Raw genomic sequence first — 143283 nt, 5'->3', positions numbered from 1 at the left:
TGGGTTTTAACAAGATCACTGTGGCTGCTAGTTAAGACTAAAATGAAGCAAGGTAGGGAGATCAGTTAGAAGACTCATGCAAGAATTTAGGAAAGAGATGATGGGTGGTGTGAACAAGGGCGGTAGTGGTGGGTCTGGGGAGAAGGGATCAGATTACAGATCTGCTTTGAAGACAGAACCGATAGGATTTACCTAGAGATTGTGCATAGATTGTTAGATGAAAAAGAGCCAAAATGCCTCCAAAGATTTTAGCCTAATAAACTGGAAAGAGAGACTGCCTTCAAGTGAGATGGAGAAGATTGAAAATAAGACGTTCTTTTTTCCTGCTGTAGAGTCGGAGGCCAGGATTTGGTCTGGTGAATGTGAAGTCCGAGATACCAATTAGACATACGTACACAGACATAGGAGTCGAGGGTGTCAGAAGAAGAGGACTGTACTAGAAATTTAAAGTTGGACATTACCAGAGTAGAGATTGTATTTAAATCCTAGAAACCGGATGAGATTACCAAGGAAGTGACCATTGAGATGTCCAAGATCTGAATCCAAAGGCACCCCAAAATTTAGAAGCCACAGAGATGAGGAGGAACCAATAAAAGAGACTGAGAAAGGGAGGCCAGTAAGAGAAAAAAATGTAAAAGTGAGCTATTTTGGAACCAAGTGAAGACAGTTTAAATAAGAAGCCATCAACTGTGTCAAATATTTTAGGTCAACTAACACAAGGAGTGAGAAATGAAAAATCAGTTTAGTAATATGGAGGTCGTGGGGGGTTTACAAAACCATTCACCACGGAAAGGTAAGGGTAAAAGCGTGTTTGAAATAGGTCTGAAAGAGTTTAGGAGAACAGGAATTGGAGACAGAAGTTTAGACAATTCTTTTAAGGAGTTTTGCCATAAGTGAGCCAATAAATGGGGATGAGGGGGTGAAGAGAAATTTTGTTAAAATTTAACAATGTTAAATTTTAAACAATGTTAACATACCTACTGTTAAAGGTATGAGAATTATAGGTCATTTATAAACTGATGGGAAGTTTTTCAACAGTGAAGGCAAACCAAGGATGTGGGAGAGAGCGGGTAGAACTGCTGAGGGGATGTCCTTGAGTAAATGAGAGAGGATAGGATCTACTTCACAAGCGTAGGGCTGGTCCTGTATGGGAATCCAGACAGAAGATCTGTAGTAACAGGAGGAAAGACAGAATATGTGGGCACCAATGCAGGTAAGCAGGCGGATGTTTTCATGAGCCTGCAGTTTCTAATTCCATCTACTAAAGGCCCTTTTAAGGAATATTAGAACACTTTTCTATTACATACACAAATCGCTTTAGTTACATAACTAAACATTTTTTAAAAAGCCTAGTATACATGACACTGTTGATGTAAATATGGCAGGGGTCTTTTCTTGCAAGGAATAGTATTGTGGGTGAAACAGGTAAATAATGGTGGTGTGGTAAGTGTTATCAAAAAAGGCATATGAAGATGCTGCAGGAACGAATACTGAGAAAAACAGTAAACAGAATTTTCAGAGTATATAAGCATGCAGCCAGGACTGATTTCCTATGGTTTCATATTCTGGGTCAGCAAGCTTTTTAAATTCTATGATATAACATTGTAAGAACGTGAAAATTCTTATTTCCTACACAGACAAATAAGTAAGTGCTGTGTCTTTTGGTCATTTTTAAGTTGATATAGGGAACTGGCCTGAAGGTGATAATACTTTAGATTTCTAGCCTGCACACTTCTGGCATCTAGATACCAAACTTGCTTCCATCTCAGAAAGTACTTGGCCCCTGAATCAACCTTCCTTCCTCCCTCTCTCTCCCTCCTTCCCTCCTTCCCTCCCTTCCTTCCTTCCTTCCTTCCTTCCTTCCTTCCTTCCTTCCTTCCTTCTTCCTTCCTTCCTTCCTCTCTCTCTCTCCCCCCACTTCTCTCTCTCTGGGCTTTTGCTATTTTTTTTATGGCAAATATCCCACCTCCGTCATCCTCTCCAGTCAGAAGTTCTTTGAAATGATGCCGTTGGCCTTGGCCAGTCGGAGGATGGAGTCATCTGACTCACCCATCCTGCAAATGGCCCCACAGATAGCACAGGTTTTAAACTGGCCGTTGAACCTGCCTGTTACCTTCTCGAAGTCCGCCATGTTCGTCTGGATGGATGCGTGGTCCTCGGCGCCCATGATCCTATTGCTGAGGGAGCATTTCCATGGCATGTACAGGTCCACCAACTGGTCGGCCTCATTCTGCATGTCCAGGGCGCGTCTGCTGCTGCTGCGACCAGCACGAGCACAGAAACCCTTGAATCAGTTTTAAAAACATTTTTTTCCATATGACACTTTTTCTTAAGAGGAACTCATGAATGATTACATATTTACAGTTGGCTTAAATTTTAAACATTCGGTGGGAGTTTTAAAAGAGATACATTATTTTAAACTTGCAGAGAACAAAACTTTAAGACCCTAGGAGTCATTATAAAGGGAATTGTTCTCTTTGTTTATCCAATCTCACAAAAACAAACAAACAAAAAACTTTCAAAACTGAGAGTGGCATGTAGGACCCAGCTGCAAAAATTCAAAATCAGCTACATGCAGCTGCATTCTGGTTCCCCTCATTTGTCTAACAGCTTTTAGTGGGTTCTGTAAGTGACGTTAGAAAAGGCACAGCAGATGTGTAAGATGGCTCCTGCCATCTAAAGCGGGGGGGGGGGGGGGGGGGGGGGGGCAGATGGTTCTCTGATTGATTGACAGCCTGAGGAGCCACGACAGCAAGGGTCATCTCTTGTGGAGGGTTTCCCCCTCCTCCTTCCTGCTTCTGCCTACAAATGAAACTTTCATACAAGAAAGAAAAGCAGGGGATGGCTAGGAAGAAAGTCTTTCTCTTCAAATATACATTGTAGTGAAAAGATTCTCAGCAACAGAGTTACTTAGATGTGGAAAAAATTCTCCTTCTCTAACTTTTGACAAAGAGTCGACTCTTGGCATGGTTATAAGAAAGTAGACAAATTCAGGTTTGAACGCAGAACTCAGGATACTGGAGATAGAGCTGAGATTAATGAAAGAACAAAGAAATGGTATAATTGGGATTTTATCAGCCCCAAAACAGCATTGATGAGAACTGGAGTATTTCATCCCTGGAAGCCCTATAGTGCCCTTAAAAATAAAGTGCTTGTTTTAAATTTTAATTAGAGAGCTGGACAAAGTGTTTGAGGCTGTTAACCAGGAATTAATGGTCTAGGCCACATCATCTGTATGCTTACTCCTCTCTCTTTTTTTCAAATTCCTTTCTAGTACCTCAAATCCTTAAAAAAGTAAAAATCAACTCACACTGATTGCATGTAAACTAAATGCTGGACCCTGTGCTAGGTGCTTCTTATAACTTTGTATGACTTAGGAGCTCAGAGATACTGTCTTTTCTTACATTCATGTAAGTATAGAAACATAAACCCCTAATTATTGATGTTTCTCTTCATCTCTTCTGCTAAAAGGGAAACCAAGTACAAAATGTGCGCCAGGAAAATATGTCCAAGCATAATTTCAGATGCATGCTAGAATCCCAAGTTTCCTGAAGTTCCTTCAGACCAGCACTAGAAGAAATTCGCATGGTCACAGATACAAGATTTCTCTGCAGAAGAGACTCAGGAGTGGTAATGTGTTTGCAAGGAAGAGCTGGGGGGTAAATTGTCTCGAAACTTCTGCCAAAAACTATGCTTATTTGGGGTCACCTGCCAAATCTGCCCGTGAATTCACATCGGCTGGGAAGCCTGCCTTTTAGAGGGCCTTCAAGAAGTGCCTTATTGTGATAAAAATCTGAAAACTATAGTGGACTTTATATGCGAGTAAATCTAGACTTTACTCCTGAGGCTTGTGAACTAAACTGGGTTCTGACAATGTAAGGAACAATCTGGTTACCTCCTTTCACTCTTACATGTTGTTTCTTCTGCTCTTTGTAAATCCCTTAGATTCCTACTCCAATGGCTAGGAGGAATCAAACTGTGGAACTAGCCTGTAGCTCCGAACCCGAAGCAACCCCAAACTCTGTCATCTTTCCTTTCATTTCCCATAACCTCCATTTTCATGACGACAAAGTCTTTGGTGGTGGTGATGTAAAGCCACCAAGTATGAAATATTTACACTGCACTGTCTGGTCAATGTTATATTCTTCCTGCTCTCCCACATAGATAACTTTATGTACAACTGTGCTTTCACAACGTGGCAACTGCCAGGGTTCTTTGAGAACCCTAACTTTATGCCTACTGCCCGTCTTCACTCTTTTCCTACTACAATTCCGTTGCCTATCATTTCAGACATTCTCTTGCCAATATCCCCAACTTCCTTGTCTTCCCGTCACAAATATATAAACAGGTATTTTGTACCTTTTATTACTTTCTTCCTCCTTGTTTCAAAGGATGGGTCACTCCTCCCGTTTATACTTATCCATCAACCTATTCACTATCCCCTTTCTCCTCAGAAATTCTATACATGTCCCAACTTTTTTTACATCATGGAAAACATAGAAAAATGACAATATTTGTGCTATTCACTAGAATAAACTGGAGGGGATTGAGGCATCTATACAGGAGATATATATGTATATATGGTAAATATATACACACACATCTATTTATGTGTTTGGGTGTATATTTATTATGGTATAATTACGATAAAATACAAAATACAAGGGGAGAGAACAAAACAAAATATTGACTCTATTTGAATAAATATTAAATTGTATAAAATCCCCATATAATATCTTTTAAACTTGAACTTGCTTCTCTAAATGTAAATTTTATTTTTTATTTTTTTAACTTCATTTATTTTGAGAGAGACAGCACAAGTGGGAGATGGGAAGAGAAAGGTGAAGAGAGAGAATCCCAAGCAGGCCCTGTGCTGGCAGCACAGAGCCCGACACAGGGCTCAAACCCACGAACCGTGAGATTATGACCTGAGCCACAACCAAGAGTCAGAAGGGGCGCCTGGGTGGCTCAGTCGGTAAGCGTCCGACTTCAGCTCAGGTCATGATCTCACGGCTGGTGAGTTTGAGCCCCACATCGGGCTCTGTGCTGACAGCTCGGAGCCTGGAGCCTGCTTCGGATTCTGTGTCTCTCTCTCTGCTCCTCTCCCACTCACACTCTGTCTTTCAAAAATAAACAAACATTGGGGCCCCTGGGTGGCCTAGTCAGTTGGGCAGCCGACTTCGGCTCAGGTCATGATCTCGCGGTCTGTGAGTTTGAGCCCCGCATCAGGCTCTGTGCTGACAGCTCAGAGCCTGGAGCCTGTTTCAGATTCTGTGTCTCCCCTCTCTGACCCTCCCCCGTTCATGTTCTGTCTCTCTCTGTCTCAAAAATAAATAAACATTAAAAAAAATTTAAGAAAAAAAAATAAACATTAAAAAAATTTTTAAAAAAGTCAGATGCTTAACTGACTGAGCCACCCAGACAGCTCTAAATGTAAATATTAGGTTTAAATTTGAAATGGCCATACAAATTTCCTGACTTTTTAGCGATTATTTCTTTGAATTTTTTTTTTTTTGGAGTTTGTTTATTTATTCATTTTTAAGTACTCTCTACACCCAACATGGGGCTCAAACTCATGGCCCCAAGATCAAGGGTTGCATGCTCTTTCACCTGAGCCAGCCAGATACCCCCTTTTTTGGTAAAGGTTATTGGTAAGTAATGAATTCTTAGTAGCTCTCATTAATGAGAAATTTAGAAGGTAATAACCTTTCAGTGTTTACTGAAATTTTATCTAATGACTCTTTAACCGTTTTCTTATCTTTCATTAACAAACATAGCATGGAAGTGTCCTGTCATAATCCCAGTGAACTTTGAGTCCAAATGAACTTTGAGACGTTAAGTATACCAAAATATCGATGAGTTCTAATTTGCATGATTTGAGCAGTCCACCTGCAGCCCACCTGGACGTCAAGAACTCACCAGACATGTGGAATTAATTTGAAGACTGAGATTTGGGGCTGCTGTCTGGGGCTATTCCTTGGAGCTACACCCACCAGGAGCCCCTGTCCTATCTCCTTGGGTCTCTCCTCTGCTAGTTGCGCCTTAGGATGCCTGCCATGCTCCCTGGGCATCGAAAGAACATAAATATCTCCGGCAGCATCTAGGGCCCCTGCCCACAGTGTGCAGCAATGTGCCCTTTGACTAAATTTTCTGCCATTTAGGGTGAAGAAGAGCTGAAAGATGCCCACCACGCTCATCATCTGTGCATCCCATTAGACTTTAGTCCGTACCAGTTACCCTCAGAGGACCTCAAAGAAGGTTGCTCGGCTACAGGCAACTGGCCTGTGGGCTCTGCCCATAGCTCATCCTGAAGGCTCAATGGATCATAGCTGTAGGCATACCTATAGCATATTCACAGAACCCAGTTGGGAAATCTGCCTTAGGCTATGAATTACCCCTTTTCACTCCCATATTTTCTTTCAACTCTTCTTTATTGGCTCTTCCCCTTTAACAATTATAGTTAAGTCTCTATGGAATTCAAAGAAAAAACATAAACTAACCTTCATCCACTCTATATTTTCCCTTTAGCTACCACTCTAGGACTTCTTTCACTCAACAACTAAGGTTTGGGAAAGCAGAGTCACACTTTTTTCCATATTATTCCCACTCTTTTCTAAACCCACTGCTATCTAGGTATGACACTGCTTTTTGCAAAAGTTATAAATAACCTTGTTGCTGCACTTAATGGATAGTTCTCAGTCTTTATCAGCATTTGACATGAGTGACTATTCCTTCCTTCTTGGAACATTCTCTTCCTTTGGCTTCTATTACATTGCATTTTGAGCAATAAATAGGTGTTGAACGCTGGAGAGTCTATGGTGAACAAATAAGACACGATCTCTACCCTCATGGAGCAAAAATGGATATATGCTCAACAATAATTGTGATTATGGAATTTCAAGAGTTCATCTGAGAAGACAAACTTTTTCTTGACACTGAAATTAAGGAGGAATTTATTACATGGGTTTCATGTATTTTTTCATTTTTATTTTATTTTATTTTATTTTTTTTAGTTTTTTTAACGTTTATTTATTTTTGGGACAGAGAGAGACAGAGCATGAACGGGGGAGGGGCAGAGAGAGAGGGAGACACAGAATCGGAAACAGGCTCCAGGCTCTGAGCCATCAGCCCAGAGCCTGATGCAGGGCTCGAACTCACGGACCGTGAGATCGTGACCTGGCTGAAGTCGGACGCTTAACCGACTACGCCACCCAGGCGCCCCATTTTTATTTTATTTTAATTATTTTTTTTAATGTTTATTCATTTTTGAGAGACAGAGCATGAGCGGGGAAGGGGCAGAGAGAGAGGGCGACACAGAATCTGAAGCAGGCTCCAGGCTCTGAACTCTCAGCACAGAGCCCAACGCGGGGCTCGAACTCACAGACTGTGAGATCATGACCTGAGCTGAAGTCAGACGCTCAACCGACTGAGCCACCCAGGCGCCCCTTTTCATTTTTATTTTAGAGACAGAGAGAGCACACATACAAGTGGGGGGGGAGGGGCAGAGGGGAGAGGGAGAGAGAGAGAGAGAGAGAGAGAGAGAGAGAGAGAGAGAGATTGGGAATAAGCATTTCCATGCTGAGTGCAGAGCCTCATGTGGGGCTTGATCCCATGACACTGGGATCATAACTTGAGCCAAAATCAAGAGTTGGATGCTTAACTGACTGAGCCACCAGGGGCCCCCGTGGATTTCATTTTTATGAACTAATGACCACCCTCAACAATTCTTTTATAATTAATTATTTTTTTATTTTTTTAATGTCTATTTATTTTTGAGAGAGAGAGACAGAGGGTGAGTGGGGCAGGGGCAGAGAGAGAGGGAGACACAGAATCTGAAGCAGGCTCCAGGCTCTGAGCTGTCAGCACAGAACCAGACACAGGGCTCAAACTCACAAACTGCGAGATCATGACCTAAGCCAAAGTTGGACGCTTAACCGACTGAGCCACCCAGGCGCCCCTTAATTTTTTTAAGTTATGTCTAACAAGCAAACATTCTTATGGTGACATTTCATTAGACCTTAGTGCAGGTATTTTGAAGTGACTTGACTTAATTTAATCCAAACAAACTTATTTCTGGTGATCTCACAGTTCAAAATTAAAGCACCAAAGTTCTGAATTTGCTAATAAATCCTGTAGCCTCTATCAATTGTGAGTCAACTTCTAGTATGACTTTGGATTTTACCCAATTTATGCTTGAATTCTTTGGTTGTTGCATCACCCGTTACAAATAGACCTAATAACTTCTAAATGCCAGCATAGAAAATGACAGTTTAGCTTGAATACTTAAAATCTTAATTTGCTACCACAGAAAGAGCACCATACCTTTCATCAGCAGAAATCCAATTTATCAGTTGATTTGATTGCTGAGAAATATGTGGGCAATAGGACATATACTTACCAAAATACCATGTGCCATGTGTTAGGCTTGCCTCAGTAAATACAAAGAAAATGATGTAACTGGATTCTGGGATCTTACAATCTAGTCAGAAAGCAAAGATCAGATTTTGCTTTAGCATAAAGCTCATTCAGTATGTCTTCTAATTTGTTTCTTTTCTTATAAAAATGTACTCAACAGGGGCGCCTGGGTGGCTCAGTCGGTTGAGCGTCCGACTTCAGCTCAGGTCATGATCTCACATGATTTGTGGGTTCAAGCCCCACATTGGGCTCTGTGCTGACAGCTCAGAGCCTGGAGCCTGTTTCAGATTCTGTGTCTCCCTCTCTCTCTGTCCCTCCTCTGCCCACACCCTGTCTCTCTCTCTGTCTCTCAAAAATAAATAAACATTAAAAAAATTTTTTTAAATGTACTCAACAAATTCATTAAAGAAATATTTATTGATTTCATACTATGTGCCAATCATTTTGGTGTCCGTCAGGATCCTACTCTCATAGATCTGTTATTTTAGTAAGTGGAGAGAGAAAAGCAAGAAAAAAACAAATAATTATTTTAGATCATAAGTGCTATGAAAATAAATATGGTAGCAGGGAGTGACTGGGGTTCTATTTTAATAACCAAAGAAAGCGTCTTTGATGTGGTGACATCAGCTTCGATCTAAGAAGCCATGTGAACACCTGAAGAACAGTGTTCTAGAAGAGAGAACAGCAAGTACAAACCCCCTGGGCCTACTCTCCGCTTAGCATTGTCCCAGAAACAAAATGAGTATTAATTGTTAATATTGAATATCTTAGGAATATACTTGGAAGTGTATAGATTCATCAGTAAAGGTCTCTGTCCCAAAAGAGTTCCATTAACAGAGACAGACAAGCAAAAAATCACAATACAAAGCAGATCTACGTTGGAATGATGGAAGTATGTACAAAGAAAAGAGGTGCTAAGGAGGAGGAGTGATTAATTCTCTGTGGTGTGCTTCAGGGAAGGCTTTATAAAGGAAGTAATGTAAAAGCAGGATTTTGAAATACAACAGGGTGGACCAGGCAGGGGAGAGGGTTAAGTTAGGGGGAACAGCATACAGGGACTGTGAGTGCAAAAGGCCACAGGCTTGCTTTTCTTCTTTCTTTCTTTCTTTCTTTCTTTCTTTCTTTTTATGTGTATTTATTTATTTGAGAAAGAGGGAGACAGAGCATGAGTGGGAGAAGGGCAGAGAGAGAGGAGGGCACAGAATCCAAAGCAGGCTCCTGGCTCTGAACTGGAAGCACAGAGCCCCACGCGGGGCTGGAACCGTTAGATCATGACCTGAGCCAAAGTCGGGCTTAATGGACTGAGCCAACCAGGCGCCCCAGGCTGTTTCTTATTGAACACTGCAACAGAAGAAAGTGAGGCTCAAGAGGACAGAGGCCCAGTCATGACGGGCCTTATACTCCGTGCATGACGGGAGCCATCAAAAGGTTCTAAAGAAGGAACCACAGGTTTGTGTTTTAGATGGATCACAGTAGGCTGTCTCTCTTAAATATTCCTGTGGGAGAATAAATATAGGGCAGCTCTACAGGCAGTGGAAAGGGTGAAATGAGGACAGTGGCAGAGGGTTTCAGAAAGAGGTAAGAAACCAGAGGTTGTTCGGAGTTGATGAAACAAGAACAGGTAGAGTTAACTGTTCTCTGTCGAGTCACCGGGAACTTTCAGCATCTGGCTCACAGTAGCACCCAGTAAATATTTGTTAAAATGAATACATGAATGAATGTCGCCTGTCCGATGAACAGAAGTCACGAGCCCCCCAGAGACTCTTCCATTAATAGAGAACCGTTGGGTGCTTGTCTGCTTTCAGACGTGTTGCTTTAATCCTAACAACCCTATGAGATGGGTGTAATTTCCACTTTTCAGATGAGAAAAATCTGAGGCTCAAAGAGGTACTGTACCACGCCCCAGGTTCTAGAACTAGTCGGCAGCTGAGCTCAAAACACCAAGACACATAGCCAAGTACGCATGCTTAATAATTACTTTCCACCACTTTCAAAGAATGAAATAAATTGTGTAAAACCCCAAACCAGAGAAATCCAAGAAAAATCGGTTATCTCAACTAGGGGATAAGAAGGTGTTCCTGAACTTTCCCGTCAGCCGGTCACCGGAAGATGACAGGTGCGTCACAGGAGCCTGAGGCCCAACGTCCCGCGGCAGTCAGGAAGGGGGCGGGGCGGGACTCCTGACCCGCAGTGGTGGCGCGCGCAGCCGCACTGTAGCTCGCGAGCGCCGCGGCCTGGGGGTGAAGGGAGGAGGGACTAGCAGAGGGGCCGGTACCGACAGGCGCCCGCACCGGCGTCTACTCCGAGGCAGCTAGCATTTGGATGCCGCGGGGGGGGGGGGGGGGGTGTCTTGACGTCATTTCCTTCCGCAGGTCGCCAGTGCTTCCGGGTCGCGGTCATTTTGATCCCGTATTTGGGTGACTTCTTGGAGGCCAAGTTGCTGTCTGCTCCCCACCCCCCTACTCTGCTGCGGTGCAGCCCCGCGCGCCTTCCCCTCTCTTGGCCTTTCCAGGCCTTCTGCCCCCGATCGCCCGGACTCGCCGCGCCGTCGCTCGCCGCTGTCGTCAGGAGGTGGGTGAGGTGACGCAAAGAGCCCCCATGCCGCCCCAACCTACCCACTCACCACCTCCGCGCGGCCAGCCGCTATCCTGCACCTTCCGCCATTTTCCCGCCTGCGAGGGTTGGCGGATCGCGCGTTGGCTCTCGGGCTTCGGAGTGCGGGTGCCCCGGGGAGGCGAGGGAGTGATTCGTGGTGACGAACGTGTGTACTAGGGTGTTGGCAGGTGCCAGACGTCGATATGGTGGTGGGGGATGGAGTGCGGGAACCGACGTTAGGCCGACGAGGGTTCAGTTCAGGGGTCTTAGGGGGATTAACAGGTAAAAATTGTGTTGTCAGCGTGTCCTACCTAGGGTTTCTAGGTGGTATGCAGTTAGAGGAAATCAGGTTTCACTTTTAACTTAATTTTTGTTGCAGGATGGAAGTAGTCTGTTTAGCAGACTTCATGTATCCTTTTTTTCTTAGCCAAGGGATTGACATGTAGGTTTACCGAGTGAGTGAAATATGCAAGGGCCTCAGTTGCTATCCTAATCGTAATGCCATTTCCCATTTTTATGTAAATGGTTTTTAAGATGGAATAATCATCCTGTGTGAGCACTTTATCAAATACGCAGTTATCGAATCTGTTTGTCTTTTAAGTCTTGAGGAATGGGTTAAAAAAAAAACCAGTAAATAAAAATATATATGTTCTTGAAATGTTTGCCCAGGGAGCGAGAAAAGTTTGGAGAATACAGAATTTTCTGTTAGCTTTTAACCCTACGGAGAAGGGTGTGACGTCTTTTGTTATTCAGCTTTTGTGGAGTAGTGCCTTGTGGGAGAGGTTGTATCTTCCCCGATGATTATTTCATTTTTTAAAAATGGAATCCCAGAAATGACTTCTGAGATTTTTTCCTCTTCTATGTCTGGAAGGTTTAAAACATAGGATAATGTGAAATAACCAGATTCAGGAGGGAAAATGTGTCTTTTATCGATATCCTTTTATATCTTAATTTGAGGTAATCTGTTGATAAATATTTATAAAGGCCCTATTGTTCTTTTTTCAATTAAGGGACCTAAGATGAATAATCAGTTCCAAATTAGTTAATAGGTCTGTGACTTTTTTATTTAGGTGACTATTTTTATTACATCAAGTACTTCAGATGTAGTAGTGTTTAGTAAATATTTGTTTCTTGATTGCCATGTAGGCTAGTGATTTTACTATCTTAATTTATTTTGGTATATCTCATCATTTCTAATACTTAACTGTTTTTGATGCAGGAAAGATGAATGGGAGGGCTGATTTTCGAGAGCCGAATGCAGAAGTTCCAAGACCAATTCCCCGTAATTATCAATATTAAATGTTTGTATTTAGAAGCACTTTCCATGTAGAAAAGTTCCCTGCCTTGAATAATAGCAACTGGACTGGCTGCTTGAGTATGTGACCAGTGCAGTCACACACACTTGGTTGAATGATGTGTTGCCATTTGAAGTTCTTAATAATTTGAACAGTGGTTCCATATTTTCATTTTGCACTGGACCACCACATTATGTAGCTAGTCCTGATGAGTAAATAATAGCACTAACTCCTGTTTGAAGACAAAGTTTGTTAAAAGTTTACAAGCCAGTTGTTTCATTACTTCGTTTAAAAAAAAGAGTGTTTTGTTAATGTCCAGACTAAATTAAATTTTTAGGCTTAGCTTTTCCATGAGCACTTTAACGTTTGCCAATTTTTCTTGGTACAAAGACATAGGGGCTGATTACATTCCAACCGAGGAAGAAAGAAGAGTCTTCGCAGAGTGCAATGATGAAAGCTTCTGGTTCAGATGTAAGTTAAATTTTCTAATCAATAAAATGTGACCTTTTTAAAAAAAAACACCTTTTTTGTAATCTTTATTTGTTTTTGAGAGAGAGAGAGAGAGAGAGAGAGCGCGCGCGCACACGATCAAGTGGGGGAAGAACAGAGAGAGAGGGAGACACAGAATCCAAAGCAGGCTCCAGGCTCCAAGAGGTCAGCACAGAGCCCGACATGGGGCTCAAGCTTACAAACCGTCAGATCATGACCTGAGCTGAAGTTGGATGCTTAACTGACTGAGCCACCCAGGCGCCCCATGACCTTTTTTTTAATGTTTATTTATTTTGAGAGAGAATGCGTGTGCACACACGAGTGTAGGGCGCAGAGAGAGAGAGAATTCCAAGCCCTTCTGTGCTGCCAGTGTAGAGCCAGGCGCCGGGCTCAATCTCATGAACCTGGAACCGAAATCAAAAGTTGGACACTTAACCAACTGAGCCACCTGGGCGACCCCAAAATTTGACTTTTAGTACCTGAAATTATTTTGACTTCATATGGAAAAAATTGGCATGCTTTTGGTATGGTATGATTATTGCTAAAAGAGGTTGATCAAAGAAAATGAATTGTGTATGTTTAAAGTAATGTTTAGAAAGTTTATTCAAAACTATGAGTTAATTCTGTTGGTGACAATAATAGCTAGCATTTACTGAGTGTACATGGATTATATAAAAACAACCCAGTAAGATTGATAACTATTACCCTCACCTTACAGATGAAGAAATTAAGATTGAGAGATGTTAAATGAATTACCCAGTGTTACACAGCTGATCAGTTGTTATGTCTGGACTTGAAGCCAGGTCTGTCTGAGACAGAAGCTTGGGATTTTAACTCTTAAGATTCCTAACTTACATGATAAAACCTAGTCAGTTTCCACTTTATCATTCTGAAATGTCACACTACTAGCGGATTTTTGACTAGAGACCTTATATGTGAGGATTTTGTTTTTTAAATACAGGGATTATACGGGGCGCCTGGGTGGCTCAGTCCGTTGGGTGGCGACTTTGGCTCAGGTCATGATGTCATGGTTTGTGGGTTTGAGCCCCGTGTCCGGCTCTGTGCTGACAGCTCAGAGCCTGGAGCCTGCTTCCGGTTCTGTCTCCCTCCCTCTCTGCCCTTCCCCTACTTCAGTACTCTCTCTCTCTGTCTCTTTCTCTTTCTCAAATACCAACATTTAAAAAAATAATAAATAAGTAAATAAATACAGGGATTATGTTGAAAGCGACAAAACAGAATCTTACTTTGGAACAGAATCCTAGAGTTGCTTCATCTGGTCACTGAAGTCCTTTCAGATAAAGTAATTCTACCAAAAAAGTAGAAGGGAATTTTAGAAAGGGAGGTAACTTAAATAATTAAAGAAGATGTATATTTTCACCAGTTGGCCTGGCATTTAAATTTTATGAGACCTAGTCTTTGTCCTAAAGTAGTTTTTTTTTGTTGTAATTGAGACAATGATAGCACATGAAACACTTAGGGAAAGATTAAGTACATGATGACTGTAGGAATTTTAAAAAATGACTGTAGGAATTTTAAAAAGGGATGAATTGGGGGCGCCTGGGTGGCGCAGTCGGTTAAGCGTCCGACTTCAGCCAGGTCATGATCTCGCGGTCCGTGAGTTCGAGCCCCGCGTCGGGCTCTGGGCTGATGGCTCAGAGCCTGGAGCCTGTTTCCGATTCTGTGTCTCCCTCTCTCTCTGCCCCTCACCCGTTCATGCTCTGTCTCTCTCTGTCCGAAAAATAAATAAACGTTGAAAAAAAAAAAGTTTAAAAAAAATAAATAAATAAAAAGGGATGAATTAATTGGAGTTGATTTAACTAAAAAAGGCCTTAGTAAACAAATGAGTGTTAACAACTAGTAAGACTTGAGGTAAATGAAGAAGAATGTTGGAGGAACATTTAGATGAAAGGAATAGTGAACAAAGGCAGAGTCTACAATAACTTGATCTCTATTGGAGACTTGAGGTTGAACTGATTGGAATAGAGATCTTTTGCTGGGGATAGAAAATGAACATAATACCAAGAAGTTAAAGATTTGGTTCATTATATTCTTTCGGTTTTAGGGCCAAGGGGTTGGTTTGTAAGTTTTTTTAAATTATTTTTTAATTTAATTTATGTTTTTAGTTTATATCCAAGTTAGTTAGCATATAGTGCAACAATGATTTCAGGAGCAGGTTCCTTAATGCCCCTTACCCATTTAGCCCATCCCCCTCCCACAACCCCTCCAGTAACCCTCTGTTTGTTCTCCATATTTAAGAGTCATCTTATGTTTTGTTCCCCTCCCTGTTTTTATATTATTTTTGCTTCTCTTCCCTTATGTTCATCTGGTTTGTAAATTTTTAAAAGGAAGATTAGGTACCAGGGTTGCAGGACAGGTTAGAAGGATAAGTTGTACTTTGTGAAATCTGTTACGAGCTTTTGAAATTGTATCAGACGTACAGTCAGTGAGGAGATGTCATTGATTGTGGTGTCATTTGGACTAGGGCAGGTGGGATGGCATTGGAAGATTTTTTAAGTTTATTTATTTATTTTGAGAGAGAGAGAGGGGGAGAATCCCAAGCAGTCTGCACTGTCAGCTTAGAGCCTGATGTGGGGCTTGAACTCCCAAACTGTGAGATCATGACAAGTCGAAATCAGTAGTTGATGACCAAGCCACCCAGGTGCCCCCTGGAAGATTTTTTTTTAAAGGATACATAACATAGTTTTTAAACAAACTGACAATAGGGTGTATTAACTTCAGATGTCCAAATTAGGAGACCAACTAATGATGGCATTACTGATTAAAAAGTACTTTGAGAGAGTTCCTGTTGGAAGGAGGAAACAAATTTAGTTGCACTTTGATTTCCTGCTGTAACATTTGATTGTGGAAGATCTGTAAGCAACTAGAGAGAAGCAAAGGAGTATGTGAGAAATTAGGGTTTGAGGTGTGTTATATTAGTGAATTCAAGGAATTAAGTATAGAAATAAAAGAGTAAAACTGATAATAGTACCTGTCATGTAGTTAATATGTAGGAATGGTAGAATACATGATCAATTTGGGTAGTACCCATGGGTAAGGGAACAAGTGGTGGTAAAAGAATTAACAAAGACCAAGAAGATAATAGGAGCTCTCATAATCTTATGCCTTTTGTCTTCAGTCTAATATTCAGAGACTTACAGAGCTTTCAAGCTAGAAAGAACCTGAGTAAGAATTAGATGATGATGCATCTGCAGATGAGAAGAATTGTTTTAGATTCATTGTCATCATGGATCAAAGACCTGTAAAAGGTTTTCACGGCTCATAGTTTGGGAATAATTTCTCTGGGAACATAATTGTACTCTGGCAACATATATTTTATCTTTGTAGATTGCATACAGTAGATAAAGTGATCTGTTTTCAAGTCTGTTGTTGACACAGAATTAAGGAAAAGACCAGTCTGGTACATGGGGGTTTGAGATCATTGTAATGTTAGGCTCATGGCCACATGGCTACTACGGTGTCTAGATAGATTTCTGGATGATAAATTCATGTTCCTGTACAAGTTTAACATTCTAAATAGCTCTAACAGCATTATGCTGAAAGTATTGAAGAACAGTGATCAATAGGCAGAGTACTCATATATGCCTGGCTGTTAAAAGTAGGGCATGTAGTGTATGAATAATAGAAGCCTCAGTAATTCTGTGTATTAAAACAGATTAATCACAGGGTGCCTGGCCAGCTCTGTTGGTAGATAGAACATGTGACTCTTGATCTCAGGGTTTTGAGTTTGAGCCCCACGTTGGGTGTAGAGACTACTTAAAGTCTTAAAAAAAAAAACCCAGTAATCACAAGTTAGAAAGCATGTAATAAGGAGAGGCTAAAACCCAGGTCGTTAGTTATATACCATATATGAGTTACTGGGAAATTACTGAATAATTTATATTAGTACATTAATAATGATTATTTTTTTTTTTATTATTATTTTTTTTTAACGTTTATTTATTTTTGAGACAGAGAGAGACAGAGCATGAGGAGGGGCAGAGAGAGAGGGAGACACAGAATCTGAAACAGGCTCCAGGCTCTGAGCTGTCAGCACAGAGCCCGACGCGGGGCTCGAACTCACGGACCGTGAGATCATGACCTGAGCCGAAGTCGGATGCTTAACCGACCGAGCGACCCAGGCGCCCCTGTGATGATTATTTTTAAAACAGAGATAGGCTAGGTGTTGCATATTGTAATAACATCAAATATAGAAAACAGAACCTTGGCTGTAGCCACAGATGATAGGCAATTCAGTGTACAATTACCAGGAGAACTAACAGTCATGCATCAGGGAGTTTTGTACATTAACATTTGTATCTTATAAGGACGTGTGTGTTTAACATATGTTAAATATGCAATATGTGATGTTGTTAACGTATAAATGAATTCATGGAATCCATGTTACTTTGGGGAGTATCATCTTATGTCCAGTGATTTTAAAAAAAAGGTGTGATGAAAATAGGAATGGGTAGAAAAAGTACTTACTAAGGTAATTTTTACATAATTTTTAGATCAATTAAATATATTCATCTTGGTTTAAAATTAGATTTGGTCTAGGGGTCATTTTAAAGTGTAGCTATGAAGGGATCTTACTTCTAGTTGCTTGACATTGTGGCCCTATGCACTAACAAAAAAATGGCTATACCCCTGCCCAAACATACAGGTAATGGAAGAATATACATAAGAGGTCAGTTTAGTGTGTATTACATGTTACAGTAGTTCTAAGTCTCTGGTATTATTGAAAAGATGTATGAATTCATACTGGTTTTATGTATCATTTATGGATTTTGTGGATCATATACATGTGTTCTACTGGTTTTCAAATGAAACAGTATAGTGAATGATGAGTATAGACTTTGGTCCCTTGTCTGGATCCAAATCCCAGCCCCATCACTTATTTATTAGCTATGAGATTTTGGGCAAGTACCTGATGCCTGTATGCCTCAGTTTCCTTATCTGTGAAATGGGGATAACAACTCATTTCATGGGATTATGGGGATTAATTCAATTTATTTTGTAGGTGTTTTCTTTATTAAATGGTTAATGCTACTGTGATTAATGAAATAAAAGGTTCAGTTGGGTACTATTATGAATTTAATGTGGCATTTTGCTATTGTAAGAGGAGAATAGTTTAAGGAATTTTAGGAGTCCTTGTATTGGATATGGTTGGGACTGTGGTCATAATGCAAAATAGCTTTCAGTCAGCAGTATTATTCATTTGCCAAAAGAAACAGATTATTATTATTTTTTAATGTTTAATTTTGAGAGAGAAAGCGTGTGTACAAGGGAGGGTCAGAGAGAAAGGGGGACAGAGGATCCGAAGCTGGCTCTGTGCTGACGGCAGCTGATAGCAGTAAGCCTGATGTGAGGCTCCAGCTCACAAACCTTGTGAGTTCATGACCTGAGCCAGTCAAGACTTTGAACTGACTGAGCCACCCAGCTGCCACTTGACACAATAGAGCAAATAGAGCAAATAGAGTTGCGGGAGTTGAGGGAACCATAGCCTGAGGGCCAGATCTTGAAATAGGAGTCATGCACCGCAGTGGAATAAGGCCATGGACCAGGGAGCCAAGAGACTTGGGTTTTAGTTTCAGCTCTACCACAGACTACCTATCTGTGTTGCTTTGGGCACATGACTTACTCTTCTGAGTATCCCTTTACTCCAGTTAAAGACTAGAAATCTCTGAAGTCTGTTTCAGTTTACCGTTCCCTTTTACTGTGACAGAATACGTGAATTAGACCTTAATTCTTTTTTTTTTTTAATTTTTTGAATTATTTTTGAGAGAGAGAGAGAGAGACACTGAGCGTGAGTGGGGGAGGGGCAGAGAGCATGAGACATAGAGTCCAAAGCAGGCTCCAGGCTCCGAGCTGTCAGCACAGAGCCCAATGTGGGGCTCAGATTTGTGAACCACAAGATCATGACCTGGGCCAAAGTCGGACGCTCAGCCAACTGAGCCCCCTAGGTGCCCCTCTTTTTTTTTTTTTTTTTTTTTTTAAGTTTATTTATTTTGAGAGAGGGAGAGTGTGAGTTTGCACTAGCAGGGGAGGGACAGAGAGAGAGGGAGAGAGAATCCCAAGCAGCTTCCAAGCTGCCAGTGCAGAGCCCAACATGGGGCTTGATCTCACCAATGATGTGAAATCGAGTCAGACTCTTAACCCACTGAGCCACACAGGCGCTCCAGAGAGACCTTAGTTCTAAACCGTTATCCTTTATAACATTAAAAGAAGTTAAGAGATTTATGCAAAGACATAGTGGTGAATGGCAAAACTAGTACTAGAATCTTTTGTTTTTGTTTTTTTTAACGTTTATTTAGTTTTGAGAGAGACAGAGCACAAGACGGGGAGGGGCAGAGAGAGAATGAGACACAGAATCCTAAGCAGGCTCCAGGCTCTGAGCTGTCAGCACAGAGTCCATCGTGGGGCTTGAACTCACAAAGTGTGGGATCATGACCTGAACCGAAGTTGGACGCTTAGCCAACTAAGCCACCCAGGCGCCCCAGTACTAGAATCTTCTTAACCAAACTTACTCTTGGCATTATACCATGTTGGCCTAAGGACAGTGAAATGGGGATAGCATTGTCCTTTGTAGAGACGGCCAACTGACTCAACACTTTTTATTCTTGTATGATTCTTGAATCCTTCATGTTGCAATTCTTGAATCAAGCTGAAGGAAAAGAATGATTACAAATTGTACTGATGCAATAATTAAAACGGACTTATCTTTCAAAAAACTTTAAATGAAAATACCTGAAGGTATTTTAATGAATCTTAAAGCATTTTTCTAGCAAAGGTGAAATCCATTTGTAAGTAGTAGACTAGGGATTCAAACCTTAGGGTTCCTGCAGATTGTTTCTGATGGCAAAGCTAATGCCCTCTTCTAACTTTATGGATTTTAATCATGCAATCTCTAATAATTTGAACATCTTAATTACCTTAGTTCTTAAATTGTTCATGTATTCTAGATCAGAGTTGAACAAACCATAGCCTAAAAGGGCCAAATCTGTTTTTGTATGGCTCTGGGCTGAGAATAGTTTTTATGTGTTTAGTTTTAAATAGTTGAAAAAAAAGAAAAGAATATTTTGTTACATGTGAAAATTACATGAAATTTATGTTTGCATCCATAAATAATGTTTTAGTGGACTACATCTGTGTTCATTTGTTTACTATTGTCTTGGTGCTTTTGCTTTAAAAGTTGAGTAGATGGGACAGAGAGACCTGGGGCCCACAAAACCTAAAATATTTACCTCTAGTTTTTTACAGAATGTTTCCCAGCCCCTGGTCTGGAACTGTGCTGTTCAAGGTAGCAGCCACATGTAGCTATTTAAATTTAAAATAACAGAAAGGATACAAGGCAAAATCAACAAAAGGAAAGGAATATGGGGTGAACTCCAGAGGAGACCAGGGGTACCAGGCCAAGGCTTCCAAGGCTCCTCTGGTAGTGGAGTCACACACTAAAGGGCATGTAAGTTTCTCCAGCTAGGGGTTGGGATAACACGAATTACCTGTCGAGGAATCTCAATAGACTCAGTGCCTGGGGTTTTTACTGGGGGCTGGTCACAAACACACACCCTCAGTCTAGAAGGTACCAAAATTCCAGAGTCTCATAAGGAAAGCAAGTGTATTTGCATTAGCAGTTTAGGTGCAGTGAGCCACTTACCATTCAGGTAAAGTTTTAGATCACTCACAGGGAACTGTTTACCAGTTAGATTCCCACGTATCAGCCAAAGACCTTATAAGGAGGTCTTCTTAAGAGTCAGTCTCAGGGCGCCTGGGTGGCTCCCGTTGGTTAAGTGTCTGACTGCTCACGTCATGATCTCAAGGTTCATGAGTTCCAGCCCCACATGTGGCTCTGTGCTGACCACTTGGAGCCTGGAGCCTGCTTCAGTTTCTATGTCTCCCTTTCTTTCTGCCCCTCCCCAGCTCACACTGTCTGTCACTCTCCCAAAAATCAATAAAACGTAAAAAACACTTTTTTAATAAATACATAAATGAAAAAGGATAGTCTCAGGGTTCCTATTTTAAACCTTTTCCGCACACTAACTGGAAAACATGGATACAGGCTATTCCCATCATCACAGAAAATTCTGTTGGATAGTGCTGGTGTTGAAAACAGTGATTTTTATTATTTTTTTTTAAATTTTTTTTTTCAACGTTTTTTATTTATTTTTGGGACAGAGAGAGACAGAGCATGAACGGGGGAGGGTCAGAGAGAGAGGGAGACACAGAATCCGAAACAGGCTCCAGGCTCTGAGCCATCAGCCCAGAGCCCGACGTGGGGCTCGAACTCACAGACCGCGAGATCGTGACCTGGCTGAAGTCGGACGCTTAACCGACTGCGCCACCCAGGCGCCCCGAAAACAGTGATTTTTAAATTATGAGCTCCTTTGAGATTCTAATGGAGAGCTTTGGATTTTTCAGCCTGGATTCATACGCGTATATATACATATATAGATACTTTTTCTTTAATGTAGTTGACACTAATATTTTGTAATATATAATATTTCATGTAGTTTTAAGGAATTCACTGGTTTAGAAGAAAAATCTATGCTTGTTCTTGCCCCAGCCACAGTATAATTGTAGACAAATAACATTTTGTGTTTTGGTTCATGCAGCGTACTTTAGAACTTGAAAGATTGAGGTCTGGTATGAGAGACAGACTATTAGAATCTGGAACCTGCCATTGAAGTAGCTGTATGGCCTTGAGCAAATTACTTAACATCTCTAAGCTTCAGTTTCCATATCTTTAAAAGGTGGTAATAAAAAGTACTGTATGTTACAGAGATAGTGAAAAGTAAGTGAGAAAATGTACGTAAGGCGCTTAGCACGGTCCATGGAGTTGAGTAATTATTCAGTAGTGGCTCTTATTTGTAATAATACTTCTTGCCTCTTGTTAATGTATTCCTTCTTACCGAATGCAGAGTTTTTAGTCACTATTTACTGTGTTGTCTTAATTGATACTAATGAATGGTTCTTTTAAAGCCGGATCTAGATGGTTCTTGATTTAGGTTCTTTTAAAGTCAAATGTAGATGGTTCTTGAATTATATTGTTTAATGTTTTGTAATATTTTCTTAAACTTAAAATGTTTCTTTTATGTTTTTATTGACTATGTATAATACAACTTTTAAAAATGGAAAAATCTTTTTTTAAAGATCTTAATTGTGCAACATACTTCCTAGATGGTTTTACTGATACACATTTTTCCTAATGAACTTGGACAAAATCTGTTTTGTTGATGTTGACAAATTCTTTTTTCTCTTCTAGCTGTGCCTTTGGCTGCAACAAGTATGTTGATCACTCAAGGATTAATTAGTAAAGGTAAATATTTAAACTTCAAATTTACTTAGCATGTTATTTTCCTCATTTTTAGATAAAGTGTAATGTATTAAACATGATCACTGATACACTTCTCAGGAGAGTTATGTGTCTGTGGACCCACAGACTCAGATGTCTTGATTTGAAAATTTGATGTTTTCCTTTGCTGTAGCAACATTAACAATCTACAAGAGCGAAGTAACTAAAAACCTGAAGAAGGTTTGCAAACAGCTAGAGAGACAAACCTGGTCTGGGAAAGGCCATCGACATCACTGTCACCTAGGATCTTGTTAGAAATGCAAATTCAGGGGCTCCTGGGTGGCTCAGTCGGTTGAGTGTCCAACTTTAGCTCAGGTCATGATCTTGCAGTCTGTGAGTTTGAGCCCTGCATCGGGCTGTGTGCTGACAGCTCAGAGCCTGGAACCTGCTTCGGATTCTCTGTCTCCCTCTGCCTCTACCCCTGCCCTGCTTGTGCTCTGTCTCTCTCTCTCAAAAAATAAGCAAACATAAAAAAAATTTTTTTTTAAAGAAATGCAAGTTCATGGGCCCTATCCCAGACCTCCTTAATCAGAATCTCAAGGTAGGGCCCAGGTATCTGTGTTTTAACAAACTTCAGGTGATTCTTCTACACTGTCTTAAAGATCAGTGGCTCCCTAGCTCCTTGAACCAGAGCTTTGTCTTATAGTATGGAGAGGTGGGGGGACACTTTTTGTCCCAGATTCTCTTGGCGTGAATATTATGGTGCATTCATGTGTGGATATTGAGTGTAATTTTTAAGTCTTTTCAGTATCCACATGTTAAAATTAAATGGTTATTACATTTATTTTGTGAACTATATATCCCTGGAATGAGGTGTCCCAGAACAGGGTAGAAACTCTTGGAGCTTTTGAGCCTCGGTAGAGTAGGAGACTGGAGAGCTTGAAGGTTAAGGCAGAAGTGGTAGTGGTTAGGAGAATCAGATTGTACCTCCTCATTTAGATAGACCTTCTAGCTTTAACAATAAAATCTCACCCCTGCTGTTTTGTTTTTGTTTGCACCTGCTTGGCTTGGTATATGTGCTGCTGAAGCCAGCACCCTGCTTGACTTAGAAATGCCTTGCTCCTCGGGGCGCCTGGGTGGCGCAGTCGGTTAAGCGTCCGACTTCAGCCAGGTCACGATCTCGCGGTCCGTGAGTTCGAGCCCCGCGTCGGGCTCTGGGCTGATGGCTCAGAGCCTGGAGCCTGTTTCCGATTCTGTGTCTCCCTCTCTCTCTGCCCCTCCCCCGTTCATGCTCTGTCTCTCTCTGTCCCAAAAATAAATAAACGTTGAAAAAAAAAAAAATTTTTTTAAAAAGAAATGCCTTGCTCCTACACATAACTAATGATACAGCTAACTGAAGCAGAAATTCCCTTGTTTTAGTTGCAGATATTTCATGATAGAACTGCTTCTGGATGAAGTGAATCCCACTGAAACTGTTAGAACCTGTAACTTAGGAGACACATTTTTCTTACAGCTAAAATCTTCCTGGATTCTTAGTCACCATTTGGTGATTCATTATTTGACTTGTCATCAGTGGCAGTTTGTGCCTCTGTGGTTTCATTTGCAAAAGTCATACCATAATCAAGAGTATTGTTCCAGAATCTGCCTCTGTAATTGTCCTTAATGTCTGAGCCTGGAGCCTTACAGTAGAATTCCATTATCCATTTTTTAGAAAGATTGAATTGCTGAAAATGATTTAACTTAGTTTATGGAATCATGTTTATTATATAATATGTGTAATAACTGTCAGTTTGTTGTTACTCTTAGGGTTTTGATAATTTGGAATAAAAAATATAAAAAACAACATTGAATGATATATTACTCAGGTAACTTTCCCAGGATTAAGACGTTTTATTATTGTTGTATTAAAGATTTGTTTTGGGTGCAGTATTCTAATAAAAAAGTCAGTCTCAAAGAAAGAGATTGGAGGGTGCCCGGGTGGCTCAGTCGATTGAGTGCCCAACTTCCACTCCATTCATGATCTCACAGTTCATGAGTTCGAGCCCCATGTTGGGCTCTCTGCTGTCAGCACAGAGTTTGCCTCAGATCCTCATCTCCCCGTCTCTCTGCACCTCCCCTGCTTGCGCTCGCTCTCTCTCAAAAATAAATAAGCATTAATAAATAAATTATTTAAAAGAAAAGAAAGAAATTGGAAAAGACTTTAGGAAGAGAATCCAAAATCCATCAAGACATTTTGCATTTAATCAAAATACCTAACGTTTTGTATATGCTTTCATCCACAGTGTCATACTCCACGTAGTCTTAGCTGCTCCATCACTACTCAATCTCTTTCTATGAAAACATTTAAACATGTCCGGGTCTGTTTTAACGTGAGAACATGAAAAAGAAAAACCTTTCCTCCTGTCCCTTTCCAACTCTTCCCAGCTGTCTCGCATTTGAAGCCAGACTTCATGAATGAGCACTTCACTTTTAACTTCTTTTAACCCATTGCAAAACCCATGTGTCAAAAAATTCTGCATATGTTCCAACATTTACCAAAACTTTTAAGTTTGTTTATTTTGGAAGAGAGAGAGAATCCCAAGCAGCCTCCATGCTGTCAGCACAGAGCCCAGCGTGGGGCCCAGTCCAAGAGCCGAGAGATCATGACCTGAGCCAGAATCAAGAGTTGGACACTTAACCGACCGAGCCACCCAGGTGCCCCTGACATTTACCAAAACTTTGAACCGTTACCAATACAACCTCCTTGTTACTTAAATTCCATGGGCAGTTTCTGTTCTTGTTGGTTATAGGACTTTAACCAGTCTTTGAAACATTCTCTCCCCTAGGCTTCTATGACAGCATATTCTGATTTTTCTCCTGCCTGTGGCACCTCCTCCATTTTTTCATGGTTTTTGGGTGCCTGATCTATACTATACACTGTTTTTAGTAGCTAGCACTAAAAGACCAAAATCTATGATCTGTTGGTACTTAATAGTGTGGGTTTTCATCCTCCACCTGTGTTCTTCAGAATTCTGCTTTGACTTTCAGTCTTCAGTCCGTATATACACTGTTAACCCGGTAATAACTGGGCTTCAGAGACCATGTATTGCTCTAAATCCCCATGATTATCCCTAGCCTAGACACCTGCTCCAGAACCATATTCTGCATATCTTTACATGGATGGACCTCCTCACAGGTTCCTCACACTGACATATTGCATCCCAAACTGAGTTCATTTCCGCGCCCCCCCCCCCCCCCCCCCCGAAAACCAGTTTCTCTATTTTCTCCATGTCTGAATGGTATCACTCTTCAGGACACTGAGACATTATCCTTAACTTCTACCTCTTACTTGCCTTGTGGAATAAATGTCCATTCTAGTCCAGCTCTTAAATATCTCTGTGAACTGTTCACCTCCATCTGCACAGCCGCTATAATTAATGCCACCATCTGTTGTCAAGAGTGTTGAATTAACCTTCGACAAGTCTATTTGCCTCTATTCCTGCTACTTCCCTTTAGGAAACAGACTGTCTCTGGCATTGACCACTGGGCACAGTGCATGTAGTAGATACTCAGATATTTGAGTGGATAAATAAGACCACGCTGTATTGCCTTCATTCTCTCTCTAGACTGTAAAAACTCTGTGAGGTGGTAAAGAGAGCATCTTGTTCCTTGTTCTGTTCTACTTCCTAGTACATAGTGTCTGTTGTAAGCGGTATGTAACTATTTGGTGACAGAATGAAGGAACAACTCTTGTATGAAAGTGGGTATTGTTACCATCTTCCTTTTCCTCCTTATCTCACTTGTGTAACTGAGGCTGATAGCATAATTTAGTTCTGTTTTTATACTTTGTATATGTGAAATTATACAAGTAAGTACTCTTTTGTACACTTTTTTTCAGTGTTATAAGATTTGTTCAGTGGTATATCGGAACTGGCTTATACCACCTCCAGAGAGCTGGTTGTTAAATTTTTAAGAACTTGGCAAGCCAATTTTTAAACTATTGATAGCTGACATCGGTCATGGTGCAAGCATTTATTCCACGGCAGCTGATCATTACAAATCAGGACTGGTTATTTGGAGAGCTGGTTTTCCAGCACATCGCTAGATTCACCCACATTGTTGCATGTAATTGTAGATTATATATTCTTGTTGCCATGTAGTTTTCTGCTGTGTAAATACACCACAGCAGCTTATCCATCTTGTACAGTGGCAGTTGGGTAGTTCACAGTTTTGACTATTACAAATAGTTCTCTTATGAATACAGACAGCATCTTTTGGTAGACATTTTGCTGGGTCGTAGATTATGTATATATTTAGCTTTGGTAGATAACTGCCAAACTTTCTAGATTGTTTAGACCTATTTACACTCTCACGCCAATTTATTAGTAGAGTTTTATTTGTGTCACATTACCACCAACACTTCCTATTTCCAGAATTCTGGCCATTGTGTTGAGTGAATAGTGATACTGATTGCATTGTGGTTTTAATTTGCATCTCTGATGACAAATGAAGTTGAGGACCTTTTCTTTTGTTTATAGCTCACTTGAATATATTCTTTTTTTGTGAAGTGTCTGTTCAAGTCTGTTGTCTATTTTTCCATTGCATTTTCTTTTTCTGTTGGTTTTGTGAGAGTTTTCTGTATGTTCTGAAAGTGAGTCTTTTGTCAGATACATGTATTGTGATATTATTTTTTTCCCACTGATTAACTAGTTCTCAATATGATCAAGTCTAATTTATCATATTTTTTTATGATGAGGGTTTTTTGTGCTCTGAGATCTTTGGCTATTAAAAGGACATGAAGAGGGCCGCCTGGGTGGCTTGGTCGGTTAAGTGTCTGACTTCAGCTCAGGTCATGATCTCACGGTCCATGAGTTCGAGCCCCGCGTCAGGCTCTGTGCTGACAGCTCAGAGCCTGGAGCCTGTTTCAGATTCTGTGTCTCCTCCTCTCTCTCCTCCTCCCCTTGTTCATGCTCTGTCTCTCTCTGTCTCAAAAATAAATAAACGTTAAAATAAATAAATAAATAAATAAATAAATAAATAAATAAATGGACATGAAGAATCTCTTATGCTTTTTTTCTATAAGTTTTATTTTTTTCCCACTTAAATTTTCAAGTATCTGGAATTGTTTTTGAATACAGGCATATCTTGTTTTGTTGTGCTTTGCTTTATGGCACTTCACAGATTTTACACTCTTTACAAATCTCTAAGGTTTGTGGCAACCCTGCTCTGAACAAGTCTTAGCACCATTTTTTCAATAGCATTTGCTCACTTTGTGTCTCTGACATTTTGGCAGTTCTCACAATATTTCAGATGTTCTCCTTATTGTATTTGTTGTAGTGATCTGTGATCAGTGATTACAACTCTAAAAGCTCAGACGATGGTTAGCATTTCTTAGCAATAAAGTATTTTATTTTTTAGACATAATGCTGTTGTACACTTAAGATTACAGGGGCGCCTGGGTGTCTCGGTTGAGTGTTTGACTTCAGGTCAGGTCATGATCTCTCAGTTTTTGAGTTTGAGCTCCGCGTTGGGCTCTGTGCTGACAGCTGAGAGCCTAGAGCCTGTTTCAGAGTCTGTGTCTCCCCCTCTTTCTGCCCCTCCCCCATTCATGCTGTCTCTCTCAAAAATAAATAAAACATTAAAAAAAAGATTACAGTATAGCATAAATATTTTTATATGCACTGGGAAACAAAAAAAAATCATTTGACTTGCTTTTTTGCTTTTCTCGCTTTATCATGGTGCTCTTGAACTGAACCTTCAGTATTTCTGAGGTATGCCTATGTTGTATGAGGTGGGATCAAGGTACATTTTACCCCCTTATGTTTATGAAGGTGACTCGGCACCATATTTTGAAAGAACTGTCTTTCTCACTGCGTGCAGTGTTGCCTTTTTCATAAGTGACTATGTGTGGACCTGTTTCTGGACTCTCTTCTGGTTTTGGTCGGTTTATCTGTTCTTGCGCTTAGGACAGTCTTAATTACTCTAGCTTTATCATAGATCTCGATATTTGTTGGTAGTCCGTTTTCCATTTTTTTGTTGTTTTTCAATATTGCCTTGTTGTATTTCCACATGATTTTTAGAATAAGTTTTTCAACTTCTAGGAACACTGTCTTTGATTTTTAATCGGGATTGCATTGAATTTATGGAGAATTGCCATATTTACAATATTTAGTCTTTCATTTCATGGACATGGTATGTTCCTCCCTGTAGCTTTCATTTCTGTCCGTAAGTTTTGTAGTTTGCAGGGTACAAATCTTTGAAATTTTCATTAGATTACTCCTGGATCTTTGATTGTTTTGTATCTTTCAAAAAGTGTGGTTCGTTTGTTTGTCTTTAGTATATAGAAATGATACATATTTTTTTTGTGTATTGACTTTGTTTCCAGTGATCTTGCTAATAAATTCACCTGTGCTAATAGATTATAGAGTCATTTGGATTTCATTTTTCTCTTAATGTTGGATTTACTTGGTTTTCTCTCTCTTTTAAAAAAAGGTTTATTTAATTTTGAGAGCGAGAACTAGTGGGGGAGAGGCAGAGTAGGAGACAGAATCCCAGGCAGGCTCTGTCTGCACTGTCAATGCAGAGCCAGATGCAGGGCTTGAACTCAAAAACTGAGATCCTGATCTGGGCTGAATGAGTCCAGCGCTTAACCGACTGAGCACCGAGGCGCTTTGGTTTTCTGTTTTAAGTAGTTATATCTTTTTTTTTTTTTAAACGTTTATTTATTTTTGAGACAGAGAGAGAGACAGAGCATGAAAGGGGGAGGGTCAGAGAGAGGGAGACACAGAATCTGAAACAGGCTCCAGGCTCTGTGCTGTCAACACAGAGCCCGACGCGGGGCTCGAACTCACGGACCGCGAGATCATGACCTGAGCCGAAGTTGGCCACTTAACCAACTGAGCCACCCAGGCGCCCGGTAGTTCTAGTCTTAGACCTCTCTGGGGTTATGGAGAGAGCTAATGTTGTCAGGTAGTATTTAAAGGTAGTCCATACTGATCTTTCCTTTTATCTTTGTGGGTTGCCCAAAGCTGCTGAGAAATAGATCTGTCTTTATACTGCAATTCCAAGTTTATTATTTTGTCTCACATTAGAAGAGATGAAGATTATGATTCACAGAAATAGTTTGCTTATTTGTGTCATTTTCTTACATTTAGCATAAACATTGGCATAAACCTTTTTATTTTAATAGAAAATGAAATATTCTAATTATGTAAATGTGTCTATCTCCAATAGTGTTACTCAGGAATATCTACCCTTTTATCTTCAGGAATCCTTTCAAGTCACCCCAGATATGGGTCCATCCCTAAACTTCTATGTAAGTATGAACAACCCTAGTTTTCCTTTCTAAGTAAAATAAGTAGTTTTTACCAAATGTTTTGTCTCATCTAACTCCTAGCCATTATTTGGTGTATTTGTTTTGACTAGTTTGTTTAAGCTTTTCATTAAACAGACTGACTACCTGGGCATTAAGAATCACAAGTTACTAATAGGAATTTTTTTCTTTATAATATAATAAAACTATTCCTCTTAAGTGATGTGTAAGGAGACAGTATCTTAAAATAAATTCTCTTGGTTTATGAGGAAAGAAAGTTGTCAAGTAGTGATGAACCAAAGTGAAGTGTCTTAAAATTAAGTCCAACTTTTAAAAATCTCTTTACATTTTAAAGCGTAAGCAAGCATAATTTACTTACATACTATAGTATGGTTTACAGGAAAGAAGCTAATAAATTGCTTTAAAAAAGAGTGCCTGTGGCTTTTCTATGAATCTTCCCAGGTTAGCCTCTCTTTTATATTGGAAATAAACACATAATGATGCAACACTAGCCATGTTTAGGTATCACTTCATAATTCATTATTTTAAGGGATTTGTTGCACCTAATTTTAAAAACAGTCTTATGAAATTAGCAGGTCAAATGGTAGCATTCCCATTTTACAGGAAAAGAAACGGCCTAAAATCCTTCTGATTAGGTTAGAACTCTGCTTTAATTCCACATTTCTGTTATACTTTTACCACGTCTTTCCTGTCTATATTAATAATTAGTAAAGTAGAATTTATATATCTTAAAGCAACTTTATTTTGGATTATTTTATTTTGTGAAAGTGAATTATATCTACAGACTCTGTTTGCTCTAAGGCTGATGTAATGGTACTTGTACCATTATTTCGAGAAATGTCAGTCTTCCCGTACCAACGACCTCTATTCAGGCTCACATTTCTTAACAACTTTCCTTTTAGGAAAGATTTTTATCTAAATGGACACATTGAGTCACATTTTTTGTTTGTTTTTACAAATAAGTTGCTTGTATCATGGGATATTTTGCTGGAAAGCTTTCTTATGTGAAAACTTGCCAAGAGAAGTTCAAGAATCTTGAGAATTCCCCTCTTGGAGAAGCTTTACGCTCAGGACAAGCACGGCGATCTTCACCATCTGGGTAGGCCAAACTCTGATTTTTATTAAAGGTTTTTAATTTTAGCTAAAAAAAATTGTAATTGGATATTGCCATAATTGAGGGCATGAAACATTGCCTAACCTGAAGGACCATTGGAAACTTGCCATTTTCCAGCAAGTTAAAACTATTTCTGTTTTACTTGGAGTAAAATTTGTCTGCTTTTGTTTTTATTTGTTTTTGTTTTTTTAATTTTATTTATTTATTTGAGTAAACTCTACACTCAACATGGGGCTTGAACTTATGACCCCAAGATCAAGAGTCTCATGGCTTTACCAACTAAGCCAGCCAGGCACCCCTACCTTTGTTTTAAATAGAGAGTTGCATCCTATCGGGAATGCTAATCCCAGAATAAAGGATTTTAATTTGGCAAACACTTTTGATTACTATATTTTGGACTTTTCTTTTAAATTCCCAAATTTCATCAGTCCCATCTCTTAATCCTTCTGTTGTTATGTATGTACATTCTCCAAATTTTTGTTTTAATTATGTTAGTATAAATAAATGAATCCTGTCCATCTGGATAGGTAGATCAATCATGTAATTAAGTAGATTTAATAGATAAATTGTTATAAATGATAAAGTCCATGAATGCTAGTAATCCTTACGTATCTGCCTTAGCTAAATAGTGTTTATGGCCTGCTAGCTATGGAAGTAACTTCCCAATTAATGTGGGAACTGGACATACTGGACATATTTCTGATTTGAAGTACTTTTTTTCTAAGAACTTTAAACACATTAAAAATGATCTCTGAAGCTTAGGGATTAGAATATTGACTAATGCACTTTTCTTCTATATTAAGAGTGACATTTTTAAGCTGTATAAATGGGTCAGAACATATTTTTAAGGTTTTTGTGGTGGAGAGAAAGACTTCATTTTGCTATCATAAATGACCATGTTAAAATTACACGATTCCTTTAGAAAATAAGATAACTAGTTTTTATATGTTGACACACTTCTTAGGGTGTAGACAGTAACTTGTGTTTCTTATACAATATGAATTACAGGCACTATTCTCAGAAGTCAAAATATGACTCAAATGTGAGTGGTCATTCATCTTTTGTGACATCTCCAGCAGCAGACAACATAGAAAAAGACATGCTTCCTCATTATGAGCCAATTCCATTCAGTGCTTCTATGAATGAATCTACTCCCACTGGTATTACTGATCATATTGCCCAAGGTAGAAACTTCTCTTGAAATGAATTTCAACATTTTATGGTCCAACGTATGTATAAACTTTATTTGATCACCTTTTCTGCTGGATATCACCTGTATGTTCCACCACCACCCTAAACTCAGCATGTTTGTTGTGCATTTGTTTCTTCCTTCATTCTACATTTTGTGACGTCCAGTAGATGTCAGGCACTCAGCTAGGTATGGAAGAAGTGTAGATGAATAAGACGTGGTCCTTGTCCCTGAGAAATTCTTTTAGACTGTTAGAATATACAGAAATACAAGGAAAAATTACTAATGTGTCCCATTAATTGAAAATACTAACAAACTTTAGTGATCTAGCAAAGACGAAGTGCTAAATTGGACCTCAGGGAGGCTTCAAAGAAGTTATACTTGTTAGGCTGGTCTTAAAGGCTTTCAGCTTTTTTGTCTATAATGTGAGAAAAATAATAATTACCTGCCTTACAGAACTGTTGTCAAGTGAGAAAATCCATGTGAAAATGCTTTGTGAAGTTTGTGTAAATACTAGCTTTGAAGATCACAGAATGTAAGTGAAACACCATCAACTTTGGATTAAGGCCTGGATTTGAATGATTGACATTGGCTAGCTATGTGAATTTAGGCAAGTAACAAATTTGTGATTCCTTCAGTTTCTTGATCTCCCGAATGGAGATAATAATACCTCTCTTAAAGAGCTTTTGGAATCAGATGAAATAATCAGAGGTAATGCCTGGCAAGTAATGGGCTCTCAGCAGACATTCATTTCCTTCCTTCGTTCTTTCAATCTAGTTTGCGGTGAAGAGTAAAGAATTAGAAAGTACAGGTTTGCAATTCCTTAGCTAAAATCCTAAAATCCAAAAAATTCTAACAACCACAAAGCTTTATTTTTAAAAATTTTTGTTATTTATTTATTTTTCTAACATGGGGCTTGAACTCTCGACCTTGAGATCAAGAGTAACATGTTCTATGAACTGAGCCAGTCAGGCGCCCCTACAAAGCTTTTTTAGTAATTAAACTGATGATAAAATCTGACTTAATTCATTTTAGACCCTGACCTACACTGACATAAATCTATTTGTAATCTTTATCTTAAATGTGATTTTCCTGCATTTTGTTGTAGAAATATAAATGTTTGTTTATGCATTGCTGCTTCAAATCACTGAATGGATGGATAGTAAGCAATATAAGGGCCATATACTATGACATTTTTCTAAAATCTGAGAAACTGAATTTTGAAAAGTTTCTGACTAGGAAGGTTTAGATAAGGGATTGTGGATAGAACGTTCTTTGAAAACGCTTCCTTTGATGCAAATACCATAAGCCAGTAACTGTAAGGAACAAACAAGGTTAAAGGAACATTTGAGCTTTTGTTGTTTAAGCTGGGACAGATTTGGGTCCATGTTTTAAGTTAAAGGGAGAGAGGGGAAACAGTGGGAAGGGAGAAGTTGATTATAAGTCAAGGTTCCAGAGGTTGTAGAAGGGGTTCTAGGTAGGTCAGAATATAAAGTAGCCACTAAATACATGTAGCTATTAAATAAAATTAAATCAGAGTGCAAATTCAATTCCTCAGTTGCTTTGTAAGCATTTCAGTTCAGTAGCCACACGTGCTAGTGGCTGCTTTGTTGGAATGTGCAGATACAGAACATTCTGATCATTTCAGAGAATTACATTGGCCAGCATTGCTTTAGAGCAGGATGGGGTGGGGGTGGTGAGTATTAATTAACCTTTCAGAAAAGAAGAGACAGGAGAGAATGGAAGTTACAGTAATTAAAGACATTCGTAAGTGGGTGGAAGTTGTCGAGAGCCTTGACTTTTTTTTTTTCCTGAATGGTTGGAAACAAAGACCTCCCAATTAGAAAGGGAAGAAGGCTGGCAGATTAGGAGAGTGGTTAGTTATTATTTTATCTTCAGAGGCAGCTGTTCTATTTCTTACTGCATCTCTCATTTTGCCAGACTCTCAAGTCCGAATCCATTCTACTTGGATTCTAGCCGTGCATCACCTCTTCCTTTGTAATGATTTTCATCTTTCCTTCCATTTGCATTAGAAAATTCCATTCCACGTTACATAATTCCTTTTCCAAATAAAAGCAAACAGACAAAATGCCCTTTGGTATCTGCCTAAGGACTACAGCAAAGCCCATATTTCAGTATATTTTATGTCCTCCAGAACAGCCATCTCTCCATCCACTGCTCTGCTTTCTCAGCCCCTTCTCTAAATCAGGGTTGCCACTCTTCGACTTCTCTCCACAGGGGCCAGTCGTGGCCTCCTCCTCTGCTTTGCCCCAGGTGCTGTCCTTCCTTACCAGGACACTCTCCCCTTTTGTTTAAGTCCTGCCTGCCCTATTTCGTTCTGCTTTCTCTTACCAGAAATTGAGAATTATTAATCTTTCAAAGTAGAAAGCACTCCTTCGTAGCTGTAAGGAGACTTATCATAGGTAGTTTATTACAGTTAGATTTAAATCAGTGCTGTTTTATATTTTATTCCTTCCAGCTCTTTATAACCTTCCCAAAGTAGTAAATCATGCTCGCTACACAATGCAGAATATTTTCATTGGGCTTTTGTGAGTGGAAAAAATTCTCCCTAATCTTCTGATTTATGTTCCATCATTTGCCACAATTTCAGAACAAAGAAATATTTTCTTTTTGGTGAGAAAAAGTATTAGACCTGGAAGGAACTTTTAGAGATAGATAGATCATCTAGTCAAACTTGCATATTTCACAATTGAGAAAAACTAAGATTCAGAGAAGCTTAGTGATTTGCCCAAGGACATTCAGTGCTTGTCAGCTAAGTGGGAATGAGAATTGTGGGTTCCTAACTAATAATCTAGTACACAGTTTCCTTCACAATTTAAAAAATATCACTTACGGTGAAGGGAAATTAAATAACTACTCATTACCAATGAAATGTAAGTGCTTTTAAAATCCAATAAAGTTTGTAATATTTTTATTTGCATTCTTTTTTAGCAAAAATTTAGTTTTCAAGAATGGTATATAGTATTAAGACTAGTTAGAAGTTTAAAGCCTTTTTGCTTTGTATCAATGCAGTATACTTTGTAGCAAAATAAAAGGTTATGGTTGAAAACATTTAATGTATAGTTATGTTGATTTGAAAATTCTGATTATTTACTGGGATCTTCCTGTGGAGTTCTAAAATTCCACTTAGATAAAAACTTCTTTTTAAAAAATTATTTTAATTAATATGATTATGTCAATAAAATGATACACCCAATTTGTGTGTAAAATTTTGAAAGATACTATTTTTGGAGTGGTGTGTAAGACTTTTGTAAGTTAAGTAGTTGTTGACTGAATGTCATGTTGGCATTGGTTAATTTCTTTTAAAGTGTTTATATGGCTTTTCTTGCTGGTTATACATTTTGTAAACTATGTTTAATATTTGTTCCTGTCATCTAATATTAGGAGTAACCACTTCCTGATTTTTTCGTCAGTTTTTGACTCTTTAATGATATGTATTCCTACCTTGACTCTCCTTGGGAGAGAGAAAGAATAAATGCTGGTTCCCCGGCCAAAATTATCACTGCCGCTTTTTTCTGCCTTAGTATTGCATCCATTAGATCTGAGAAAAATGATCCGTGCTGTCATTAAAGTCTATATTTTATACTTCTCAGTATGTATTTTCAAGTGTTTCTGTTTAAGTATAAAGATGGTAAATTTTTTTTAATAGTTATAGTTATTTGCATATAGGCTCTGGTTATAGGAACATTTAACTATACCAAGTAAAATGTGTACTATATCAGGTTTTGTTCAATTGTCACTGGTATGCTATATTTCCTTTTAATTATATAAAAAGTGTGAATAATTTTCTAGTTTAAAAACTAACATTTTCGTGAATATGAATTTTGCTGGCATATATTATGATATCCATTCTTCTGGCCCTGGTTACTTTTTAATTTTTTTATGTGGATTTTAAATTTTAGAAATAAAAGCTTAACAGTGTACAAGAAAGTCAATTTTAGTTTTGTAATGATCTTGGGAAAAATTTGGGATGGTGGTAATAATTTGAGCCTTTATTTTACTTTATTCTGTTTTTATTGTAGGTAAGAAGCATTTCTAAAATGTAGTTGCTTTGGATTTATTCAAATCCTTTTATCGCCATTTATTAACTGTTTGTTGTTTTAGGACCTGATCCCAACCCTGAAGAAAGTCCTAAAAGAAAAAATATTACATATGAGGAATTAAGGAATAAGAACAGAGAGTCATATGAAGTAACTTTAACACATAAGACTGACCCCTCAGTCAGGCCTATGCAGGAAAGAATGCCAAAAAAAGAAGGTATGATAGTTTAGTATGAATCACTTTACTCTTTAGGATTGGAAACTACAGCATTAGTTTAAAATATTAATTATACGAATATGTGATTTAACTCCTCAAGCAATTAACAAAATAACCTTTTTTTTAAAAAAAAGAATAGCTATCAGTTAACAATTTTTCCTTTTCTGAGGTGTTCCAGAGACCATTTGTGTTAGAAAATAATGAAGTCCAGATGGTAGTATGACTTAAGACAATGAGACTAGTTTTAACACATTGTAGAAATTATAAATCCATTTGAATGTTTTCTCTTATCAGAAGTCACCTTGGGGCTTGATAATGTTTTTTAAATGATGCATCTGTTGCATAAAACCGTATCTGGTGACTTGATAATGGGCTGTAATGCCACTTTTAGCAGAAGTGGAGAATCATGATTGAGTAGTGAAATTGATTTTCTTGTATGTTTTGTGAAATTGGAATAAGAGTTATTTGCCTTACAAACCGGCTTTTAGGGCACTTCCAAAAGAGGAGTTTGAGCTTTTTTTTCCAATAGTACTTTTACTTTATAAATTTAAATATCACAGTTTGTTTTAATTCCTTTTGGAACTGCTGTACATTACCCAAAGTAAATTTTCTGGCACAGAAGTTTACCCCTAATGGAAGAAGGCATTTTGAATTGGGGTTTGTACCTGTTTCAGTGTTAGAGTTTCACGATGTCTTTCTTGAGGAATTTTAGAGGGTATGTCAGTTGTTTCAAGGTTTTCTATTTACTACTGTAAAAAAGGGAAGGAAGGAAGGAAGTCCCTGGTACCTTCTTGAGAGTCCTACACCACCAAGAACGCAAAAATACATAAAAATCTTTTGTATTTTTTATTATGATTGTTCTTTTAGAACCAATTTTTAAAAATTTTTTAAATTGTTTATTATTTTTGAGAGAGAGAGCATGAGTGGGGAAGGGGCAGAGAGAGAGGGAGACACAGAATCCGAAGCAAGCTCCAGGCTCTGAGCTGTCAGCACATAGCCCGACGCGGGGCTCAAACTCACGAGCTGTGAGATCATGACCTGAGCCAAAGTTGGATGTTTAACAGACTGAGCCACCCAGGCGCCCCTTAGAACCAATTTTATTTCTAATCAGTAGCAGTTGCTTCATTTAGAATTTTGTTTTCCTAACAATGTTGGATAATATTACTGTCATGGTATTAGTGTAAAAAAAACCCAGCTTTCAAATATATTTGTAATAAATACTTGTTGATGTTTATCATTAAAGAAGCTTTAGCATAAACATTATGCATTCAAGTGACCATTACTTTGTAATATGTAAAGACTTATTGGTACTTGTTCACTAATTAATTTGAGGATTTAGACTGTAAGCTCCACGAGGGCAGGCAGTAGCATTTCTCTCATTTCTGTAATCTTTTTCTGCACAACGTAGTACCATGCCCTGATGTTTCAGATATGGAGTGTTGTGGTTGGGCCTTAGTAATAAAGGTTAACAAAATAGATCTTTGGCATTTGCTGGATTCTGACATTTGTGGTTTTGACTGAATGGTCGTGAAGTTCTGTCACATGACACTAATATGAAATAATTTTTTTCTTTGTAAAAAGAAAGCTGTGTGTGTGTGTGTGTGTGTTTGTATGCTTTATATACAGAATTTAAAAGAAAACAGTTTTGAAATAGTTTGGGTGATTTTTTTTTTTAGAATGTTCTGTTTTAGAGTCTAGACAGAAAATTTGACATTGACCGAGACATCACTGGTCAGAAAATGTCACCTAAAATATGTTTGTTGACATTCAGCTAAATCAGAAATTAAGACTGAGAAATTTCAGAAACAGAAGCTTATTATCAATCAGTTGTCAGGGCAGTGATAGCACCACATTATATATAGCTTCTAGAAGACTACCTTATACTCATGAGGATATGAAGGTTAGGGGAAAAGTCAAAATATGAGGGGGGAAAACCCTATAATATCTTCTTATAATAATGAAATAGTTTTAAACAGACTCCCCAAAAGAATCTTGGGGAAAGGGTCCCTAGTCCATACTTTGACAACGTCTCCTTTACATTGTTACGAATACTAGAACAGCTGTAATCCATCGATGAACCCTACATAGAACAGAGGCTAAAAGTAAGAGAGAGAAGACAGAGGAGCTTGTTTCAAAATGTAATTTCATGTAAGATGTAGGACCGTGGAAACTCTTTCCTTCTTGTATAGTATTACAGCTCATGGGAGAAAAGAATGAATTAACCACAACCTGAAGACTTGATCATTTCTATTACTATATTTTTTGTGAAAAACAAAATTCAAATGTTTGTTACTATATTTTATTTCCTGGTAACTTTTTGGTGTGTGCTATAATATATACCACACTTAGTATGGCAAACTTGTAAAGGCATGCATGCTTTGGACCTAAACAGACTTGTGTTCTGATTTCAGTTCTATTTGCTTTATTAGGCTTGTACCTTGGGCAAGTTACTAATCTGTTTTCTCACCCTTAAAATGGGGGCTGTGTTTACTTTATAAGGTTGTTACGAGAATCAAATATTTATGTCAAGTTCTTGATAGAGCGCACCATTATTTGTGTCTGAACTTCAGTTTGCAAAAGTCTGGCTAGCCCCTTTCTGTCATGTGCATTTATTCAAAATGAGAAGCACTTTTTAGTATAATAGCAAACTTAAATAGTATCTTTTACTTATTACGGTTTGGAATCATCAATTATTTGTGCTTTTTTCCTAGTCAAAGTAAACAAATATGGAGATACTTGGGATGAGTGAAAAATTGCATCATTGGACCTACTGAAGGAGTTTTCAATATCCAGCCTCATCTAGGTGGTCATGAATATCTGCATGCTTTGAGCTCAGCAGCAGTCTTCATAAACACATTTAAAACTAGAACCTGGGTTCTTGTGGTTTGGCTTATTAAAATGATGTTTAAAACACAGATTTTAATGTGAATGTTGTATGGCTATATTCACCTTGAGGAACTATATGAATGATGGTGTTATGCCATGGTCACATGCAGTTTGTGAAATTGTTTTAAGTTACAGGATAAGGATACTCTTCTAAAACTGTAAAGAGTCTGTAATTCTCTAGGATCAGCATATATGAAAATAAATGATAGCTGCATGTGGATTTGGGGTGGGTGGTGGGGGGGAGCAAGCATAATTTTAAGTGTTAAGCTTTACATCCAAAAAATTATTAAAAAGCCTTTCTCCGGTGTTTGCTGTATTTACTTATTAATGTGTATGGTAAATAAAATATAAAGGAACATGCATCTTCATTGATTTCATGGTGTTATTGTTTGTAATCTCTTAAAGTAAGTGGTGTTTCATGGGGATAGGAAATAAAATCATCTATTTCTGAATAATAACGATACAGTGACTGTGACTCATGACGGTAAAGAGCAGAACGCCTTAGAGTAGTGGCTGTGTTTGAAACATTTGCAAACTCCACAGGAATGAAAATTGGTATACTTCATTATTGACTTAATATTTGTTTCTGGTTCAGGTGAATGGAAAATGAAATTACGGTCTCCTCTAAATTCTGCTTTCTCATTGCAGTTCTACCAGAAACAGAATGTTCAATTAGCTATTGTAAGTCCCCAAACTCAGTGGCTTTAAAATGTCATTTATTATCTCCATTTTCTCTGTGAGTCCAGAATTCAAGAAGGTTTCCGCGGAGTGATTTGGCTGTGTCTCTCAGATGCCGCATGGCATCTCCTTTCGTCTGGGTTCAGGACCTGGTCACATCCCGTGGGTGGGTTTGTGGACGTCTCACAACATGGTGTTTTCGGGACAGACTGTGACCTCTTAAAGCTCTGATGTGAATGGTGCAGCAAGAATGTCAGCAGCTGCCTTGCCTTTTATTTCTGGTTTGGCCTCAGTCCTGTAGCATCATTTCTTCACAAGCCTTCCTATCAAAGGGCAGGAACAGAAGACTCCCACTTAGTCACATTTTTAAAAGAACAGTGGGGTGGAAGGTGTTGCAACTCTTCACCCTTTGGCCACAGCAATTGACATCCCTCTCATGCAAAATTAACTATTTTCCCAGGACCTCCAGTTCACATCCATTATAACAGCTCAGAGTCTGGGAGCGCATCTCATCAGGTCCAGTTGCGGAAGAGGCACTAAGGTGAGTGTCTGAAGTACCCTTTCTCAGGCTTCAGACCTGTGAACTGAAGAGAAGCCACCCGCCCTGTTCATCCCAAATAGCCGTTGGGTATCACATCACCACACCTACTCAGAAGGGGGAAGTGAGAGGCTCAATGCCAGTCACTTGTCCATGGCGATTCCCACAAGTCCAGCAGGCTCACGATGCCAGTTCTTTGTTAGGGCTTAGGCGTTGCCACCCAGGGGTTCACCGTAGCTCTCAGTCCTGCCTTTCCCCGGAATGTAGTTCTCATTGGCAGCAGAGTAATTTTTTCAGCCTTCCTCCCCATAGAAATCCAGCATTCCAAGACCTCTACTATCCCTGTCCAAACTGATAACAGTTTTTTAAATCTGTGCAGTTCTGAAGTATCCATTTATGATCCATTCCATTACACAAAAGCCATAAGTCTGTTGGGAGACGGTCCTTTTTCTATGCTGGGTGGCTCCCTGCAATCAGAAACCTTGGACAGGGTCTACAGGTTACGCCTATAAGACTTCTAAAGGGCCATTTGTGTGTCTGAAATGTTCTATGAAGCACTGTCATGTGTTGTTGAACAAAACCTTTTGTCCCACTCTGGATTTGGTCTTTGCCTGGAAGCCATTTCTCAGTATGAGAAACTTGTAGGCTTAAGAGACTTAATGAACCTTTATATTTTCTACAAATCACATTTGGAAGTGGAATATATTCTTTATTATTATTATTTTTTAATGTTTATAAACAGGGCGAGAGAGGGGGAGACACAGAATCCAAAGCAGGCTCCAGGCTCCGAGTTGTCGGTACGGAGCCCAAAGCATGGCTCAAACTCAGGAACTACGAGATCATGACCTGAGCCCAAGGTGGACACTTAACCGACTGAACCACCCAGGCGCCCATGGAGTAAATTGTTCTTTATATTAATTACATCTCTTCTCTCATTTTAGACAGCTAGAAGAAGCCAAGTGTCACCCTCAACATTGCCCAGAAATCTCAGCTAGATCAAGTTTTAGGTACATTTTCAATTTTCCGCGTCGCCACGGGTAAGAGTTTTGCTAAACTCTGTGACTCATACTCAAAATCTCTTCCAGCTTCGAATAATGTTTCCCTCTCCTGTGATCCTTGACAGTCACCTTGAGAGCTCTTTAGGCTTCTGTGAGGACCCTCATCCAGCTTTTTAGTTTTCACTAACCATGTCCCCAAAGTCTTGTCAGTACATGATCTGCCTCATTTTAGGTTTGTGTTATGGCAGCACCCCACTTACAGCTACCAAGTTTCTGTATTAGAGTTTGATAGAAAAGCCGAATTGCTCTGATACAGAGTAAGGGGGTTATTATAACGACTGGGTCTTTGGCAATTGTGGAGCTGGAGATCAGTGTACAGGCTTGTGCCTCTCCATCTAGTGTCGGGCCTGTCCTTAAGACAGAGATGCAAGTAGAGGGGTACCTGGGTGGCTCAGTCGGTTGAGCGTCCAACTTCGGCTCAGGTCACGATCTCACAGTCCGTGAGTTCGAGCCCCGCGTCAGGCTCTGTGCTGACAGCTCGGAGCCTGGAGCCTGCTTCGGATTCTGTGTCTCAATCTCTCTCTGTCCCTCCCCCGCTCATGTGCTGTCAAAAATAAACATTAAAAAAAAATTAAAAAGAAAAAAAAGACGCAAATAGAAACACACAGGGCTTGTAAGGCTTAAGTCTGGAACTGGCACACCTTCATTTCTGCCCCACATTCTGCCTAAAGCAAGTCATGTGGACAAAACCTAAGGTCAAGAGCTAGCTACTGTGCCCCACTCACAGTGGGAAGAAATGCAAAATTCCATGTCCGAAGGCAAGGATGTAAGGAGAGGTGAAGAATTAGGCTGGTAATACAATCTACGAGGGCAGCAAAGGTAACTGTTGCTGCCCCGAATTCCAGTGGGCCTTTCATTTGTATCTGTCTCATACAGACACTACCCCACATTGTATTACAGCTGTTTATTTACATATCTTTTCTCTACTTCTTGTGTATGAAAATACCCCCCTTTCTTCTGGCACATTGCCTTGCATATTGTAGGTACTGAAAAATTATTGTCGAATTAATGAAGGAAGCCACTTCTGGGCTTCCAAATCATCAGGCCTGTGGTAACAGCCCTGATTTTCAAAACCAGGGAGGTATTAAGGGAAGTTCCTTTTTGATATTTGTTTCCCCACCGTTATTAATTCCTCTCTCCCACCCTTCCCCTTTTGTCACCTTCCCTTCCTAGCCTCATTCCTGTCCCACCATATCTAGAGATGTCTCTTCTCTCTAATAAACCAAACTACTCTTCAAGGTTGTAATACATTCTTCAAGACGATCATTCAGCCAACAAAGATTGAGCACTTACATGAACACTATACATTAAGAAACCAAAGGGGTTAACTGAATATTTTCCAGGGCAGCTGACACAACACTCACCTGTTGAATTACAAATTTGAAACTCAAAAGGACGGATAATAGCATCATGAAATCAAAAAGAACCAAAGATATCATGCGTTAGACTGGAGTTCAGAATGACCAGCTGCCTAAGCATAAAATGGGGAGACTTGACTTAAAGGTAGGTCATGTGAAAAGCTTAGCACAGGCCAAAAAAGTGTGACACGTACTTTTGGACTCCAATTAAAAGTCGTGGTAGTTGTAATAGCTAACATCCCTTGGTGGTTATTCTGAGCCATGCATTATTTATTGGAAGCATTTTGTAAGTATTAACTCATTTAAGGGGTATGTGCCTGGTTCGGTGGTTAGAGGATGCCACTCTTGATCTTGGGGTCGTGAGTTCGAGCCCCACATTGGGCATAGAGAGTACTTGAAAAAAATAGTAAGTAGTAGCTCGTTTAATCCTCATGAACAACCTGTCAGGACAGTCTAAAATGTTTCCATTTACAGATGAGAAATGGAGGCACAGAGCTGACTCAGTCAGCGGCAGAGCCTGGATATGAGCACAGAGCGTCATGCAGGGTCACTCTTGTCAGTGCACGTGCCTGAAACGAAAAGCTCCATGATTGTGGTCTTTTCTGAACCGGTCAATCCATGTCTGGGGTCTTGGTGTAAGAAAGGACAACACATACCAAAGGTGTCCCAAGACCAGGATGTGACAGGGCTGGAAACCCACTCCAGTGGTTGAAGAAACTGAGAGGAACATGTGTTCCAGTGTTTAAAGGCCACTCTGGGAAAGAAGAATAAGAATCCTATTTTGTAGCCACAGAGAAATTACAGGTGTAGGCTGACAAACATAAATGAAGTCCTTATATCTGACCAAGAACTTGGGTTGGGGCTGGAGACTCAGACATCAGTAAAAGAAGACATACTTCTCATCCTGGAAGAGCTTCCAGTCTAGGGGGGAGGGAGGCGAACCTGGGCTCCCATAAGACCTTTCTGAACACTTTTGCACAGCTGGGCGGTGTAAAGCGTAGCACCGTAGATCAGCAGGTGTCCTTCCCCAAGAAGTACATATGTGCGTCCTGGAATCTCACCTGCCCAGAGAGTGGAGGGGATTCTCACAGCGGTGGGTGGTTGGACTGGATTTCACGCCGCAAACTAGCAATAATAGAAACTCCTGGGGTGCCTGGGTGGCTCAGTCGGTTAAGCGTCTGACTTCGACTCACGTCATGAACTCACATTTTGTGAGTTCGAGCCCTGCATCAGGCTCTGTGCTGACAGCCCGGAGCCTGGAACCTGCTTCAGATTCTCTGGGTCCCTCTCTCTCTGCCCCTCCCCTACTCTCACTCTGTCTCTCTCTCTCTCTCAAGAATAAAGATTTAAAAAAAATTTTTTTTAATGTTTTATTTATTCTTGAGAGAGAGACAGAGCAAGAGCAGGGGAGGAGCAGAGCGAGAGAGGGACACAGAATTCGAAGCAGGCTCCAGGCTCTGAGCCAGCAGCACAGAGCCCGATGCGGGGCTCAAACTCACAGACCATGAGATCATGACCTGAGCTGAAGTCAGACGCTCAACCGGCTGAGCCACCCAGGCACCCCCCAAAAAAATTTTTTTTTTAATTTTTTTTTTCAACGTTTATTTATTTTTGGGACAGAGAGAGACAGAGCATGAACGGGGGAGGGGCAGAGAGAGAGGGAGACACACAATCGGAAACAGGCTCCAGGCTCTGAGCCATCAGCCCAGAGCCTGACGCGGGGCTCGAACTCACGCACCGCGAGATGGTGACCTGGCTGAAGTCAGGCGCTTAACCGACTGCGCCACCCAGGCGCCCCACCCCAAAAAATTTTTAAAAAAAGAATACCAACTCCAGAAAGACATAGAATTCTGTCAGTTGTGTTCACTGTTGCATTTCCAGGATCTAGGACTGTGCCTAGGCACAGACTGGGTGCTCAGTAATTGAATATATGAAAGAATGAACATATAAAAACCAGAATCCTCACATAAAAACCTGTGTTATTTGTTTTGAAAAGCTGGAAGATCTGGCAACAGTGGGCCCACATATTTGTGTGTGTTGTGGAAGAAGACTGGGTTTAACATGCCACTACACTAGTTCAGCTTCACTCGATTATCTGGTCCTGGACTTTGCTGCCTCTGGGTTAATCACGGACATCTCTGCAAACTTTTGTTTTGTCTTTTGAGAGAGTGAGTGAGAGAGAGAGAGGGAGCAGGGAAGGGGTTGAGGGAGAGGGACAGAGAATCTTGATGCAGGGCTCGATCTCATGACCATGAGATCATGATCTGAGCCGAAATCAAGAGTCAGGCGCTCAACCCACTGAGTCACGCAGGTGCCCCTGTTCAAACCTCAAATGTCTATGAAATCAAATTCTATAGTTGAGCTCTAACATGGAAAAGTTTTGTTGATTACCAGATTGCATTAGTTGAACATCAAGAAAATGATCTGTATGACCTTTTCATTGCTTAATCAAGTCATTCAAGATAACTTATTACTTTCATGACATTAACAGACAATAGATAAGTCATTTATTCTGACAGCAAGGGAAGAGAATATCTTTGCTTAAGTGAGACATATTTTTTTAATGTTTATTTTTGAGAGAGAGAGAGAGTGTGTGTGCATGTGCATGCACACGCTCACATGAACAGGTGAGGGGCAGAGAGTGACAGTGAGAGAGAGAGAAGATCCAAGGTGGGCTCAGCACTGACAGCAGAGAGCAGATGCAGGGCTCAAACTCATGAACCGTGAGGTCATTACCTGAGCCAAAGTCAGATGCTTAACTGACTGAGCCCCTTAAGTGAGAATTTTTAAAATATATAAGCATTATATACAGTACCTCTTTTTTGTGTGTGTTTTTTTGTTTTTTTTTTTTATGGGACAGACAGAGACAGAGCATGAATGGGGGAGGGGCAGAGAGAGAGGGAGACACAATCGGAAACAGGCTCCAGGCTCCGAGCCATCAGCCCAGAGCCTGACGCGGGGCTCGAACTCACGGACCGCGAGATCGTGACCTGGCTGAAGTCAGACGCTTAACCGACTGCACCACCCAGGCGCCCCTTTTTTGTCTGTTTTTATCATGAAGGCAATGCTCTCATAAGCTTATGACTAGCTTGGTGACGAGTGTTGGTAATATCTAAATGCTGCAAGACAAATGCTACTCTTTTGACACATCTTCCTGCAAGAAACATTCTCCCCACGATACATGCTTCCTAATATACGCAATAGAGAAAGCAGCAAAATATTTGAGATTTCTTGGATGACCTTCCAGTTTTCTCTTTATTGATTTCCTTTCACCCCGTGAAAGGAAAGATCACTGTGATGAACTGTTTCAATGAATACCTTACCTGCTTAGGAAAAGCAGAGAGCCCAAACAATAAATCCAATTTGACTCAGGAGAAAATATGAAGACGTCAGCTATAAAAACAATGGGCCTTTTCAACAATAATAGATTCATCTTTTCCCAGTACCCCAAGACTGATTTCAACACTGACTTGCTGTGCTTGGCAATCTGAAGATGTTCTGATCCCTGGGAAATCATTTTCTGGTTTGTAGGAAATAAATATGCCTAATTCTGAATTGTTGCCAATCACCCAGAGAACAGAGTCCCCACTAGTTCGTTGCCAGAGTCAGGAGTTCAACTGCATCCACGAAGCTAGGATTGTTGGCTTCTGATTTACAGAAATAGAACTTTATCAACTGAAAGACCAGGATATGTACTATGAAGGAGATGAAGTCAAAACCACACCATTTCAGGTACGCCTGGATGGTTCAGTCGGGTAAGCGTCCAGGTGTTGATTTCAGCTCAGGTCATGATCTCAAGCTTCGTGAGATCAAGTCCCACGTCAGCCTCTGTGCTAACAGATTCTCTGTCTCTCTCACTCTCTCTGCCCCTCCTCTAACACTTGTACTCTGTCTCTCTCTCAAAAATAAATGAACTTAAAAAAAAAACAAAACCCTCCATGTCATACACTTAAGGTTCATGTAAAAAGAAAATTTCCCAAATATTTTTGATATTTAAAATGATATTTCAGATCAATTATTAACTTCTGATGAGATTTTCCTTTTTATACATGGTTTCAAGATGTATTAATACAAACAGCTACACGTACGCACAAGCGTGCACACACACACACACAAACCAGTGAATAAATGGCGACACATACATAAAGCATTTTCCTGAGAAAATGCGAAGATGCAAATTAAATGTTTATGAAGGTCTCAGACAACCTGCCATAAAATGCAAGGTCTCCAGTGGAAGAGGTTAGCTGGCTGGTTGGTTGGTTGGTTGGTTTTTTCATGCAGAAAACCTGGTAGGAGAATAGGAATCCAACTCCTGGGGTTGGATTGGCTGCTTCTGAGCTCCTTATAGCCCCAAAAGTTTATCATTCCGTGAATTAATTCTTCAAGTGATTGTTCCCATAAACAAATTGTTCCTTGGGAGAAGGAGGGGCAGTTTGGAAACTCAAGTTTAAGAACCCAGTTCTTTAGTGCTGACCATGAGCATGCTAAACAAGTAACCTAAAGATGATGGGTTCTTCCAAAACTTCACCACACCAATGAGGCACAAAGTCATCTATGTCACTGAAAGGGCAGTGGATTCAAATTCTGACTCTTTCAAGGGAAATATTTTTTTATCAACTTAAACATCTTGGTTCCTATATTTTAGAAAGCACTTCTCAAACCTAGAAGACACAGTCTTTCTTGTCCCGTGTTTCTACCTCTATACACATCGGTTTTCTTTGGGGCATGGCTTCCCAAGTTCCTGAATATTCACTCCCATCCTGTATCCGCGATCTTAAAACCCTGGACAAAAGCAGAGTGAAAGAATGGATGGCCCAAATCAGCGAAGACTTGAAGCGCTTTTACTCAGCTGTAAGCAAGTTAAGGAATGCAATGTAATTTCTTTTTTGGTGTGTGAATGCCCCCGACAAGTTCTCAAATCGCAGACAAACATATACTGCTCACTTCAATTGAGAATCTTCCCCAGAAAGCATGTCAAAAAGAGAGAAGCACAATGTTTCTGTTCCACTATACATATGTTATTTTAAAGTACACTTGAAATTCTAAATGTGTACAAATTCAGAGAGAGGTTTAAGGAACTTCCAAAGCCATAGAGACAAGTTTAAGAAGCTGAAGGCTGAGAGCTTCCCTTCTCGTGTAATCCGTGCTTGATTTTGCACTCCTCACAGGTAAGCAGGCAGTGCCTAGAATGGAAGCAAAAACAGAAGTCTGTGCTTTGTCACTGGTTGGTCTATCTAGTCTTAACACAGCGTGACTGAGAGGCGTCTTCTATGTGGAAGTTCACTAGCCTAATTTTTTTTTTTTTAATTTATTTTGAGAGAGAGAGAGTGTGCGTGCAAAAGTGGGGCAGAGAGGGAGAATCTTAAGCAGGTTCCATGCTCAGCATGGAGCCTGACATGGGACTCGATCCTATGACCCTGGGATCATGACCTGAGCCAAAAGAGAGTTGGATGCTTAACTGACTGAGGCACCCAGGTGCCCCTCACAAGTTCTAATATTTAAAGGAAAAACAGGAGTTGTCTCTTGGTTTGAGACCACCCCCCAGAATCTCATCCCCCCACAAAGGTCAATAATGATCTTCACATCTGATGTTGTTTTCACAGGTTTCATGCTGCCTTTCAAATAGAACCCACTGTGACAAGTCAAGGTCTTGAAAGAAATGTGTTCCTAACACCAAACCTATCAATACTATCATAGAAATAAGTACTATTTACGGGGCCCTCACTGTTATAAATAATCACTCCTATTCCTTGTAACATGCCACGAAAACAATTCTGATCACCACTTTCTACAGAGGAGGAAACTGAAAATCAGAGAGGGTAAGACACTTGTCCAAGGTTACACAGCTTTGTAAGCAGTAGAACTGGTTTTCACCTGGGTACTCTAACCACCGGGGTAATGTCCTTAACTCCAGAGTCTCATGGCTGACACCTCTGAATGAGAATCGCAATACACGCCAACCTAGAAGGGTTCTGAGAAGTCCTGCTGTAAAGAAACCTGTTCAAATCCGGTGTGACCCCGTGATCGTAGAAGCCATGTCTGCTGATGAAGGTATTCATTAGAGACCTGCACGATGTCTCAAACACAGTAAGTGCTCAATGTTGAGCAAATGAAACAGGTAATTATTATTGAATAGCAACAGCTCAAAAATTGAGAGTTAAAGAGGTTTTTTTCAATATAGAGATATGTTAAAAATTGTCTAATATTGTAAAGTGGTGAAAAGGCCTTATTTAACTTTTTATAATTATCTTCATTACAATCTCTCAGTCAAAGGGGTGTCTGGGTGGCTCAGTCGGTTGAACATCTGACTCTTGATTTTGACTCAGGTCATGATCTCATGGTTGTTGAGTTTGAGCCCCACAGTCGTGGGATCAAGCCCCGCGTTGGATTCCATGCTAAGCATGGAGCCCGCTTGAGATTCTCTCTTTCTCTCTCTCTGCCCCTCTCCACTGCTTGTGCGCACGCGTGCTTGCTCTCTGTCTTTTATTTTCTCCAATAAAAATAATAAATAAATGAATAAATAAAAACAGTCCCTCAGCCAAAAAGATTACAAACCTGTTGCAATGACATGGATGGATCTAGAGAGTATTATGCTAAGTGAAATAAGTCAGAAAGACAAATGCCATATGATTTCATTCATATGTGGAATTTTAGAAACAAAACAAGTGAGCAAAGGGGAACAGAGAGAGAGAGAGGGAGAGAGAGACAAATTAAAAAACAGACTCTTAACTATAGAGAACAGTCTGATGGTTACCAGGGGGGAGCTGGGTGGGGGGGCTGGGGGAAGCAGGTAAAGGGGATTAAGAGTACACTTGACATGATGAGCACTGGCTAATACATGGAGCTGTTGAATCACTGTATTGTACCCCTGAAACTAATAGAACACTGTGCATTAATTACTCTGGAATTAAAATTTAAGAACTTAATAAAAATTTTTAAACAGTTACAAACCTGTTATGCCCTGGACCAAAACCAGCCCCACGGAGCTGATCTTCGACGGAATGGAATTTACTCTGGCACACTCGTATGTATGATGCCTTTCCAAGGGCAAATCCCAAGATACCCGCAACTGTAAAAGCAGGTGAGGAAAGATAATTGAAAAGCTCAGCATCGCCTCTATTAATTATCTTCTAGAACTTTCTACATTAACAGTAGTAATTCTTACATAAAAAGTACTGTGACAAATCAACGAACAAAACCTCTGAGAATGAGTCTCCCTATTAAAGAGCAGGATTGGGAAATGGAGGCTTTCTGAGCTCCTCAGTTTTGAGCTGGTGGTGGAAGGGCCAGGATAGAGCCAGCAAAGGTGCTGTCTCCGAGGCAGGCAGCCAGTGGGAGGCCCAGGTGGCAAACAAATGCCTGAGGCCCCAGGGCAGGGAGGGGTGGGCTTTGGGCGGTGGCCGTAGGTGGCTTCCAAATCATGGGGCACGAAAGGCCCTTAATTCTCTTGATGGGTTACAGTAGGGGCAGCGGCACTCCATCTTGCCTGCAGGGAAGAGAGCTCATGAGGCAGGGGGAATCTCCTATGGGAGAAATGTCCAACCTGCTCTTCTTGCTGGGAATGAGGTTTCAGACCCTGAACTGGAACGCGTCCTCTTTGTACATAACGGGTCTGTGTATGAGTGGAAGAAGATGAAACCCCAAGTTTGTGGGAAATGTATTACTAGAAAGTCTCTGATTTTTAAAAATTATTCATTTGGTAGGTCCATTATAGAAAATATCCTGGGGGTGCCTGGGTGGCTCAGTCATGATCTCGCGGTTTGCGAGTTTGACAGCCCAGAGCCTGGAGCCCGCTTCGGATTCTGTGTCTCCCTCTCTCTCTGCTCCTCCCCCACTCATGCTCTGTTTCTCTCTCTCAAAAATAAATAAACATTAAAAAATAAAAAAAAAAAAATATTTAGAAAAAACCCAGCTAACTAGACAAAAGAAGAGAATGACAGGCCCTAATGGCTCTATCATCCAGAGGCTCTGCTTGGTCTCCTCTTGTATGTTGTGCCCATGCCTCTGAGTCCAGGTTTTAACGAGGCCTAAGGTTTAATGAGGCTCAGTCTTATATCAGAAAGTGTTGGGGCGCCTGGGTGGCGCAGTCGGTTAAGCGTCCGACTTCAGCCAGGTCACGATCTCGCGGTCCGTGAGTTCGAGCCCCGCGTCAGGCTCTGGGCTGATGGCTCAGAGCCTGGAGCCTGTTTCCGATTCTGTGTCTCCCTCTCTCTCTGCCCCTCCCCCGTTCATGCTCTGTCTCTCTCTGTCCCAAAAATAAATAAACGTTGAAAAAAAATTAAAAAAAAAAAAAAGAAAGTGTTGAATGAACTAAGAACTTCAAAGCGACAAAAAAACAGACTGATTTTTCAGAGAGTCAACGCAGGCAGTTTGTTAACCTGACATTCATATCTCCAGTTGCTATAAACATCTTGTTTTTAAAAAAAAAATGAATCTTTTTAGGGTTTGTTTTTTTAACTTCTATAACTTACGTGCAACTTTGGGCAATGATCCAAATCTTGGATTAGATGCTAAATAACCTAAGAAGTAATATATAAATACATTATTATTACATTTTATACCTTATTTAAATTTATAAAATGTAAATAAACCTTTAAAGTAAATCTTGATATACACAGATTCTTAAAGAGATGATTTTTTAAAAGTTATAAGTCAATTCTTAATTGAACTTAACTCTCAATCATTTTTAGCAAGTAGCAAAGTATTAGTAGCTTTAATGTACAGAAAAAGAACATGAAACAGACCATTTAAGACTAATTTAAATATATTAAGGGGGGGCGCCTGGCTGGCACAATCCGTAGAGAATGCAACTCTAGATCTTGGCATTCTACATTCAACCCCCACATGGGGTGTAGAGATTACTTAAAAAATAAAATTTAAAAAAATTGGTATCAACGCAAAGAGGGGGCTAACAATCTAGTTCCAAGCAATTAGGCATAGTCCCCTCCCCTTTTTAAGTAACTCAACACGAAGTCTCAGTTTAGAGATTCACAGTATATATATCATAATTTTAAAATGAAAACAATAAAACCTATGGAAGGCAGAGTAATGGTCTCCTAAAGATGTCCACATCCCAATCCCTGGAAACTATGAAGAAAATGGGATTAAGGCTGCTAATCAAGTAATTTTAAAATAGGAAGATTATCCTGGATTATCTGGGTGGACCCAATGTAATCAAGATGCAATCATCTTGAGGGCCACCTGGGTGGCTCAGTCAGTTAAGTGCTGACTTTGGCTCAGGTCATGATCTCGTGGTTTGTGAGTTCGAGCCCCGCATTGGGTTCTGTGCTGACAGCTCAGAGCCTGGGGCCTGCTTCAGATTCTGTCTCCCTCTTTCCCTGCCCCTCCCCCCCTTATGCTCTGTCTCTCAAAAATGAAATAAACATTAAAAACATAAAAAAAAAAAAAAGATGTAATCATCTTGAATATGGAAGAGAGATTCAGAAACATATCATGGCAGTATGAGAAGATCTTGCCTCAGTGTTGCTGGCTTCACAGACAGAGGAAGGGGCCATAAGCCAGAGAATATGGGTGGTCTCTAGAAGCTGGAAAGGGAAAGGAAGCCCCATACCCCCCCTCACCCCCCCCCCCAAGGAATGCAGCATTGCCAACACTTTGATTTCAGCCCAGTGAAACCCATTTTGGACTTCTGACCTCTGAAACCCCGAGATAAGCAATTTGTATTGTTTTAAGCCACCATATTTGTGGTAATTTATTATAGCAACCATGGAAAATTAATATACAAACCTGGAAAGGTATATCTGTACACATGCAGAAAACTGTAGATTTTAAGCAGTTTAATATTTATAAAACATAACCCCTATAGATGTTGTGGCCATATTTTTTTGTTGTCAGAAGTGGTCTGATGAAGGCTTGTTACTGATTGATGAATATATTTCTATAAAAAGGCTACCTTGAAGTTATAAAAATGAAATTATATTTAACAAATCACTTTTAAAGACAAGAATAATATTGAGTGAAATGGGATTCTCCTGGATATGTGACATATGTGGTCTCTGACACCCCAAAAGGAACTAGAACATTTTAACATTTTCCCTCATGTTTGCTGGGTACAAATAGTCTTTTAAAAATCCTGGTAATTGGGGCACCTGAGTGGCTCAGTCAGTTAAGCGTCCCACTTGATCTCAGCTCAGGTCTTGATCTCAGGCTTATGAGTTCAAGCCCGCATTGCACTCTGTGCTGCGCATGGAGCCTACTTTAAAAAAAAAAAAAAAAAAAAAAAAAAAAATCCTGGTAATCAGCAGTGTTTAGTATAGTGGTCTTCAACAAGGCCAGGTACCTTCTTGTTATCTGGGGACCAAGCAATGTCTATGGAGGCTCTGGTGAGATGGAGACAGAAGAAAGAAGAGAGCGAGAAAGGGAGAACAGACAGGAAAAGTGGAAACCTCTAAGAGGCAGGAAGAGGTTATGTGGGGAGGTGCTGGGCGGCTGCTAGTTCTCTCGATCTGTTGCTCAGATTAGACAGGGTCCCTTCCTTAGGCAGATGTAGCCTCTTGCATGCAGCCTCTTGCCATGAGGAATGGCGTGATGGACAGAGTTCGGGTGGATTTCAGTGTGACTTACCTCCTTGGAGCACAGCTGGGCGGGAAACAACCTGTCTAACCATACCTGGAGCCCCTGGGAGACACAGGGACTCTGGCACAGAGAAAGCCGCTGCCTCAGTATCCTGTGGCTGCTGTAACAACTCACCACAAACTCAGTGGTTTAAAGCAACACAAATTTGTTACCTTATAGTTCTGGAGCTCAGAGGCTCAAAATGGGTCTCACTGGGTGACAGACCATTTGGGCAGCTACACCAAAATATGGCAGACTGGGTGGCTTAGCAACAAAAGAAATTTATTTCTCACAGTTCTGGAGGCTGAAGTCCAAGATCAGGTGCCAGCATGGTTGGGTGAGGGCCCTCTTCGGGACTGCAGACTTCCTGTTGCATCATTATGTGATGAAAGGGGCCCGGGGAGCTCTGGGATCTCTTTTACAAGGGCACTAATCCCTTCATGATGGCTCCACCCCTGCCCAAGGCCCCCTTCCTAATACCATCACACTGGGCCTTAGGAGTTCAACAAGTGAATTTGGGGTGACACAAATATTCAGACCACAGCACTGGGCTAAAATCAAGATAGTAGTAGGGCCGCATTCCTTTCTGGAAGTTCTAGAGTTTCTCTCGTTTCCAGCTTCCAGAGGCCAGCCACATCCCAGACTCCTGGGCCCCTCCTCCGTCTTCATAGCCAACAGTGTGGAACTGAGCCTTTCTGGTGCTGCCATCCCCCTGGTTCCGTCTTCTCATCCACCCTTGCATTTTTAATGACCCTTGATTACACTGGGCCCATCTAGATAATGCAGAAAAATCTATTTAAAAAAAATTTTTTTAATGTTTATTTTTGAGAGAGAGAGAGGGAGACACAGAATATGAAGCAGGCTCCAGGTCTGAGCTGTCAGCACAGAGTCCGACGCGGGGCTCAAACCAACAAACTGCGAGATCATGACCTGAGCCGAAGTCGGATACTTAACGGACTGAGCCACCCAGGCGCCCCAATAATCTCTCTATTTTAAGGTCAGCTGATGAACAGCTTTAATTCGTCTGCAACTTTAATTTCCCTTTGCCACGCAACTTAATATAGCCACTCCTTCTGGAGATTAGGACATCTTCAGGAGAGGGGGTGCTTAGGCTGAAAATAAGCAAAAACCTGCATACATAAATCTTCCACCAAAAAACAAATGCCAAGTGCCAAAAAGCTACCAGGAGCATCACTGAAACCTGGGCTCTCAAGTCGAACAATAACTGATTCTGAATCTTACCGTGGTGGACTAGTCCTTGGGTGGCGAGCATGCTCACAAGAGAAAAAGGCAGAGCTGCAAAAGAAAGATGTGGTTCAATATCGCTAGTTTAAAACTTGGCACCTCACCCAGAAGTCAGGGGAAATTAGCCTGTGTTTTCTTCTCTTATCTACCTTGGCAACGAGGTGTTAGTCATTTGTTATTTTACTTATTCAACAAGTATTTATTAAGCACCGCATGAAGAATTTTCTTGAGATCTGTCCCAGTCACTCAGCCGGGAGGCACAGCATTACCATGACAAAACCTAGCCCCGTGCCACTCCAGCTCTGACACCCGCCTTTAGGGACCGCCCACCATGCACCAGATGCTGAGCGCCAGAGATGACAAAGGTATCTTAGTGAGAGTGCACACTTAGCCGTTGAATCTGGGAGTCGCCTTTAGCTGTCTTTTGAAAATTTCAATCCTACAGAAAAGTTAAAAAACAATACACTAAACTCCGGCATACCTGATCTAGGACCGTTCCCAGCTTTTGTCTCAGAGGATATTTTGGATATGTCACAATTTGGATATGTCTGTGTTCTGAAGATTATGAGATTATCACATTCATGTTAAACATGGGCGGTGCTGAGCTATGATTTTTAAAACAGGCAAGTTAGTTTGGCAAAGGCAGTATCTAGTTCTATCAAAATGCAACACTTCTTCCAAGAGCAGAGAGCACTGATCAACATCCAGCTCCTCCCAGCAAGAGAAAAATCAAATAGCAACCAATGTTTCCACTCATATCTACCTGATGGGAGACAAATGGGTCATACTGAAATGTTAATCTACTAGTGCTTACTTAAATTACTTATTCATAGGTTGTAAAAAAAAAAAAAAAAAACAAATGTGAATTTCTAGGAGTACGATCAAGAATCATAAAATATAATAAATATCAAGTTCTAAAGTATTGCTTCCAATTCCAAAACAATTGATATTGAACTTGAATGATTTGAGAAATGAAAAAATGTGTATTTCAAAGTATAAATCATCCCAATGCTGCAAAACACTGGGACTAAATCTATGGGCTCTATTATGACATTTTCAAATGACAAATCATGAATTTTTTAAATTGGAAGAGACCTTAACACGCAGCATGAATTCACACCCTCGCCTTATATAAGACAGGCCCAGCAAGAGGAAGTAAGTGAATCAGCAGAAAAGGTTATTTCAGAGACATTGTAAGAGAATTATTATTAACGGAATGTTGCCACTTTTTACTCGTATCACAAACATTTTAATGTTTATTTATTTATTTATTCTTATTCCACAAATATTTAATAGGCAATTTCTATATGTGTAGCGCTGTGCTTGGCTCTGGGATGAAGCAATGAACCTGATATTATTTCCAAACTCAATGAAAGTTTAGTGAAATGTAGGAGGGTCAAATCTTTCCAGAAATTCTAAATAACACTCTTGGCACACGTCCTTGGTCACACGGAGGAAAGTGTGTATCACTTCTTGCTAAGTGAGGGAAGGTGTTCCTACATCAGGTATGACCTCTGCACTTAAAAGGGCTTCAATATGGATTTAGAATCGAAACAGCCACTGATATGTAAAGTTCTTCAGGGAATTATGCAGTCTCTGCTCAAAAGGGATTCGTTACCATAATTTTACTGTGATATTTGGGCAGTTTATTGCAGCAAATATGGTGTTAGCAAAGATTAAGAGGGGTTCAATTACCTCTCTTCCAGAAGCTTTCTTCTTGACACTCTCGGATAATCTTTGAAATCTCTCCTCTGTGGATGTGCAGTTTTGATTTTGGACAAAATAATAGACTCTGCAAGGAAAGTTATGTGGTGAGTTGACTGAAATCATTAGAAAAGCATCTGCTGTTTTCTCTAGAGGAGGGCAGGGAGGTCTCTTCACTCAGGTCACACAGCGTGTGTCCTGTGTGGCTGCCAGCAGAGTAATGACCAGTCTCAGCCAGTGCCTTCCAACTGGGAACGCTGGGTGGGTTTAGGCAAGGAAAGCATCCCAGCTGCAGAAGCAGAGTGACTCATGGACTCGCGAGTATGGAGCAGATATCTGGTCACAATGAATCACTGTCGAGGCCACATTTTCTTTCTTACCCCCAGCTTCCGTCCATGTGGCTCATCCTGCCCGCAATGCTCCTCACTCCCTTTGCCTGCCTGGTTTCCTTGAGACCCAGTTGCCTCCTGGGTGAAGAAGAGATTTCCCCCAAAGCACGTTTCCATCTCTGGGATCCCATTCAGGGCAGTGTACTACAAGTTAGCTATTTATAGATCTGCATTCCAATTCATCTGTTTATACTTCTGTATGCATTTTTAGGCTAAGAACTCGCCAACAAACGACTTTTTGTCATCATACTCTATCTTAACAGGTTTCTTTTTTACACATTCATAAGTGGTCTGCACGTAATTTCTGATGGGATGACCAACATGGTTTAAATGATCACTTTTACTAGATCTATTCTTTTTATTGTGTTGATATGCTATAATCTGGACTAACTCCCATCATATACCACCCTTCCCCTTTTGTGGGTATATATTACTCACTCACTCTTACTTCCATTCTCTATTCTCATATTCTCCTCTATCACTGCCATTCTGGGGGCTTAATGCCGATCATTTGTTGGTATGCATTGCTGCAAAATGTTCACTGTTATGGGTGCATGCATTTTTTTTATGCAAATGGAAGTTTTGTATATTTAATTGTACTTTAAATGTTAAAAAATATTTTTAATGTTTATTATTTATTTTTGAGAGATACAGAGGGTGTGCAGGGGAGGGGCAGAGAGAGAGAGGGAGACACAGAATCTGAAGCAGGCTCCAGGCTCTGAGCTGTCAGCACAGAGCCCGATGCAGGGCTTGAACCCATGAACCGTGGATCGTGACCTGAGCCAAAGTTGGAAGCTTAACCGACTGAGCCACCCAAGCGCCCCTTAAATGTTTTCAACTCAGCTCTATGCTTTTAAGATCCATCCATGTTGCTTACATATCTAGTTCACTGTTCCAACTGCTGGCTAATTCTCCAGGATGCTTCCTGGAGGATGTTTCCTCACCAGGGCATGTCTCCTTACAGTCCCCTGTGAGAATATTTCTCAGATATACCCCTAGAAGTAAAATACAGGGCATGCGTATTCCCGATTTGACAAAGTCTCGCTAGAGTTCTCTCCCTAATGGCTGCATCGTACTTACCCACACCAGCAGTCTTGAATATTCCTCTATGCCTACAGACCCCACCTAGGGGCCAGTGAAGCTGGACTCTAAGCAGGTTAAAGAACAAAAGCTTGGAATATTTGGCATTATCCAGTTTTCTAAATGTTGACAGTCCAATAGGTATAAATGTTAATATTTTATTCTTATCTGCACTTCTCTGATAACTAATGTGTTTGAGAATCTACATATTCTTCAGCCACAACGCCCTTCTCCTCGAATGTTGGGGCAATCCCTCAACTGAACCTGGGCTGTGCTCTTTTGTTATATGGTAGTTCAATGCTTTTTGATTGTGGTAACACACACATAATACTTACGATTTCAACCATTTTAAAGTAGACAATCTACGGCACGGAGTCCATCCACAATGTTGGGCAGCCACAACCACTAATTCCAGAACTTTTTCATCACCCCCAAAGGAAATTCCATACTCATTAAGGAGCCTCTCCTCATTTCCTGCTCCCTCCAACCCTTGGCTCCCTGGCGATCACTAATCTGCTTTCTGGCTGCACAGATTTGCCCGTTTGGGGTAGTTTTATGTAAGTGGTGTCATACAGTATGTTTCTTTTGGTGGCTCTCTTTTCTCCCTTTGCATGATGTTTTTATGGCTCATCCATGTTCTAGCACGTGTCAATAATTCATTCCGTTTTGTGGCTCAGTAACATCCCATTGCATGGATATACCACATTTTGTTTCTCCAGTCATCTACTGATAGATATTTGGGTCATTTCTACCTTTCGGCTGTTGTGAATAGAGCTGCTACAAACTGTTTGAACACCTGTTTTCAATTCTTCTGACCCATACGGTAATTCTATGTTTAACTTACTGAGAAGCTGCCAAACTATTTTCCCACCAACAAAGTATGAGAGTCCCCACCTTTCCACATCCTTGCCAACACTTCTCATTTTCTGTTTTGTTTGTTCTTTTCAAATTAGCACGTTAAAATTCTCAATATGAATTATTTCATTAATTTAAGCTAAATAAATTGTTTCTGTTTTAACTTATGGTCATGCTAGTGATTGTGAACGGTACCTCATTGTGGTTTTGATTTGCATTTCCCTAATACCAATGACATTGGTCATCTAGTCATTTGCTTGTTGGCCATTCACATATATTCCTTGGAGAAATACCTATTTAAGTCCTTCGCCCATTTTTCTAATTGGGCTGTTTGTCTCTTTGATGTTGAGCTGTAAAAGCTCTTTGTATATTGTGGATAATAGACCCTTGCCAAATATGCATTTGAAAATAATTTTTTCCATCCTCTGGGTGGTTCATTCGTTTTTAAAAAAATTTTTTTTAATGTTTATTTTTGAGAGACAGAGAAAGAGACAGAGCATGAGTGGGGGGTAGGCAGAGAGAGAGGGAGATACAGAATCCGAAGCAGGCTCCAGGCTCTGAGCTGTCAGCACAGAGCCCGATGTGGGGCTTGAACTCACGAACCGTGAGATCATGACCTGAGCCGAAGTCGGAGGCTTAACTAACTGAGCCACCCAGGTGCCCTTCATTCATTTTTTAAAAACAAATTTTATTTAATTTGCTCCTTACTATATTAGTCACACTTGTATCTCCTTGTTTGTGAATTATTTATGTAGGACCTCTGCCGTTTACCTCTTGGATTTTTTATGTTTTTCTTGAGGTGCAGTTCTTTCACTTTTGAGTTTTGCCTTGCTGATTTTGCCAATATTCATTTTTGGACTCTTTGTAGTAGATAACAATGTGGATGACGGCCACCGTTTCTTGAGTACTTTTCCACGGGCCAGGCACTGTGCCAAGCACTTTACATGCATGATGACAGGTGGAAAGACCTCACGGCCCCTATGCCTTCAGAGTTCTATAAACAACTCAAGCAGGTGACCTCTGTCTTCTTTCTCTATAACTCCCCACAGCACAGCGCCTGGCTGATGGTGGTCAGAGTGAGTGAGTCACGGGGTGAGAGAGGGAGCTCTTCTCACCCTCCACTTACCTTAGTTCCTCAGCAAGCACTCCTTATCGCAGTGTAAATATCTCCTCTTGGTTCTGCCTATGGCTGCAGCAGGGGTGGGGCACATCTCCCTCCCTCCTTTGTCCCAAACACACACATATATATGCATCCAGACTCAGGGACCCTGACTACCACACTTGCTGTGAGTCCTGCAGTCAAGACCGGTGCTCCTGCACAGTCTCCACAGAGGAGTTCTGGTGACCCTTTCCTGTAGAGCCATAAATGTTTCATGGTTCTCTATTTCACAGAGGCAACTCGGGTGTCTAAATTCTTTTCCTTGTGACTGCGTGTCATTTGTCTGTTAACCTCTCCTCAACTTTGCTCCTTCAACATCACCCCCCTTCATAAACTCATTTTAGCTGGGAAAGTTGATGCTGGAGAACATGAACTCCATTTTCCCATCACAATACTTTCTCTTTGTTTCATTTACGTGTCCCCGAAACATATACTATTCCTTCTGAACAATTTGAAATATTGTGCCCGTGTTAACACTAGGGTTCTCAATCTGATCGCTAATTTAGTGGTTAAGGAACACCTGTCAGCAGCATAGATCAGTATGATTAGCCCTGGTAACAAAAATGTAAAAGCAGGCATGATGTATCATTCTGTTAGATTCAGTTAAGACTTTTGCTCTGCTAAAGGAAACCTCTTCAGTCCTTGACAGCCTATGTAAGAGTCAGGCTAGATTCTAAACAGGGAAGAATAAAGAGAGGATTTTATAAGTAAAAACTGAAAAGGCTCCTTTTCAAGGAAGCTAGAAAAATAGTTTCCTTCCCCACTCCATTGTCTCTGCGCCCATCCAACAAAGTGCCAGACTGCAAAAAGTAAGATGACTGGCCAAGGATGAGGTCTAAGGAAGGTTCTGGATGATGTTCCTCTTCAGTTGGCAGACGTCCAAATTAAAAATATACCTGCTTGCTTGGTGGTGGCAAATGGGGGCCTTTATCTTGATTTCCATGAGTAGACACCGAAGCCATGATGACTTTGTCTCTGCTTCTCTTCTCGTTGAGCGTACTCAGCTTATTCGTTGACGCGAAGTCTAAGGAAAGTAGAAGGGAGTCACTATGCCGTGGCTGAATGTTTAAATCAACCTTAAAAACACCCTTAGTATCAACTCACCAATTTGGAAAACTTATTTTCATTTTATCATTAGTCTTCATCTCCAGCCACCTGCGAAACTCACATTCTAATGCTTCTTCCCCACAAACGCACACAAATTAACTCACCTAGTGACAGATTAGATTTAGAGTGTAGTGAAATGGCGCTATGCACAGTGCTACTACTTAAAACTTGTGTCCTAAAAAAAGTTTCAATTCATTACAAGGTCACTAGGTACGACAAATATTTATGGAGGGCCTACTATGTGCCAGACCAGGGAATACAAAGATGGATAAGACAAATCAGTGCTGAAGAAGCTCCGGGTCTAAAGGGGAAGAAAGATAAGTCAGCAGTTACACAATAGGCAAAGGGCTCCGTTACAGGTACGTACAGGGTACTAAGGAAGGAGAAAGAAAGGTCTATTCTCTCCAGTCAGTTCTGAAGACACCAAAGGCTAAGATTTTTGAGCTTTCAAGGGGTGGGTGGGCTCCAGAGGCAGGAAGACCAGTTTGGAAGGTAATATATTGTCCAGCCAAGGAACTGAAAAGACCTGAACCAAGACCACGTGGAAGGACAGAGATGATAAATCTGAGTTTGGAAATGCTGGATATGGGTGCCTGTGGGTGCATACATTGGAACTAGCCAGCAGGAATTAGAATATTTGATAATTTGGGTCTGGAGTTACAGATTAGGCATAAGCTGAAAAGATGAATTTGGGAGGTGCCATTGTAAAGATGATGGGTAAAGCAAGAAACATGAATAAAATGATCTACAAAGAGTATTGGAAGATGTGAGCTTTGAGGCCAAGGGAATACCAACAAGAGAAGAAAAACAAAACAAAACAGGCCAAGGAAATGACTGAGAAGGAATAGTTGATACAGAGGGGTAGGAATTTCTAAAGGAGAGAATGAATTATCAGTATCACATGGCTCAGAAAAGTGATTTGGCAATGTTGGGCATAGTCCAGGTGGACCCCACCCCACTCCTCACCCCAACAATGGCCACTACACTCAATAGCCCTGGATTCTATTTCCCTGCAAAGTAAATATCATACACATTTTCGTTTCCTACTAAAATGCCAGGCATATGAGCATAAGAGGACCCTTAGTTGTACCAGGTTTCACCTCAGATCTCTAATGTTATTATAGAGGCAGCATGATGATACCCTACAGTGAAAAGTCTTGAAACCAGAGACCTGAGTTCAGATCCCGACTCTACTCCTCACTAGCCTTGTGCTTTGAGGCAAGTGATTTACTGTGTCTGTGCCTCAGCATTCTCACCTGTTACGTGGGGGTGATGGATACAGCAAGGGGCTTGAGGGGCTATTGCAAGGATGAGGAAGGAAGACGAGGGAGGAGTCCATAAACCCCAGCTCAGGACCCTGCGCACCGCGGGCGGATGAGCAGTAAAGGGCAAGCTGTCAAGAGTGGCCCTGGGCACTCTATTTCTTGAGGATCTTCAGGAAGCCTTTGCTGACCTAAGGCCAAATTAGATAGTCTTTGCTTAGGCATTGGGCCGCTGCCTCAAATCCGGAAGCAAGGACACCACATCTCAGCTTTGGGGGTCCCCTCAAACCCAGTGAATCATCAGTCCACATCTGAGCAATCCTCCCGGGAGCGTGCTGCCTTCCAGGTGCAGCTCCCGCCACCGTGCCCGGGGCTGGTTTGGGGTCCCTCTGCTTCCCCAGTGCTTGGGGTTGCAGGGGTGCTGGCAGCTGGGCAGTGGGAGGGAGGCCCGCAGCAGCACGAGGAGGGGTGCTAGCTCAGACGGACAGCGGAGGGGGTCGCCGCACTTTCTGGCGGCGGGGGAGGGAAGCCGGAAACAGCCCGCAGGACTCTACCTCGAGCTACACCCTGAGGCCACCTGCACAACCCCAAGCGTCCTACGTTTGCCCGATGTCGGCCGGAGCCCGAGCCAGGAGAGGAGGGGCTGGAAGGGGCGACTCTAGATGTCCCACCCCTGAGGACCCGGGCGGTAAAGCGGCAGAGGAGAGCCCCCCCTCCTTCCCGCTTCTCGCAGTCCCTCCCTCTGTGGCCCGCGGTCACCCGGGGCGGGCTCACCTGCGTAGGTAGGGACCCGTCGCTGGCCGCGCCTGGGGGCCCGCGGAGCCGAGCCCAGACCGCCTCCTTGCGCGGCCGCAGCTGCAGCGGGACTGCTCCCGCCTCCCGGCGCCGTCCCCGCGCCTCGGCCGCCTCCCCGCCGCCGGGCCCCCGCCTCTTCCCCGAGCTGCCCGCGCCGCTCCTTCCTCCTCTTGCTCCGCCCCTCGGCTCGCACGGCGAGTGCACCCAACCCCCGCCTTTCTCCGCGGTGACGTCAGCGCCCGCTCGCCAGCGCTCCGGCTGAAACGCTGCTCTCGGAGGCTCCCACCCCCTCACGAGTCTGGACACCTGGTAGGTTCTACCTCCTCGACGTTCAGAGAACTTCTTTCATGCCAACAAGAACTGCAACTACCATCTACCGAACACTCTCCCTAGGCCAGGTGTTCACATGCACTTACAGGCGAGCCTTCCTTCCTTTTTTTTGCGGGGGAGGGGGGGGTATAATTGACATATACCATTATATTTCAGATGTAAAACCTCATGATTAGATATTTGCGTACATTGTGAAATGATCACACTAAGTCTAGTTGACGTGGCTCACTATACAGTAACCAAAACCAATTCATTTTTCCCCCTTGGGATGAAAACTTTTAAGATCTACTCTCTCGGCAACTTTCACTTAGGCAATGCAGTATTATTAACTGTAGTCACCATGCTGTACATTACACGCCCATGATTTACTTATTTTATAACTGAAGTTTGTACTTTTTGACCCCTTTCGCTCATTTCACCCATCCACATGGAATCCTTTTTACAACCTTTAGAGCGAGTACTGTCATCTTCATTTTATAGAGTAGGCAGGTGTTGTGCAAGGCCTGGGACTTTGGAGTCAAAGCCAGGTCAGCCTGGCTCCCAAGCCTTCTCTTTCTATTATTCTCTGTCCCTGTGCTCTGACTGCCTGCCACTCCCAATGGCTGACACTGACACTGACACTGAGGGAAAGCTGCCGGGTGCCTTTGTCATCTTTATCACTCACCCCAACCTCCTCATCTTTGTAAGCTGAGCATCTTCCCCTGGGATGCCCAGCACTGGGGCTCAGAGAGTGTGTTGACTTAGAAGTCAGGTTGTAAGTCAAGTAGAAGGCCCTCATCATTTCTCACTGTTTCCTACCATCCTGACTGGTCTCTAATGCCTCTGGCTCTCCACAGTCCTCACCCCTTCTCTAGCCCCTCTACCAGCCACCCCTGCCTGCTTTCTATTCTTCTTTCTTCAAGTTGAGGCAGCTCTGCCACCTGAGGCCTGGCATGGAGCCTCTCCCTAACTGGAGTCCCCACCCCATCAATCCTGTCCTGGTTCGTTCATACTCATCCTTCTCTGACTTTTCCTCAGAAAGCCTGACTTGACCCCCCATCAGACAAAAGTAGGTCTCCCTTCTCTTTCAAAGCAGGATGCCCCCTTGTTTTCTTCCATAGCGCTTATCATGAATTGTTATTATATACTTTTTAAAAAGTTTATTTATTTATTTTGAGAGAGAGAGAGTGGGGGAGAGACAGAGAGAGACAAAGAGAGAATCTCAAGCAGTCTCCTCACTTCCAGAAAGAACCTACCACGGGACTTGATCTCATGACTGTGACATCACGACTTGAGCTGAAATCGAGTCAGTCACTTAACCAGCTAAGCTACCCAGGCACCTCTGTTATTATATACTTAGTAGTGAGCTTCTTTTTTAAAAAAAAAACCTGTTTGCTCTGCCTCAGTGTAATCTTCACGAGCTACCGAAGAAGATGATATCTGTTTTGTTCATTGTTGGGTATTTAGCACCTCAGATATCGAAGGGGCTGAAAAATGGCTGTCGAGTGAATGAATGAAGGAGACTGGGTTCAAAGGCTGTCTGTCAAGATGCTGTTGTTTTGAAGGATCAGTGCTCCCTAGTAGAATTCCCCCAGACCACGTTACTCTTTGCAATTTACCAGTTTCTTTCCATTCCTTTTTTCCTTTCCAAATGGAAGGGGATATCATTCTTTTTTTTTTTTTTTTAAAGACTTTATTAAGTAATCTCTACATCCAACACAGGGCTTGAACCCACAACCCTGGGATCAAGAGTCACCTGCTCTACCAACTGAACTAGCCAGGTACCCCAAGGGCATAGCATTCTATTGTTATTTTTACATTGTGGTACCAGAAGTCAGAAATAACCCTCTGCCATTTTCTGGTCTGAAAGAAACAGCTTTCTAACTGATTTTGTTAAAAAAACAAAAAAACAAACAACAACAAAAACCCGAACAGCCTCCCAGTACACCAAAGTCTAACATCCAACAAATACCCTAGGGGCTTTTAGCATCTTGCTAAAATAATGTCCATGTCCCAATCTTCATTTCTACTCTCCATCAGAACATTCAGTTAATTGCTTTAAATAACTAGAAATTACCTATATGGAATGTGCAGGAATTATAGAAATTCCTCACTTAGTATTTGTTAGACAAATCTGGTGTGCCCACGTATTGTTTTAGACACTTTCAGACAAAAGAGAAAAGATGTGGATCCTTCCCACAAAGAATTTGTCATTTCCCGAAAAATTAGAATAAAAGAAAATAGTTTTGGCCCTAGAAGAATATAACATTGAACAGAGTCCTTTTTTAGGCTTTGCTTCAGCATCCTACAGAGCTTCAGGATCATGACCACAAAGATGATTATCGTTGGCTAATGCTGTGAAAAATGGGGCTGATTTAGAAAGTGCCAAAATGTTCACAGCAGGTTCCAGCTTGAACTCTTTCCATAGCCCTGCACTGTCCTTAGGCAAGAGAGGTGCTAGGAACATATTCAGTCACATAGCCAGGAAGTGAGAGCACCAGAATCTGAACCCCGGCTCTAGAGCCATGTGCTTTCAGAGCGATGCCACCCCACTGTCCCTCAACTCATCACACTGTGTTACAACTACTGATGTCATTCATTGCCACCTCTTGACTATGGGCTACTTGAGGGCAGGGACTGATTTTGTTCAGTAACTGGGACATTGTGTGAACTTGGGAAAAAATAAATGATTGCATTGGGGCACAGAATGAAAAAAATGAGTAATACCTGCTCCTTTATTTCAAGGGGCCCACAATTCTTTTTCTCCTTTTTTCCTTTCTTCCTTCACAAAATGGCTGCAGGGCCTTTAATTTAAATTAATTAATTAGTTAATAGGAGGAAATAAAATTTGATGACATGTGTAATCAAATTCACATAAAATGTGAGATTCCTGCAGGGCCTTTTAAACAACCTGAGAAATAGGTATTCTCATTCTGACTTTACATGCAAGAAAAATCCGGCCCAGAGAAGGTAACTAACATGGCCAGGGTCATAGCTGGGAATTGGTACATCCAGGGTTCAGACCTTTAGTGGCTTAGCTCCAGACTCATGCTCTTAACCTTTGTAATTATCTATGTCCCCAGTAGCCTCACTGGGTAGAAGAGATGCATAAACTGATACAGAACAGGAGATAGGTACAGACAGAAGCTTGGGCAGGAGCTGGTGGGGGGGGGGGGGCGGGGGAGGGACCCAGGAAGCAGACAGCAGGTGGGAGAAAGCACAATGCCATGTGGCTGGCCCTCCTGAGGGTGGGAGGGGTGGGGATAGATTTTAATGCAGATGGGACTCTAGATCAGCCCCACAGGGAGCTCCGGGCTCATTCACAACCACCTCTTCTTCCCTGCTGGGTAAAAGGGGCTGTGGCTGGCTTCCTGGTGGGGAAGTTTCCTGGTGTGTGTGTGTGTGTGTGTGTGTGTGTGTGTGTGTGTGTGTGTGTGTGTGTGTGTGTGTGTAGGGGGACTGGGGGAGGGGCATGTTGGATGACATCAGAGGCACCAGAGCAGCCCTCATCTGCCTGTCATCTTTTTTCCTGCCCCAGCCCTCCACTTGCCATCTGCCTAGTTCTGTGAGAGGCTCTGTGAATCACAAGATCCTGTGAGTCACTCATTCGTTCTCTGAGGAATAAATAACGTCAAGTCTCACAAAAGCACAGAACGGTTGGGTTTCTATGAGGTGTCACACAAAGATTGAGCACGGGTTCTGCTTCCCTTTATGAGCTGACACTCCTGTCAGGAGAGGCATGTCGCCAAGGTCTCGGCTTGAGCTTTTGGGCCATCAACCCAGAGTCCTGGCCGCGTTAGGTTCATCTGCATTTGATGTTGAGACTGCCAGACTCAGCAAGAGCAAAAGCGTCCCTGGAGATCACGATTTTCCCCAAACGGAGAAAACCTGAAATATGAAGATGAGTGCACATTGATTTGGTTGTGTCTCCAGTCTTCCTTGAGACTGGCTCATCCTTTCTTTCACTCACAAATGCTGCTAACAGACATCCTGCAAGTAAATGTAGTGCTTGAATATTCCAGAACTGCTTTCCATAGCCTATGACATGCAAAGCCCTTTGAGTGCAAAAAGCCAGAATGCTCCTGGTATAGCAGAGAGACTATGTGGTCGAGCAGAAGCCAGTAATACTTTGTGGCAGTTATGTGTGTGTGTGTGTGTGTGTGTGTGTGTATGTATATGTATATATATATATATTTTTTTTTCAAGTTTGTTTATTTTTGAGAGAGAGAGAGTGTGTGGGGGTGGGGGGGCAGAGAGAGAGGGAGACACAGAATCTGAAACAGGCTCCAGGCTCTGAGCTGTCAGCACAGAGCCTGATGCAGGGCTCAAACTCTACACGGTGAGATCATGACCTGGGCTGAAGTCTGACACTCAACCGACTGAGCCACCCAGGTGCCCCCTTTGTGGCAGATATTTTGATCTCATTCCAAGAGTGTGTTGTCATCTCTGTGTCCTGTGTCTTCCCCAAGCCTCTCCCTAGGGCATCCTCCCACCTGGCTAGAGTCAGGTGGGAGAAAAGCAATCTGATTTTATGGTGAAAAGGATTCACAACAGGGTGTTAATCCAAACACAGATTATCTCCTTGCAGGGCATGATTCTGTTCTAGAAGAGAGGCTTGAAAATCTAATTGATAAAGGTTGGGTAAGACTTACTTACAAAAATAGGCTTTATTTTTTTAGAGTAGTTGTAGATTCATAGTAAAATTGAGTAGAAAGTACAGAGATTTTCCATATCCCCCTTGCCCCAAGTCATGCATAGCGTGCACCGCCCCCCCCCCCCCTCCACCAGTGCAAGCCTCTGGTGCAGGGATCCCTCCTATGTGCTATATTTCAATGACCTCTTTATTTGTCTCTATTGTAAGATGTAAGATCCCTGAAGACAGGGACTGTCTTTCTCACCTTCACATTTATGGCTGGACAGCCATCTTGAGATATTAATTTATGTTTTGTACTCATTCAGCAGCCTCAACAAATAGTAGGTATTCTCCCTTCCTTGTTCCAAGAAAGTCACCAAGGGTGGGGGGGGGGGGCGCTTACCTTCAGGATTGTTCATGTCTTTTGTGTTACAGAAATAAAAGGAGAGTTCATAAATAAAGCATGAAACAGACATCCAGAATATTACCAGTATATAGAATTTTGTTGTAGAGAAAACCCCAGCCGAGGGAGGAAGAAGTGGATGGATCTAGAGGGAAGATTTTTGAGCTTTCTGAGAGATTGGCAGAGGAGCAGAGGTGTGCAAGTCCTGGAGTCGTGGAGACAGCATTTCACTTCCTCCTACAGCTCCGCTCTGTGGAAGGACCTCATGGCAAGAGAGCTGCTGGATGTCCTGAGGCAGGAGGCTCACTAAGCACGTAGCTTCCTAATCTGGGGCCCAGACCACTGCTTTCAAGGCACCATGAGGATTTCGACACTGAACGTTTTGACGGTGGCCAGAGGGGATCCGAGAGCCTTCTAAAATGCTCTGGAGTGTGCCAGATCCCCAGATCCCCTCTCCCGACCCCAGGAGAAGAATTACCTCCTCATCCTGTACTGACCAATTTCACAAAATTGAATATCCTGAGTGGATGAGGGCTTGGGACAAACCTAACTTTATTTGAGACACAAAGAAACATGGCTTTTTTTTGAACCTTGGTGAATACCTGCAACGTGTCCTTGGTCCTGGCAAAAGTAGGCACATGGAATATTTGGTGAGTAGAGGAATGCAGGAAGCATCTTAAAAAGTATCTATGGTATTTTAATAATACCATGGAAACAGTGTTTGTTTACCTGCCTTGAATAAAGGTTTTTCAGGGCTATTTCCTGAGCATTTAAAGCACATTCAAATGAGTTGCCTTGGAACAAAGATTCAAAAGACTTTCGTGACTGAAAGTTAGCAACAAGTTGAATTTATAACTTAATCGGTCTTGACTTGTTGGTTGCCTAAGCAACCAAGGCTGTCTACTTTACACTTTGACTCTGGAAAGATTGGCATCTCCAGTCAGAACTTGTATCAGCAAACTGCACCTCATATGATAAAGCTTGTTAGACAAAAACCCCAAATCCTACTGTGCATATTGGCATCCATTTCACAAGGTTGCCTTGTGCCTACAATGCCTGGTCCTTGCTCAGAACGAAAGGTGCTAAGCTGTTTTTTTTTCTACTCTCAATCACTTCTGGTCCTTCATCCAGGGATTACTCGAATGAATCAAATCTGGAAAGAATCCAAAAATGTTTCTTTGATCGTTTGTGTCTGCTCATTCCCCTCTTCGGTCTTCAGAGACTTCTTTCCAGGCTGCTGTAAGAGTCTGCAGACTTGGTAGAATTTTTTTGCCCTTCTAAGTATTGTAAAAGTACCTGAAATGCAGATAACAAATGGAGAAAGTAGGAACAAGCTAAACACTAAGACAGAGCCTTCAGGCAAATCTCAAAGGTGAGATATTCCATGGGTCCTCTGTCCTGGATTCTCAGCACATCATCACCATAAAGACAGAGGCTGCTATAGAGGAGAAGAAATGGAAGGGACCCAAGCATGTGTGCAATGTGGTCCTAGATTAAAGCCTAGGGTGTACAGTTTTTAACACCTACAAAATATATTTTGGGAACGATTATGGAAATTGGAATATGGCTTGGGTCATAAATGATATTAAAACTCATTAAGATGATGAATGTTGTGATGTGTTAGGCCTGCTAAGTATTTATTTGGGTTATGTCAGATGTCCTCATTTTTTTGAGTTGCATACTGAAGTATTTAGGGACGAAACATCATGATATCTGTAATTTAAAGTGAATTACTTTTTGAAAAAACCTATTTTTTTTCAAGTAAAATACTTCAGCATAAGTAATATGAGTGTAACGGAATAAAATCTGGGTGTCGTAGTTGATTGAGCGTCTGACTTCGGCTCAGGTCATGATCTCACGGTTTGTGGGTGCAAGCCCCGCGTTGGGCTCTGTGCTGACAGCACAGAGACTGCTTTGGATCCTCTGTCTCCCTGTTTTTCTGCCCCTCCCCCCTTGCACCCTCTCTCTCTCTTTCAAAAATAAAAAAACATTAAAAAAAAGTATAAAATCTGGAAGAACTGAACTGATCTGGAAGATCTCACATTACATTTTTAATTTTTTTTTAAAATGTTTATTTATTTTTGAGAGAGAGAGAGACGGAGTGTGAGTAGGGGAGGGGCAGAGAGAGGGAGACAGAATCCAAAGCAGGCTCCAGGCTCTGAGCCTGGAGCGGGGCTCGAACCCACGAACTATGTGACCATGTCCTGAGTTGAAGTCAGTCGCTCAACCAACTGAGCCACCCAGACGCCCCTCACATTAGATCTTTATTACTTGACCCAGTAAGTTGAAAGTCTGCTTTGTTACAAGTACCTGGGTAGGGAGACAGTACACGTATACTTGGTTAGGGAAAGTACAAGGCAGCTGGGGCATGATTTGCCATTTAGTAACTGTGTGATGTTGGCCAAGGTATGTTATTGCCCTGTGCCTCAGTTTTCCCAACTGTAATATAGGTATAATACTATATTAGTAAACCTACTAAATAGAGTAAATTGTGAGCTTAAATGAGTTAGATACATACAAGCCCATTAAAACAGTTACTAGCACAAAGTAATTGCTAAAGAAGTGTTAGCTATTATTATTACCATTATCGTTTTTGCTCCTGAGGAGCATGACCCTAGAAGATGCTGGGTTGGCATAAACTGCTACAATCAGCACGGTTTCTAGGGTTTTCTGGTATACTGTTCGTAGCCACGAGAGCTCAGATTCCTGGGGACCCATCTTTTGAGTTCTTCCTTTCACCACACCAAGAAAAGCCTCAACAAATGTTTTGAGGTTGGTGAACCGTGGTGAGGCCTAATAGCGTTTTTTCTCATTCTAGGCGAACTTTAAAATCATGAGCCATACCTTTTCCAATTCAGGACTGCCAGGCCAGTAGACTTTGTCTCTCTGTTACAGACATCTGACTGCGACGATTTCCATACACTCCAATAAAAAAGGACATCACAGTGCATTTCCACAATACAGTGACCTGAATTTGCTGGGAGAGCCTGTACTTCACCAGGTAAGGCTTTAACTCCCTTAGCAACCAAATCACCATCGTGCTGCAGTATATAACAGTCTCTGTAGTGGCCTGGCCTACTTGGGGCACAAGGACACAGAAGCACGTGGGTCCCCAGACATCATAACCATATGTGCATCCATCCCACAATTCATGGCTCAAGGCCGCTGCTCATAATGTTACCTGGGCGAGTAGTTCTCGATCAGGAATATTAAAACAGCTGGTATTTCCCCATAGCTAGTTTCTGTACCTACCGGAGCTTTCTATAATTTAAAATACAGCATTAACTTTTCATATTAAGCATTGAGATAAACAAATTGGATACCCTCAGCAGTAATTATGGATATATAGAATGAAAAAAATCATTGCTAGTATTATACCATATATACTTATGGTGTTGAATACAGTCTTTGTTTCTATTTTCAAACATGATGATTTATGATCTTTATATCAGGCCCCATTTTACAGCCTTAATACATACATACTGCATTATAGAAAGTGAAAGAATCTTGAATCTGGAAATAAGATGTCCCTCTCCTTCAGGTTTCTGAAGACAGCACTCATTTCTTTTACCCTTCATTGAGAAGGAGCTCATGTGATTCATAGTAATGTAGGATTTTTTAAAAACAATACCTAGGAGGTTTGAGCTGTGCATAAATAATTTAAAACAGACATCATTGGGATACTGAGCTTATATTCACATAAAAATCTATCTAGTTCTCTTCAATTTTATGAAAGTCAAAAGCAAAGTCTCCCTGAACAGAGAGACATAGATAATTATAGCACCATGGACTTGGATAGATGAAAAATGTCAGTGGGGGAATATCAAATCACGAAAGGCACAGTGAGAGTTGATGAGGCCCTCATTTTCCATCATTTAGAGAAATCACTTCTGTCTTCTTGAACACCTCATTTTCACTCATCCACTTGCACAGTCTTGGTTGTGAAACAGACATGTGTATTATATTTTTGTTTCTTATTATTGGTGGAGGTTTTCTTTTTCCTCTCTTTCTTGTCACTAGGGACAATTTGAAAAACAGGCCATTGGATAGGTAAAGCCTGTGGATTGAGACAAAAATGAGTTCTAGTGCTGGCTCTGGGTAACCTGTCTACATTTCTGTTACAGGGCAAAATATTCCACCTTCCTGGGCCTCAGTGTCATATCTTAGAAAGGAGAGCGGTAGACTAGATTAACTTTGAAGTTTCACTTTTGGCTGCAAATTTTAATCTCGTTTCAGCAATGATAACTAAGTAGCAACATGGTAGCTATAGGAGGTTATTACATATTCTGTAACACCAAATTCATAAGGTGGAAATGTAATTGAAGTTCCTTCGAGAATAGGCAGCCCATGGGACAGTACTGTTGGAGGTATAATGTTATTTCCCACTCTTTTCTATTTTTTATTTTTAAAAATTTAATCTAATTTAATTTTTTTTAATTCACATCCAAGTTAGTTAGCATATAGTGCAACAGTGATTTCAGGGGTAGATTCCTTAATGCCCCTTACCCACTTAGCCCATCCTCCCTCCCACAACCTCTCCAGTATTCTCCATATTTAAGAGTCTCTTATGTTTCGTCCTCCTCCCTGTTTTTATATTATTTTTGCTTCCCTTCTCTATGTTCATATGTTTTGTATCTTAACTTCCTCATATGAGTGAAGTCCTATGATATTTGTCTTTCTCTGACTAATTTCGCTTAGCATAACACCCTCTAGTTCCATGGCAAATGGCAAGATCTCATTCTTTTTGATTGCTGCGTAATACTCCATTGTATATATATACCACATCTTCTTTATCCATTCATCCATCGATGGACATTTGGGCTCTTTCCATACTTTGGCTATTGTTGATAGTGCTGCTATAAACATTGGGGTGCATGTGTCCCTTCAAAACAGCATACTTGTATCCCTTAGATAAATACCTAGTAGTGCAACTACTGGGTCTTAGGGTAGTTCTATTTTTAATTTTTTGAGGCACCTCCATACTGTTTTCTAGAGTGGCTGCACCAGTTTGCATTTTCACCAGCAGTGCAAAAAGTTTCCTCACCCTGTGCATCCTCACCAGCATCTGTTGTGGCTTGAGTTGTGAAGGCCACCTGTCACACTCTGACAGGTGTGAGGTGGTATCTCATTGTGGTTTTGATTTGTATTTCCCTGATAATGAGTGATGTTGAGCATTTTTTCACATGTTGGTTGGCCATCTTGATGTCTTCTTTGGAGAAGTCTTTTGTCCATTTCTTCACTGGATTATTTGTTTTTTGGGTGTTGAACTTGATAAGTTCTTTATGGATTTTGGATACTAACCCTTTATCTGATATGTCATTTGCAAATATCTTCTCCCATTCTGTCAGTTGCCTTTCAGTTTTGCTGATTGTTTCCTTAGCTGTGCAGAAGCTTTTATCTTGATGAGGTCCGAATAGTTCATTTTTGCTTTTGTTTCCCTTGCCTCTGGAGAGGTGTTGAGTAAGAAGTTGCTGAGGCCAACATCAAAGAGGTTTGTGCCTGCTTTCTTCTCAAGGATTCTGATGGCTTCCTGTCTTACATTTAGGTCTTTCATCCATTTTGAGTTTATTTTTGTGTATGCTGTAAGAAAGTGGTCCAGGTTCATTCTTCTGCATGTCGCTGTCCAGTTTTCCCAGCACCACTTGCTGAAGAGACTGTCTTTATTCCATTGGATAGTCTTTCCTGCTCTGTCAAGATTAGTTGGCCATACGTTTATGGGCCCATTTCTGGGTTCTCTATTCTGTTCCATTGATCTGAGGGTCTGCTTTTGTGCCAGTACCATACTATCTTGATGATTACAGCTTTGTAATACGGCTTGAAGTCCGTGTTATTTCCCGCTCTTAATGTTTCCTTTCATTGGAAGGGATAGCCATCATGTGACACTCCTGGCATCTCTCTGCACTATCAGTCACTCTTCCCTTGGGGAGATGCAGTGACTTGTCTAGCTAGTGGGTTTAGAAGGAGAATCTGGGTAGAGTAGCCAGCCCTCCCCTCTGCAGTCCTCTTGGGAGCTGGTGGACCTACAGAAAAGGTGTATCCTGCTCTATTCCTTCATGCCAAAGGTTTAAAGGGCCAGGGCCCTGCCCTGGGAGGTCTGAGGTCATCCATGGGTCAGTCTGTCTAATTCGGGGAGTTAGTATTAGGAAAACATTTGGCTCTTAAATCCAAACCACACATTCCGCAATATCAGCTTTCTTAGCAGTAAACATGATATTTCGATTTTCTTGTCTTTTTTTTTTTTTGCCTGTTTCTCAAGTAGTTCAGAAATTAGATGAGGTACTATTTTGGGGGTTCCCTGAAGTCACAACGAGCAGTACTAGATTGTAATAACAAATGATGTTGGCTATGAACTTTCCATCTAGATTCATATAGGTCTTCTCCCAGCTTCGATTGTCTCTGGTAAGGCCTCGACAACATCGTTGCAAATTCTGGCCTTCAGAATGCCAGAGATTATTATCTTCATTAGCAATTACACAGCTGCATGGTCCTTGTGGTTCTAAAATGGAAGCCAAATGTTGAAGCCACCACCATGTGCCTAAAATATATTACATCCAACTTATTGGAGAGCAGAGTCAAGATGGGAAGAAAGAGGTTCTTATTACATGATTGAGGATGTTGGGTGAAATTCAAATAACCAGTCTACCCTTATTATAATTTGTTTTCCCCATAAATCCAGAAAGAAGGAGTTGAAGTCACAGGAGCTATGGATTTTAATAAATATTTGAGGGCCTAGTAAAGTACCCAGACTTCTGTAGGTCACAGGGGACACAGCTGTGAACTGAAGAGAACAAACATCCATATGCTCAAGGAGTTCGTATTTTAGTGGGAGGAGGCACACCATAACCAAAATAAATAAGTAAATTATGTAAATAAATACATCGGTATAGTAGTACAATGTAGTGGCCCAGTGTCTGAAATCAAACAGCCTGGGGTCAAGGGTCCATCACTTACAAACTGTATGACCTCTGGGAAAGTTCTTAACCTCTCTGTGCCTCAGTTTCCTCATCAGCAAAATGGGGTTAATAAAACTTGAAAAAAAGCAAGACAGGAAAGCAGAAGAGAGCAGGTGAGGGAACCATGCAGTGGCATGGCCTCAATGGGTACAGCCTGGCCCATGGGGAGTTCCGGAGGGGGAACTGCACGTACAGAGTGTGTCCCCCACTTTGGGACAAGTGGGCTGGACTTTGGTGTCCTTGTGTCAGTGAGTCATTGGCAGCGGGCCGCCAGGTGAGGTGGTGGCTTCGTCCCTTTGGGCTGTTCTATCAAAACCACCCACTGGGTAGCTTGTAAACACTAGAAACCTGTCATAGTTCTGGAGGCTAGAAGTCCAAGATCAGGGTGCCAGCGTGGTCAGGTGAGGGCCCTCTTCTGGGATGCAGACTCCTCATTGTATCTTCACATGGTGAAAGGGGGCAGGGAAGTCTGTGTGTTCTCTTCTAAAGCGCTAATCCTATTCATGATGCCTCCACCCTCATGACCTAATTCCCTCCCAAGGGCCCCACTTACTAATGCCATTGCACTGAAGGTTAGAATTTCAACATATGAATTTGGCAGGGACATAAACATTCAAACCATAGTAGGTGACTCCCATTGGCCAAGGGCAGTTCCCAGGACAACGAGCTGCCATGAGCTATTCAAAGCAGCTGGAAGGTGGTGCACCAGCCTAGGGAAGGGCATCTAGGCAGGACTCAGAAATGTCACTACAGGAGGGTAATAGGAGATGAAATCACTTTTTCTAGGGGACTTGAAGGTCTTTTGTATCGCAGTTCTCAAAGATTGGAACCTGAATGCAGTAAGAGTCCCTCTGTCTCCACTCCAGGAACCAAATCCAGGCATTGTGAGGCTACATACAGTCTTTCCACTTCTATTTTCTTTAGAAGTTTATTTATTTATGTCATGTCCACCCCCAACGTGGGGCTCGAACTCACACGCTGAGATGAAGAGTCAAATGTTCTTCTGACTGAGCCATCCAGGTGCCCCTCTTTTCCCTCTTTTCACTTCTATCCTTATGCTTCTGAAAAACTGCACAGTGAAGGCAGCATTGTGCTTCTACAGATTTTTGGTTCTGACTTTTGATAGGCCCTTGATACTGCTTTAGAAAACTATGCCGTAACTCCCTGGTTCACCCTGGCTGTGGGTTCAGGACTAGTATGGGCTAATGAGAGGACGAGAGATTCCCCATCAGGTGGAGGCTCTCACTTGCACGAGCCTTTTCTCCAGATGGGGTGCCGAGTGCAAACACCAGCACTCCAGGAGGCCTTGGAAATGATCCTCTCCTTTTTCAGATAAGCCAGGGAGAGGATGTAGGAGTCAGCCTGAGACCCCTCCCTGCTTCATGGGCTTTTCTGGGAGGAGCAGAAGCCTGTGGTGGGACCCTGTTTCCAGGCAGATGCCGAGAACTTCATCGGAGATAAGCTATCTCAGTCCTCTGTTGGAGGGAATCCTAATGCTGCTGACTTCTCATAGGTAGAGCGGTGAGCTGAGGACACCCCAGACCCAAGAAAATCTCCTTGAAGCCCTCTTTGGAAGAAAAGTGAATCAGATGGTTAAAATATGTGTTGGAGGGGTCTTCTAGGAGGATTTCTACAGACTAGTTATGGGCTTGCAAAAGAATCACTGTCTACCGAGTCTCAGTGGAAGATTCAAGACCACCTGGTCCCTGGTTCATAGCAGAGCACGAGACTTATGCTGAAGCTCTCTCCCTGAGTTGACCCTTCTAGATAATAATGGGCAAATAAATAAATAAGCTTGTAGATTCCTTTCTGTATGCTAAGCACTTTTCTAAACACACCACTTCAGATGTGGTAACTTATTTAATCCTCCTAACGTCCACACTAAGTATTGTTATTACGCTTCATTTTACGGGTAAGGAAACGAAGGCACTGAAAAGTTAGGTAACTCACTTGAGGTTGCCCAGCTTGTAAGTTGTGGGGCCAAAGTAGAATCTATTCAGGCTCTCTCTGTGATCTGTGTTCTGCACCTCGACAGCATCCTGCCTTCCAAACTACTCCCTGTACCTGCTGTATGGAATTCTGTTCACCTGGCTTTCCCCAAATCCCATGGTTGGGTGGAGTGGAGACAGAGCCTGACTTAGACATCTGCTGTTCCAGGCAGGCTAATAATTTGATGCTTCTCCGAATTCTTCTTCTTTTTCTTCTCTTTCTTTGAAGGTGACCTGAATTTAATTTTTCAATTTTTTAAAAATACTGAAACACAAATACGGCTCAAAAATTCATACTGTATGCAAAGGTATACCTTGAGAATTCTGGCTCCCATCGCTGTCCTTGTCCACCACATTCTTGTCACCCTACCCCCACCCCATAGGTCACTCCTTCTGTTAGTTTCTTGTAACCTTTCAATGCTTTGAACGTACGAGCAAATCCAAGTGTGTGTAATCATTTTCCTCTTTGTCTCATATAAAGTGAGCACACCGTTCTGCCATTGAATTCTATGCCACATTTTATTTACCCAGGCCCCCATAGATAAATGCTATGGTTGTTTCTAATTTTTGCGTATGCTGCAATGAATACATCAATAGCAGAATTTTGCACATGTGTAGGTATATACAAGTTCACATAGTTGGTAAATGGTGAGGGCAAAATTCTCAGCAGTGGGATTGTTGGCCCAAAAAATAAGTGCATCTATTACTTTATTTTATTTTATTATTTATTAAGTGTATTTATTTTGAGAGAGAGAGAGAGACAGTGCAGGGGAGGGGCGGGGGTGGGGTGGGGAGAGAGAATCCCAAGCAGACTGTGCACTATCAGCACAGAGCCCAACTCAGAGCTCAAACCCATGAACCGTGTGATCATGACCTGAGCTGAAATCAAGAGTCGGATGCTCAACTGACTAAGCCACCCAGGCACTCCACATTTATAATTTTAAGAGCTGTTGTAGATTTCTCTCCAAACCTATATTCTATAAATGGTTCCAGGTTTATTTCTAGGGAAGCCGAACCCACAGTAGGCAAAGGCAGCTAAGAAGTGTCGTAAGAGGCATCCCACTGCCTCACTCCATGATTCCGATCTGGTTCCAAACTGGAATATTCCACCCACCAAGCAATAGCCCTGCAGGGAGACAGCTTCACATCCTTAGAAGGCGGGACAGTTATCCTGGATTGTAATTGGAGCTAGAGCTTTGGGTGTCTTACATGCTACCCTGAGCCGCTTATCAGACTACTTACTGCTTCCAGCCACACAGTATTTGTCCCTGAGAGGAGCTGTGCTGGCTTTGTACAATGTCGGCTTAGCTAAATTGGACCTGCAATTTCCAGATACCCAGATACAGGAATACCTTGTATGGCTCAGAGTCACTACCCAGTTGCCACAAGGGACATTTGTATGATATTTGAGAGCCAGAAGTGAAGCAGCAGCCGTTACATTTTGGAAATCAGTGGAAGTCGGTAGGGACAGCTGCAGAGGCCCCAGCGGGTTCCATTTTGTTCATGCTTTTCCTGCTCTGACTCCAGCTCTTCTTCCCGACTGTTGGCTCTACTGACCAGCAGTGACTCCAGATGCACCATGAGATGCTTTGCTGTGAGCTCACAGAGGTGGAAGCCACAAAGAGCCAACAGCCTTCCAGATGCTTCTACACCAGCCTCCTTTGTGGCTCCTCTCCAGCGGTTGGATTCACCAAGCATCAACAAGCTCTGACTTGTCCATCAGCCACAGGGCCGGTGAGGACTTTTCTGTGATACTTTTGGAAACTTTTCTTCCTCAACTCCTCCCCAAATTGTGTGAGGTCTAACACTATAATAACTAATCTATCCTATAATACACATAGTGGTCTTGCTTCCCTGATTGAACTTTACTGGAGGGAAATCTAATTATCTTCATCTTATTACATTTCCAGGGACATTTTATCATTCTTTATATATTGCCACACCAGACATCTTTCTGGATCGTTGTCCTTGAATATAATCAATATATAGCAGTATGATCAGTGTGACATTGAATACAATGTCCTTGAATATCTGGTAGGGGAGGCACAAAAGAACTCTTTCCAGGAGAACCTTAATGAGTCAATCTAAAGATCCTTGTCGGTGAGGGACGCCTGGGTGGCTCAGTGGTTTGAGCGTCCAACTCTTGGTTTCAGCTGGGGTCATGACTCACGGTTCGTGAATTTGAGTCCCGAGTTGGGCTCTGCGCTGACAGCATGGAACGTGCTTGTGCATTCTCTCTCTCTCTCACTCAAAAATAAATAAATTAAATAAATAAATAAATAAATAAATAAATAAATAAATACTAAAAAAAGGATCCTTGTTAGGGAGACAAACAGTACCTGGGGGCTGGAGACACAGTGGAAAGACCAACTATTTCCCCTCATATCTTGCAAAGAGCCAAAAATCTCCTTCCATCTCGAGGGCTGAATGTGTCACCTCCTGGTTTCTGCTTGTTGTTTTGGCGTGAGTATTTCCCCCTCATCATATAGCACTATGCTGAATGGAGGCCAGCAGAACTTAACTGAGCCACAAAATTGCTAACTTTCCTCATTCATAATCTTTCGGTGTAACGGGAAGCATGTTGGCCTGAGGCACAGGGGATCTGGTCTCTGGTCCTAATTGCCAAGAGCCATCTGTGGGATTAGGGGAAAGTCATCCAGCCTCTTTGGGCTTCAGTTTCTTTGTAATTTGTTTTATGATATCAAAATGCTAATTGAATAGATTATAGATCTTCTGCCACATATCTGAATTCATTGCTCTTGTAAAGGCCTTTTTAGATACTTGCATTTCAATTATTTACACAGTATTCCCCCCTTATCTGCGGTTTTTGCTTTTTGTGGTTGCAGTTACTCACAGTCAACCGCAGACCGGAAGCAGATGATCTTCCTTCTGACACGTTGTCAAAAGGTCAGTAGTAGCCTAATGCTAGGTCACAATGCCTACGCCATTCACCTTGCTTCATCTCTTTACATGGGCATTTTATCATCTCCCATCAGGAAGAAAGGTGAGTACAGCATGGTAAAATACTTTGAGAAAGAGAGGACATGGTCACATAACCTTGATTATGGTATATTGTTATAATTGTTCGATTTTATTATTAGTTCTTGTTAATCTCTTATTGTGATGAATTCATAAATCAAGCTTTATTGTATGTATGTATAGGAAAAATATAGTACATATAGGGTTCGGTACTGCCTGTGGTTTCAGGCACCTGCTGGGGCCTTAGAAAGTATCCCCACTGATGGGGGGGTTGTATTATAGTTGTATGGAGTATGACACATGCATCCCAGAAGCATTATAATGTTAAACACATGGATTGACATAGGCAGCCTCACTTGATCCAAATGTCAGATGGTCTTGTGTCCTGGTTGTATCACATGGATCCTCTCTGAGGAGAGACTACTGGGAATTCTAGAAGATTGAAGGTGGTTTCCTCACTCTTGCATTTGTTTTTAGCACAGTATGATGCATCACCATTTTGCAGTAAAAGCCCTTTGTTTTCATTACATTAACTATCATAAAATAGACAAGTGACTTCAAAGGCATTTCCTGCAAGGGAACCATGGATTCAAGTGAAAACAATAACACAAGTGCAAGCAGACAAACAACAAAAGTGACAAAACAGATAGTCTTACTCCTAAAACAAATGCTTGGCTATCCACATTAAAAAATAAAAAATAGGGGCGCCTGGGTGGCTCAGTTGGTTAAGTGTCTGACCCTTGATTTTGGCTCAGGTTATGATCCTGGGGTCATGGGATGGGGCTCCATATTGGGCTCTGTGCTGACAGCATGGTGCCTACTTGGATTCTCCCTCTGTATCTCTCTCTCTCTCTGTCTCTGTCTCTCCCCTGTCCCTCCCCTGCTTGTGCTCTCTCTCGCTCTCAAAATAAATAAATAAACATAAAAAAATGTAAAAGGTAAAAATAATGCAGGTCAAATTAGATCTGAAAAAAGTCAGGCAGGGGCACCTGGGTGGCTCAGTCAGTTAAGCGTCCGACTTCGGCTCAGGTCATGGTCTCATGGTTCGTGAGTTCAAGCCCCGCGTCGGGCTCTGTGCTGATAGCTCAGAGCCTGGAGCCTGCTTCGGATTCTGTGTCTCCCTCTCTCTCTGCCCCTCCCCTGCTCATGCTCTCTCTCTGTCTCAAAAATAAATAAAAAATATTAAAAAAAAAAGTCAGGCAAAAATACTCAAAATTATCAAGAAGTTTACAACTGGATTTGCATCTACTGTCACTAACGAGGAATCTTTCCTTAAGGGCATCTTGTGCCCTAAAATGTTAACTAGGGTAGTATGATGCCATTGTGATTAGCAAGGCATTTCAAAATGTTATTTATTTCACTTTTACATGATCTTTTAATTTTCTTTTTTGTGTGCATTCATTGTAACGCTCATAACACTTTGGTAAGTACGCATATTGGAGGCATGTACTGAAGGCTTCTTACTGAATAGAAGGGCAGGACCAAAATGCTGGTGACCACTGCTTGGGACTGAAACTGACGTGTCCACATGTCCATCTGACATATGATGAAGTGGTGTGGGTCCTGGCCCAGCTCAGACTCTGCATTTCAGCTTTCAGGATTGTTAGACATTTATCACTCTACTTTTTATGACTATGACGTGATTATGGAAATTAAGAGAAGGATTATACTTTAGAAATTCAGTGTTTTCTTTCCATGGTCAGACCTCTCCCACCCCCAACTTCTATTAAAAACAACACTATGTTTAGCAATCTTTCAGTGAGTTGTTTTCTTTCTCACTTTCACCCAGGTCAACATCTAAGTAAATCAACATTTCTAACCTGTTGGTTTTTTGCAACAAAGGGAAGCTGTGAAGATTTTTCACATGCAGAAAAGACTTCTGTTTGGGTGTTGAATACGTGCAATATTTATTTTTAAGTCTACTTTGCAGATCTAAAGTTGGGAACAATAGGAACAACAAACTCCTTGGTTTGCTCATAGATTATTTATGGTATACATTTTATTTTATTTTATTTTATTTTATTTTATTTTATTTTATTTTATTTTATTTTATTTTATTTTATTTATTATTTATTTATTTATTTATTTATTTATTTATTTATTATCTTTTAAATAGGCCTCACGCCCAGCACACAGCCCAGTGCGGGGCTTGAACTCATGACCCCAAGATCAAGAGTTGGACACTGAACCAACTAAGTCCCCCAGACCCCCCAATGGCATACTATTTAAAAGTGTACTTTGTGCAGAGAATAGCCGTATTTAATACTCTAAGTTATTTTTAAATTTTACGAAAATATAGACAGAGACAGAAAGGAGACATGATGTGAATGAGGGCTAAATTGTTCACCAGTAACAGACAAGCCCCTAAATCTTAGTGACTCAATGCCATAAACGTATATTTTTTACTCATACTATGTGTCTAGCGCTGCTTGGCAGGTGGGGTTCTGCTCACTGAAATCTCTCAAGGACGCTGGTAGAGGGAATAACGGTCTCCAAAGATCTCCACATCCTAGTCCCCAGAACCTGTGAATATGTTGCCTTATATGGCAAAAGGCTCTTTGCTGATGTGATGAAGTTAGGGCTCCTGAGATGGGGAGATTGTCTTGGATAAGCCAGGTGGACCCAATGTAATCACAAGCATCCTCAAAAGAGGGAGGCAAGCAGATCAAAGGCCATAGCAGGAGATACAGCCTTTGTAGGAGGAGGCTGGAGTGATGCAAGGGAGAACCACAAGTCAAGGAGTGTAGGCAGCTGCTAGACCCTATGAAAGGCACGGAGAGGATTTTCCCCTGAAGCCTCTAGAAGGAGCCAGCTGTCAACACTCTGACTTAAGCCCAGTGATACTGATTTTGGACTCTGACTTCCAAAACTGTAAGATGACAAATTTGTATTCTCTTAAAGCAATTAGTTTCTGGCAATTTATTACAGCAGCAATAGGAAACCAATAGCGGGGCCTGTGTTCCGGCCTGACAGACTCTCTCAGGGGCCCTAAGGCTGAAAACAAGAAGTGGTGAATTATGTGTCTGCTCTTAAAGCTTCAACCAGAAGCAGCAGCATGTATGCATCTGCTTGCGTTTCATTGGCCAGCGCAAGTCACGTGGTCGCACTTGATTTCCGAGGGGAGTGGGGTGTGCGGTGTTGGCAAAGTGGGGAGCCAGAGCGTCTGTGACTAGCTGTAGGGACTAACATGCAGGAAGAGCAGAACTGGAAAGAATGGCACTTAGAACAGCAAAAGTGTGACTCACCACAGGAAAACTCAGTAGGTGACTTAGTGGACACCATCAGACTTTTCTTAAAAAAAATTTTTTTTTAATGTTTATTTATTTTTGAGGTAGAGACAGTGTGAGCAGGAGAGGGGCAGAGAGAGAGAGGAAGACACAGAAGCAGAAGCAGGCTCCAGGCTCTGAGCTGTTAGCACAGAGCCCAATGCGAGATTCGAACTCATGAACTGTGAGATCATGACCTGAGCCGAAGTCGGACACAACCAACTGAGCCACCCAGGTGCCCCAGAATTTTCTAAAAACCAGTTCAAAATTTCTCACTACTAGATTTGGAGTTGGCACTGGTGAATGAGGCAGTGGCTGCCGAGACTTCGTCTGAATCCCAGAGACAGGACGATTCCACCTCTCCTGGGCTCTATGGATCTAGAAGAGACAGCCCACCCCTGAGAGGAGAAGGAGCCCTGAAGATCAGGGTCGGTGAGCTCAGACTGTTTTAGACTGGCTGCAGTTCTCAGGTGTCTTAGATAGTTACTGCCTGGGTTTGGCCAGTGGGAGGCACTGGTAGGAAATAGGCTGGTGGGAGGAGCCAGCATATTTCTCTCAGCTTTTCCCCTTAGGTGGAGACAGGCATTATATCTCTTTTTGTCTCCTGCTTCTTCTGCATCAGGCTTCTTCCAAGGTAAGGTCTGCCAGATAACCTCAGACCTTGGCCTCAGTAGCCCCATCCCCTTCTTTTGTCTCTCCAGGCTAGGGATGGGAATAAACGTTACCCTTTTACTAATCTGTGAGTTACTTCATTATTTTCTGTTTCTCAAGCCTCTTACATCATCTGTAGAGCCACTTCTCTATATTAAAATTCCATTTGATTTCTGGTTTCCTGGTTGGACCCTGAGTAACCCAGAATCTGACAGGCACACTACCATCAAGGACAACTCTGGACAAAGGAACGTCCTTCTGGTTCCAAGCAGATTTAAGACAGAGTGGATAGAGATATAAGGTGCCCAGATCAAATGTAGGTATGTTTCATGCAATTTATAAACGATATAATTTTTTGTTGTCAGGGCTGTCCCATGTATCGTATGATATTTAGCAACATTTGGAAGATACTTGCGCTAAAAGATTATGCATTGTAGGGGGCACCTGGGTCGCTCAGTCATTAAGCATACGACTCTTGATTTTGGCTCCGGCCATGGTCTCATGGTTCGTGGGTTCACACCCCGAGTTGGGCATTGCACTGAAAGCATGAAGCCTGCTTGGAATTCTCTCTCCCTATCTCTCTTCCCCTACTCCACTTGTACTCACTGTCCCTCTCTCAAAATAAATAAATTCACTTAAAAAGAAGATTATGCATCGCTTGTATGAAATTCAAATTAAACTGGGCATCCTGCATTTTTATTTGCTAAATCTGGCAACCTTAATAGAGAAGAAGCTCATGTTGTGAGCTGGCTTCAATGCCAGATGCTCAGGCATAAATACGGGGGTACAAGGGTTCAGTGTTGGAAAAAAGTTGGGTGCTGGAATCAGACCTTGACTGAAGTCTTTGTTATAAACTACAGTCATTGTGACTGAGGCAATTAAGAAACACGGAGTAGTCCCATCAGAGGACTGTGGAATGAAAACTCTGAAAAATGTCCGTGCACATGTGTTTGCATGGTTAAATGTACAAACGCATTACAGGAACTCACCTGAAATAATGGCCTAAGTCTAGCCATTGCTAGAGAAACATTCTCAATTATTTGGGAGTTTAAAGAAATATAAATAGGGACCTAGCATGTGCTTTTTCAGGACAATGATTGGAAAAAAAGGTATCTTTTAAAGACCAAATGTCCAAACTTGGTGATCTCTCTAAACCAGTGGTTCTCAACTGGGGGAGTTTTGTCCCTCAGGGAATACTTGGCATGCCCGAACACATTTTTGATCATCACAAATGGAGGAAGGTGCACCTGGCAGCTAGGGCGTGCATACCGTGTACAGGACAGCTCCCCAAAGAATCCCCTGGCCCAGAAGGTCAATAGTGCCACTGCCAAGGAACCCTGGCATAAACGCATATGGAAAGGGAGTAATCAGCACACATTCCGTAAAGGCATCTACAAAATGTGCCATCCTAAAAGTGAAACCAGATAAGAAGGCTGCAATTCCATGGGGACAGATTCCACACTGAAATAGAAGCAGCTGGCCCCACAGAGGCCCCTCATTTGTCATCCCATATCTGGGATTTAGCCACCTCCGCAGGCAATCAATCACCATTGCATGGCATCGCTATCCTGTGTAATCAGTATCCCTGAATATTTTAACCGGAATACAGTGCCACTGTTTCTTCAGGATGATTTATAATGCTGAATGATTCAAGAGATGGATATATGCGTGGCAATATGGTTCATGTTCAAGGAGTTCATTGGGGGAAGTTGTAAACTAAACCAGGCCAAGGACATGGCTGTAAACCAAGAGAATTTCAGTCCCTGGGAAAGGTAACCGAATGCATTAATCAAAGCTGCGTCGAGTCCAGGGGACAGAAATCCACTCCAGTTGGTTTAAAAGCGGAAGAGAATATATTGGTTCACACACCTGAGACAGTTCTGGGTTAGTTTATAAGCTTGTATGCAGCAGTGCCTGTTCCCGGGATGAGGCACCACCAGAACTCTCTTGTTTTCTCACTGTTTCTCATCTCTGATTTCATTTTGCAGACACGTTTTCTCCCCAGGCTCATAATAGGGAAGATGGTTGCTGGCAGCCAAAATGTCACAGCCTCCCAACTTGGAACTTCTCTTTCCCGTTATCCACGTATCAGACTCAGGAAAGTCTCTGGCTCTATTTGAGGCATCACCCACTCCTGGATTACTCGTTTTGCCTGGGGAAATGCGGTTATGATTGGCCAGGTATGTGTCATGGGCCCACTCCTGACATCAGGAGTGAGGTTACACTTTCAGATAGTAGAGCCGGAAACTAGAATCACTTTCCTGGAACCACATTACTATGCATTTTCTAGTCCTGATGCCTCTTGACGCAAGAAGGCACCAGCTGCTGGCAGGAGCTGGACTGGTGACAGCTTTCATCCCTGGCTGAGTGGGGCTACCTTGGAGACACTGCCCTGAGCTCTTGGGCTAAGGCACTGGCTCTCTTCATGCAGGGAAACTGTCCTGCACTAATGAGCCCTTTGTATTAAAGAATTACAGAATCAGGGGTGCCTGGGTGGCTCAGTTGGTTGAGCATCAGATTTTTGATTTTGGCTCAGGTCATGATCTCACAGTTCGTGAATTCAAGCCCTGCATCAGGCTCTGCACTGACAATGCAGAGCCTGACTGGGATTCTCAACCTCTCTTTCTCTGCCCCTCCTGTGCGTGAACTCTCTCTCTCTCTGCCCCTCCTGTGTGTGCACTCTCTCTCTCTCAAAATAAATAAACATTAAAAAAAGAATGACAGAATCAGAATCACATGGTAGGAACTCAATGATGCATGATGGTGGGTTAATGGCATTTTTTTTCGTTTCTGTTTTTGTTTCCACGTTTATTCAAGAACTCATACAAAACGTTCCAAGTAAACAAGTTTTAATCCCATCTTCCTCCCCTTCTTCATTGTGGTTAATGTGGTTAAGGTATTTGGTAACTCTGTTTCCTGTTAGCAACTACATGCAGCCAAGCATGTTGACTATTCAAACATATATTATATATATATGTGATATATGTATACATATATACATGTATACATATATACATATGTATACATATATACATGTATGTATATATATATGTGTGTATATATATATATATATATATATTTTTTTTTTTTTTTTTTTTTTGGTGAGATACTTCAAATACTTTTTAGAAAAAGTCACTTCAGGAGTTAAGGTGGTCTTGCTCTTGCTCCTTTCAAGGTATACAGCCCCTTCGCCAAGATTCCCAGCTTTTCCATTCACTTTGATTCTTTCCCCCCAAAATTATTCCACGTTGGCAGCAGCCATGATTCCATCTTCTACAGGGTGGATGCAGTCAACGGTGAACTTCAGAACCCGCCTCTTTATTTGCCCCCCACAAGTTTTTTCATGGGTGCCATTGAGGCAGTGGAGGCAGAAAAGGGTTAATGGTATTTCCGTACCTCCTAGGGTGCGTGAGGGTAGTGGGCAACACACAGTCTGCGGCCCCCTGGCGGCTAATGGCTTCCCCCAGTCATTGAGTGATGTAAGAGAGAAAGCACAGTCTGTGGGGTCCGGCAGACTGAGTTCCATCCCAGTTCTACCACTTACTAGCTGAGTGACTTCTCTAAGCCCCACCTTCCTCACCTGTACAATGGGCCAACAATCCCCACCTCCCCCGGATTCTGACATGATCTATGAGATTACCTATGCACCGTGCCTGCATACAGTAAGCGCCCTAAAATGCTTCCTTCCTCTCTCCTCTTCTGTAGATTTTGGCCTGCTTTTAGCAAATTTGGAAGGTGCTGGATTTCTTTCGGTTTGGAAATGGACGGCTCCACCTGTAGGAGCAATTTGGAATGTTGAAAAGAACACCCAAGTAATACATTTGAAACTATCTAAATAAATTATACTTTAAAATAGAAGACATCACACATGATACTTTGGTAAGTAAACTAAGCTAATCATAATTCAATCTTTATGTTCCCGGACAAAATGACTTTAGATCTGAAGGGATACTAAAAATAAATATTGGAAAAAATTCCATTCACTTCACCCCACCCTTCCAAGGTCCGAATTCTATTTTCACTCTGAAGTTTCAAAATGGCTATAAATTTCCCTTCTCTGGTGGGTGAACTACCACTAGGGTGTAAATGTCTCACAAATGCTAACTCATAGGATGCTCTGCACACCATCCCAAGTTACTAAGAATAAAGAACATAGAGCCTTTCTAGAACAGTGCTACTTGAATAAATATTCTGGGGAAAGTACTTTGAGAACGGACTGTATTTCTAAAGATTTCTTAGTAATGATAATTCATCTCAGCCTGAGCAAGAATGGAGATTTGTACTTTAAAATAAATGGATAATGTATCCTAGCAACCTGGGGTTTAAAGCTTTTCATTAGTCTTCCTCTGCGCTTGGCATATCTAAGAGGAGAAACCCAAACATCATTAAATAGAGAGTTTATGTGTAAAGTGTGAGGTCTAAGAGACCTTCATTTTCTATTGCAGCTGAGAATGTCTTTGTCTAGAGTGTTGGTTGGCGTACACAAGATGAAATATACACTTAAATTATGGCTTGACAAGTTTTATGTACCCGAGGAAGGTCTCAATTCTCGTTGATGGTTTTTGGGGGTTTTTTGCTGTTTCAATTAGCTTACTTATAAAGTGAGTATGTTATATTTATGCAACTATGTTGAATTTATGAACTTTATTTCTCATTTTATTTATCACCCTACTTCAAAAAAAAAAGAAAGAAATTGTGCAAAGAATGCATACCATTAGCGTCATCATTTATTTAACTGGGCAAGAGTCAATAAGGGGAATTAATTTATTGGGATTATCTAGGATTCTTCATTGCCTTACTTTCTTTAAAAAAATTTTTTTTAGGGGCGCCTGGGTGGCGCAGTCGGTGAAGCGTCCGACTTCAGCCAGGTCACGATCTCGCGGTCTGTGAGTTCGAGCCCCGCGTCAGGCTCTGGGCTGATGGCTCAGAGCCTGGAGCCTGTTTCGGATTCTGTGTCTCCCTCTCTCTCTGCCCCTCCCCCATTCATGCTCTGTCTCTCTCTGTCCCAAAAATAAATAAACATTGAAAAAAAATTTTTTTTTAATGTTTATTTATTTTTGAGACAGGAGTGAGAGAGCATGAGAAGGGGAGGGGCAGAGAGAGAGGGAGACACAGAATGGGAAGCAGGCTCCAGGTTCTGAGCTGTTAGTACAAAGCCTGATGCAGGGCTCGAACTCACAAACTGTGAGATCATGACCTGAGCTGAAGTCAGACGCTCAACCAACTGAGCCACCCAGGCACCCCGTTATTGCCTTACTTTCAACTGGGGTTGGTTTCTCTTCCTAAGGAAAGATGTCCTTTCTTCCTGAACCAAAGACCGCTAAGAAGATTAAATGAGATAGCATGTAGTCAATATTGGCATAAAGCAAGTTTTCAGTAAACATTGCTTTTCTTTTCAGCCTCTTCCTATAACGGGTCGTCATGCCTTCCCATAACTGCTGACTTAACAGACAAGTAGTTCTCAAATTTCAGAGCATATCAGAATCATCCCAGAAATTTGTGAAATATACCACCACCTGATACCCACTTCAAAAGCACAGAATCAGAATTTTCGGGACTATGTCTCACAAGTCTATCTATGTACTTGATGGACACCAAGTATCAAAACTGCTGATCATAAGCTTTGTTTAAGTCAGAGCTGACACCAATTTCTGGGTTGATTTTGTCTCCCAAGTGTTGAATGAGTTCTGTATCAATTACAAAGAGAAATTTGGAGCTAGAAAGGCATTTAGAGAGTATCTGTTCCAACTTCCTCTTTTGCAGCTGAGACTGAATGCCAGAGAGGCTAAGTGACTTGTTAGGGACACCCAGCCAGTTGCTGTGCATGGCATGGCTATTCCTGGATGCCATCCCACACCAGGGCTGGCTTTGAGCATTAAGTCCTCCGTGGCTTTATGTGGTAGAAACATTCACTTCGGGATCAGATTTTCCTACTTTTGCTGCTTCTACATAGATGGCTCCATCCTGAATATGTCACTTTTAGGCTGTCCTGTACTTTCAGGCTGTACTTTGTACAAAAATAGCTTCCCAGTTCTTATGGCTGGCTATTTCTCACTTTGATTACCTGATATAATTACCCGTTGCCCAGTCTTCTGTGTGGTTCATGTGATTCATGGCTGTTATTAGCTGCAAGCCCAAATGCACTTTGGAAGGAGTATTATGAGCAAGGCCATTGATCAGGTGCTGTACAATCTCATTTGATTATTTTAATGTCTCAGGAGCACCGAGAGATTTAGGTGGATACATTTTGAAAAGATTGTTTCTTTTTATAGTTTCCAGGCAAGTTGGCTTTGGGGAGTATAAAGCTGTCCCATTTTTCAAATACAGGAACAGAATTTTTAAACAGCCACCCACCTATTTAAGAATTGTATTCTGTGAACGCTGGATAAAAGACCATCATGTGTGATTGAGAGTGCTGTTTTTGAAGTTTAATTCCCAAAACTAAATGAGTAGCTCAGGATTAGGTATAACCAACGTGTCTCTCTTTCTCAGCGATCTGAATTGATCTTTCCTTCCTGTGACTCACATTATTGTTCCTGGAGATTAGTCCCTCGCAGCCTGTCCCTTAGTGATTTCTGAGCCATCCTCAGGATGTACGTCCCACACCTCGCCACCTGTTCCTCCTGCTGTGACCTTGTCTGTGGCTGACCCTCAAGGGGGTCTTTTCTGTTGGTGGAGGTGCTCTTCTCTTACTCACTGATGATATCATCTGCACTCTGAGCAGGTGAAGGGAACGCAGCTTACACTCCTATCGCTTCATTCCCTATGCCTCTATTTTAAGGATAGTTTCCTGGAGATTTGATAATAACGAAAGGGATGTGCAATATAGCAGAGAAAGACCAGAAAGACTCAGTTTCCCCAAAAGTACTCAGCGTCCCTGCCTGATCCCAGATGTCCCTGCACTAGGCGGGGGCAGCTCGCTCTCTACCGGAGGTTCTAAACACTTCGTGTTTCGTACCAACTGTCTCCCATCCCTAGAGAGAAATGGGAGCTTCTTCCTCGCTTCTGTCCTTGGCCTACTTGCTGCAGATGATTATTCTATGCACGAATGATTAAGAATCGGAAATGATCATTTCTTACTGGGGAAACTGTACAGGAGAACATGGTCTGGCCCTATGGCATCAATAACATAATCCTATCATGGCCTCATGTTTAGTCCATTTCCCAAAAGCTGGTCTATTCAATCTAAAGTAAAAGCGTGTAGGAAATATCAAAAACCCAATCCAGGTTGCGTTGTTCCAAGCTCAATCCAGATAATTCCATCTCTTTTCATCAGGCGTTCATAAATGGGTAGGGTGAGAGGTCTAGTGGTTCCCGCAGTGTCTGGTGACACAAAGAAACATTTCTCAGTGCAGCACTTTCCAGAGTGTAGATATAAATGTGCCTTCTCTGTGAAAGCTGCACTCTGGGGATTCCTCCACCGCTCTGATACTTGAGTGTCCTCTCTTCCCTCATCCCTCCTCGCACTCTTCTCGAAAGCTGAAGGCCTGAATGGACAAGGAAGCCCAGTGGGGAAGTCCCTAGGGGTCAGCCCCCTGGAACACAGAGCATGGCAGTAAAGGACAGTGGGGGCACCTGGGTGGCTCAGCCGGTTAAGCGTCCAGCTCTCGATTTCCGCTCAGGTCATGATCTCACGGTTGGTGAGTTCGGGCCCCGTGTTGGGCTCTGCGCTGACAGTGCGGAGCCTGCTTGGGATTCTCTCTCTCCCTCTCCCTGCCCCTCCCCCACTCATGCTCTCTTTCTCTCTCTCTCAAAATAAATAAGTAAACTTAAAAAAAAAAAAAAAGGAGGAAAGAGCAGCAGATGAATTCGGTGGGGCATGTGGAGAATAATCAGCACAGTGCCTGAGGTAAGAGTATTTAGGGAAATTCTGATCCCCACTGGGAATTCTCGAATGTTATCGCTCAACCTAGACCTTGGATTTTTCTTAAAGATAGGTTTCATAACTGTAACCTGGCTGTGTCTGTGTGTGTGTGTCTGTGTGTGTGTGTGTATGTCTGTGTCCCTCTGTGTGTCCGTGTGTAGGTACGTCTGTGTGTGTGTGTATGTATGCCTTTGTGTTTATGTAGGTGTGGATGTATGTCTCTGTATGTATTGTGAGTGTCCCTGGATGTGTGTGTGTGTGTGTGTGTGTGTGTGTGTGTGTGTGTGTGTGTTTCCCTGAAAGCAGGGGCTTGGGCTGGAAGAGAAAAGAGGGGAACTTCTGAGGTGGAGGGCCCAGAACTCACATGTTGTGATGGTTCTGAGTCCATGAAGCAGTGCATACTCAAAGCTGACCTGCCCAGGCATCTTGGGGGCTGACCGGCACCCGGGAGAAGGATCTTGGGGGACTGAGTGATGGTGATTTTGATTATGCAAGGCAAGTTTTGTTGTGGCACAACAGGATCATCCTTCTTAGAAAAACCATCAGGCCTGGACTGCCCCTAATATTTGAGGGGCTCATTCAGTAGTATAAATGAAAGCCTGCATGCCACATCTCTAAATGTTCCAAAAGTATAAATCAAGCTCTATTGCAGCCTAGCCCTTGTGCCCAGCATGGTCACAGCACTCCCCAGGGATTGTCCTGGCAATCTGGAGGCTAAGGGAGCCATACCCGCCCCCTGCCCTCAAGGGGTAGTCCAGCTCCCCTGAGGTAGGCAGCACAGACAGGCCACAGCAGCCCAGGCTGTGGGCTCAGACTCTTGTGAGTGAATTCACCTGCCTGAACTGGGGACAGGCCCTGACGTGGACCACGCTTCCTGGGGAGTTCTCAGCTGTCAGTGCGTCCACCATCAGAGCAGAAGGATTCTATTGTCCAATTGCTTTGGGGGATGCAACATACCAATCTCTGTGTCCCCCCTTTTGGAGATACACAATTCAAATTATAGTGTAGAGTAAAGGTTATGATAGATCATACAATGAGAAAATCTGCCTGGTGTTGTTTAAGTCAGCATTTTCTAGATGGAGTCTTTTTTTGGGGAACCTTCTTTTTTTTTCTTAAGCCTTAGTAATATCCCAGGGCATTAGGGCTCTCACCTAAGGAACTACTTTTTTTGAGAAGGTTTTTTTCTTTGTTTGTTTTCCTTTTTCTTTTGAGCCTGGGCTTCAGCCATTTTTTCCTCTTCCTGCATTAGGCCAATGTGTAAGTAATACTGCTCCTTAGCCTTCGAAGGCACTGCAGATTTTACTGACCCCTTTCTCTCTAGTCCCTCCCTCAGCTGACCTGGAACACGTTGTTCACTCATTATTCCAGAGAAGGTGCCACTGAGCCTTAGACTTTATCATCAGAAGTTCAGGCCTGTTGTGCTGCCTGTGGAAAAATCCCACGTAGCCACAGTCTATTCAGTTCTAAATTTGCTGTTTTTCTTATGACTATGCAGTGAATTGGTTACAGAATTTTCCCTCTAGATCCCTTGAGGTCTAGGACTTTAGAGAGCAATCAAATGATAGTGAGTCAGTAGTTTAATTCCAATGCCTGGCCCCCAACACTAAGGAAGAGTTTTTGGACCTCAGGTGCAGAGGACTGAATGAATCATACTCCTCAGTTTGTAGCACATGATTATTCCTGGTTCCTACAAGGCCCCTCTCTAATTCAGTCATTCATTATCTGGAGCCAATTTATCATCGGGCACAGTAAGCCTGGTGCTTTAGGGCTGGTCATTAAAAATATGATTTATTTAAAAAATTTTTTTTAGCGTTTATTCATTTTTGAGAGACAGAGACAGAGTGCAAGTAGGGGAGGAGCAGAGAGAGGGGGAGACACAGAATCTGAAGCAGGCTCCAGGCTCTGAGTTGTCAGCACAGAGCCCAAGGCAGGGCTCGAACCCATGAGCCGCGAGATCATGACCTGAGCCAAAGTCAGATGCTAACTAAATGAGCCACCCAGGCACCCCTAAAAATGTGATTTTTAATTTTTTTATGGACAGAAGGAGCCACAAATGCCAAAGGGCCCAGGACCTGTGGAAATCAGAATGTAGCCCTGCATTTATGTATTCTCTTTATCGTATGTCTCAGTCCTATTGTCTCCAGTAAGTTACCCTTTTGATGTGTACATTTATTTATTTATTTATTTATTTAATTTTTTTTTTCAATGTTTATTTATTTTTGGGACAGAGAGAGACAGAGCATGAACGGGGGAGGGGCAGAGAGAGAGGGAGACACAGAATCAGAAGCAGGCTCCAGGCTCTGAGCCATCAGCCCAGAGCCCGACGCGGGGCTCGAACTCACAGACCGTGAGATCGTGACCTGAGCCGAAGTCGGACGCTTAACCGACTGCGCCACCCAGGCGCCCCTGTACATTTATTTTTTTAAGTGTATTTATTTTTATTTTGAGAGAGATAGGGCATGCAAGCAGAGGAGGGGCAGAGAGAGAAGGAGAGAGAGAGAGAGAGAGAAAGCATCCCAAGCAGGCTACACGCTACCTGAGCAGAGCTTGATGCGAGGCTCAAACTCGCGAACCACGAGATCGCAACTTGAGCTGAAACCAACAGTCAGATGCCCAACCAACTGAGCCACCTAGGTGCCCCTGTGTATATCTCTTCCTATTTTGTGTTTTTGAAAAATGTATATTATTGCCTTGTGTAATATAGTTTTTATTTCAGTGATGTTGTATTATTCTGCTTCCTGAATTTCTCACTGAGCACTATGTTTTTAAGATCAACCCATGCTGCTGTAAATATGTCCAATTCATTGCTTCTACTTGCTGCAAAATCATCCACGTTTGCTCACACGTTTCCCCATTCATTCTCCCAGTGATGCATGCCCGAGACCCCAGCTCCCTGCCACTACTATGCTGCAGTGACCTACAATGTCTTTTCATGGGCCTGGGTGGGAATGTCCCCAGGACGTATGCTCAGCAGTGAATTTCTGAGTCAGAGGGCACACACATACTTCATTTGGCTAATAAAACCAAAAGGATCTCTGGAAGGAATGCTGTTTTCATATTTTTTTTATTTTGGGGGTTAGTCACGTCAGGGTTTGCTATCAGTTATGTTATAGAATAAATTGGGTAGTTCTATTTTATCTGCCAGAGCAACATACATTGCACTGGAATTAATTGTCCTTTGAAAGTGTGAGAGTGTGGGCAGTATGACTGTTTGGTGTTAAAGCCCATGGATACAGCCAATTCTCTGAAAATGTTTTCAATTTCTTCCGTGGGTGTTGGGTCTAATAAATTTCAATGTTTTTTTTTTTGTTTGTTTGTTGTTGTTGTTTTTTAATCTGATGTTGGCACCTTGGCAGGAAAAACTAGGTCCATGTGACACCAGGATGTATATTTCTGTTATTTATTACTTTGTAACTTGCTGTAATACTTGAGGAAGATGCTCTGTGAGCACTGGATGCCTCTAAACACTAGGATTTCATTCTCTATGTCTTGCATAATATTGCCCTGGTCAATAAATGGGTTTTAATTATTTTTCATGATCTCAAATTTTTGCTTTTAAATTGATGGTGATTTCACTTACTTTTTAGGTATTACGTGTGTGTGTATATATATATATATATATATAATTATAATATATAATAACATAATTGTATATTATGTTACATATATAGGTTTTATATATACATATATATATATATATATATATCTCCTCAAGGATTTTTCCCTCCTGAGGAAGCGAATGCTGGCAAATGACTACTTATAAATCATGTGATACTTTTGGAGTCTGAATCATCCTGACTACCCAGAGAGCATTTTTTTCTTCCTTAATAATAGGCATTCCAAAATTGCACTTGTATCACAAAACTGTCCTGTCCTAAATCCTGTTTCAGGAATGACTAGTTTATTTATTTATTTTTTTAAATGGCTGTGGTTTATTTTATTTTTTTTTATTTATATATGAAATTTATTGTCAAATTGGTTTCCATACAATACCCAGTGCTCATCCCAAAAGGTGCCCTCCTCAATACCCATCACCCACCCTCTCCTCCCTCCCACCCCCCATCAACCCTTAGTTTGTTCTCAGTTCTCAACAGTCTCTTATGCTTTGGCTCTCTCCCACTCTAACCTCTTTTTTTTTTTTTCCTTCCCCTCCCCCATGGGTTCCTGTTAAGTTTCTCAGGATCCACATAAGAGTGAAACCATATGGTATCTGTCTTTCTCTGTATGGCTTATTTCACTTAGCATCACACTCTCCAGTTCCATCCACGTTGCTACAAAAGGCCATATTTCATTTTTTCTCATTGCCACGTAGTATTCCATTGTGTATATAAACCACAATTTCTTTATCCATTCATCAGTTGATGGACATTTAGGCTCTTTCCATCATTTGGCTATTGTTGAGAGTGCTGCTATGAACATTGGGGTACAAGTGCCCCTATGCATCAGTACTCCTGTGTCCCTTGGATGAATTCCTAGCAGTGCTATTGCTGGGTCATAGGGTAGGTCTATTTTTAATTTTCTGAGGAACCTCCACACTGCTTTCCAGAGCGGCTGCACCCATTTGCATTCCCACCAACAGTGCAAGAGGGTTCCCGTTTCTCCACATCCTCTCCAGCATCTATAGTCTCCTGATTTGTTCATTTTGGCCACTCTGACTGGCGTGAGGTGATACCTGAGTGTGGTTTTGATTTGTATTTCCCTGATAAGGAGCGACGCCGAACATCTTTTCATGTGCCTGTTGGCCATCCGGATGTCTTCTTTAGAGAAGTGTCTATTCATGTTTTCTGCCCATTTCTTCACTGGGTTATTTGCTTTTCGGGTGTGGAGTTTGGTGAGCTCTTTATAGATTTTGGATACCAGCCCTTTGTCCGATACGTCATTTGCAAATATCTTTTCCCATTCCGTTGGTTGCCTTTTAGTTTTGTTGGTTGTTTCCTTTGCTGTGCAGAAGCTTTTTATCTTCATAAGGTCCCAGTAATTCACTTTTGCTTTGAATTCCCTTGCCTTTGGGGATGTGTCGAGTAAGAGATTGCTACGGCTGAGGTCAGAGAGGTCTTTTCCTGCTTTCTCCTCTAAGGTTTTGATGGTTTCCTGTCTCACATTCAGGTCCTTTATCCATTTTGAGTTTATTTTTGTGAATGGTGTGAGAAAGTGGTCTAGTTTCAACCTTCTGCATGTTGCTGTCCAGTTCTCCCAGCACCATTTGTTAAAGAGACTGTCTTTTTTCCATTGGATGTTCTTTCCTGCTTTGTCAAAGATTAGTTGGCCATACGTTTGTGGGTCTAGTTCTGGGGTTTCCATTCTATTCCATTGGTCTATGTGTCTGTTTTTGTGCCAATACCATGCTGTCTTGATGATGACAGCTTTGTAGTAGAGGCTAAAGTCTGGGATTGTGATGCCTCCTGCTTTGGTCCTCTTCTTCAAAATTACTTTGGCTATTCGGGGCCTTTTGTGGTTCCATATGAATTTTAGGATTGCTTGTTCTAGTTTCGAGAAGAATGCTGGTGCAACCTTGATTGGGATTGCATTGAATGTGTAGATAGCTTTGGGTAGTATTGACATTTTGACAATATTTATTCTTCCAATCCATGAGCAGGGAATGTCTTTCCATTTCTTTAAATCTTCTTCAATTACCCTCATAAGCTTTCTATAGTTTTCAGCATACAGATCCTTTACATCTTTGGTTAGATTTATTCCTAGGTATTTTATGCTTCTTGGTGCAATTGTGAATGGGATCAGTTTCTTTATTTGTCTTTCTGTTGCTTCATTGTTAGTGTATAAGAATGCAACTGATTTCTGTACATTGATTTTGTATCCTGCAACTTTGCTGAATTCATGTATCAGTTCTAGCAGACTTTTGGTGGAGTCTGTCGGATTTTCCATGTATAATATCATGTCATCTGCAAAAAGCGAAAGCTTGACTTCATCTTTGCCAATTTTGATGCCTTTGATTTCCTTTTGTTGTCTGATTGCTGATGCTAGAACTTCCAGCACTATGTTAAACAACAGCGGTGAGAGTGGGCATCCCTGTCGTGTTCCTGATCTCAGGGAAAAAGCTCTCAGTTTTTCCCCATTGAGGATGATGTTAGCTGTGGGCTTTTCATAAATGGCTTTTATGATCTTTAAGTATGTTCCTTCTATCCCGACTTTCTCAAGGGTTTTTATTAAGAAAGGGTGCTGGATTTTGTCAAAGGCCTTTTCTGCATCGATTGACAGGATCATATGGTTTTTCTCTTTTTTTTTTGTTAATGTGATGTATCACGTTGATTGATTTGCGAATGTTGAACCAGCCCTGCATCCCAGGAATGAATCCCACTTGATCATGGTGAATAATTCTTTTTATATGCCGTTGAATTCGATTTGCTAGTATCTTATTGAGAATTTTTGCATCCATATTCATCAGGGATATTGGCCTGTAGTTCTCTTTTTTTACTGGGTCTCTGTCTGGTTTAGGAATCAAAGTAATACTGGCTTCATAGAATGAGTCTGGAAGTTTTCCTTCCCTTTCTATTTCTTGGAATAGCTTGAGAAGGATAGGTATTATCTCTGCTTTAAACGTCTGGTAGAACTCCCCTGGGAAGCCATCTGGTCCTGGACTCTTATTTGTTGGGAGATTTTTGATAACTGATTCAATTTCTTCGCTGGTTATGGGTCTGTTCAAGCTTTCTATTTCCTCCTGATTGAGTTTTGGAAGAGTGTGGGTGTTCAGGAATTTGTCCATTTCTTCCAGGTTGTCCAATTTGTTGGCATATAATTTTTCATAGTATTCCCTGATAATTGTTTGTATCTCTGAGGGATTGGTTGTAATAATTCCATTTTCATTCATGATTTTATCTATTTGGGTCATCTCCCTTTTCTTTTTGAGAAGCCTGGCTAGAGGTTTGTCAATTTTGTTTATTTTTTCAAAAAACCAACTCTTGGTTTCGTTGATCTGCTCTACAGTTTTTTTAGATTCTATATTGTTTATTTCTTCTCTGATCTTTATTATTTCTCTTCTTCTGCTGGGTTTAGGCTGTCTTTGCTGTTCTGCTTCTATTTCCTTTAGGTGTGCTGTTAGATTTTGTATTTGGGATTTTTCTTGTTTCTTGAGATAGGCCTGGATTGCAATGTATTTTCGTCTCAGGACTGCCTTCACTGCGTCCCAAAGCGTTTGGATTGTTGTATTTTCATTTTCGTTTGTTTCCATATATTTTTTAATTTCTTCTCGAATTGCCTGGTTGACCCACTCATTCGTTAGTAGGGTGTTCTTTAACCTCCATGCTTTTGGAGGTTTTCCAGACTTTTTTCTGTGGTTGATTTCAAGCTTCATAGCATTGTGGTCTGAAAGTATGCATGGTATGATTTCAATTCTTGTAAACTTATGAAGGGCTGTTTTGTGACCCAGTATATGATCTATCTTGGAGAATGTTCCATGTGCACTCGAGAAGAAAGTATATTCTGTTGCTTTGGGATGCAGAGTTCTAAATATATCTGTCAAGTCCATCTGATCCAATGTCTCATTCAGGGCCCTTGTTTCTTTATTGACCGTGTGTCTAGATGATCTATCAATTTCTGTAAGTGGGGTGTTAAAGTCCCCTGCAATTACCACATTCTTCTCAATAAGGTTGCTTATGTTTATGAGTAATTGTTTTATATATTTGGGGGCTCCGGTATTCGGCGCATAGACATTTATAATTGTTAGCTCTTCCTGATGGATAGACCCTGTCACTATTATATAATGTCCTTCTTCATCTCTTGTTACAGCCTTTAATTTAAAGTCTAGTTTGTCTGATATAAGTATGGCTACTCCAGCTTTCTTTTGGCTTCCAGTAGCATGATAAATAGTTCTCCATCCCCTCACTCTCAATCTAAAGGTGTCCTCAGGTCTAAAATGAGTCTCTTGTAGACAGCAAATAGATGGGTCTTGTTTTTTTATCCATTCTGATACCCTGTGTCTTTTGGTTGGCGCATTTAATCCATTTACATTCAGTGTTACTATAGAAAGATATGGCTTTAGAGTCATTGTGATGTCTGTATGTTTTATGCTTGTAGTGATGTCTCTGGTACTTTGTCTCACTGGGTCCCCCTTAGGATCTCTTGTAGGGCTGGTTTAGTGGTGACACATTCCTTCAGTTTTTGTTTGTTTGGGAAGACCTTTATCTCTCCTTCTATTCTAAATGACAGACTTGCTGGATAAAGGATTCTCGGCTGCATATTTTTTCTGTCTAGCACACTGAAAATCTCGTGCCAATTCTTTCTGGCCTGCCAAGTTTCAAAAGAGAGATCAGTCACGAGTCTTATAGGTCTCCCTTTATATGTGAGGGCACGTTTACCCCTTGCTGCTTTCAGAATTTTCTCTTTATCCTTGTATTTTGCCAGTTTCACTATGATATGTCGTGCAGAAGATCGATTCAAGTTACGTCTGAAGGGAGTTCTCTGTGCCTCTTGGATTTCAATGCCTTTTTCCTTCCCCAGTTCAGGGAAGTTCTCAGCTATTATTTCTTCAAGTACCCCTTCAGCACCTTTCCCTCTCTCTTCCTCCTCTGGGATACCAATTATGCGTATATTATTTCAGGAATGACTAGTTTAGAGAGTGTGTGCCCCATTCCTGACTAATCACTGCACTGGAGACAGACATGTTTCCAAAAAGGAAGTCATCAGTAAAGACGAGTTAAGTGTTTTTAATTTCTCAAGTTCTTGGCAAATTACATTATTCAGATACACTCCATTTTAAATAAACCCACAATAGCTAAGTTAAAATTTCTAGAATTATGTAAGAGGGGGCTCACGTGTCTTCCTGAAGAGTGTTCTATTGGATCTATCCATAAATGATTCCTCCAACCCACCCAAGAAATATGCCACTAATTTTGCTAGGCATTGAGAGAATGAGATTTCCTAATCAGATATGACTACTATAACTTATTTTGCTGGAATATGACTATTATAAAAAAGAAAAGGTATGACAATTGGATACTAGGATCCAAAGTGACTCAGAGGCCCAAGTTTCTTCCTTTCTCTGACGTTTTCCAGCAGTAACCTAAAATCCTAGGTGTTTAAGGGAAGTTTCCAGAAGAAAATCCTGATATGAAAGCAACTTTGTGGACTTCATATCATTAATTCCGGGCAAGAAAGCACAAAGCCCATTTTCTAATCTTAATTTGTTGTACTTGGGTATCTTATGGTGTCTTTTGGTTATCTGTGGGAGGTTGGTGCTTTAATCTACTAATCGACTCAACAAGCACTTATTGGCATCTCCTCTATGCCAGGGATACAGTGGTGAAGAAGTTCAACCGCCAAAAACAATCCCTGCCTTCCACAAGCTTGCGTTCTAATGGAGGAAACAGACCACAAGCAAAGTAACAAGGGCTGTTCTAATTTGGTGGGGCTGCTGTGTGGAGTATGGAATGTGATGGGGGAGGGAGGAGGGATGGCTAGTGGCTGTGACTGCAGACAGAGATGACTGAGACAGAGAGGTGGTGCCTTGGATAAGAGTGGTAGCAGTGGAGACAGAGAGAAATGGGCAGATCTGGGATAGAATGTGAAGCAGAGCTACAGATCTCAAGCAAATGATGTCAGGCTACCTAGGTTAGACTCTGGAAACAGATTCTGAGGTGGAGGTTCAGGGGCAGGACTTGCCTGAGGGGTGCTCTTGAAAGCCCATGAAATATGCATGCATATGCATGAAATATGCATGAAAAACTGAGGAACATAGATAAGGGGTGCCTGGGTGACTCAGTTGGTTGGGCATTTGACTTCGGCTCAGGTCATGATCTCAGTTCGTGGGTTCGAGCCCTGCATCAGGATGTGTGCTGACAGCTCAGAGCCTGGAGCCTGCTTTGGATTTTGTGTCTCCCTTTCTCTCTGCCCCTTCCCTGCTCATCCTCTGTCTCTCTCTCTCTCTCTCTCAAAAATAAATAAAGTGAGGAGCATAGAGTAGGGCAGACAGAGAAGTGGAGCCACACTTACAGCAATGGCCTCAGGCAACTGCAGAGGAAGACCAAAGCTGAGATAGTCCCTGTGACATGTCCCCAAATGAAGCAAGGAAGGTGTAGGTCTTTGTTCTCCTAGTGGAGCAGTCATTGGAAGGGGGCCGCTGCTGGAGGGAGGACATTACCTTGGGCACGGCTGCTCCCTTCACTTCCCGGGAGGGCAATGGCCGCAGAGGGTCTCAGCTGGGAGTGGTCCTGGGCCAGCACTCTCCGCAGCTGGGGAAATGAGCGCCCAGGTCATAACTGAGCATTTGGATGCTCAGCACCCCTCAAGCACACCATTCATTAGAGCCCACGTAGCCCTCACTTGCAGCGAAGTGGATATGGTGCTGTATTTTATCCCAGGCTGATGAAATGCTAAGCTCAGATTTTAAAGCCTCAAAATTTTTTTTTCAAGATTTTATTTTTAAGTCATCTCCATACCCCACGTGGGGCTTGAACTTACAACCCTGAGGTCAAGAGTCGCATGCTCCACCGATCTAGCCAGCCAGGTGCCCCTAGATTCTCAAATCGGAGTGAGCATCAGCATTATCTGAGAAGTGAATCCAGACTCCTAGACCCAGTGCCCCCAGAGAGTGGTTCAGGGGTCTGTGGTGTCACCAGAGAATCTCCAGTTTTAATGAGTATCCCAGGTTACTCTAATGCAGGAGTCCGCAGACAACACTGTGATGGGAGAATCCTGAGAAGCTGCCCGGATGTCCTGCTTTTGGGGTGCTCATCCAGCAGGATCCCAGGATTGTGAATGAGGTGGATTTGACTCCTGTGATTATGTTAGATTATGCCGCACAATTGATTATCCAGGTGGGCCGGACCTGATCACATGAACCCTTTGAAAGTGGAGGGTTTTCTCAGGCTGGTGGCAGGAGAGGAAGTCGGAGCTCAGAAGCACAAGAAGGGTTGTGGTGGTGTTGCTGTTTTGAGGAGGAAGCAGTAGCAGGGAGTATGGACAGCTTCTAGGCAGTGAGAGGGGCCCCCAGCTGACAGCACTGAAACAGGGACCCCAGTCCCACAATGGCAAGAGCCTGACTCCACCGAAGACAAGAAGGATCTTGGAAACAAATTTTCCTCACATCAGGCATGCTGAGCTAATAGATGGGTATTGTTTTAAGCTACTGAGCTTGTGGTATTTGTTGTGCAGCAATAGAAAAGTAAACCCACGGGCTCCTGGGTGGCTCAGTCGGTTGAGTGTCCAACTCTGGCTCAGGTCATGATCTCATGGTTCGTGGGTTCGAGCCCCGCTTAGGGCTCTGTGCTGACAGCTCAGAGCCTGGAGCCTGCTTTGGATTCTGTGTCTCCCTCTCTCTATCGCTTCCCCACTTGTACTCTCTCTCTCTCTTAAAAATAAACATTAAAAATAAAAAAGAAAAAGAAAAAGAAACCCGAACCATTGCATTAAACACATCCTGGAGAGCGAACAGGGAAGAAATAAAAGGGACGTGATTCTGCCACTGGTTGCTCTAGGGGAGCGCATGGCAAGAGAACCTCCCCCTAGGTTCCTCCCTGTAAACTGGAGATGATACGCTCACCCTGCCTCCCTCATGGGATTTTGGGGACTCCAAACCAGTTATAAAAATCAGATACGAAGACTGACATGTTAAGATAATATAAGCTCCGGGACTTGTAGCAAGCTTCCTCACAAGGATTCTTCTACATTGACTATATCGCTTTTTGAATGAAACAGTTGCTTTCATTCCCGAAGATATACAGAAAGTACTTCCCCTGAGACCGAAACAAATTACAGAGCACCAAGCTACCCACTGGGGCTTGTCTGCCGAGTGCCAACAGGCCATGGTACCCTCGCGAGTTTAGATTCATGCGCACTCTTGAGCCTGGGATTCTTCTTCCTTGCACCTTATAGGGCTAGTTCTAGAGCCTCTTCGTGGAAGCAGCCGGGATGGGCAACAGGGAGTGGAGTTCACGTAACAGCCGGATTCATGCAGGAAAACAGAAGCCACGTTGGCTGCTACAACAGAGAGAATTTAATATAGAGAATCGTGTGGGAGGACTAAAGGAGCAAACAGGGCACACAGGCCCTAAACACAGAACAACTACAGGAAGTAGTACCCCACCCCCCTCCCCCCAAGGGCGGCTGGAACAAAAGGGAGCGGTGGAGGTTGCCAGAACCCAGAAATTCAGAGGACGGGCCTGTGGGAGCTGGGATGTAGATCTCTGAGTTAGAAGCCATGTCCGCGTGGTGCTGGCACCACCGAGGGTGGTAAAATGAGGCTGTTTCCTGGCAGGTTGAAAAAAGCTGGAGTCTAAGCCACTCCAGCCTCTGGGGCAGAAGGCCGCTGGTTGTTTTCCAGTCTCTTTAGTGCCCTCTAATGGCAGAACCAGGGGAGCAAGCAGGCAAAAGAAAAATCTCGTTTGTACAGTCCAGCCCTCCGCATTCCCGCTTCCGAACCGGCGGGTTTGGAACCGAGAAGCAAGGCCTTAATAACCAGCACAGATGGTTTTCCATTGCAAGCCGGGGAAGCCCAAGCTTATCTGAAGGTCTGGAAGACAGTGGCTGGGGGTGGGGACGTGAGAGGCTTATTTTCAACTCCCCTTTTGCTCTAAGCAGAGATCCATGATCCAAGGTCATCGGAAGAGGACAGATTTCTCCCGCAATAGAACCCCGGGATGAGCTAGAGGTGTGGGGGGTGGAGCTAGAGAGCACCGGTTAGGGGGCGCTCACGTGAATGAGGTTCCCTAGCACAGCTGGGCGGATGGCCTAGGCTTTTGCTTCTCCAACAAGGGTGCTTGTCCCCTGGAAGGATCCAGAAGAATGCGAGGAAGTGCATGAAGCTACAGCATAAGCATGATGCCTCTTATTGGAATGTCAATTTTCCTAGAGCGTTTTTAGGAAAAATAATTTTCGTATGGAAAAAAAATATTATGGAATGGAATGCCAAATCTATTTGGATTTAAAAAAAAAATCCAAAGAGAGTGGAATTGGCCATCTCCACTACCACCCATCCTTCTAGAGCACTCCTCCTCATCATGAGCTGTTACCTGAATTTTTTTTTTAATGTTTATTTTTGAGAGAGAGAGTGAGGGTGGGGGTGGGGGGCAGAGAGACAGGGAGACCGAAGACCTGAGGCAAGTTCTGTGCTGACAGCAGAGAGCCGCATGTAAGGCTCGAACTCACCCACGGTGAGATCATGACCTGGGCCAAAGTCAGACACTCAGTGGACTGAGCCACTCAGGTGCCCCTGTTCCCTGAGTTTTTGAATGTTCAGGGAGTGGTCTTTTTGTCTGGAGAGGACTATTTACAGGTTTTTGTTTTGTTTTTGTATTTGAAATTCCAACTGTTTAAAAGTCATAAATATTAAAACTTCGTTTTCTTAAGCCTTTATGTTAAATTTAGAAATCTCGTTAGACTTTTTATAAACCTAATAAAATAAGATCAGGTTAATGTTCGATTAACTCAATTTGAATAGATTAATGTCCCCCAAACATTGGTCCCACTTACAAATTTAATTAAATTCCCTTAAACATTTTCAACTCTATTTATATATGTAATATACTTAATTTTCTTAAGTGCTTCAAGTGTCTGACAAGGCAAATTTATCACCTAGCAAGCAAAAGCTTTCTAAGCATTTGGATAACTCTTGTACATTCAATAAATTAAATTTGTAAACGTAGTTATCTTTTTATTCTCTTAAGTAGTTCACTACTGGTTAAATATCTCTTCAAGTTTTCTTTTGCTTTTCAACTTAAAATTACAGGTCAAAAGCCCATTACACCTTTCAAATTGAAGCCACAAGCATAATCCAGTAGATTTTTGAATCTGCCATATTTTTGAAACTTTTCTTAATTTTTTAAATGTTTATTTATTTATTTTTTTTTATTTTTGAGAGAGAGAGAGAGACAGAGCGTGAGTAGGGGGTGGGGCAGAGAGAGAGGGAGACACAGAATCTGACTCAGGCTCCAGGCTCTGAACTGTCAGCACAGAGCTTGACGTGGGGCTTGAACCCACAAACTGAGATTATGACCTGCGCTTAAGTTGGACGCTTAACCGACTGAGCCACCCGGGCGCCCCACGAAACTTTCCAATAACACCTGCAGATAGTCTTAGTGATTATAAAACTGATTCCTAAAGTGAATATAAAGCTGTTATGTATAGCTTTGATTTGCTTCTTCATCTGTGTTCAATTCCAATCTTTTCTAGGGTTGAAAAAGCGTTTACCCAATTACCAGAAACAATTGTACCACCGTGCCTAGGTCCAGATTACAGGATTAACCATTCCTGAGCACAGCATTGGAGTTTAAACAGCATACAGACCTGCAGGCTCCATGCTGCATGTCACAGATGATTATGTTGGATCCTTTCCATAACATTTGTGAAGATGGAGTTTTGTAGCCCCCTTTTGGATTACATTTAACTAATTTATTTTCTAGCTGATTCATTTCTATATTTTTCTACTATATTTCTACTCTTGTCTGAGTCTGATCGTCATTTAAAGACGTCCTCATTTCTTCTGGCTTTTCCAGAAGAGCATTATACTCTTGCTAGTCACAGGATGGCAGATATGGATACATGTGGGAGAAGGCCTTCAATTGCTTCCTCTGGATATAACCTCAGGTGCAGAAAAGAGATGCTTAGGGCAAAGGACCCAGTGCTTGTTCTGGAGGAGCGAGGAGAAGCATGAGTGAGGGGCGCTCACCCCTCTCATTTCCCCTCTTGTCATTGCCATGGAAGGGGTGTAAAATTTGTGCTACCCACACAGGAGGCTTGTGCTCTAAAAAGTGCCTCTTGGGGCGCCTGGGTGGCGCAGTCGGTTAAGCGTCCGACTTCAGCCAGGTCACCATCTCGCGGTCCGTGAGTTCGAGCCCCGCGTCAGGCTCTGGGCTGATGGCTCAGAGCCTGGAGCCTGTTTCCGATTCTGTGTCTCCCTCTCTCTCTGCCCCTCCCCCGTTCATACTCTGTCTCTCTCTGTCCCAAAAATAAATAAAAACGTTGAAAAAAAAAATTAAAAAAAAAAAAAGTGCCTCTTGACCCCCCCCCCCCCCATGAGGGGGTTTTGAGCTTAGAGTATGGCCTCAAAGAGATTTGGGCTTGAATCTTGCCTTCACAACTTAAAAAAAGCATGCCTATCGGGAAAGTTATCCAACCCTCAGATCCTATTTTATTTAATTCATTATTATTATTATTATTTTTATTTTTCTTGAGAGAGGGAGAGAGTGCATTCGTGGGAGGGACAGAGGGGGAGAGAGAGAGAGACAATCCCAAGCAGGCTCCATGCTAGGCATGAAGCTTGACACGGGGCTTGATTCCAGGACTGTGAGATCATGAGCTGAGTCGAAATCAAGTCGTATGCTTAACTGACTGAGCCATCCTGGTGCCCCAATTTTCTCAACTTAATTTTTTTTTATAACATTTATTTATTGTTGAGAGACAGAGACAGATAGAGCATGAGCAGGGGAGGGGCAGAGAGGGAGGGAGACACGGAATCCGAAGCAGGCTGCAGGCTCTGAGCTGTCAGCAGAGAGCCTGACGCGGGACTTGAACCCGCGAACTGTGAGATCATGACCTGAGCTGAAGTCCGACGCACAACCGACTGAGCCACCCAGGTGCCCCTATATTCTCAACTTTAAAGCACCCAATTCATGGGATTATTGTTCTAATTAGTTGAAATTATGTACATAAACCAGACAGCATTGTGCCTGGCACGCAGTTAACTATAATCACCAATAACTGCTTTATTTTTATCATCCATGTCTATCTTTTTGTAAATTAACTTTTATTTTTTAAATTTACACCCAAGTTAGTTAGCATATAGTGCAACAATGATTTCAGGAGTAGATTCCTTAATGCCCCTTACCCATTTAGCCACAACCCCTCCAGTAACCCTCTGTTCTCCATATTTAAGAGTCTCTTATGTTTTGTCCCCCTCCCTGTTTTTATATGACTTTTGCTTCCCTTATGTTCATCTGTTCTGTGTCTTAAAGTCCTCATATGAGTGAAGTCCTATGATATTTGTCTTTCTCTGACTGACTAGTTTCACTTAGCATAATACCCTCTAGTTCCATCCACATAGTTGCAAATGGCAAGATTTCATTCTTTGGATTGCTGAGCAATACTCCATTGTGTGTGTGTGTGTGTGTGTGTGTGTGTGTGTGTGTGTGTGTGTGTGTATCACATCTTCTTTATCCATTCATCCATCAGTGGATATTAGGGCTCTTTCCATACTTTGGCTATTGTTGATAGTGCTGCTATAAACATGGGGGTGCATGTGTCCCTTCAAAACACCTGTATTCCTTGGGTAAATACCTAGTAGTGCGATTGCTGGGTTGTAGGGTAGTTCTATTTTTAGTTTTTTGAGGACCCTCCATACTGTTTTCCAGAGTGGCTGCACCAGCTTGCATTCCCACCAGCAATGCAAAAGAGATCCTCTTTCTCTGCACCCTCGTCAACATCTATCGTTTGTTGCCTGAGTTGTTAATGTTAGCCATTCTGACAGGTGTGATTTTGATTTTATTTTCCTGATGATGAGTGATGTTGAGCATTTTTCATGTGTCTGTGTGCCATCTTGATGTCTTCTTTGGAGAAGTGTTCTATTTTGCCCATTTCTTCACTGGATTATTATTATTATTTTTTTTGGGTGTTGAGTTTCGTAAGTTCTTTACAGATTTTGGATACTAACCCTTTATCTGATATGTCATTTGCAAATATCTTGTCCCGTTTTGTCGGTTGCCTTTTAGTTTTGCTGATTGTTTCCTTCTTTGTGCAGAAGCTTTTTATTTTGATGAGGTCCCAATAGTTCATTTTTGCGTTTGTTTCCCTTGCCTCTGGAGAGATGTTGAGTAAGAAGTTGGTGCGGCCAAGATCAAAGAGGTTTTTGCCTGCTTTCTCCTCGAGGATTTTGATGTCTTCCTGACTGACATTTAGATCTTTCAACCATTTTGAGTTTATTTTTGTGTATGCTGTAAGAAAGTGGTCCAGGTTCATTCTTCTGCATGTCACTGTCCAGTCTTCCCGGCACCACTTGCTGAAGAGACTGTCTTTATTCCATTGGGTACTCTTTCCTGCTTTGTCAAAGATTAGTTGGCCATAGGTTTGTGGGTCCATTTCTGGGTTCTCTATTCTGTTCCATTGATCTGAGTGTCTGTTCTTGTGCCAGTACCATACTGTCTTGATGATTACAGCTTTGTAATACAGCCTGAAGTCGGGGATTGTGATGCCTCCTGCTTTGGTTTTCTTTTTCAAGATTGCTTTGGCTATTCGGGGTCTTTTCTGGTTCTATACAAATTTTAGAATTTTTGTTCTAACTCTGTGAAGAATGCTGGTGTTATTTTGATAGGGACTGCATTGTATATGTAGATTGCTTTGGGTAATATTGGCATTTTAACAATATTTGTTCTTCCTATCCAGGAGCATGGAATCTTTTTCCATTTTATTGTGTCTTCTTCAATTTCTTTCATAAGCTTTCTATAGTTTTCTTTTTTTTATTTTTTATTTTTTTTTTAAAAAAAATTTTTTTTTCCAACGTTTATTTATTTTGGGGACAGAGAGAGACAGAGCATGAACGGGGGAGGGGCAGAGAGAGAGGGAGACCCAGAATCGGAAACAGGCTCCAGGCTCTGAGCCATCAGCCCAGAGCCCGACGCGGGGCTCGAACTCACGGACGGCGAGATCGTGACCTGGCTGAAGTCGGACGCTTAACCAACTGCGCCACCCAGGCGCCCCACTATAGTTTTCAATGTATAAATTTTTCACCTCTTTGGTTAGATTTATTCCTAGATATTTTATGGTTTTTGGTGCAACTGTAAATGGGATCAATTCCTTGATTTCTCTTTCTGTTGCTTCATTGTTGGTGTATAGGAATGCAACTGATTTCTGTGCATTGATTTTATATCCTGCAACTTTGCTGAATTCATGAATCAGTTCTAGCAGTTTTTTCGTGGAATCTTTTGGGTTTTCTATATAGAGTATCATGTCATCTGCAAAGAGTGAAAGTTTGACCTCCTCCTGGCCGATTTGGATGCCTTTTATTTCTTTGTGTTGTCTGATTGCAGAGGCTAAAACTTCCAACACTATGTTGAATAACAGTGGCAAGAGTGGACATCCCTATCTTGTTCCTGACCTTAGGGGGAAAGCTCTCAGTTTTTCCCCATTGAAGATGGTATTAGCATTGTGTCTTTCGTATATGGCTTTTATGATCTTGAGGTATGCTCCTTCTATCCCTACTTTCTTGAGGGTTTTTTATCAAGAAAGGATGCTGTATTTTGTCAAATGCTTTCTCTGCATCTATTGAGAGGATCATATGGCTCTTGTCCTTTCTTTTATTGATGTGATGAATCACGTTAATTGTTTTGCAGGTATTGAACCAGCCCTGCATCCCAGGTATAAATCCCACTTGGTCGTGGTGAATAATTTTTTTTAATGTATTGTTGGATCTGATTGACTAATATCTTGTTGAGGATTTTTGCATCCATGTTCTTCAGGGAAATTGGTCTGCAGTTCTCCTTTTTAGTGGGATCTTTGTCTGGTTTTGAATTCAAGGTAATGTTGGCTTCATAGAAAGAGTTTGGGAGTTTTCCTTCCATTTCTATTTTTGGGGACAGCTTCAAGAGAATCGGTGTTAACTCCTCTTTAAATGTTTGGTAGACTATCCCTGGAAAGCCATCTGGCCATGGTCTCTTGTTTTTTGGGAGATTTTTTGATTACTAATTCAATTTCTTTGCTGGTTTTGGGTCTGTTCGAATTTTCTATTTCTTTCTGTTTCAGTTTTGGTAGTGTATATGTTTCTAGGAATTTGTCCATTTCTTCTGGGTTGCCCATTTTATTGGCATATAATTGCTCATAATATTCTCTTATTATCGTTTGTATTTCTGCTGTGTTGGTTGTGATCTCTCCTCTTTCATTCTTGGTTTTACTTATTTGGGTCCTTTCCTTTTTCTTTTTGATCAAACTGGTTAGTGGTTTATCAATTTTGTTAATTCTTTCAAAGAACCAGCTTCTGGTTTCATTGATCTGTTTTACCGTTTTGGTTGTTTGTTTGTTTGTTTGTTTTTTGTTTTTTGTTTTTTGGTTTCAGTAGCATTAATTTTTGCTCTAATCTTTATTATTTCCTGTGTTCTGCTGGTTTTGGGTTTTATTTGCTGTTCTTTTTCCAGCTCCTTAAGGTGTAAGGTTAGGTTGTGTATCTGAGACCTTTCTTCCTTCTTTAGGAAGGCCTGGATTGCTATATACTTTCCTCTTATGACCGCCTTTGCTGCATCCCAGAGGTTTTGGGTTGTGGTGTTATCATTTTCATTGGTTTCCATGTACTTTTTAATTTCCTCTTTAACTTCTTGGTTAACCCATTCATTCTTTAGTAGGATGTTCCTCAGTCTCCAAGTATTTGTTACCTTTCCAAATTTTTTCTTGTGGTTGATTTCGAGTTTCATAGGGTTGTGGTCTGAAAATATGGACGGTATGATCTTGATCTTTTTCTACTTGTTGAGGGCTGATTTGTGTCCCAGTATGTGGTCTATTCTGGAGAACATTCCATGTGCACTGGAGAAGAATGTATATTCTGCTGCTTTAGGATGAAATGTTCTGAATATATCTGTTAAGTCCATCTGGTCCAGTGTGTCATTCAAAGCCATTGTTTCCGGGGTGCCTGGGTGGCTCAGTCGGTTAAGCGGCCGACTTCGGCTCAGGTCATGATCTCACGGTCCGTGAGTTCGAGCCCCGCGTTGGGCTCTGTGCTGACAGCTCAGAGCCTGGAGCCTGTTTTGGATTTTGTGTCTCCCTCTCTCTGACCCTCCCCTGTTCATGCTCTGTCTCTCCCTGTCTCAAAAATAAATAAAACGTTAAAAAAAATTTAGAAAGAAAAAAAAAAGAAAAAAAAGCCATTGTTTCCTTGTTGGTTTTCTGATTAGATGATCTGTCCATTGTTGTAAGTGGGGTGTTGAAGTCCCCTGCTATTGTAGTATTATTAATGAGTTTCTGTATGTTTGTGATTAATTGATTTATATATTTGGGTGCTTTCCACATTTGGAGCATAAATGCTTACAATTGTTAGGTCTTCTTGGTGGATAGACCCCTTAATTATGGTATAATTCCCATCTTCATCTCTTGTTTTATTTTATCTTTATTTTGAAGTCTAGGTTTTCAGATATAAGTATGGCTACACTGGCTGTCTTTTGTTGACAATTAGCATGATAGATGGTTTTCCATCCCCTTACTTTCGATCTGAAGGTGTCTTTAGGTCTAAAGTGGGTATCTTGTAAACAGCATATAAATGGATCTTGTTTTCCTATCCATTCCATTACCCTACGTCTTTTGATTGGGGCATTTAGTCCATTGACGTTTAGAGTGAGTACGGAAAGATATGAATTTATTGCCGTTATGTTGCTTGTAGAGTTGGAGTTTCTGGTGGTGTTCTCTGGTCCTTTCTAGTCTTTGATGCTTTTTGTATTTGTTTGTTTGCTTGTTTGTTTGTTTATTTATTTATTATCTTTTCTCCCCTAAAATTTCCTGCAGGACTGGTTTAGTGGTCATGAACTCCTTTAATTTTTGCTTGTCTGGGAAACTTTTAATCTCTCCTTCTATTTTGAATGACAACCTTGCTAGATAAAGAATTCTTGGCTGCATATTTTTCTGATTCAGTACTTTGTATGCTGCCGCTCCTTTCTGGCCTGCCAAGTTTCTGGGATCAGTCTGCTGCAAACCTGATCTGTCTTCCCTTGTAGGTTAAGGACTTTTTTTTCCCCCTTGTTGCTTTCATGAAAGCAATACTCCTTGCCTGAGTATTTTGTGGATTTGACTATGATATGCCTTGTTGGTGGTCAGTTTTTGTTGAATCCAATGGGAATCCTCTGTGCTTCCAGGATTTTGATGTCTGTGTCTCTCCCCAGGTTAGGAAAGTTTTCTGCTATGATTTGCTCACATAACACTTCTACCCCTATTTCTCCCTCTTCCTCTCCTGGGACCCTTGTGATTTTGATGTTGTTCTTTTTTAATGAGTCACTGATTTCTCTAATTCTTAAATTGTGCTCTTTTGCCTTAATCTACCCCTCTTTTTCTGCTTCATTATTCTCCATAAGTTTGTTGTCTATATCAATGATTCTCTGCTCTGCCTTATCCATTCTTGCCACCATGGCATCCATTTGAGATTGCAGCTCAGTTATGGCATTTTTTAATTTTATCCTGACTAGCTTTTTCTTCTTTTATCTCCACAGAAAAGGATTATAATCTATTTTTGACTCCAGCTAGTATTCTTGTTATTGTGATTCTAAATTCTGGTTCAGGCATCTTGCTTGTATCTGTGTTGGTTAAGTCCCTGGCTGTCATTTTTTTCCTGCTCTTTCTTTTGGGATGAATTCTTTCATTTTGTCATGTTGAAAGGAAAAAAGGAATTAATGAGGTAAAAAAATATTAAAATTAAAAAAATTAAAATTAAAAAATTAAAAACAACACACACACACACACACACACACACACACACACACACACACACACACACATGGACACACACACACACAAATCAAATAAATGATGCTAGATCCTAGGTGTGTTTTGGTCCGGGTATTGAAAGGGGCTTGACAGGTTAGAGAAAAAAGGGGAAAGAAAAAAAAATGTTTGAAAATTTGAAAAAATGAATACACTGAAAAAGAATAAAATGAAATGATGGAAGTAAAGTAGAATTTGAAAAAATTTACACAAAAGTAAATAATATAGTAGAAAAAAATTAAGGAAAAATATTTTTAATAAAAATTGAAAATAAAAATAAAGGTTTCTCTTTCTGTATTCAAGAAAAAGAAAAGAAATGAAAAAGAGAAAAAAAAAAGAAAATTCAATAGATGGACCAATGAACAGACTGAAATACAATTGAAATTACTTCATTTTCCCCTGAAAGTCAAACTATGAAGTGCTTTATAGTCCATAAACTAAGCAGGCAGAGAGATTTGTGTTCCTGAAGAGTGAGGTTGACCCAGTTGGGCGGGGCTTAGTGTAATGGCTCTATTCTCCACTAGATGGCTGCTTAGCTTAGGGGGTGGATTGTTGTGGCACTTTTAGGTGTGTATGTGCATGCTTGGGAGCGGTGAAAATGGCATCTCCCAGCTACTCAGTCTCTAGTATCTGAACTCTATTCTCCCCGATCAGCAATTGCATGCCTGTCCTTTGTCTTTGGCTTCTGTCCACTCCCTGCTTTTACACTGTGACCAAGTCCCAGGCAGCATCTCCCTCCTGCAGTTTATCTCAGATGCAGCTATTTTTCCCGGCCCCTTATTTCTGAGGGACTGCAGCTTTGACCTGCTCAGATCCTCTGTAGGAGGGTCTCACTGAGCAATGGCTGGGTGCCGGCCACACCCAGGAACATTCACAGGACTGTGCTGCTGCTGATGCCCAGAGACTGCAGTTGGGTGCCAGCCCATCCCAGAGAAAGTTCATGCAATCATGCAGTGGCAGTATTTCAAGGATTATGGAAAATCACAACACATATCCAGCACCACACTTCACCCACAACAACCTTGTTCCAGAATGTGGTTGTTCTCCTGGGTCCACTGGGGGTTTTGCCTGTGGGGGGGGCCACACAGCCTCTACCAGGTGACCTCCCAGCAGGGGAACCACCTTTTCCTGTGTGGCCCGAAGATCCCCGGACTTCACTCTGCTCCTGGGGATTTGCCCTTCTCACCAGAGCACTGCCAGGTATTGAGCTGAGGAGTTTTAGACTCTGCATTCCCCCTGTTTATAGAGTCTTAATGGAATTTAAACCCTCTCCTTTCTTCCTTTTTAGTTCAGTCCCTGTGGCTGTTCCACTTTTCCACTTTCTCTCCAGCTGCTTTTGGAAGGGGTGCTTCTCCCCCCCCCCCCCCCCCCCCCCCACCGATCTCTGTCCTCTCTCTGCAAGCCACAACAGCTCCCTGCCCTCTGTGGCTTCTTGCTCCCCAAGTTCACCTCTCTGCACTGCGTACCTGCTGAATTCTGTGGTTCAGGTTGTGCAGATTGTTGTGTTAATCCTCAAGTAAGTTTTCTAGGTGTGCAGGATGGTTTAGTGTTGATCTGGCTGTATTTCATGGATGCGAGACAAAAAAAAACTCCCGTGCTCTTCTGCCATCTTGGCTGCTCCCCCCTCATCCAAATCTGTCTTGCTCAGTGTGCTCTATCCAAGACCTAGCCCAGGGCTTGGCACCAAGACTTGAATGACTTCCAACCCATGATAATATTTGGGGTACTCTTCCTTAGTTCCTAGAACTGTTCATGTTGGATGTTACTTGTGCCTGAATGATATGCTTGAGGGCCATATATGGAGCATTGGTGTTATGTCAATGTGATGATAATTGTTTTGCATAATGTATGTTTATACTGTTGGACATAGGTAAATCCAGTCATGTGATAAGGAGTGGGGTCATGCCTAAAGGGTAAGATAATTCATTGTGTCATCAACTAGGCAAGAGACCTTGATCCCAGAATTGGGTGAGAGAAGTGTAAGGGGGTAACAGAATGGGGATCTTTCTTTCTTTTGTGTTTTTAATGTTTATTTATTTTTGAGAGAGAGAGAGAGAAGGGGCGGGGGGGGGGGTAGAGGATCTGAAGCAGACTCTGTGCTGACAGCAGAGAGCCCGATGTGAGGCTCGAACCTGGAACCCAGGAACCCTGAGATCATGACCTGAGCTGAAGTCAGATGCTTAACTGACTGAGCCTTCCAGGTGCCCCAGGGTCTTTCTTTCTCTTGGACGTGATCACTGAGATGTCAAGATGATTACGGAGAGACTTTGAGAAGGATGTCTTTACATGACACCCTCCATGTGGCCACTTTCTGTCTGAGTCCCAGCCCTATCTTATTGTAATTGTCATCTGAGATAGCTATCTTCTAATTCCAAAGGGCTGGGACCTCTTCTTTCTCCTGGTTCCTAACCTGTGACCAGGGATTCCCAACTTCATCACTACCGGGTTTTTGGACTGGATAATTCTTTGTTGCAGGGGGCTGTTGTGGGCATTGTAGGAGAGTTAGCAGAATCATACTTGTAGGTACTGAAAGCAGGAAGAAATCAAATGCTCTACTCACTGGATAGCAATAACACCTCCCTGGGTGTGACATAAAAAAAATGTCTCCAGACATTGTCAAATGTCCCCTGGGGAAGCCTGTTTGAGAACCACTGAGTTAGACTGTTTCTTATGCTTTTGTACTTACTTCCCTTGTTTGACCTTTGGCATTTTGTAAGGTCTTCCTCAAAATACTGTCCTGTCTCGGCTGTGCTAAGGGGTAAGGAAATGTTCCTTGGATATGCACAAAACAAGTTCTTAAAGGTGGAGCAAGCAGACATTGGAAGCCATGGGGACTGGGGTGGCAGTAGAAATCAAAGCAAAAGAATTCTGAGGGGAAATGAAACTCCCTGGTGTCCCACCTGAAGATTCAAAGATTCAATTTCAAGAGTTTATTCAATTTCAAGAGTTCAACGCCTTAAAAAGGGATGGTGGTTTTGCTTATATTGTTTTTCCCATGAAATTTTGGATTTCCTCCTCCCCCCCCCCCCCCCACTGTGAGGCAGGTGCACATTTAAGAAGTTCTGAATAAATGTCATGCCACGTTATTGAGGCCTCATTAGAGCTGAATTTTATAGTTTTTAACTGAGAAGGGAAAATACAAAGGGTAAAAGTTTAACATGGCTGAAAGCCCAAGAAATAAATTTGCAAAGCACTTTATGGCCTTTCCAGCTATATTAGAAATTAAGAGGGGATGACGGTGCTGTTTCCTGATGGCCAAGCATCTGGAAATGTTTTTTCCCTTGTTTTCATGGGCACCATGGCTGACTCACAAGGGACTCTCCCTCTTGGCATCTTTTACGGGGAGTGCTAGTTGCAACTTGTTGGCACAGGTAAGATTTATGGATCTTTCAATTCCCCACAGTTTCTTTTCCTTGCCTGTTGAAACATTCCACCCAGACCCCGAAGTGCAAGCCAATGGAACACAATGGAATAGCTTGCAAAGCAGGTCCAAAGTGTGGGAAAAATTTTAATACAGATATCTCTGGACAAATGACAACTCAGTCCATATATGTGCTAGGGCTAATTTGTATTTTTAGACTTGAGACACTATGGAATAGGTAGGGGACAGTTTGCATGTGAGATTGATTCCAAGAAACAGTATTTAATGATGCAAGGGATTGGACAAGACACTGGGGAGGGGAAGGGAGGGGAGGGGAGGGGAGGATCAGTCAGGCAAGATTGCTGTCAGGAACGTACGCATTTTGTAAGGGAGTGACGTCTAGCTTGAATGTAACTATGATGTATTTTAACACCCTGGGGATGGTCAAAGGCTGTGGGAAAGAAGAGGAGGGAGAGACTATTTGTGGTCCCGAAGAACATGGGGTGGCCTCATGAATGAGAGAGCATTTGAGTTGAGTCCCGAAGCTGTGTATTGTTTTGATAGATGGAGATGGCTGGTCGTAGCAGCACTGGGGAGGGATGGAATAGTATGAGCAAAGGAACAAAGATGGGAAGGAGAAGGCCATGTTTTGGGGTTTAAGCGTGGCTGGGGTCTAAGATATGTTAAAGTAGCACTTTTTATCCACTAAAGACAGGAGTGGAAGATAAAGCTGGAAGGACACATTTATGTGTTTAGTAAATAAATACCCATTAGATGAGTACATTAAAGACAGGCTGTGGTCACATCAGAGAGGCACTGAATGCCAGAATGAAAGAGCTAAGCAGTTTGGCCTTCCTATTATAGGCAATATGGGGCAGTGGGCATTGAATATTTTTGAGCAGGAAAATAACATCAAATTTGTGTTTTAGGCAGATTAAATTAGCAAATGCATGAGCACGGGCAGCCGCAGAGTTTCCAAAATATGGTAAGTGCACTGTGTGGCCCTGCACAGGACGATTTTAGGTGGGCGGGGCAGGGCAGACACTCAGGTGGTAAGAATCAAAGGAGCTCTGCTGCTCGTTCGTGGCCCCCCTGCCGCTCTGCATTATTAAATGGTCCTTACATGACCCCCTAGGTACACGGACATGGAAAACGTTAATATTTATATTCAACCGTGATTTAAAACTAGCATCTAATATAAAATCTTCTCTTAAAATACACTTATTAAGAAGAAGCATGAGTTATTTTAAGAAAAAAAATTAGGGGCGCCTGGGGGGCTCTGTCGGTTAAGCGGCCGACTTCGGCTCAGGTCATGATCTCTCGGTCCGTGAGTTCGAGCCCCGCGTCGGGCTCTGGGCTGACGGCTCAGAGCCTGGAGCCTGTTTCGGATTCTGTGTCTACCTCTCTCTGACCCTCCCCTGTTCATGCTCTGTCTCTCCCTGTCTCAAAAAATAAATAAAACGTTAAAAAAAAAATTAAATAAGAGAACAGGTGGATAAGCCAGCATCCTGAAGATGACACGTGGGATTTGGGAAACACTGGATTAGGACCAGAGGTTAGAAGAAGATGATGGTTCATGGTCACTGAGCCACCTCCTGTGCCATCTAAGTGATGGTGGCTGGTCCATGACCTGTGGCATGACAAGTTTTCAGTATTGAGCTTTTTATCTTAATTGTGTGTGAAGAGCACGATTCCAGTTAAAGGGATTTTAGGCAGCAGGTAGCAACATGGGGAAAACTTGTGGGGCTGGAGGAATCCCAGATTATCAGGCTAGACTTTTTTTGTGGGGGAAGGCAAATGTTAAGATCCTTTTACAGAGAACTGTGGGGAGGGGAGGTAGCTAGAAGGAAGTGTCCTAAGTCTTTTTTCTCCAGGGGCAATTGCTCACCCAGGGTACCAGACCAGCCCAGCTAAGGCTGGAGGTCATGCCTCCTGTGCACACACACCAACTCTTTTTTTTTTTTTAATATTTATTTATTTTTGAAACGGAGAGAGAAAGTGTGAACAGGGGAGGGGCAGAGAGAGAGGGAGACACAGAATCCGAAGCAGGCTCCAGGCTCTGAGCCGTCAGCACAGAGCTCAACGCAGGGGCTCCAACTCACGGACCGCGAGATCATAACCTGAGCCGCAGTCAGATGCTTAACTGACTGAGCCACCCAGATGCCCCACAAATTTTTGTATTCTTACAAAACAGATCAATAAATAGCTCCTTTAAAAACGAACAGACTTGGGGCGCCTGGGTGGCGCAGTCGGTTAAGCGTCCGACTTCAGCCAGGTCGCGATCTCGCGGTCCGTGAGTTCGAGCCCCGCGTCGGGCTCTGGGCTGATGGCTCAGAGCCTGGAGCCTGTTTCCGATTCTGTCTCCCTCTCTCTCTGCCCCTCGCCCGTTCATGCTCTGTCTCTCTCTGTCCCAAAAATAAATAAACGTTGAAAAAAAAAAATTTAAAAAAAAAAAAAAAAACGAACAGACTTGTGAATGAGTCTCTACAGACTTTAAGGATGGTTTCTCAAGGGGAAAGAAAAAAGTCTCCCTAATTTTAAAGTATTAGCATTACAATTGGCTAGATAATTCCTGCTGTTTAGGGTTTGATAAAGGGAAAAGTGGTGAAGGCCTTCGAGGGTGTGGGGGGTGGTGGAGAGAGTCCCTTTGCCTGGATATTAAAGTTTTTACTGTCAAAGATAGTTACTTAAAAAGCACAGTTGTATTGAGATATACTTTACATGCCAAAAAAATCCACCCTCTTAAAATGTACAGCTCAGTGACGTGTTTTTTGTTGTTGTTATTGTTTTTGGTATAGTCACAAAATAACACAACCAAGAATACTCATTCCAAAATGTTTTCACCATCCCCCAACCCCCCCATACCCCTTTAGCAGTTACTCCCCCCTCCCTCCCCTTCCCCCCAACTGCTAATCTACTTCCTGTCTCTCTGGATTTGCCTATATTGGATATTTCATACCCATAGAATCATATAATGTGTGGCCTATTGTGACTGGCTTCTTTCACTTAGTATAATGTTTTCAAGTTTCATTCATGCTATAGCATACATTAAGAAAGCGTTTTTGAAAAACATTTATCTTTCTTATTAAAAAGAAAAAAAAAAAACCTCCGGGTTCCTGGGTGGCTCATTCGGTTAAGAGGTTAAAAGGCCGTTGGTTTCTGCTCAGATGATGATCTCAGGGTCGCGAGATCTGTGCTGACAGTGGCGCCTGTTTGGGATCCTCTCTCTCTCCCTCTCTCTCTACTCCTCCTTCACTCTCTCTCAATAAATAAATGAACTTAAAAAATTATTTCAAAAACCCAGAACCTTCTCATTAGCTTCTGACGGGCATAACAACATTCTTCCCAGAAAGGTGGCTCCTTTTCCTCTCTTCCTTTCCTTTCCCTTCCTTCTCCTACCCTCTCCCTCCCATGCCCCCTCCTGCTTCCTCTTTCCCTCTCTCTCTCTATCTCTCTCCCTCTCTCTCTCTCTCCTCCCTTCCTTATTTCCCTCTTTTTTCTTATGGAAAATAACCATCTGCCTGCTGGAAGGTCTTCAGGTCTTCTTAGCACATCTTAACGATCACATCCTTCACCTCTTTCCCCTTTTCTGCTCCAGTCCCCATTCCTTCCAGGCTTATTTAAAAAAAAAAAAAAAAAAAAAAAAGGAACAATCCCTTTTTTTAGCACATGGCTTTCTCATCTGGGTCTGCTGACTGATCATAGGAAATCTTACCTTATTCTGGGAGTGATGGTGGGGAACTTCCTGTCTGGATAATGTTGTATGAAGGGCAGGCAAGCCCTTTTTTGCAGAAAGCCAGAATTTTCTTAAATAACCTAGAAACAGGCATTTGCTCAGTGCACTACACCATACGAGGTGCTCTGTGGAATATAAAGTTGAGAAAACCAAAGACCTGCTTTAGGTAGCTTGTATTCTTCAAAGCTATCTAAAATATTCTTGATGATAATGATTCATAGTTGTTCACTGGACTGCATTGCACTCCTAGATAGTAAACTCCTCACAGCCTGGAGCCATGTTCTGTTAACCTTCCCAACACCTGCGATGCTCTGCGCAAAGTAGGTCTTGGTTTTGTTAGGATGCCCTAAAGAAAAGGTACATAAAGTGCTGTGGAAAGTCAGATGAGGGGTGGGTTACTTCTAGATGGAGAGGTCCCAGAAGGCTTCATGGAGAAAACGGTTTCTGAGGTAAGTAGTGAAGAATGAGCAGGATTCAGGCACATGGAGTGGGAAAGAGAATTCTAGGAAACAAGGAAGTGTACAGAGGTGAAACAGTGGGAGGCATGGAAAGCAGATCATAAGTCAAGTTGATGATGAGTTAACTTTGGAATAGAAAAGAAGGAAGCTGAACAGATCACAACAGAGATGGCCTAAGCTTTCAAGTAAGGAAAGAAACAAGAGTGTATTCAAAGGAGGAAAGAAATGGCATGGAATTTGACTCCAAAGGAGTGTGGAAAAGGTTTGGCTGTAGGATATGCGTTGGAAACTCGACTAGACATTAAGACATGAGATCTTCAGGTGTTAATAGGTCATACAGATGGAGAGATCTACAAATATTGGATCACTCTGGTTAGAACTCAATTAATTTCTTAAATATGTTGGTGCACATATTTTACATTTTAATAATTTATATTCTATTAAAAATTAAAATAGAATATGCATTCATTATTCATCATCTGGTCAACAAATATTATTAAGCACTGCTTTAGATTCTGGGGATACAGCAATGAACAAGATAGACATTTTTGAACATGTACATTCCAGTAGGAGAGACAGACAAAAAACAACAACCAAAAAACCTAAGTAACAGAAATGTGTCCAATACTAGCAGAAACAAGTATAGTTAAACATCATTAATTCAAAACTATTTATTGAAAATAATACACATTAACAATGACCTATTTTCTAACTCATCACGAGCTGTTTTCTAATACAAAAAATAGAAAATCCAAACCCAGTTCAATCAAAGCCTATTTTCTCTAGTCCTTCATATGTCATATTAAGAAGGCTTTATTATATCAAGGCAGGAAGTTATTTGGCACAATATGAAAGGCAGTCTAAAAATGACTTTCATTTGGCAAAATGAAAAAGGCAGTCTAAATGTTGGAGACACTTTAACACGAGTATACTGAGAGTTAATTTCCAGAGAATCATGCTAAGAGTCATAAAGTCTTGGTAGCACCAGGTAACACTGTAATTTTTTCCTCCTGAATATATTGACGTACATATTTAGATGCATCAGATGCAGATACATAGAGCATCCTTCCTGCTTTCAAAAAAGCTCCCAGTTGATAGGGAGAAAGAACCCACTAGAAAGCCAACAAGACCCACTGTGTAACACTGGTTCCATGTATTCCCGCAGCCCTAAAGGCAAGGCTCAGCCCTCAGTGAATGTCCCAATGTCACAAACAACTATTGGACTGGCCTTGGAGGATGGTGGAGGGGGGTTCCTGCTCATGTAGAAAGTGCTGCGTTAACAAAAGTAAAGAGGAAGTAGGTATAGAGAGAACGAACTAATGTTTATTGCGTTCTGAATGTAACATTTGGTATGTAGGAGATACTCTAGAAATATTTGTTCAGTGAATAGCCATCCTTGTTAGAAAAGGATCATCACAGCCATTTTGTAGATGAAGAAACTGAGGCACAGAAAGATGAAATAATAGTTTGAAAGTCATGTAACTAGAAGCGATGGAGTTCGATATCGACCCCAGTTAGATATCGACCCACAGTTATATTCTTTGCCAGCTGTGTGGCTAAGTGCCCACGTGTGGCTGACACAGAGGGTGTCCAGTGAGGGAACAGAGCCGGCCCTGGAGCCAGAGTGGGAACCAGCCTGCATTGGTCCCTAAATGACATACTGAGGAACATACACGGTCCTCAGTGAGAAGCCACCAAAGATCTTCCAGTAGGAGAGTGACTCCGCTGGCAGTGTCTATTTCAGGGAGACGGGGGGGGGGGGGGGGGGGGGGGGGGGGGGGGGGGGGGTTGGGGGTGGGAAGGGATAGTGTGGCCGGTCGGGGGGTGGGATGGGGCAGGATTTGAGGGAAAGGAAGGGAGGCAAGATGGGGCTGGGATCTCCAGCTTGAGTGAGGGACGAGGCCATTAGCTGAAACAGGGTATGAGAGAAGGAATGCAGTTGGTGGGCAGAAGATAATATTGGGGCCCTTGCAGGGGACACATCTAAAGAGACATGTAGGAGGGACCGCAGGAAATAAGAGACGGGAGCAAAGGAGAGCCGCTGGAACCAGGAAGGGTTAGACAGCTCCAGTCTGCATGCGGCAGTGAGGTTAGAAGGATGAGAGGGTCAGGGAGAGGGGTGGAGAGAAAAGTGAAAAGAAGAAGAGGCAGAGGAGGAATCAGCACACAGGGCTAAGGAGGGGAGGGCACGGCGGTGGGAGGAGGCCCGGAGGGAGACAGGTTACACGAGCCGAGGGAAGAGGCAGGTCCCGGTTTGGGCTGATTGAAGGTTCTCGGGGACCTCAGGAATTTCAGCTTGCCAGGAGTGGATGGGGCGAAGCCGGGTCCGGGAGCGGGGGGTGAGTGGGTGATGAGGCGGCGGGCAAGGTGGGACCCGCCTAGTCTATCAGCGGTGCGCAGCTAGGAAAGCAGAGACTCCGGATAACCGGAGGGGAGCACCCCGTGGGGAGAAATCCCAGGGAGAGGCCGTGTGGAGTTGCAGACAGAGCTGGCAGCTGGCGGGGGCAGTCACTGCAGAAGAGACGTGAGGCAAGTAGAGTTCTCTCTCTCCCACTTCTGGGCGATGCAGGTTTCTGAGCATGGAGGGGTGGGGGTGGGGGATGAGACTGAGCAGCAGCGTCCTCCGCAGCATTGGTAAGAGACGGCAATATGGCAATATTACTGTTTTAGGGGCATGTCCTGCTGACTATTTTACAATGACATTCTCTTTGGAAGGGATATGAATAGGACCGGATTTATAGCAGAGGCAATAGCAGGTGGCTGAAGTGCCTCAATTCGTGAAGCAGCCTGTCTAGGCTCAGAGCCCAGCCCTACCCCTTCCTGCGTGGCGTGAGGCAGAAGGCAACATACTTAACCTCACTGTGGCCCCGTTTCCTCATCTGAAAACAAGAGTAATAACAGGACCACCTGATAGGATTGTTGGAGCATTATTTAAACTGAATAAACACTGTGAATGACCCGGAACAATGCCTGGCACGGAGCCAGCCCCATGGAAGTATTTTCCCGCCACTGTTATTTGTTATGCTAAGGATCTGGGGTGTCAGCGCTGGAAAGAACCCTGGGGTTCAACTGACCACAGTCTTTCCACCTGCCGCCAGCCTATGCTGCTGCTATGGTTGCTTTGGCTGTTTTTCATCAACACGAAGTTCTCTTAGCTTTGCGTGTAACAGACGCTGTAAATTAGTATTTGCTTTTCCAGATTAGAAGAGGCCGTTCTTAAGTGGAAAAACAGCGGCTCCTCCTGCAGGGTAATGAGGAAGAAGACACCTTTTAGGAGAAACTGGTCGGGGTATAGTAAAACTCTGAAGCACAGTACTCATCTTGGTATAACAAAATAATTATAACACGGCGGGGGGAGGGGGGTCTACATGCTATTAAATATATTATTGTTTTGGTATATTTTAACTGGTTAGGGAGGCTATATTTATGCTTCGTATCTTTCTTAAAAATTCTTCCTCTAAAATACTCCGAAGCACCAAAGTGGAAACATCTGGTATCAGGCACTATGCAAAAAATAACCTGTTACCTTTCAGCTATTTTTGATGGCAGCTGAGGTTATTTGGAATTGCTCTCCCTCACTGCCACCTGCTGGTCAAGGCCCAGTCCAACTTATGGTCCCAGGACCGCGGGGTTGGGCTTCTGAGGGCTCCCCAAAGGTTGCAAAAAGAGGCCCTCATTTCTTCCTATTAAGAAAATACATTGCCATTAAAATTTGTTTTATTTAAAAATTTTTTTAATGTTTTTATTTTTGGGACAGAGAGAGAGAGAGAGAGACAGAGCATGAGTGGGGAAGGGGCACAGAGAGAGAGGGAGACACAGAATCTGAAGCAGGCTCCAGGCTCTGAGCTGTCAGCACAGAGCCGAATGCGGGGCTTGAACCCAAGAGATCATGACCTGAGCTGAACTAAGGCCCTTAACTGACTGAGCCACCCAGGTGCCCCTATTGCCATTTAAATTTAAATCCAGGGCCAGGTCCTGGTTTTGTGAGACCTGTAGCTCATTCAATTTGAGGGACCCTCTTCAAGATGAAAGAATCCAAAATTACAAATACAAAATCAGATACAGAAGAGAGTATCTTAAAATGAGAAATGATCACAAGTTACAAATCTCAAAAAGTGGACAACTACTACAAACATCACACAATCCAGAAAAAGAAAGTATTTTTTTTATTAATTAACTGTCTCACACACTTCTCTAACACTTTTCCCCAACATGTAAACAATTATTTGTCTCTTCATAAAAAATGATTTTGTAATATTTTCTATGTGAGAGTAGAAAGATAATTCACATTTTCTTCCATCATGGCTCAATGACATTTGTTTACTACTGACAGTTGAGAAGAATTTTCCTCAGCTTCACAATTCATTTGTAATGTCATGTATACATTGAGGTTTGTGGTCAAATCTGGGGAAGTCTGTCATTCATATATCTGCTATATGATTTCAGGAAATTTTCTAGCTTGCTTATACAGTGTCTAATCTAAAAATTTTTAAATGGTTATTTATTTTTGAGAGAGAGACAGAGAGCACAAGCGAGGGAGGGGCAGAGAGAGAGGGAGACACAGAATCTGAAGCAGGCTCCAGGCTCCGAGCTGTCAGCACAGAGCCCGGCATGGGGCGTGAATTCACGAGTTCATGACCTGAGCCGAATTTGGATCCTCAATCGACTGAGCCGCCCAGGCACCCCAGTGCAGTGTCTAATTTAAAATACTGTTGCGGGGGGCGCCTGGGTGGCTCAGTCGGTTGAGCGTCCGACTTCGGCTCAGGTCACGATCTCGCGGTCCGTGGGTTCGAGCCCCGCGTCGGGCTCTGGGCTGATGGCTCAGAGCCTGGAGCCTGCTTCCGATTCTGTGTCTCCATCTCTCTCTGCCCCTCCCCCATTCATGCTCTGTCTCTCTCTGTCTCAAAAATAAATAAAATGTTAAAAAAAAAAAAAAATTAAAAAAAAAAAAAATACTGTTGCGGGCGCCTGTACGTCTCAGTCAATTAAGCATCTGATTTCGGCTCGGGTCATGATTTCACAGTTTGTGAATTTGAGCCCGGTGTCCAATTCTTTGCTGTCAGCATAGAGCCCACCTCAGATCCTCTGCCTTTCCTTTTGGGAGTATACTGTGATTTCTGATCTTTTCAGATGCCACTCTTTCATGACAAGTTAGCAAGAAATTTAAATATCTTTCCAATTTACATATGGTTCTGTTCCTCTTCATTCGTGGGATTGTTAAACGATCTGAAAACCTATATATTACTTCTATTTGAAATTTACCTTTTTCTCTTGATGGATTACTGCTTTTGGTATGATCTGAAAAGAATTTTTTGTCACAAGTTTGCTTCTCAATGTCAGACTAATTTCCATTGATTTCATTCTTCATAATAACCAGTTTTGTTTCATATTCTTCTGAATATTTAATCTGAATTTTCTTTCAAAAGAAAAACTATGTGAGGTGAGGGATATGTTAAGTAACTTTATTTATTGGGGCAATCATTTCACAACATCTACATATGTCAATCCATCACACTGTCTACCTTAAATTTATGTAGCTTTATCTGTCAATTACACCTCAATAAAGCTAGACAGTTTTTTTCTTCTGGTTCTTTAATAAATAAGAAGTCCAATGATATCTGTTGTGTCTTACTCATTTTACTGAAACTTTCCAAAACACTTTCCAAATTGCAAGTGACACGACATATTCCCCACTCAATTCCTCCTTAGCGGGATCCCAAAATTTCTTGCAGATGCTCTAATACCCTTGCAGCAGGGAAATGTGACAGACAGGAAGTTGGAGTGGAAAGGGACAGTGGGCTGTCTGCACCAACTGTGGTTAAAATAGTTTATCTTTGGGACGCCTGGGTGGCTCAGTCGGTTAAGTGTCCGACTTCAGCTCAGGTCACGATCTCGCGGTCCGTGAGTTCGAGCCCCGTGTCGGGCTCTGGGCTGATGGCTCAGAGCCTGGAGCCTGCTTCCCATTCTGTGTCTCCCTCTTTCTCTGCCCCTCCCCCGTTCATGCTCTGTCTCTCTCTGTCTCAAAAATAAATAAATGTTAAAAAAAATTTTAAAAAATAGTTTATCTTTGCAAATTGTATGTAAACGTATGCCCATGAGAGCACATTGCTGGGGCCCTTTGCAGGGTCACTGGGTCCACTGGAAATCTCCACACCTTACTGTAATTACTTCTGTTCCCAGGAAGTGCCACGGTGTGTGGACAGCTTTGTGTCACTTCCTGATTCTGTTCTGTGGTTCCTGTCTGTGCAGAAAACTGCTTTAATTTAGATCAGGTAGATGGAAAGTCATGCTAAAGTAGAGAAAATTCAGAAATAGGAAATATTTTTAAATACACATTTTAAGGTATAGGCTAGAAAATAAGAGACTGGTCTGGTTTTGTCCCTGAAACAACTTGATCTTGATTCATCTGTAAAGTGACTTTACTCGTCTGTAAAGTGAGAGTACTTGGGTATCTGCTGAACTAAATAACTAGATGATTTCTAAGATCCTTTATAACTCAAAAACTCTGTGAGCTTGATGTACATAAATACACATACACTGAGCTGTTTCTAAGAAGAGAACAAATCAGACCTTTTTCTCAAAAATGAACTTGCAGTAATTATTTATAATTAGGGGGATCATTTCTTATTTGTGTGCTACTAAGCTTGAACATTTTGGTTATAATAAGTGGTCTAAACATTTGCTTTAGTCACAATCTTAATATTATAGATTCTTCTGTTATAGTACACAATTTACTTATAGCCCAGTTCCATGGTGATTACTAGTGACTTATATTGTCCAATGAATGTTTTATATATATATATAAATAATAAATATATACATATATAGTATTAGCAGTACTAGCAAAACATCATTGTCTCATTAGACTTTCTTTTGTATTGTTGAAAAATAATGAAACTTCTAGGGGAAAATGTTGTTTTGAAAATAAATAAAAGTCTTTTGCTTTAATCGGCTTTGCATTCCCAAATTGTATTGTCTCTTAGAAAGATTGATGCTGTTTCCACCTCACCCAGCCAGTTTGCAAATCTTCAGATTTCTTCTTTCTTTTTTTTAAATTTAAATTTTAGTTAGTTAACATATAGTGCAATATTGGTTTGAGGATGAGAATTCAGTGATTCATCACTTACACACAACACCCAGTGCTCATCCCAACATGTGTCCTCCTTAATCCCCATCACCCATCTAGTCCATCTCCCACCCACCTCCCTCCATCAGCTCCGTTTGTTCTCTATTGTTAAGAATCTCATGTGGTTTGTTTCCCTCTCTTCTCCCCTCACCTTCCCATTATAATCATCTGTTTCGTTTCTTAAATTCCACATATGAGTAAAATCATATGGGATTTGTCTTCCTCTGATTGACTTATTTCGTTTAGCGAAGTACATTCTAGCTCCATCCGTGTCATTGCAAATGGCAATATTTCATTATTTTTGATGGCTGAGTAATATTCCTTATATATATATACTGCATCTTCTTTATCCATTCATCAGTCAATGGACGTTTGGGCTCTCTCCATAGTTTGGCTATTGTTGACAGTGCTGCTATAAACATCAGGGTGGGTGCAACCCTTTGAATCTATGTCTTTGTATCCTTTGGGTAAATACCTAATAGTGCAATTATTGGATTATAGGGTAGTTCTGGTTTCAGTTTTTTTGAGGAATCTCCATACTGTTCTCCAGAGTGGCTGCACCAGTTTGCATTTCCACCAACAGTGCAAGAGGGTTCCCCTTTCTCTGCATCCTTGCCAACACCTGTTCTTTCTTGAGTTGTTAATTTAAGCCATACTGACAGGTGTGAGGTGGTATCTCATCATGGTTTTGGTTTGTGTCTCCCTGATGATGAGTCATGTTAAGCATCTTTTCATGTGTCTGTTAGCCATCTGTATATCTTCTCTGGAGGAGTGTCTATTCATGTCTTCTGCCCATTTCTTAACTGGCTTGTTTGTTTTTTGGGTGTTGAGTTTGATAAGTTCTTTATAGATTTTGGATACAAAGGCTTTGGATTTCTGAAAGCAATGTTGGATTTCAGAATTTATTCTGAAATAGCCAAAATGTTGGATCCTTGATTTATTCTCTCCCAGAAGGTCCTGGGCTCATTGTGCAAATTCATTTCATCTCTCTCCAGCAACCTGCTTTGCACTCTAGAGATCTCTGGGAGTTGCAGTGCTGGGGTTCATTCCTTCTGATGCACCCTTTGCCCTCCTCCAATGCCACCTGGACAATGTATATCATATGATCAGATTATTTTCCTGAGGACAAGAAGGTGCACTGAAGCTTCCATCACCAGAGAGGATCAGCTAGAATAACTGAGCACCTCTGTTCAATGGACCTCTTATTTCAAGTTGACCTTGGTAAGTTCCCCATCACATAGGCAATCCAGTGCACACATGGTTCATAATGCCACATATTGGGGGAGGGACTTCTTGGCCCCTCAGGACACCTAATAGGCAACACATCTTGCTTCTCATGCATCCTGCTCAAATGTCTCCAAGGTGCTATTGATTTGGGAAGGAGTTCCTAGCATACAATGCTCACTCCTTCCTCCTCCCTTTCTCTCTGGAATCAATCTGCAGAAAGCAGGTGCTCTGTTCTGCAACTGGCCACCCAATGAAGGGTTTGCCCGGTGGGTGGAGACCTGTGGTTTCCTAGGGTGCTTTGTAGCTGTGTGGGTGAGTCTGCCTACTTCTTTCATTGTTATTAAGACATCTAGGGTTGTTGCCAATCTAAACCACATGCTCCCATTCAGCTTTTTACCTGTAATTAAGCCGTTAATTTTTGAATCTCCATCTGCTTGTTTCCTTTGTATTTCTCAGTTGGTTTAGGTATTGGGTGGGGAAAAATGGTGCTATTTATTGATTCCTTCAAACCTCCACACCATGTGCGAAGACACAGGGAACTACATTAATCAAGATAGAGTTCCTTCCCAAGGTGAGTGGACAGTCTAGAAACTATGAAGATGTAAAAATGACAAATTTGCATGGGTAACATTCACCCCAAACTGAGCAAGCCCAACTCTTTCCCCCTTTATCCACCAGCACGAGCTATTCTTCCTCTGGATGAGCCATCAGGGCTACTCCTGGGCATAACTGTGTATGTTGAAGCTAATGGTGTGGGCAGTGTTGCAAAATATTTTCTCTGTGTGTGTTAGAATGGGAGAAAATAGACAGGAGATGAGAGAAAAGGAGGAGGAAGCTAACTGGTGTGAGGAATAAGTTTAGGAATTCCCTGAGCCTGCACCAATGGGTTACTAAGGCATAAAGAATTAGAAAGCCATAGGATGTTCACACCCAAGTTTGGGTACACAAGATTAGGTAAATAAGATTAGGTAAGGCGGGGTAAAGGCCCCAGTAGGACAAGGTATATGTCCAGTAGGTATATGAGGTAAACAAGATTAGGTATTCAGGGTGGAAAGGCCCCCCCCTCCCCAACTTAGTACTATAGAAGAAAGCTGCTTTCCCAGGAAGGAATGACCAAATTAGGTAAACAGGTAAATAGGGCTATAGACAGTTGCCCAGAGTGGAGCTAATTAGCAAAAGATAGGTGCCCTGTTGACCCTGAGGTAGCATGCTCTCTTTCTTGTTCCCTAGGCCAGTTTAGGTAAACAGAGGTGGTGCCTCACATCTGCTCTAAACAACCTTTTGCCCTGTTTTGTTTTGTATTGACCCAAACCCCTAACACCACATATCTTCAAAACCCCCTTTCCCTGAGGCCCATGACTTAATGTTCCCGATTTCATTGTCTCTTTGTGCACATCCATCACCATGTTTGTAAGCCTTCTAATCCTAATAAAAATGGAGCAAGAACCCTTACTCGGGGCTCTTGTCTTCCCCCAGGCATTAGCCTCTCTCGAATTTTTAGTCCTGCGTCCCGCTTTCTTGCTGGACAAGAAAGAACTCCAGACCCAGAATCTACAACAAACTGGAACTATTTCAGGTTGATTCTGGTCCTGAACGTGTTTTAACTTGCCAGGGAGCAGTGGAGTACATTATCACATCTGTCTAGTCCTTTTCACGCAAGTCAGCAAACTTCATTTGAGCCTGTGTTCAGTGGCAGGTACATTTCACATTCTTCATCTTTGGGTTCAAGGTTTTTTCGTTAGACTGTGCTGGCATGCTTGGTGAAACTTCTGTTTTAGATCTACTGATCACTCCCTGAATTCCATATACAACTTTGCTTTTCCTGACTTTGCCCCTTTTCTAGATGTCATTCTGCTTATCTGGAATGGGCTTCTCCTAATCCCTGCCTTTTGGAATCCCTTTCCTACCTGCAAGCCCATCTGCCTTGATCATCCTAGCAATGTGAGATTTTGCTCTATGTGAGGAGGACGCTTTCTTTTCTCCACTTAAATCTGTTTCCTTAATGAGCTACCTGTTTGAACTTCATTTTCTTCTTGAAGTTTCTCTAGTGGGGCCCCTGAATTGTTTCTTTCATAGTTCTGTCGTGTAGGAGTCTACTAGTAAGTGATTTCATAGACACATAAGCGATCTCTTACACTTCTCAAAAGACACACCTATGGATTTCTATTTGATTCATTTGTTCAAGTGTTTTGTTTCAGCTCAGTTTACATACTCTTGCAGGGATGTTATTTTGCATCTCCTGAGATGCTTATTTAACAACCGGTGTTCAGTTAATGGCAGAAAAGAATGGACAAACCTCCTTCCTCCTCCAGCAAATTCTGGAGCAAATTCTGGCGCAAATTCTCCTCCAGCAAAGACACACGACAAAGAAATCTACTATGAGCCTCAAGTGCTCTATCGTGAAACTTCATAAGCATTCTACATCCTTCTCTGTAGTATATCCACATCTATTTTAACATAAAAATGTGATGAAATGCTTACATGTCATGAAAGACGTGTGATATTGAATTGCCGAGTCTCCATATTCTCTGATACACTGCTGCTCAGCCCTGTTGTTTATTCCAGGTTGAGAAGCACGGCTCAATAGATGTTCAACAAATATTTATTGGATGAATATATGATATCCAAATTGGACAATACTAACACTAGGTAATTCTTTCTGGAAATTTATTATTTTGGGTCACAGTCTTCCAAGGGAGCTCACCTTTGTAGGTGGGCAAATGGAGGCTCAGGCATGGAAATGAGCATCACATTATGCTACAAGTAAAGAGACTCTAACAGCCATGCCTCCAAGGGCCTGCAGGCCTACTCCGTTCTGTGAGGATTTGCAGCACTTTCCACCCTGGGCTGTTAGTACTTGAGCAATTCCACTCGACCACTGGACCATGAGCTCCTCCCTTGCAGGACTATGTCTTGATGCCCTCTGTGCACTCGGGGATGACGACATCCCCTCCCACACAGAGGGCTTCCAGGAAATGCTAGAATGAATAAGTGAAAATGTATAAAATGGGGTGCCTGGGTGGCTCAGTCGGTTGAGTGTCCGACTTCGGCTCAGGTCATGATTTTGTGTTCCATGAGTTCAAGCCCCGCGTCAGGCTCTGTGCTGACAGCTCAGAGCCTGGAGCCTGCTTCAGATTCTATGTCTCCTTCTCTCTCTGCCCCTCCCCCACTTGCACCCTGTCCCCCCCCCCTCAAAACATAAATAAACATCAAAAAACATTTTTTTAATGTATAAAATGTATTCTTGACTTTCCAGGCCTGTCTCCTAAGTAAGTCTTCTTTGTGACCTGTGCTAAAATAGTGCTCTTGATGATAAGTTTCATTGAAAGAAAACCTAATGTTTATATTGCATTGTGAACTCATTATTTCTCAAGACTTTCTCATTGTATTTTTACTGTATTGAAAATGTTCACTCAAGCAGATCTTCTTTACTTTGGCCAACATGACTGATTTCCTTTCAACTCTTCGAGAAACCCCCGTGTCCCAGGCCACAGTAATTGTTTCTGCTGGTCTCTGAGAAGGGGCACTTCCTGCTCTGCTGTTGCAGGAACACAACCTGCCTTGTGTCCTGTGGGGATGATCGTAATCTTACAGGTGTAAGAGTGAGTGAGTGTGAACTGGCTCCAGGTAGATATAATGAGAATCCATTGCTAACTATTTGATAGGCACAGAATGAAATTCTACAAGTTATACTGGTTTTTAAAAACAACTTTATTGAGATACAGTTCACATACCCTAAAATTCCCCTATTTAAAATATATGATTCCATGGCTTTCTGTGTATTCGTAGAGTTCTGCAACCATCACCCCCCCCCCCCCCCAGTTCTGGAACATTTTCATCACCCCGTAAAGAAACTTTGTATCCCCTATCCATCACTCCCTAACCTCTCCCCAGGAAACTAGCTGCACAATGAGAAAGCTCTGTTGCAATTACAAGAAGGTATTTTGTTTGAATACGAGCTAGTCAAGATTATCGTGTTTTCAAGTGACAGAAACCTGAATCATGCTGGCTTGGGCAAATGGGAGGATTTATTGTCTAACAGATTCCATGGACGCATTGAACAAGCAAACTATGGGAAGGCCATACATGCAGCTGGATCTTAGAAACATAGAATGAGGGACTTGAACACTTGCCAAGACTGTTCTTTCCTCTCTGCCCTTCTTTTCATGTGGTTATTTTTCCCAGTGCAAAGCACTTTCTTCTGCAAGGTGGGAGGCATGCACCATTTCCCTGCCTTACATTGTGTGACATCCACCACCAATGAAGCTAACTAATTCTGAAGCCTAAAGCCACCAACACAGACAGAATTCCCATGGAAGACAACAGGCCAGCCTTCAAAAGTCATTAATCTGTGGGATGGGTTTTCATCTGTGGGTGGTGCTGATATTGTGCTTCAAATTGGGTATAACTTATCAAACAGAAGCGCTGGTTGGTGATACCCAGCATCTGGGTTGCAAATTGAAGCTATAAACATCATAAAAATTAAGATGCATGTTTACTTCACACCATGTCCTTAAAATACAGTAACAATCATGATGCAGACATAAAGTATAATAAAATCTGTGTAAGAATAAAGTGAAAAACCAGGGTAAAATAAGCAAAGAATGTCAATGCAATCATATGATGGAGTTCTGGTCAATGACATGTAAGCGGAAGCAGTGGGTGCAACTTTGAGGGAGTGTCCTTCAAGGGCCATCGTTTCTCCTTCTCCTTCTCCTCTTTCCTTATTCTTGTTGGCTTGACTGAGCATATGAAGTCTGGAGCGGAAGCAGTTATCCTGGGTCATGAAGTGGGATCTGCCCATTGAGGATGGTGAGCTACAAGATAGAGCCTAGGTTCCTGATGACTGTGGAGCCATCAAACGAACCCAGGGTTACTGATGCTGACATTCATGTGAGACAGACAAAACCCCAACTTGTTGAAGGCACTGCTATTTTGGAATTTGTGCCATTTTTGGTCAAGCCTTGGGATGAATCATTGCAATGATATGTTTCCTATTGTGATAATTTCTCAATCTCAGGGGATTGCACTGGCAGGGTGGATAATAACATTTGCAGATAAAGCCTCAAAAAACCTACGTGCTTTCTATGTCCTCTTTCTCAGGAAGTCACTGGAGCAAACCAGTCAAGAGGAAGACATGGAATCCTGGGAACAGGGAGTCCAACACAGAAGAGAGGTTAAAGGAGTGTCTCCCATGGCGCTGATGGGAAGCTCTGGGACAAGAGCCCCGGAGAAGCCTGGAAGGCAGCCTGCCATGACTGGAGCAGAAGAGTGGAGGGAACCAGGAGAGATGATTCCAGGGGAAGAAGGGAACTGGTAGGATATCTCATGGGTTTGACTATCAGGAAGTTTTATGACTCTGGGGATAGTTCGGGAATGTATCTGTGGTTGTCACAGGTAAGTAAATGAAAAAAAATTAAATCAATTATAAACTAAAGAGGACACAAAAACTATAGGAGAAATAAAATAGAATTGCAGTATTCTGCAAGGCTCAGCAGTGACATGATCCTAATACAACAAACACACTGCTAACTTATGAAAAGTTTGTGAAGTCACTGTAACAACTGTACTGGATAGAAGGTAAGAATTATGTGTGTGCGCGTGCGCGCGTGTGTGTGTGTGTGTGTGTGTGTGTATGTGTCTATGTGCATAGGGAGAAGAGATTTAAGCCCCCATGTTCTACAATAAAAAAATCAACAGTGTCCAATATTTTTCTAAAAAATCAAGAAATAGAAACAGGAAAGTAAATACCAAAAAAACTAGCTAAGGAGTTGAAACTGGTTGCTTCTGAGGGATGCGGATCAAGGGTGGGGAGGGGTGCACCAGGGGAAAGATCTTTTGTCCTTACTATGTGACTCTTAAAACCATATATTCTATTACTTTGATACGAATAAAGATCAAATTAATGAAATAAAATGATTTGACTATATAATTCCTATGCTCTTTGGAGAGGTTGGATTGAATGTGAGAATGTTGGGAAAAAATAAGAAGGGAAGACATTATCAGAGAGGAATAATCTGCAAAATAAAATCCGAGTTTAAAATGATTTATGTAGCTTTGTCTGTTTTCTATCCATAAGAAAAAATAGTTTTATCCATTCATTCATCAACAAGTGTCTATTGAGGGCCTGGCATATGCCGCGGTTCATACTGAGTGCCAGGCCTCCAAGGATGAACATGGCAGAGTGCCCACCCCCCCAGAGTGTATACTCTAATTTTGGTGCTCCTTTCTCTGTTCACTACAAAGTAACTGTAGCATTGCTCTTTTCTCAGAGCCTACTTGGGCCAATCATTTTCCATATAGTAACCTAAATCTTCCCAATGACTCTGCAAAGGACGCTTTACAGATGAGGAAACTGATGCTCAGGAAGGTTAAATCACTTGCCTAATTTCATTGGAAGGCTGGAGTCAAGATCTGAGCCGGGGAGAGACTGATTTAACAACGAATCCTCCCATCACCTTCCCTGACATCCTTGGTGTGGTTAGTGAGGAAATCACCTTCCATCCATCCAGGGTCTGTTACACACCAGGCACTGGGCAAAGTGCTTTGCATATTTTACACTCATTTGTTTTGACCAATATCCAAGAAGACTTTTTCCTCCTTTGGTGCTGAAAATGCCAGTCACTTGCTCCCCTGGGCTTCCTTGCAGTAAGGGCACGTGGTCTATTCTCCATCAGTCAGACTTTGACTTAGGAGCCAGTGATGCCAGAGGAAAAGATGGGAGCGCTTCTTTGGCAGCAGGGAAATGTGCCCCTCAGATCACCCTTCAAGAGAATCTTGCTGTGAGGAGTACAGTTAGCAGACAGCCTCTGGCATCCACTGAGGCATTGATTCCATGTCTCTAACCAAGCAACTCCATTCAACAGAGGGGAAAAGGGGTGTACAGGGGGGCTGGGCTATTCCTCTCCCATGCAGGATCCTGAAACAGGCTCCTATTCCATCCGGCTGAGACTTTCGCAGCGGTCACTGCAGTCTTAGGTTCTTCTCACCCCATCCTCCCTCCCACCTGCTCTCTTTTCCTGAGTGTCAGACCTGCATCACCCTCTGAAGGCTCTCTCTGCCTACCCCTGCTCCCTCCCCTGTTGTTTTTCATGAGTATTTCCCTCATAAATATCTATGGGGAAATAGGTTCTATTTATGTAAATGGGTTAGAAAAAAGCTTAGGTTGGAAAGCCACCACCACGGGGCAAAAGCACCCGGGGTTAGCTAGCGAGATATTATAATGGAATCACGAGTAGCTTGTTATATCACCTGCAGGGAATTACTTTCCATCTGACACCAATGTACTATTGTATTTTGATCACAAACTCCGCTTGTCCCCTAGACCCTTTGCTTCTTACACACACAAGTTGATTACTCTCTGATTGTTTTCTTCACGTTCACCGTGCGTGTAAGGTCTTGAGCGCTCAATAAATATGGAGCTGAAACCCCTGTTTGGGGCTTTTGTCTCCTCGTAGACATCAGCCTCTCTCATATTCAATTCTGTGTCTGCTCTCTTCCTGGACAAGCGAGCACCCCAGACGCGCAGTATGCGACAAATATCTTTCACTTCCAATTCTGTCCTGGTGTGTGCTTCCTCCCTAGGGACATTAATGGACACACCCTCTCTGGAGGTGCTGGCAGATATGACAGCCAGAAAGGGATGATCTGGGGGCCATGGTGGCTCTGATGCTGGTAGCAGGAGCAGTTGCAGGATAGTTGGGTTTCCAGCATGGACATGTCAGCGGAGCAACCTGTGGCATCACTGCCCAGGGCAGCAGAGGTTTTCTCCGCACATCAGTAATGCAGTTTGGTTTCTGGCTATTGTTCCCAGAGGGTTAGCTGTGGGCTATCCATGAGTGAGCTGGGATTTGAATACGGGTCGGTTTAGCTCTGAAGCCCCATTTAAAAAATTTTTTTAAGTTTTTACTTGTGTTTAAGAGAGAAGGGGGGGGGGAGAGACAGAGAGAGGGAGGGAGGGAGGGAGAATGAGCAGGGGAGGGGCAGAGAGAGAAGGAGACACAGAATCCAAAGCAGGCTCCAGGCTCTGAGCTGTCAGCCCAACATGGAGCTCGAACCCAGGGACTGTGAGATCATGACCTGAGCCGAAGTTGGACACTCAACCGACCAAGCCACCCAGGTGCTCCTAAAGCCCCACTCTTAATAACTGTATTATGGTTCCCATTTTTCCAGTTCAAACGAATGTGATGATTTTATAGGTAACCTTAGTTGAAAATCTGATAGAAGACTCTGGCGATTGAGGAGACTGATTTCCCTAGAGAGTGTTTACTGACCAAATATTCATGAGGGGCAGCGTCACAATTCCTAGAGGACAAATTAGTACAAACATCACACTCACATTTTGTAACCTGATTATTCCTCGTTCTCTTTTTTGTGCCTAGAAGGGCACAGGATGAGTGCTCAATGGCATTCCCTTAAATTTTCATACCCACTTAACCAATATGTGGGCATATTGGTTGGGGGCAATGCTAGTTCTCTAATGAATAAACCCCAGCATTTCAGTGGCTTAATCACATATACCAGTTCAAGGTTGGTGTTCCCAGTCAATGGACTAGTTTTCCACCTTGTAATGAGTCAAGGACCTAGGCCCCCCTCCTCTTGTGGCTCAGTCTTTCCCTGGGGCCTCATTATCACAAGCAGAAGAGGAGAGAAGGGGAGAGGGCAGCACGTTTCAACCTCCTTGTCTGGCAGTGACACATGTCACTTGGTCACATTCCACTGATGAGAACCAGTCACACAAGACCCCGTGGAGATGCCAGAGAGCTGAGAAGTGCAGCCTCTGGCTAGCAGCTCCTTTCCAGTAACAACACTATCCTACGGACAGCGGAGGACAGACAGGAATGTCTGGTAGATAGCCAACCTTCTCTGCCATGGAGAGCTTCCGCTTTGCTTCCATTCAAGGAAAGAAACTTAGTCGTCCAAAGTGGAGAGAGGCAGGCAACGAGTACTCTGTTTCTTCACAGGGACAAGTTGAAGTCAGCTAATCTCAAGTAAAATCCAGTGCCTTGAAGACTTTGGCTAAAGCAAAGCCAAAGATCATCAGCTTCTTAGAGAACTTCATTACTTTTTTCATTTTGTTAGGGACGTGTAAACTCTCTCTTCTCATGTTTTCTAGGTAGGGAATCTGTTTATTGAATACTATCATAAACAAAGCAACCTCAATATCCATCAAAAGGGGAATGGTTAAGTAAATGATATATAACCATCCTATGAAATAACATATGGCCATTTAAAGTCACATTGCAGAAGACTGTTTATGGACAGGAGAAAATATTCTCAATGTATTAGGCAAAAAGAAGCAAATAATCAAAGATAATTAAATAACTACTAATCAATTATTAATTAAAATGTAAAGGACTAACAGAACTATACATTTTCTGTATATGGCATACTCTCTCTGTGTGTGTGTGTATATATGTATTTATGTGTATATATATATATTTATATGTATATATACATGTATGTGTGTATCCATGCTGTAATAGATTGCATTATTGTTCAAAACCCTTCCTGCCTCTTTTGTACAGACTTTGCCCCACTGAGGTCGGCTTGACCACTGTATTTGCTGAGTGTGATCGGAAGAAATGTGGTTTTCCATGAGACCCACAGATAGACGCTGCTCCTTCAGCCTGAGTCCCAGATTCCTGATGATGGGAAGCCGCCGCAGCCGACCCACCATGGACATGTGATGTGAGGGAGTAATAAACATTTGTCATTGTAAAACATGAACTTGGCTTATATGAAGCAGCACAGACCCTTTTCAAAAAACCATGAGCATAATTGAGAGCTTGAAGTGACATGAAGGACTTTCTTCTTATTTTGGCTCTTCAAAGAAAATCATTTCTGTTTTTTGTTAGGCCAGAAGATCTTCATTATTCCATAAAAGTATTATCTTCTAGTAGAGATTCTTGTCTTCTGATAAAAATAGTCTCAATATGCTCAGACTGACCTTGACGTGTTCATGCTCCAAGTAATAGGGAAAGAAGAAAGAAGCAGTGGGCAATGCCATAATGGGCTTCATTCACTTCCATGTAAAATAAGAATGCAAATGGCATTTGGAGGTCAAAGAAGAGATAATGACAAAAATGAAAAGACCATGCCCTTTGAAATTAAATTAAAGCCAGGCAGATTGTAAATACAGAATGTGAGGCAGCAGCAGAGAATTATATATAATAGATGCATTCACAGAGCAGGTCAAACTGAATGGTGCTGATATCAGCTATACAGTAACATATTCTGTATGTAATTAGTAAAAGTTATATAATGACAGTAGTTAAATACCAATGAAATTCAATGGAGAGCAAGCTAATTAAAAGTTCATATAAGCATTCTATTTGACTTATGGTATTTGGGAATGAAATTAAAAGCAACTTCATAATTAACCTTCTAAGGGAACAATAATTCAAACTACACTTACAAGCTACATAGGAAAGGACCAGGAATCATGATACATTTTCCCACAATGCGCCACAGAGGGACAGAATGGTAAATCAGAAAAATTACTGCAAATACAACCAAAATATTATTATCCCTTTGTAGAGGGTAAGGGGAAAAAAACCTTTGATGAAATTTTCATTGGCATACTGACGCCATTCTTCTCTCTGCAGTTGGAAAAAATTCAGAATATATTGGAGAGTGCCTAGAAAAGGCAATTAACATGAGCTCAGGATGGAGAGGCTATTGATGTAATGGTCAAATGAGTACTTACCTACAATATGCTTAGCATGAGGTCAAATATTATGAAGGAATATACAAATAATAATGCAAGCTACCATTTGTTAAATACCGTGAATACCATAGGCGATGTGCTGAGTGCCTTAGTACGAGGTCTATTTAAACCTCAAGTCAACACTGTGTATAAAGTAGGTGTTTACCTCACGCCAGTCAGAGTGGCCAAAATGAACAAATCAGGAGACTATAGATGCTGGAGAGGATGTGGAGAAACAGGAACCCTCTTGCACTGTTGGTGGGAATGCAAATTGGTGCAGCCGCTCTGGAAAGCAGTGTGGAGGTTCCTCAGAAAATTAAAAATAGACCTACCCTATGACCCAGCAATAGCACCGTTAGGAATTTATCCAAGGGACACAGGAGTACTGATGCATAGGGGCACTTGTACCCCAATGTTCATAGCAGCACTCTCAACAATAGCCAAATTATGGAAAGAGCCTAAATGTCCATCAACTGATGAATGGATAAAGAAATTGTGGTTTATATACACAATGGAGTACTACGTGGCAATGAGAAAAAATGAAATATGGCCTTTTGTAGCAACGTGGATGGAACTGGAGAGTGTGATGCTAAGTGAAATAAGCCATACAGAGAAAGACAGATACCATATGGTTTCACTCTTATGTGGATCCTGAGAAACTTAACAGAAACCCTGGGGGAGGGGAAGGAAAAAAAAAAAAGAGGTTAGAGTGGGAGAGAGCCAAAGCATAAGAGACTCTTAAAAACTGAGAACAAACTGAGGATTGATGGGGCGTGGGAGGGAGGAGAGGGTGGGTGATGGGTATTGAGGAGGGCACCTTTTGGGATGAGCACTGGGTGTTGTATGGAAACCAATTTGACAATAAATTTCATATATAAATAAAAAAAAATAAATAAAGTAGGTGTTTATAGCAAAGACAGACAACTGCTCACCATAACTTGGTTTCTTTCCTTTCTGGGCCCACAGCTAGACTGCATTTTTCCAGATTCTCTTGAAGTTAGCTGTGATCAAACAGTTAAAGAGGAAAAGAAAATACTAAGACTAAAAACTGAGCTCTGAGTGGAAGAGAAAACACAGTGTATCCTTAATAGAAGCAAAGTTTTCCCTAAAGCTTAGCTTTGAAACCTACATGGCACACAGAGCACTAGGTTAGATGCTTTTCATATGGGTGTATGAAAAATAAACCTATGTGGGCAAAAAGGGAGGAAAATGCAGTGTCTGCTGTTCATATTCACTGAAGTCCCTCACATGTTCAAGAATGGCTGATACCAAATGACTGAAACTCAGCCAAAACATTTTAACAAAATAAAATAACCAGAATGAATTGCATTTTCAAAAACTGTCTCCTTTTTTTAAAAAAAAAAAACTATCTTCTTGAGATATAATTCACACACCCATAATTCACCCATTTAACAAGTATTGTGCAATATTCTTAGTGTATTCATGGAATTGTACAACCACTGCCCCAATCTAAGTTTAGAGTGTTTTACCCCCCTTGAAAGAAACATATACCTACTAATTCCCTTTCCTTTGCCGCTTGGCCCCCAGCCCTGAGCAACTATTAATTTACTCTTGGTCACCATAAATTTGCCAGTTTGGAAAATTTCATTTAAATGGAATCATACAGGGGCGCCTGGGTGGCGCAGTCGGTTAAGCGTCCGACTTCAGCCAGGTCACGATCTCGCGGTCCGTGAGTTCGAGCCCCGCGTCAGGCTCTGGGCTGACGGCTCAGAGCCTGGAGCCTGTTTCCGATTCTGTGTCTCCCTCTCTCTCTGCCCCTCCCCCGTTCATGCTCTGTCTCTCTCTGTCCCAAAAATAAATAAACGTTGAAAAAAAAAATTAAAAAAAAAAAATGGAATCATACAAATATGTGGCTTACATTGTGATTGGCTTCTTTTACTTAGTGTAACGTTTCCAAGCTGTATTCATCATGTAGCATATATCAGTACTTTATTCCATTATTGCTAAATATTATTCTATTGTTTGGCCATACCACATCTCGTTTATCCATTCAATGGTTGTCGCGCATTTGGGTTTTCCCACTTTTTGGCTATTCTGAATACTGTTTCTGTGAGCATCTGTGTACAAATTCTGCACTTCCATTTTTCTTAGGTATACATACTCAGGAGCAGTGATAGGTCATATGTTAACTCTATTTAGTCATTTGAGAAATTATCAGACTGTTTCCCAAAGTGGCTACGCCATCTTATATTCCCACAGACAATGTAGAAGGGTTCCACTTTCTCCAAATCTTTTCCGATACTTGTTATTGTCTGACTTTTTGATTACAGCCTTATTAGTGAGTGTAAAGGGGCATCTCGTTGTGGTTTTGACTTGCCTTCCCCTAATGAAATGATTTGAATATTTTTTGCCTGTGTTTATTGGCTACTTGCATATGTTCTTTGGAGAAAGGTCTATCACATCTCTTCATCTTTAAATTGGGTTATTTGTCTTTTCACTGTTGACTTGTATTTTTTTTTAATACATATTCTAGATACCAGTTCCTTACCAGATGTATGACTTGACTACACGGTCTCCTAATATGTACATTGCTTTTCCACTTTTATTGATAGTGTCCTTTAAAGCACAAAAGTTTTTGGGGTGCCTGGGTGGCTCAGTAGGTTGAGCATCTGACTTTGGGTCAGGTCACAATCTCATGGTTCATGGGTTCGAGCCCTTCATCCTCTGTGCTGACAGCTCAGAGCCTGGAGCCTTCTTCGGATTCTCTCTCTCTCTCTCTCTCTCTCTCTCTGTCCCTCTTGGGCTTGTGCATGTGCTCGCTCTCTCTCAAAAACAAATAAATAAACATTAAAAAATGGAAAGCCCGAAAGCTTTTAATTTTGATGAGGTCCAACTTACCTCTTACGTCTTTTGTTACTTGGGCTTTGGGTGTCATTCTTAAGGATCCACTGCCCAACCTAAGACCCTGAAGATTTACTCTTATGTGTTCTTCTCAGAGTTATAGTTTTATGTCTTACCGTTAGGGCTTTGATCTATTTAGGGTTAGTGTTTGCATATTATGTGAGGTAAGGGTCCTACCTTATTCTTTTTCAGGTGGCTATCCAGTTGTCCTAGAACCGTTTGTTGAAGACGATCCGTTTCCCCATGTAATTGTCTTGGCAAGCTTGTTGAAAAGCATCTGACCCCAATGGAGAGGATTCCTTTTGGGGCTCTCAGTTCTATTCCATTGATGTATATGCTATCCTTGTGACAGGAATATTAGGAAGTAACTAAGTGATTTTGGAACTCTTTGCCTAAAACTCCTATGGACTTTTAGCAACAACTGCTCTTAAGGGATTCTGAGGCTTTTAGGCAACTCATCATTGTTTCATTTCAGAGCAAACTTTCCAGCAGTGATAAATGATAAACTCTTCTAAAAAATTAAAGCGAATTAAAATAAATTGCTCTGAGAAGGTTCAAAAAAAAATTTCAAGACATTCTGGGGTGTGGTAATACGTGAGCGAGAAACCACCGGCCTTCTTCACTGGCTCCGCTGTTGACTGGAACTCCTCTCCCTTTCCCCTTCGGGATGGGCACTCTCAGACATCACTATTCATGAA

General features: G+C 41.9%; 3 protein-coding genes, 1 long non-coding RNA gene and 2 pseudogenes across 14 annotated transcripts; 2 read left to right on the top strand and 4 right to left on the bottom strand.

Annotated features, from left to right (window-relative positions):
- Positions 1–1949: 1949 nt before the first annotated feature.
- Positions 1950–2509, bottom strand: LOC112859041 (small ribosomal subunit protein eS21 pseudogene; annotated as a pseudogene).
- Positions 2510–10787: 8278 nt separating this feature from the next.
- Positions 10788–39227, top strand: OCIAD1 (OCIA domain containing 1). 5 transcript variants are annotated; one of them, XM_086705102.1, is made up of 9 exons: positions 10788–10986; positions 12230–12292; positions 12696–12776; positions 22057–22110; positions 29333–29380; positions 30362–30497; positions 31521–31696; positions 35827–35979; positions 38691–39227. In XM_086705102.1, exons 2-9 carry the CDS (start codon positions 12235–12237, stop codon positions 38726–38728), a joined length of 744 nt encoding a protein of 247 aa, XP_086561228.1. In that variant the 5' UTR covers positions 10788–10986; positions 12230–12234; the 3' UTR covers positions 38729–39227. The 5 variants fall into 5 exon arrangements, with proteins under 5 accessions (XP_086561228.1, XP_086561226.1, XP_086561227.1 ...); XM_086705100.1 differs by lacking the exon at positions 10788–10986 and adding an exon at positions 11026–11176; XM_086705103.1 differs by lacking the exon at positions 10788–10986 and adding an exon at positions 11088–11198.
- LOC147582007 (uncharacterized) lies at positions 36803–41646 on the bottom strand. The gene is made up of 2 exons (XR_015250474.1): positions 41522–41646; positions 36803–39866 (listed from the first exon to the last, which is right to left on the bottom strand). It is a non-coding gene; the product is annotated as an uncharacterized LOC147582007 (long non-coding RNA).
- A 5670-nt stretch (positions 41647–47316) lies between these two features.
- OCIAD2 (OCIA domain containing 2) lies at positions 47317–62832 on the bottom strand. 3 transcript variants are annotated; one of them, XM_086705094.1, is made up of 8 exons: positions 62648–62832; positions 60401–60528; positions 56402–56488; positions 56013–56109; positions 54315–54368; positions 50969–51016; positions 49449–49566; positions 47317–47680 (listed from the first exon to the last, which is right to left on the bottom strand). In XM_086705094.1, the coding sequence occupies exons 2-8, from the start codon at positions 60464–60466 to the stop codon at positions 47599–47601; spliced, it is 552 nt and encodes a 183-aa protein (XP_086561220.1). In that variant the 5' UTR covers positions 60467–60528; positions 62648–62832; the 3' UTR covers positions 47317–47598. The 3 variants fall into 3 exon arrangements, with proteins under 3 accessions (XP_086561220.1, XP_086561221.1, XP_086561222.1); XM_086705095.1 differs by lacking the exon at positions 56402–56488 and having other exon boundaries at positions 62648–62828; XM_086705096.1 differs by lacking the exons at positions 56402–56488; positions 60401–60528; positions 62648–62832 and adding an exon at positions 57288–58928.
- A 35-nt stretch (positions 62833–62867) lies between these two features.
- LOC147582006 (uncharacterized) lies at positions 62868–139346 on the top strand. Of its 5 annotated transcripts, XR_015250471.1 has the most exons (6): positions 78421–78688; positions 79801–79861; positions 85839–86030; positions 87556–87729; positions 134119–134331; positions 138543–139346. XR_015250471.1 is itself a non-coding variant. In XM_086705098.1 (5 exons), exons 1-4 carry the CDS (start codon positions 78527–78529, stop codon positions 87687–87689), a joined length of 549 nt encoding a protein of 182 aa, XP_086561224.1. In that variant the 5' UTR covers positions 78421–78526; the 3' UTR covers positions 87690–87729; positions 134119–134801. The 5 variants fall into 5 exon arrangements, 3 of the variants coding, with proteins under 3 accessions (XP_086561224.1, XP_086561225.1, XP_086561223.1); XR_015250472.1 differs by lacking the exons at positions 78421–78688; positions 134119–134331; positions 138543–139346 and adding exons at positions 62868–62977; positions 70909–71014 and having other exon boundaries at positions 87556–88164; XM_086705098.1 differs by lacking the exon at positions 138543–139346 and having other exon boundaries at positions 134119–134801.
- On the bottom strand, positions 86663–87204 carry LOC112858687 (large ribosomal subunit protein eL22 pseudogene; annotated as a pseudogene).
- Positions 139347–143283: the final 3937 nt, after the last annotated feature.

Source organism: Puma concolor, chromosome B1 (genome assembly GCF_028749965.1).
Source record: "Puma concolor isolate L17-30 chromosome B1, mPumCon1.1.hap2, whole genome shotgun sequence".
Taxonomy (NCBI): Eukaryota; Metazoa; Chordata; class Mammalia; order Carnivora; family Felidae; genus Puma; species Puma concolor.
The sequence above is the reverse complement of the archived record's forward strand: the minus strand, read 5'-3'. Positions and strand labels throughout refer to the sequence as shown.

What these genes read in the sequence shown, in the direction of transcription:
- OCIAD1 (XM_086705102.1), top strand. Translation starts at nt 12,235, where the DNA reads ATGAATGGGAGGGCTGATTTTCGAGAGCCGAATGCAGAAGTTCCAAGA. An exon ending in CGGCGATCTTCACCATCTGG is followed by an intron (nt 30,498 to 31,520) that starts GTAGGCCAAACT and finishes TATGAATTACAG; the next exon opens with GCACTATTCTCAGAAGTCAA. An exon ending in TACTGATCATATTGCCCAAG is followed by an intron (nt 31,697 to 35,826) that starts GTAGAAACTTCT and finishes TTGTTGTTTTAG; the next exon opens with GACCTGATCCCAACCCTGAA.
- OCIAD2 (XM_086705094.1), bottom strand. Translation starts at nt 60,466, where the DNA reads ATGGCTTCGGTGTCTACTCATGGAAATCAAGATAAAGGCCCCCATTTG. An exon ending in AGAAAGCTTCTGGAAGAGAG is followed by an intron (nt 54,369 to 56,012) that starts GTAATTGAACCC and finishes TTTCTTTTGCAG; the next exon opens with CTCTGCCTTTTTCTCTTGTG. An exon ending in ATCATTGCCCAAAGTTGCAC is followed by an intron (nt 49,567 to 50,968) that starts GTAAGTTATAGA and finishes CTGCTTTTACAG; the next exon opens with TTGCGGGTATCTTGGGATTT.
- LOC147582006 (XM_086705098.1), top strand. Translation starts at nt 78,527, where the DNA reads ATGCACCATGAGATGCTTTGCTGTGAGCTCACAGAGGTGGAAGCCACA. An exon ending in GTCCATCAGCCACAGGGCCG is followed by an intron (nt 78,689 to 79,800) that starts GTGAGGACTTTT and finishes TTGTGGTTGCAG; the next exon opens with TTACTCACAGTCAACCGCAG. An exon ending in ATGCGGTTATGATTGGCCAG is followed by an intron (nt 86,031 to 87,555) that starts GTATGTGTCATG and finishes CCTCTTCTGTAG; the next exon opens with ATTTTGGCCTGCTTTTAGCA.